The 128,481-nt window shown below is 37.2% G+C and overlaps 2 protein-coding genes across 2 annotated transcripts; both read left to right on the forward strand.

Moving 5' to 3' along the window:
* Positions 1–890: 890 nt before the first annotated feature.
* HAUS3 (HAUS augmin like complex subunit 3) lies at positions 891–13,135 on the forward strand. Its single transcript, XM_052780672.1, has 5 exons — positions 891–1,107; positions 2,563–3,593; positions 4,673–5,109; positions 6,621–6,849; positions 8,162–13,135. Exons 2-5 carry the CDS (start codon positions 2,682–2,684, stop codon positions 8,426–8,428), a joined length of 1,845 nt encoding a protein of 614 aa, XP_052636632.1. The 5' UTR covers positions 891–1,107; positions 2,563–2,681; the 3' UTR covers positions 8,429–13,135.
* POLN (DNA polymerase nu) lies at positions 11,082–117,144 on the forward strand. The gene is made up of 24 exons (XM_052780673.1): positions 11,082–11,211; positions 14,737–14,798; positions 18,048–18,536; positions 18,984–19,180; positions 21,007–21,119; positions 24,250–24,407; positions 30,823–30,891; positions 32,392–32,452; positions 32,662–32,726; positions 33,556–33,639; positions 34,045–34,134; positions 37,329–37,385; positions 38,166–38,219; positions 38,299–38,364; positions 56,779–56,836; positions 58,391–58,468; positions 58,897–59,011; positions 81,130–81,212; positions 85,327–85,458; positions 88,376–88,486; positions 92,478–92,556; positions 104,079–104,146; positions 113,118–113,179; positions 116,115–117,144. The coding sequence occupies exons 1-24, from the start codon at positions 11,082–11,084 to the stop codon at positions 116,181–116,183; spliced, it is 2,550 nt and encodes an 849-aa protein (XP_052636633.1). The 3' UTR covers positions 116,184–117,144.
* The last annotated feature ends 11,337 nt before the right edge of the window (positions 117,145–128,481 follow it).

Raw genomic sequence — 128,481 nt, forward strand, 5'->3', positions numbered from 1 at the left:
CGGAGCGCTTGCTTTAGAGGCCACATTTTGGAGCTCTCCAAACTGGGGAAGACAAAGCTGGAGGGAAATGTACTGGTGGTTTCTAAATTGCTATGAAGGCCACAGGTAAGGTAAATGCAGAGGTGGTATTCACCAAATCCTGCAATGCTAGAGCTGGGGGTCATTTGATGGGATTAGGAGAGGATTAAAAAACAACTAAGAAAGTGCTTTTTTAAGCAGCAGCTAAGTGACGTTTTGGAATTTGTTGCCTTGAGAAGTTTTGGGGAGTTATGAGCAGGTTCAAAAAGGCATTAGGCAAATTCATAGACATAAAGTCCATTAAAAAATACTAAAAGGACTAAGCAGGGATGAATCACGAATACAGCAACTGTGGACACAGGACTGGTAGAAGTGGCCACCATTAGCCCCGTCTCTCAGCTTCGGGGAGGCTGGTGGCCACACGCGTCTGAGTCCCGGTTTTGGTCAAAGCTGAGCAACGTCAAATCGTTGTCAGGTCTCCCCCATCCTCTCCCTCCCGGGAGCAACGGGCCCCAGAAAAATGACAGGCTACGGCGGAGGGGAGCGGAGGGGAGCGGACGGGAGCAGAGGGAAGCGAAGAACTCGGGACCGCCGCGCCTCAGCCGACCGCCCCTGAGGTGAGGGACGGCCCCGCCGCCCAGACCCCGCCCCCGCTCCCTGTGGAGAGCCCCGCCCCGCCCCTCCCGCCCCGCCGCCGGTCGCCCGCCCGCGTGACGTCACTGGTCAGCGGGACGGCGCCGGCCAACCCCCCCCCCCCGCGCAGGCCCCCTCGTCCACCGTTAGCGCGAGGCGGGCGCCTCTGCGGGAGGAGGGAGGGGCGAGGAGCACGCGCGCAGGCGCAGTCGGCGGCCGAGCGGCGGCGCTGTGCGGCCCTGGGCGGCGGGGAGGCCGCGCGAGAGCAGCGCGTGGCGGGCGTTTCGAGCCGTTGGCGCCCTAACGGCCGGCGGCCCCGCCCCCCTCCGCGCGGGGCTCGGGCCCGGCTCCCTCTCCCTGGGGCGGGGACGCTGCCGACGCGCTTCCTCGGTCTTCCCGCCATTTTCTGCGTCTTTCCCCCTCCCCTTCGAGCAGTGGCTGAGGCAGAGCGCTGTGGTGAGTATCGGGCGGTGTGGGATAGGGGCTCGCCCGCGCCGGGGGTGGAGGGGACAGCCTCTCCCCTCCGTCTCCTCGTCCTGCCCTGCCCTGTCCTGCTCCGGGGCGGCTCTTGGCCGAGACCCCTGTGGGGGGCTGCAGGCAGCAGCTGCCCCGGGGTTGGGACTTGGCCGGCGGGCGTTTGGGCTCATCGGCGCTGGGAGAAAGCCCCCGAGGGCCCCGCTCCTGCGGGCGGGGCGGGATGTGGTGATCGGGCGACCCCGCGCTGCGGACGGGGATGGCGGGTAGCTCCCTCAGGGGTCCGAAGATGCTATCGGTGGTGTCTGATGGCGGCTTGAGCGGCAGTGACAGCGTGCCTTAATGGCCTGCGTACACGTACATAAAGCTATGTGCGCTCCCTTTTATTTATTTATTTTGACGACAGCCCTTTTTTAGCGTGGAAGGCAGAGGGCAGTTGGAAGGCTGCCTTGTGACATGAAATTTGCATAACAAAGTCTATTCCTTATATAATCTGTAACTCTAAGCTAAATCAAATACACACAGAATTTTAAAAGGATATGTTTACTTGTTCAGCACACATGCCTTCCAGGCCGGCTGGCAAAGCGGGGTGTTCTGGTGGAATGTATGTTCTAGAAATAAAGTACTAAGTAATACTAAACTAAAAAAAAAACCAAACCAAACAAACCCTGGGTATTACCAGAGTATTGCAGACAAGGCCTCCTGACTTTATTGATAATTTGTCCTATTTGCTGTCTGTTGCGCACACTTTAGGATCCCAAAGCTGATTATTTGTTTGCTGGGAAACAGCAAACCAGCAAACTCCTTTTTCTTGTAACTTTTAAGTTGTGACTATTTTCACAGGAGTATTTACACTGATCTTAACTTAATTTTATTTTTTTATAATCCGTCAAAAATACATCATTATGTTGAGATATTTTTATGTTCAAGGATTTCTTGTTCCATTTTCAGAGGAAACTTTAAAACTAAGGTTTAGAAGACAAGATTCTGCTTGCTGCTGAAGTAAAAAAATCTTTATAAGCAAGATCTTGAAGTGCAGTGTAACATCACTGTAGTTTTGTTTTTAGGACAAGCTGAAAGCTCCTCTCATTTTGGAAGAGTTACAATGATTGTGGGTGGGTTTTTTTGTTTAATGTGAGGAAAACTGTATAAGTAAATCACTTTTGCAGGCCAATGAAGTACTCAATATTTATACTGTTGCTTTTAAATTAATAGTAGTATTCTATTTTATTAGTAAATTTATGTCAATTAAGGAAAAATGTGCTTGCAAAGATAAGGAATTTAATTGGTGTAAAAATACGTGTCCTGATTTGGTGAACAAAATATATTAAGATATCCCTGAAATAAAAATTGTTTTCTAGTCTTTGAATAGCCACTCTAATCCAGAATAGCATTCAGTTTTCTGGTGTGATCTGACACTTCCTTTTTCCTGTGCAGACTCTTTTTGTTAAAATACAGAATATTCATTTAAAATGACAAAAAAATTACAACTGGAATAATACCCCAGATTTTTTCATGTATTTGGATCTTTTCTGCTTACAAAAAATATTTTAACCATGAGCTGTGGAAATGATTTTGTGGAAACTCTTAAGAAAATTGGATATCCAAAAGTTGATGAGCTTAATGGAGAAGATTTTGATTGGCTGTTTGAGTCTTTGGAAGACAATTCATTTCTGGAGTGGTTTTGTGGAAATGTAAATGAACAGCATGTGGTATCTGAAAAAGAACTGCAAGATTTTGATAATCTTCTTCAGTCTGGTAAGCCCATTTTGGAAGGAAATGCACTGGATGAAGTCCTTAAAACCTTGAAGCCCATGGATTCAAAGAACAGTAGCCAAGAGGAGAAGGAGGAACTGAAGAAATTAGAGGATGAGCTTCAAACTCTTCAGAAGTTAAAAAAACTTCAAATTCATCGGCATAATAAGCTTCAAATGATGGTTTCTGCAAACAGCCATATGTTACAAACATTAAAAAGCAGAGAGGAAGGAGCACATAAAGATTTGAAAGAAGGACTGGAAGTGTTTACTGCAGCAAACACTAAGCTTAATAATGAACTGCTGTCTCTTACGGATGCAGCTAAGAAATTGGCCTCTTTCTTCACTGCTTCAGATTCAGAACAAGGGCCAGACCTACATCCAGTGTTTTTTTCCCAACTTTCTTTGGACAAGTATTTGTCTCAGGAAGAACAAAGCACTGCAGCACTTACCTCATACATAAAACATTTTTATCAAGGTATGTCTGAATGGGTTGAAAATTCACATGAAGGCAGCTTTCAGCTTGCAGATATAAGCAAGGAAGTTGCTTGTGACAAGACTAATGAAGTTTGCGAAGATAGTCGAGAGATGGCCAGGCTCCAGACAGCATATATTTGTGCTCAACATCAGCTAATTCAGATGCAAGCTAAAGAGGAGAGCGTGAATTCGGCTATAAAATGTGCGGAGAGCATGCTGCAGTCCTTAGACATCAAGGTAAGCCAGAAAAAGGTAGAAGGTAGTGGAGTTTTAAACAGGCAGGTGTGTTCAACTGGATCTAGTAAAAGGAATTGCTGAGTTATTGTTATTTCAACTATTTTTACATAGAGAAATTGTACTTTTATGAAGTTTTAGTCTTGCTCACAAAACTCCTTTTGTGAAGTAGCTCCAGTTTTTATAGTTAGAAATTCTTCAGTATGGCAGAGTATCTTTAATTCTACTTTCCAGAATTACTACCTTAAAAAACCTGGATCCTAGTAGTACCTTTCTAGTTTAGTTTAACTTTGAAATTTCGAATTATAGCTGGCTCTCAGTTCTTTGTACAACAAAAAAAGCTTAACTTCGGTTGAAATTTTGTGGTATTGAGGAGCTAATATGATAAATGTATTCCTGTTTATATTCTGTAGCATAACCTTAAAGTTTTAGTTCACTGACTCTTTTGAAACTCAAGTATTTGTAAATGAATCTGATAGTTGAAGCCCCAGAAATCTCTTAACGAGTGAGTGACAGGCAGATATGGCTACTAGAATTTAAGAATGTGAAGAAATCATAACAGAAGGAAAAATAATAGCTTATGCCAGTCATGGAATAACTTGCAGCATAATGTCAGTTTGTATATTTTCATTTATGGATGACTAGCATATACGACTTGATTGATTAGAGTCATTTGAAAAAGATTGATTCTGATAGCAGTGTTGATAGTCATCTGACTGAATATATAAAATTATGTTTGCATGTGAGTTTTCAGTTAGACATGCTTGAAAGCTGGTTGCTGAGTAAAATACAGCTCTTCTATTTTTAACACGATAAACTGTTTCCTGGCCCTGCAATAGAATGAAATTACTATTTATTCAGACATGTTTATTTGGTATCTACTTTGTAAATCTCTGTTTGCCTTACGTTGTAAACTTCTGTAAAACTGCTTGTGGAGTTTTCATTTAATTTTGTAGATACAAAAGATGCAGTGATTTTAATGTACCATATATATGTGAATCTTGTGTGAACTGAAGAAATGTGTTAGGGAAGTGGCTTGGAGGAAACCATGAAGAAATTGACAAATACTTTGTTTTATGCAGGATATTGGAAAACAAGAAAACCTCGATGCTAAAATATCTAGTTTAAATTATGAAATTTCAACAATTAAACAAGATATAACTCAGATAAACAATGAAGAGCTCCTTCCCCTTCTGAAAGAGAATGCACGACTTTTGAGTGCGCCAGTGGTGAAAGCGTACCTGGATCATCAGATTGCTCAGCAGGACCATTATGCTTCAAGACAAGATGAAATATGCAGGCATTTGGTAAGGCAGAAAGCATCATTTGAACTTATTGAGCTAGCCCATGAAATGGAGTTGAAGAAACATAAGGAGATCTGCTGTCGACTTGAGAATTTGGTAGAATCTCTGAAACAGAGCAATAATGAGTTGCAACAGAGACTACAGGTGATAACTGAGCGAACTCAACATGCGAAGCCAAGAAACATTATTAGTTCAAAAGATGGTTTCTCTTGCAGGTAAGTGTTATAGTCACTATTGAACTTTGACTTACTTTGAGATAATACTGGGGAGATAAAGGCTTAGCTTGCCTAAGCCTTTTCTGTTGCTAAGTTCTTAGTTACTCACTATAGCTAGTTAGTATTTTGAATTCTCCAGAACTGAAGCCTTCATGATACGAGACTTGCCTCTTGCTTATCCTTTGAAATTCTTTTCAGGTTTGCCTTAGGAAAAACTGTTCAGTTATCCGTCTTGTTAATATTGCTGAAGCATTCCTAAGCAATATCCAGAATATAATGAACGTTTAAAGCCAAACCTGTCATATGGTGCCCTGATCTAGGGCCTCTTGAAAGTTATTCTAGAACTATAGATGTAGAGAGCTGTTAGTAACAGTGATTTGCCAGGTCATATGCATGGCCTCATCAGCTTAGCCTGCAAAATCCCCCGTGTGGTAGAGAAGAGGAATGACTCATTCAATATATGAAACATGTTTAGCTCATTTTTACTGCTTGATTTGCCATTTGCTTCAGTGTCTTGTCACCCATGTAGAGGTCTGGTTTTTCATCATCTAAGTAATTAAGTCTCCTTGTAGCTCAGATGATACAGTAGGAATGTGTGCTGTGTTGGCTGTCACTTCAAGACTCTACACCTTTTGATGAGGTGTATTGTATAATTATAGGTGTGTTAATGTCAGACTTTTCCTCCTTCTTCAAAATGATGCTTTAAGTGTTTTTTAATAATTGTTAAGTGGTAGCTGGGTATGGTGTTGCACAGTGAATAACTGCAAGAATTAGGCAGTGTTAATTTCACTCCTGTTGTGTATTTACATTGGCAACTTGTAACATTTTTAAACTCAGTTACTTTTGAAATATAGCTCTTCCTCTTATTAAAGCCAATCTGATTCTATATTGGGGCTCAACGAAAGATTTTAATATGCAGAGGTGGTAGTAGCAACCGAGCAAAGTTATCTAATTATATGAGACTTCCTGATGCAGTGTAAGGGTACAGTTTGGTACAGCAGGTATTGCTGCCTTTTGCATGACTCATAACTAATTGGAGAATTCTTAGCAGTCTCTTCATAGATAGAAAATGGGAAATACTCCAGTAAGCTTGAAAAGGTTATAAAGATTGCTCTTACTTCTCATTGGTCATTGAAGTCTGCTGTTTTTCAGCACTTAAAAAAAATTGTATCTTACTTTACAGTCCTTGAAACGTTGGGAAATAGTTGGCAGAAGCACATTGTCCAATTCTATTTGCATTCATTGTGTACTTGCTAACTGTTACTTTGGTATTTCATTGCTGTTACTTTAATATTAAAATATTTTGGAGTCCTATTAATCACGTACCAGCTATATATGGATAGAATCACAAGATCAGTGGGAGATACAGTAGTGTAGTAAGAGTACCCTGAGCAGTACTGTCCTTTACTAGTCCTCTGACTTCTCAACATGAACATCTTCTCTTGATTAGTAATAACAGGAGTGCTTAGGAAACTTAAAAATGCTTGTGTGTCTAACTTCATTTGTTACAGGCTATATCAGCTTCTGGAAGGAGAAAATAAAAAACAACAATTGTTTAAAACATACGAAAGCCTGGAGCAGATGGCTCAGAAGTTAAAGCAGGACTGTGCTACAGTACAAGATCAAATAGCAGCATCTTCTCAAGAACAGTCTCTCCTTTTGTCCAAGCTAAAAAGTGATGTAGATAGCCTTCATGATGTTCTGTATTGTGGAGGAACTCAAATGCAGCTCAGTAGTCGGGTAAGCCCTTATCTGGTTATTAAAATTATTGCATTAACGTGTATCATTTTTTTACTGAGAGAAATGTCGTATGAAGGCTGTAGACACACAAACTGGCTCCCATGTCAGCAACAGATTTATTAGCATAATGCTGATGGGCTCAGTATTTACATTGTTCTTAGCAAATGTTAGATTTTATAAATGTTGGCAGGTGATAATTTTTTGTTTCTGAGCAAATCGTTGCATCTAACCTTTAATTTCATTCAAAGGCATATATAGTCATGTATTACTGGTAAGTTTATGGTGTGGGAAATATGTCATTTGGATATGGTGTCACTGGAAAATTTGTTTAAATTTCCCTTTATTTCAGACGGGCTTTTTTCCCCGTTACCTGTAATACCTGAATAGTATGGTTTGGCCCCTTAAAAAGCCTGGCCATGGGTGGCTCACTTGGACAAAATAAGAATATCAGAATTTTGAAGGACAGTTGTAGTAAGACAGTCCTGCTACAGAGCTCCCAGGTGTTGGGTTTAGAGCCTCTTTTAAATGGGAATAGAGATCGTAAAATGCAATTTGTTATACTTTTAAAATAATTGTAGGTATCTCAAAAGTGGATTGAGGGATGTCTTCTGTTACATAATACTTCCTTGGTTAACTACATGAAAATATATTTAACACTTCCATCTGTGAAGTGAATTTGCAACATACAGAACAGTTTTTAATAAAAATGAAACTTTGTAATTGGAACAATATGTATTTAGGGCTTACACGTTATTAAATCAATCAAATACCTTTCTGTTGATTCCAGTTACCTCTTAAACCATAGTGACATCTCTTTCTGTTGCTACTGTTTATCAAGAAAAGTAATTCCTTTAATAAGGAAATAATGTGCAAGTAGATGACTAGCCTGCTTACACTGAACTATCATAGGAATGATAGTTGGGAAGATTGTAGCTGGTAATTAATGATTTAATTTTAAAATTAAATTGGCTTTGTTGTGGTGTTTTTGTTCCCTTTTAAGATTTGACTAGATACGAAAACTTGTAATTGAGTGAAAATGTCATTCAACCGTCTATCTCATTGAGGGCCAGATTTTTATGTTCTTAACTCATCTGGTTTAGTAAACAAGTAAATGAAGTTACATTTTCATAACCTGATGCAAGTACCATTACAGGGAGCTCAAAAGTTACATAGATGGAATGGAGTCACTTATCACCTGTGTTTCTATTCAAAAGAAACTGGCTTCCAAAAGCAAAAAACTTTTATATTTCTAGTTCAGCTAGTGTATTAACAATATAAAGGTAATAATTTTTTGTCTTGTATTTTTTGTTAGGAACTTACTGAGCAGTTTCATCAACTGGAAGTTGATTTAAATAAACTAAATCAACTCCTTATGGATTTGATTGCTGATGTGAAGTCAAAGAGAAACTTTTTAGAGTCCAATAAGCTGCATCAGATGGAAAGAAACTTGTATGTGTATTTTTTCAAAGATGAAGACCGCTTGAAAGAGATGGTGGAAGAGCTTGAGCAGCAGTCTGAAGCTAAAGCTAGTGGTCTGGAAGATTCGAATTTCACCACCAGTGGAGTTCTTAATGTTTAAACTTCAGTGTACTTTTAAGAAAGGAAAGCATGTTAATGTAAACTGTCTACAGGTTTATGGAATGATAAGTATTAGCTTATCAAGGCTAACATTTATCTATCATTGCAATGTTATATTTAGCTGCCACGATTACCAAGTTTGGATTGTATGCTGTTTTATGGCTTTTGGCGTCTGCCCGGCAAGTTCAAATCTCAGTTTTGTCAAAGTTCTTTGATATGAAGTGATATGTTGGTTATTTGAATGAATTACGTTCAGGCTGCTCTTCTGCTAGCCCGTATGTTGATTTCCACTGCACACAGCATAGCACGAAAAGGAACATTTCCTACCCTTGAGATAAGTTTTCTTGCATGCTAAGAACCTTTGATACGTGAACTGAAAAATAAATGTGGAGAAGGCATTCCAGATTTTGGAACATGAATGTAATGTGTTCCTTCTGAAGAGGAGAGTTCTCCAAGGCAGATATTCCGTGATTGTTTCCCTTAGAGTTCTCCAAAGAAGATTTGGTTTTGTTAAAAATGTGTTGGAATATGTACCAGAATCTGTCTCAAGTACGAAGACCATCTGTTTTAAGACCATTCTGGTATCTCTTAATTTAACTTACAGCCTATCTTCTCTGTTGAAACCAGTCTATACTTACACTGCGCTCTTCAAAGAAAAAGAATTTTAAATTTACTGTTTGGACTTCTGAGTTTGCTCTATAATTTATAATGATAGGCATTTCAATTCAGAGTCCTGATGCTTTCATACTTCTGCTTTCATATCTATTGTTAGACAGTTTATCAAATTTTTATATAGCTTCCTAATGCACCAATGGAACTAAATAGGCTTTTATAGTATGATAACGTCCAGTCTTTTATATTTTGATGGGATCATCTGTGCTTCCTTTCAAGCATTGTACATATTGATGAAGGTTAATAAATTAGCTTTAACTTCAGTAACAGTAGTGTTAAAACTTTTAATGGCAGACTTTTAACTGATGTGAGTATAACTTATTTTTAAATGTTTAAATTTTTTTTAACTTACTGGTTGGATGTCTTTATATCTGGATTTCATGCTGCTTAACTCTATACTTTGTGTTTATTATTAAATGCCAAACACTGTAAATTCAGTTCAGTGTTGTCAGTATTTATGGTGAATCTGTGTGTTGGTTTTGGGTGTATTCTCATGCATAGTGTCTTGTTTATATTTAGTCTGCTAGGTTCTCATTTTGATATGCCCCTGAGGCTTTAAGGCTGCTTCTTCCCACCTTGAGAAGTCAGGGAGTGTTTTTGCCCTGTGTAGGAAAGAAGTGTTAATCTTAATTATAAAAGTTAGGAGGAGTTGTGCATGGAGAAAGATTATACTTCTGACTCCTGGAATATCAGGGAGAAGAAAGCCATTCTGCCTCTCTCTCCCTTTTGCATGCTTACTATAGAATTTGAGCTAGATAGGTATAGCCAATACTAATGCAGCCTGATGGATGTTCCTCTTTGAATCTGGACAAAAATTTTTGTACTTGTAAGTATTCAAACTTGCAATCTGGCTATGGTCTTGAGCTAAGAAAAATATTTCCATCTAAGCGGAGGAAATGAGTTTAACCATCAAGCAAACAATGACTTGAAAGTCTACTCGTGCACTGGATTTAGTGGAAGAAGACCAGAGTAACAGGACTCCAGTTATTACCTTACATAGGAATAATTTACTTAACACCAGTTTTTGATAGAGCAATTGACTTGTACAGCTTGAATCCTTTTAAGTGTTTTGAAAATGTTGGTTATTTATCTTGTGTTTGTGGTAAGTTTTATGCATTGTTCTGGTCTCACAACATAAAGTCAACAAAGGCATCAGTATGGACACTGTTGTTTATAATTCTCCCATATGCATTGTATCTAGGGGTTCCCCAAGTATTTTGTACGTATTATAGAATATGGCTACAGGTCAACTGGAAAAGCATCTGCTTTTCAAAAAAGGATAAAATTTAGAACAGCAATAGGTGCAGTCAAAGCTTGTTGAGACTTTAGATGTTGCTGACCTGTTTCTTAAATTGACAAACTATACTAACTATTTTAATGTTATTAGTATTTAATAGTACTTGAGTACATCAATTATACAAAGTTTAAGGAGTAAAGGTCTTTTATGATATGTATTTTCTGAAACAGCACATCACTAATGTTTGTATATCATGATAGTAATACTTGTTTCTTTCATCTTTTGTTGGCACTATTTTGGTAGTTACTTGAAAGGGTTTTTTCTTGATAAAATCTGAGCACCAATAACAGTAAATGTATGCATATGCTAGATATAGCCTAGTTTAAAGATGTTGAGGGAGGGAGTATTTCAGACATAAAGGATAATTCTTGTTTTATTTGTCAGATTTTTTATTAGAAGTCAGCTTTACTTAGTAGGACTGCTTAATTTTTTATTAGTGTATTAAAACGCTATTTCAAAGAAGTTTCACTTAGTGGGTTTTGTAAATTACTACAATTCGCTAATTTTTATTTACAATACTTTGATAGGCATGTCAGGAAGGAAATGTAATTTTCTGTCCAGAATGAATGGCTCAACATGTTCACTATATTTTGTCTTTAATTTCAACAGAATCTAAGTGCCGATTGTTCTGTGGCTCTGATATGCACAATTCGTGTGTGTTCTTTGTTTAGGTTTAATCTTAAAAATGGAACGGTACACACCATACATAGGATGTGAGGCTTCTAAAGTACCTTTATCTGATATCGCTCAAAGGATTATGACAGCTTTGCAGTCTATTCCTGTAGAAGTTCAGACTAGCAGAAAGAATTACCAGAGTGAGTAAATCTTAGCATATTTAAGTGTTTCTATTTTCAGTTGAAAAACTGAAACCCAAACAAACAAAGCAATATCAAACCTCTAGTCCTTCTTTAAAAAGAAAAAAAAGATGAGAGTTTAGGTTTCCAGGTTTAGAAAAGGAATTAAGCTGTAACTCTGACATTTGCTGGGACTTTTCAGATTAAATAACGCTATGTGAGTGCAAGGAACTAGGATATTACCAGTACCCTCAATTTCATTGCGTTTTTTTTTTTTAATTTCCTGTTCCTGCTGTGTAGTATAGAAGTAGATGAGAATTTCGAACTAATTAACTAATACTGTAAATTAAATGTATATGTTAACTTGACTCTGGACTGGTTATTTAAAGATCACTAGAGGTACTGGGAATTTGCCAGAAGGCCTGTGAACTCTCCAGACTCAAGTCTGTCCTTTAAACACATGTTCATTAGCAACTCACTCCTTGTGAAATTCTAGGGGGAAAAGTGAAAAGTCCCAGTGGTAGAGCAAATTAGGTAATGTTAAAAGTGCCTCAGCAGATCTTTGACTGTTGAGCAAATCTTAACTCAGAATGTTGTGGATACCAGGGAGGTTTTGCAAGATGGAATTTTTATTATTAATTCTGTGCATTTCATAGTTTGCCAGTCTTGTAGCTCTGTAAAGAAGCAGATAATGGAGTTTTGCTCAATTTCAGTTGTCTGTTTTTTCCCTGAGAACTAGATCCTGGAACATTATCTGGTTGATGCGATTGAAATCTAGCATTTGTTCTTGTGTGCATGGTGTTTGTTGCAGCCTCAGTTTTATGTAAATAACAGTTCAGGCTCTTCTTTCAGTAGTAACGTATTGGATCAATGGAGCCTTATGGTGTAGCCGTGAAAAGGGTAGTAGTTGATTGCTGTGTAAATCAGTGATTCACATTTGAAGAAATACAGGATGGGTTCATTCTAAAATGGTACATTTGGACCAAACCCCAGATTATTTTAAATAAAATCAGATCTCTTTTCTGCCTCAGTTTAATTGCCATTCTACTTCTCTTGCTACCTTGTCATTTTCCCTTCCTTAATTTTCCTGTGTAATGTCTTTTGTCTTAGACTGGGGAACTCTGTACTGTGCAATATATGTATCATGTTATGTTGTCCACTCTTGATCCATTCACTCTCTGTCAAGCTGTAAAATTACAGATTCTCTTTTTTTTAAAAACACCATGAAGTTACCTGGTATCTTTAGCCAAATGACCTTGCTGTCATCTTTGTAGTGCTGCTAAATCCTTATTCACTGGGGAGTGAAAGAGCAGTATAAGCATTAGTGGTGGCAGGTCACATGACTCGCTTTTCTTGCTCTTGTTTTCCATGTAGTAATTACTTACAATTGTTTCTAGTGTACAGGCTTAAGAACAAATTTATTTGAATTGCTTTTAGGAAATTGCTGGTATATATAGCCTTAGCTGGTTAGGGTGGATCTGCAGAGAAGAAAAAGTTTGCCTCCCTTAAAAAAAACAAACCCCAAACCTGCCATGTTAGTCTGTTTCAAACTGTATTGAACTTACTTTAGTGATAGAACTCTAAAGATTAAATTGTACTTAATGGAAAAACTGTTTGTCTTTAGAAGGTAAATACTGGGTTCAAACAGGACAAATATCTGTGATGTTGAACTAGTGGGTGAAATTCTGTGGTTATCCTGGCAGCAGAACTTGTAATGGTTCTATCTAGCCTTAAGGAGTTTGAAGGCAAGGATGGGTTTCTACTGCCATCTGGTGATACTTTTTCATAAACCAGCAATTTGAGATTGCATAGCTCTTTACATAGCTGTCATACCGAATACTGTGTGCTGAAGGAGAGAAATGTAATGCTCATCATCATCTCTGAAGGGTGAATTTGTCAAGAAAAAGTATCTATCTGTGAAACAATTAAAAGCACTGAATGTAAACTCAGTTACTGTCATTCTTAAATTATAATTCTGTTGTTGTAGGAAGTGTCAAGCAAACAAAACCTAAAATGTTTGAAGCTACAAACAGAGCTATGTCATATTTGCTATTGTAACAGCTGAGGTTAGAAGTCTGAGCTGGAGATAAGTAACTGATTATAGACATACACCAACATGAATCTGCATGTAATACTGTGAAGTAATAAGCTTAGTTTCTTCTGGAGACTAAGCTAGTTAGTCTTTGAAAATGCATTTTTAGTATTTTAAGTACAGGGTCCTGGTTTGCCTAGACAAAATTTTTTTAAAACAGTTTCAGTAAATAGAAATAGATCACCTTATGCTTTGTTTGACATTGGTCATCAGCACATTAGATTCAGAAAGTGTCCTGCTGCTGGTAATGCAAATTTCATAGTTAAATAACAGCAACGGAGCATTGTACTCAGTATAGACCAGGAGTTAGAAGGGGACAAAATACATATTTGGCCCATGAGGTGTCTTTTGGCTGGGCAGTAAAAGAATCTAGAGATAAAGGAATGCTAACTAATTGCAAACTCTGGAGAGACCTGCGCTTCAGTGGAGTTCTCTTTTTCCCTGTTCCTCTTCCTGTTTCCCTGCAAACCTACTGAGTTTGTAATTATTGCTAGCCTGTTGCCCCTTGTTCTTTTATTCCAGTCTTCTCTTACTTCTCCTGTTGGGGCTACCGGGCAGTATAGAGGGCAGAAAAGAGAAGGTGTGTCCTAACTGTTTCATTTAGCATGGTACAGAGTCCTGAGGTGCATTTACAGAACATTCCTTAAACCACAGCATCTGTCTGCTTTCAGAGCTGTAGGCAAATACCACTGGTAGTTCAGTGGTGGGCCTCGGCTAATGGTTCTGGGCCTGGCTAGTGGCACAGAGCTCTGTCTTAGACCCAGCACTGACAGCCATCCTGCTTCTTGTGGTGCTACTCATTACCTTACCTTTCTGTCAATTTGATAGGTCTGACTTCTCCTTGCTATCTGTTCTTGTCTGGTCTTACAATACCTGTTCTATCATGAGGATGAACAATGTGAAAAAACCTGTGCAGATGAAGCATGGTCAGTTCTCTGTAGGGCATGATATGCTAAAGCTGTATATGCAAATAGTGTTTTACTGAAGAAAATTATTGTGGAATAATACTGCCTAATTCCAAGAAAACAGTTAAACTGTGTGAAGTGCGTAGAGTTCGGGGTTTTTTTTTTCTTCTCGCCCGTGCCCCCAGCTTTATTTTGACCAAGATGGGATGTGTTTTCGTGAAAGAAGGAAATATGCATATTTATGGTATTATAGTAATGCCTCTTCTGAATACCATGCAAAATGTTTGTCTGCTTTTTAGCAAATTTGAATTAATTTTTTCTTAATGCGGACAGAACATGCTTTTGCATATGCATATTTAGGAATCTGCAGGGCCCTTTTAAGCATGAATGATATTAATTTGAGGAAAATGTTTGTCATGGAAAATTTTATTGCAGTTGTTTTAGGTTTGGTAAAAGCGTCAGTATTGTAACACTGTATGTAACCTAAGTTATGTGTACTGTTCTCAGATTCATTTGTATTGTAAAATGTTTCCCATTCTTTTTTTAAAGGTATAGAGAAGACAAAGGAAAATAAACTAGGTGATAAGGATGCACATCTGAAAAATGAAAAGGCAAGTGTATTGTAAGATTGAAGATCACTAAAAGCAGTCTTTTTATAGCAGGTTTGAAGTTGTTATAGACTGGCTTTTTCATAACAGGCTTTATCACAATATATTGCATACACTTATAGTTCAGATAACTTTCCTCTGTCTTATTTTGCACTTGGCATCTATTCACCTATGAGAGTCTTGGCCCCACTTTTATAGAAAGTTAGACTTTTGTGACAGATTGGTCAGAAATAAATGAGTTTGCCACGTTTAGATAGTTACCAGGTTTAAAAATGTTCTCAAACTTCTGTCACTGAACAATCACTAGCACATAATCATAAAGTGAGCTGATTCATATGAAAAATTACTTTGTATTAGGAATTTTAATTTTTGGTTTAATCATCTCTCTGAATTTGGTGTAATGTGAATGTGAGTGAGTGCCAGTGCAAGACTGGGAATGGATAACTGCGGCAGCCCCAACTCAGGCTGCGGTTGTAAGATCCATTGAGTTGATCAATGAGTTGTGGATACTGCAAGTGTACTCCTGTCCTAGCTGCATATTTCACAGCCTTCCTTACTCTGACTCTGGTGCATGTTGCACACTTCAGCAAGTCCATCCAGGTTGCTCAAGATTCAGTAAACTGGTTTCTTTTGTGCGGTGGGATAGTTTCCTACAAATTAAATTGGGTCATAGGCATGCAGCTGTGGGTGCACATGGATAGTAATGGAACCCCTTTTTGTGATGATGAAGTGCTAATTTTGACTCTCTGCATCCAGTGAAATTTTCCTACATCCACATAAATTATGAAACTACATCCTGGGAGTTGTTTTCTCTACTTCCAGCCATGTCATTACTTCTAGTAGAAGATCAGTTCTTCCTGGAAGCTGCTGCTTCTCTCTGTGGTTAGTTGTAGTTCCAGCTGTATTATTCTGACTTGATAATTAAATTGCTTTGTTCTTATTTTTGAACCTTTAAAAGAGAATTGCTTATTCCTGATTCTATGATTACTTGACTGTCCTAATTCAAATTCTGTTGTATTAAACAATAAAATTATTTGCAGTTTGACTGGAGAATACACTTGAGTGAATTAGTTGTCTTCCTATGGCTCTTAAACATTTGGGCCTTCTGTGATACTATTTTTCCACTTATGGTAACTTTTTATAGTGTTTATTTTTTGATTAGCATTGCCTAAGTCCAATTATTTTGTCTTCGTTCAGAACAACCACCATTCATTTTGGTAGTAGCAAAAGCTTAATTAGCTCCCTTTTTCTATTTACTTAGAACCTGTTAATTGTACTTTTGCTGTAGAGTTGATCCTGTGAAGTATGATCTCAAGCAGTCTAAGCCTTTTTCATCTTTTGACTCCATAGATCTGAGGTTTGGGAATACAGGAACTGCATTGAGGAATATTGCAAAACCAGGGAGAAAAAAAAAATCATTAGCTTTGTCGTTCTGGCTTGCTCAATCAATACAGATTGAGTAGAGATGGATGATATCCTTTGATCAATGAAAACTGTTGTCTTGGGGAATGGATGGGAGCCCCGCACAGCAGTAACTTGTGGTTCTTTTGAAGTGAGAAGGCCTTAGTTTTTGGAATGGTAGTGACTGCAGAGGTACTGAAGGAGACTGGCTGTGTGCTACAAGAGCAGAAAATGTAGTAATTATGAGAGGCTTCAGTTACTTTTCAATGGAGTGGGTGAATATTACGCTTATGCATGATGCTGAGACTAAAAATTAGGAGACAACTGCGTTGTGGAATGGTTAGAGAACTCGCAAGAGAAATTGGTTTTTATTTGATTCTGTGTGAGATCAGGTTCAAAATCTTTCTGCTGGAAGATGCTCTGACAGGGAATGTAATCTTTCGAAGGCGTTAAAAGATAGATTAGTCACTACAGGAATGCTTCATTTCAAAAATGGAAATTACATAAAAAGGAAGGAGCTTTTAAAAGAAAATATATGGAATTTCCCCTCCAAAACTGAAACATTTGTAGGTAGTGTAGGGATTTATTCAAATCAGAATATTGGAGACTTAAAATGAATACTAAAATCTGTCCGGGAAAAAGAAGTATAGCTAAGCAACAGTATGAAGGAGACTACTAAAAAATGTCATCATGCAAAAAGCTGAACTTACCAGAGTGTATTCTTTTATAGTTGCCTCATTTGAGTAAGTTAAATGTAAATATACAATAGTATAGTCCAAATAAACTTTGAGAAACAGCTTGCAAATGCATCACTAATAATACATAATTTTTTAAATGCCTCAGGAGTCAAAAGCTTGCCAGCTCCTGTAAGACCTGTTGCTGATCAAGGCGTAAGAGGAGTATTGAGGGAAGATACAACTCTGTATATCTGTAAATAGTTAAACACACATTTGCCTTGGGGAATCTTGGAAAGGTTGCTGGTTGCCATTCCAGAGTCCTTGTTTGTGAAATCAAGACAGAGGATCTATCTCGGCTGAAGAGGTTGTAGAAGAAACTAGCAAAATAAACAGTAAGGACATACTAGGGCCAGTAGCATACCAAGGAAATTTCTGAAGGAAATCAAGGATGAAGGAGTAGAATCATAACATTACCATGCAACTTCTTGTTTAATGCTATTTAATAGCATGCTGTTGTAAAGGGATCCTGGGACTATCCGGAGTAGGAAAGCTGTTCTGGGCTTAGTGGATTAAACAAAATAGAATATAATACATATTAATACACCTGATAATACTTCTTCAGTGCAACTTTCATATATATTTTTGTTACGTCTTACAATCTTGTAGGTTGTTTGAAGAAAATGGAGAGATCCAGTTAACTTGGTGTACTTTTTTTTCCAAAGCATTCATTATAGTGCCTTGCCAAAAGTTCTTTAATAAACTAAGCTGTCATAAAAAAGCTCTGAATATTGAAGCTAAAGAGGGAAATGAATGGTCTCTTCTCTCTTCAGACAAAGGTCACTAATAACCTAGTCACTATGGACGACAGGCTATTGGACTAGATGCATCTTACAGTTGTTAACGTGCCATTTTTAGTGTTGGACTAAGACAAAAAAAAATGGTGGTTTTGGATGTAAGCAATATAAATCAACAAAATAATGTTTACTGATAAATACTTGAATTTTGTTTTATGTAATGTTGTTCCCCTAAACTGACTCTTTGTTTTGTTAGCATCGACATTTTTTTCATAGAATATCACTTCCTTCAAAGCTTATCTAAATTAACTCATGTACATTTATTTTTATTTCTCCTAATAAGTTGAAGAATTGGTTCACTAAATTTCCAGTTTTTCCAGGAGATCCATGATTCCACAATTGCCCTATTAAAAACATCTGCCAGCCCTGAAAAAAGTACTGCTGGTGAGATAGTCAGGACAGTGCATACCGATGAAATACTTTGCTGTCAAGATGCCAAAATAGCGAGTGATTACCAGGATTTAGACTTGCCAACATGGGGATATAGAGAAAGAAATCTTTCAGTAGAAGCAAAAAACCTGAAGGATGGTGAAAAGAATATAGCTACTCCCCTTAAAAGAAAGCAAGATATGCCTACATGTTGTTCAGAGAAAACAAGAAGACTACCTGTAAAGACCTATGCTTCTTCACATGAAAGAAGATACAACTGTACTTCTGGACAAACAGAGTCTTCTAAAAATTATCCTTGTGATATCAGGAGTCTGGGATGCGAAGAAAAAAGAGAATTGCTTGCAACTATAGAACAGGCAAAGGCTTTTGTAACTACTATGATATTTCAAGATGGTTCTTCACAGCTCAGCTCGGAGCAGGTTAGTGAATGATGTGTTTTGCTTAGAGTCAGTTTTGTAGAACCATTTGAACTGTGCATACGACTGATAAACACAAAACCATGTTCATTGGGAGCCTAGAACCTGGACCAGTTTTGTGGTAAACCTTAATGCTTCTGACTACGTTTTATTTTTAGTTACCAAGTAAAACTTAAAAAAATGAAACCACTTGGGCTAAACAGGCATTTGTATACTTAAAGTGAGACTGTTTGAGTTAGAATACTTTTTTCCTGCTTTTTACTGTGTCTGTCACTGTGGATTTTTGTTTCAAGGCTGAAACACTTGCATGCTCCTCTACTGTGTTAATGGTGTATGCAATAACTCTAGTGTACGTAATAGGTTTCATATTGTAAAATATTTGGGACATTTTCTTTATGGGATTACATAAAATCTGTCAGAAGAAACACTGTTGTAATTAATACTTAACAGGTCTTAACCTCATCAGTAAAAGGAGTTGTTGTGTTAGTGAAGAATGGGACTGATCACCCTTGCCCTCCCAGTTACTCTTCAACTGACTATACTTGGAATGCTGTTAATGAAAATGATAATGATAAATTAATTTATGTAAAAACTGAATGGTCATATCTTTGGGAACAAGAACAACAGGACCACAAGAAATTTGCTTGGTGAGAGTATGTAGGAAAAAATACAGTTTCGCTTTACGTATGCTTTTAGCAACAGTGACGTTGGTTACATGCCATAGCCTTAATCTCCTTACACGTCAAGCTCATTGAATTTTGTATTAGCTGTATTAGTTCTGTGTCAAGCCTGGGCTAATATAAACCAAATAAGTATAGTCTATTCCTTTGGGCTCAGCAGATCGCTAACTGCAGTCCTGCAGAACTAGGTTGGGATTCTGGTACGAGCTGTTTACATTCACCTAGAAATCCTTTATGAATAGCTTACAGCTATATGGCACCAAAAAATATGATTCATCCAGGTTTATCTTTTTTGTATCTTATCTTCCATTTCCTGAACTGCATTTCTTATCTAGTATGTTTTTGATGGACGTTATTATGGTGAACATCCTTTTTAAGCTCTGCTAATATTTTTAATTTTTTGAGCACAACAGGCTTTTTTAGTGGCTTTTGAGATCCTGAATGAAGTTTTCCTAATATTCAGTAATAAAGTTACATCAAAATTACGAGAATTTTTCAAAGTAAATGCTTTATGTATCTGTCTAACAGTTGGACTAAATTTAAGAAAAAGTTGGATTATGTTTTAAACTTCCAGTTAGTATAACCAAGATCCTTTTTTATTCCTTACTATTAACTTTGAAATAGTATCCCATTAAGGGAGAAATGAGAACTGAATCTGATTCTTAGATATTAATAGTCCCACGTTAAAACTTCATTAGAATATTTTACAACTTCCAGTAATAACTGCTTTATTGTAAACTGCTGAGTTTGGGTTATTAAATCACAAAGCATTCATTTTAAGTTGTTGGACTTGGTTGTTAGTTGCATCTCTGCTACTGCTCCACTGTGACCTGAAACAAATCATTTCACTTACCTGTACTTCTCCAGCTGTAATATCAGAGTTATATGACAACTAGTTTAATAACTAGCTGTTGGTTTGAATACAGGTTGTTCTGAATTGAGAATAACATATCAATAAAGCATGTACATATTAACAGTAAAAATTCAATAATAAACAAGTTGAATAAGTGTATTAGCATTTAGATGAAACCTATAGGTAATTATTTGTTGTAAGAGCGGTGCAATTGTTTAATAGTGGATCTACACTGTATACAATGATACCTTATGATCTACACAACTTCTAATATGTCCCAAAACTTGGTACTGTGGTTTCACACCACCAGAGATAAATGTGAAAGCTCTATAAAAAAATTACTGTTTTTCTATATTGCCCAAAATAGAGCTTATAAAAAAAGTCACAAATCATTAGTAAAATCTATATACTAATATATGTAATTGGTAAAATCTATTTAAAATAGTATGGATGTGGGAACTATAGACATTTTCAAAAAGCATGGAAAAATGTGTCAGATGAAGCATTCTAGATTTAAATAGCATATTAACACTAGGTGATTATGGCAATTTAGATTGTCTCGTAACTTTTACATTGTGATTTTACAATACTATATTAACTCAGAAGCCGCTGTGATCTTACTTGGGTATATTAAAGTATTACAGGGATGCCAGTTGCTGTTTTGGATTAAGATTGCATTTAATTTTGAGTGTCACCTAAGGATTTGTTTTCTTTATAAATGCACGATAAGGTATATCTGCTAGGATGTTCAATTTATTACAGAATGAAGCTTCAGGTATTATTGAATTGAGAATTTAATATTCAAATACAGTATTCTGTTCTTACAGGAATAAAGAAATGTTAACTGTTTAGTATTAGATGCTAATTAAATGTATAAAGTAAATAGATTCACTAAATATAGTAGCAATATATTGTGTGTTAACGAACTACTTTTGTGCAGGCGAGTGTTGTTTGAAATGCTACATTGCAAAGTTCCGATTATTTGCTTCAACGCAAAAGATTTCCTGAGGACTTTACTTCAAGTTTATGGTAATGAAGTTAGCTGGAAACAAGGTAACTATCTAATCTAATCTGTGATCTAATCCTAAAATATCTGTGCTTGTGATGTTTCTGTTAAAATCACTGGGTGTAGAAGTAACTAGATTGATGGTTAAGCAATATATTGGAAAACAGAGTTTTAGTACCATGCAAAAGAACACACTTCATGGGGAAGGTTGTGACCAGAGGCTTGGCATGTCAAGATGATGTATTTCTTCTCAGAGTAGGAATCAAATCATTGAATAATTTAAGGATAGCTTCCAGTGGGAACAAAAGCTTTCAACACAGTCCTGACTATAGCTGGAAAGGTCAAACTGCTTCATGTTTCATGTTCCCTAGAAAAACTTTCTCTGCTCAAGAGAAGAGGCTAAAATAAATTCCAGTGGTGCTCATAGTTGTCAGAATTAGGAATCACTTGAATGGGTCCTTGGTTTTTTGACAGGAACAAATAAGAGTCTTTTGTATGGATTTAAAAGCAACTACAAACGGAAGATATAAGATGTAAATATAATGTGTTTTTTTTTTTTCTTGGTTCTACGTATTGGATTATTGCTGAGTGAATTACAAAAATAAGTGTTGACCATTCAGAAAGGACCTCGTCTATGGAGAGTCTTCAGCTTGTGTTCAGCATCTGAAAAGTTTCATGAGTAAATCACAGTAAACTGATGATGATTTAGAACCTGGTGGGAAGATCTACACAAAAGACACTTAGCCCTGGGAATGGGAAGGGGGAGGCAGGGAGAAACATCGTGATGGTACTGGCACTAGTGACAGTTTTATAACCTGTACACACAGGAAATACTAGATCTAGGTTAGATCCTATCTGATGCATAGGATTTGAATCTGAAGTTGCTAGTATCCAAAAGCATTCTTGTCTAGGTTTTTTTAAACTTTGGAAGTTGATGCTTCCTCACCCATTATTTCTGCTATGGTAAAAAACAAAAGAAAACAAAACCCCTGCCTTTTTTAATGTAAAAAAATTACATCATGGTAAATCAAGCAAACACTGAAATTTCTGTCTATGTCGTATTGACTGCAATCACTTGAATGACAGCACTTGTTCTCAAAATAGTGTACTAACCAGTGGAATACATACAGATAAAATAGCCCTGACTAGTAAAATATGGCATGCTTTGCCATTGGGATCCAGTAATGTTTCAGAGTGGAAGGACAGGACTTGAGTACAATTTCACAATCTTGAGGAAAGTATGCTTTTATCAGCACAGATTCTTCACTTCATCCCAGCTTGACCCTGGTTTTGCTTCACTCCTTTCAGCTTTGTTCTGTCTTGGTTCTGTATGTGCTGCCTCCTCAGCTTGAAGGTGTCATCCTTGTTCCAAGACTGAATTGGTGGCTATAACTCATTACTGCTACTCTCACCTTTGGTGAAAATTTTAGTTGGGAAGGAAGGGATGGAGGGATGGATGGATGGGGGTTTGATTCTTTATCCTTTTTCAGCTAGAGACTGTCTCGTGCTCATTGTAAATAGAGATATGAGAAAAGGATCTTTGAGGTATCTCAGAGACCATTTGGTAACAGGATTCTCTTCTTCCGTGTATCTTTGGTAATCCATGTAGTTGTTATTACTAGAAAAATCAGTGCTCATTTCATGCAGTCTTCACATGAGCTTGTGAATGTCCAGCATCTCACTAGGCAGAGCCTTCCTACGGCCTCTGGGCATTTTCCAACTGCCATCAGCTGCCAAGTGTTACTGCCCATCAGTGAGGCTGAGTTGCTTAGTCTGCCTCTTCACAATGCGTCATTTGAGTTCATGGCAACTATGTCCGTTACAGTTGTCAAAGTTTCATTTAATTCCTGTGGGGATTACTTCCTGCTGAAAGAGCAGTGGAAATCCCATGGACACAGCCAAAGTGTAGTTTTGGAGTGGATGCGGTTTGACATACTTTCTTAAGCTTCACGATTCCAAAGCTAAGACTGTCCTTCCAGTCACAGAAAGACTCTCTTAGTAGTACTATCAGGAGGGTATACTGGAGACAATTTCTGAGGCTGTTCTTTAGCATCTGTTAGTTTTTGAGGTGAATAGCTGTTTGCATTCAGAGAAAAGGATGGCAAGCTACATAAAATCCTGGTATGAGACCATGCAGAGGAAGTATCCTTCAGTTATCTGGCCACTCCAGCAGAGCTCAAGCTGATTCAGGGACAAGATGCGTCCTTCCCTAACATCTGTTGAGCAGACACATGAAGCTCTTTTCAGCAACAGTTATATCAGTGGAAGTTAACAAGCCTGGTTCTCTTTAGAATAGTCCTGCAGCTGTAATTTGCGTTAGGGACATTAAAGTTTGCTTCCAGGTAACTGAGCCTGTAAGGTTGCATAGCATGGAGGTCTCTATAAATATACCTGTGGGTTGTCATTTGAACTTACTTGGGGGTTACTGAAGAGGATACTTAGATCTATCTTTGAATACATCACAAAGCATTCTAGTTACTAGTTTCTCTCTCCTCTTCTTTGTAGTACTACAGTACATATGTTGAGACTGTAGTTAAAAGGGAAAAAAACCAGCACTAGGCTTGCTCCATCCTATGTATCTATGTGAACATGAGAGAAAGTGTAGTGTAAGCACCTATGATCCTATAGGACAAAAGGTTCTGATTTTGGGGAACAGTGCATTGTGTACCCATATGTGAATTCATATATACATTAAAGATCTCAGAAGTCTGATTGTGAGGAAGTAAATCTTCTCTCCCCTGACCCCCAATAGCAATCTTATGGATATCAATCAAGTTAACAGCAACAACAAAAATGTACCAGAGGGAGACACTCACAAGAAAAACTCAGTTTGAAATTTTCCAGTGATAAGAAAGAGAGGCCTTTACAGTCAATCTTAAGAATCAAAGGTTTACTTACATTTTGAAACTTGGGGAAAAAAAACCCACAAACAAACCTGAAAAACAAACCCACAAAAAACCCTGTTCAAAAATATTCAGTATTGAACTTACTCCTATGTAGTCATGATACTGACCATTTGTTACAGCTGTGAATTCAATGTTTAACATTTTCATAGGGTAAATGCTTGTGTATTTATGATGTGCATCTACAGGAAAGATGGGCAAAACTTTAGAGGTATTTCTCAGCATGGGAGATAATTTAAATATTTTGATTGTCAGAAATAACTTATTTTTGTAGTTGCTGATAGTGTTGTGTTAGATCCAAGGATTGCAGCGTGGCTGATAAACCCCAGCGACACAGTTCCCTCTTTTGAATGTTTAATACAGAAGTATTTTGAAAAGCCTTTTTCTGTGGGAACAATAAATACAGATACAGACACTTTGAGAAATGCATCAGTAAGTAGTTTGTTTTAAATTGTTTCTGGTTGGGTTAAAAGGGGAAGGAAATGATGAAAGAATTGCTTTTGCTTACAAAATATTGCAAAAAAAAGACAGATAATGCTTTTCTGATGGAAGAAAATTATTATATTAATACTACTTGTTGGAAATTGAATTTTAAAGAAAGGGGAGAAGGGAAGGGTTCACTGCATTCTACCAAGATGGGATCATATTCTCCAGGAACAGTTGAAAAATTGTGCTTCAAAACTGTAAAGTTCAGTAACAATATTAATTAATGTATAATCTTTGTGTATAATCTAATGTATAATCTGATCTTTTTTCTTTCCACCTCCCTGCAAACTGATTTCCAGCTTTCCTTTCCAAAATGTCTAGTGCCTTGTTCTCTAATTCCTGTGAACTTGTAGCCTGTATTTAGTTAATTATTATAAACAATTTTCCTGAATTTCACAGCTGGTAAGGATACCACATCATAGGCTGAGGAACATGAGGGAGTCAAATGTGAATCTTCAAGCATGTGTATAAAAAAATCTGTGAATTTTTATTCTCAGTAAGAGAGAATGTCTGATGAACTTCTTGAGACGTTATTCCCAGCACTATAGAAATGTCTTACTGTCTGTTGAAACTTATTTACTGAATGTTACAAAATTTTGGTATTTGTATTTTGGGGCATGGTGATCTACTCTGGACACAGCCTTCAGAAGTTGTTTGAATGATAAAAATAGGTGTGCAGCAACCTAAATGATGGCTTTTTTGGAAACCTTTAACTTTGCAGAGGCCTTGCTTGTTCAGACACAAGTATTGTAGCATGATTGTAATAGGGCTTCTAGGATACAAATCCACAGATGACAAGTGGGCTTAGAGCATGGGCAGAGGTCAGTAGTATCAGCACATACCCATCAGCATAGACATTTCTGAGAAAACCAGAGTCAGTTTCCTTTAAAACACTAGCTGTAAACTGCAGTTGTTCAGAAGCTACTTCATGAATTAAGCTGTTAGTGTAGGGAATGGACAGGCAAACAGGCAGAAGCTATAAACTTGTTGGTTATTTCTATATGTGATATCCCCTCCTGTGAATCAGCATCCTTAATCTTCTCTCTTTCCTTAGCTTGACTCTGCCTTTTGTTCTTCATATATCATATTTATTCTTAGTTACCATTTCTCAATTTTGTCATCCTGATTCCCAGCTCCGAGTTAAATATTGAAGTCTTGCTTCCTTCCTGCCCTACTTCAGGTCTAGTTTGCTTCCTTGCCCAAACCATCTCCAGTGCCTTTATGCTGACTTGTTCACCCAAGTCCTGGTTAATGGCTCCCTCTAACATCCTGTGATTATTCCCCTCCATTCCTTATGCAATTAATTTGTTCCCTGGACTCTCCCACTTTCTTTTTGGCTTCTCTGTTTGCTCAGTGAGTACCAGTTCTTCCTAAGAGTCCTAGCTCTTTGCCAGATTTCTCTCTTCAGCCTTCTTTCTCTGACTTTACTGATAGGTTCCTAACAGTTGTTTGTACTCCCAGAGGGATCCATGCCAGGTGATCTATCATGTCTTGTGCCCCACTACTTCAGTTAAGCTCCCTGTGTATCGTACTAGTCTTGTCCACCTGGCCTAGTACTTAGAAGAATGATTACTATTTTATTCTGTAGCCCGCCTCTCACCCACACACCTCTCTAGCACAGAATATACACTACTTGCTGCTTGTCTGTATATTTGGTGCTGTGCCAAAAGGCTCAGTAAAAGGGGTCATAGTCCATATACCTTGAAACCTTTGCTGAAAGAAACAGGTGCTAAACATTGTACTGCCTTGTCATTGCTGCATTTGCTGATGAGGAATCTTGGTGTCAATTGAAGCCTGTTGTTGGGCTTACTTCCACCTCCAGAATGGGATCAAGTAAGCTGTCTGTTGCTGAAAGTGTAGTATTTCACAGACAGCTCATTTGTTCCAGAACCAGTGGGTATGGACGAGGTTTCTTGGAGACAGGTTGATGGCTTTTCACTGGAGTATGGGCCTGCTTAAGTTAATCTGTCTGGGGTAGAGGGAAGTCCTCACTGATAGGACTAGACTGTTATAAAAGAAGGATGACTACCAGTGGATCTAGATACTTCAGCTTTGAAGAGAGCCCTCTGCATCCTACCTTCAAGGGCTTACCGTTTCTCAGTCTTGCAGTCTTCAAGTCTGCTGTAGGCTGAGGGGAAGCCTGTACAGTAGGTGTCCATATTGTCTACTCACAAATGACCAACACAAACAACGCTGAAGTTGTATAGGCTAATAGCCCTTGAGCAGATGGGGAATCCGCATGGGCTGTCAGTGGAATTGATTACCCCTTTTAACTCTTTTCTGCTGCTGGGGCTTTGCCAGGATATGCTTCCCACTAACAGACATCGGATTACCTAGAATCTGTTCATTTTTATCTGCTGTTATCTTGAGTCATATGGTCATTTCAAGGTGAAAAGAACTATGGTCCAGGCTTAAGCGTGTTCTGAATGACTGCAACGCTAGTGCCCCTTTGTTTTATGGTATGTGGTAGGAAAATACGTCTGCAGCAAAGATTATTGCAAAACTCGGGTAATTCTGTTTTTAGCATGAAACATAACTTCTTGTAACTAATAGGTGTCTCCCACGCTTCTGTTACGCTCAGCAATTCTCTTATCTTAAAATTAGTTGGACCAATATGATAAAGTTCCCATGATGGTTCTTTCCCAGCTGTGTACCAGAATGCATGCCTCTGTAGCAATAATGTGTTACAATTTGTCCTAATATAAACTAATTTTCAGTCAGTTCTGGTTCTGTTGTGTTTGTACAGCAACAAGTAATTTGGATTCCTTCTGCATTCTGTTTGGATCAAATAATGGATGAAGCATTGCTTTTGTCAGTCTGCATCTGCTGTAATGCTTGGGTTCCAGACTTCTGTTTTTCTTCAAATAATGGGGCTGTTTTGCAAATAGTAGGCCAAAATTGTGAGTTTTGTGTACAAGGCAGATTATTATACACTGTTTGGAGGATGGGTTATGTTTACCTGTTGATTTACAGCTGACTTTCACTGTCAGGACACAGGATCAAGTGTTTAGATGTACTGGTGTCTCAGTCCGTGCCTACCCTCACTCCCTAGAAACACAGGCAGGTGGTTCTGAGAGTCATCATGAAGACAAGGAGGAGATAATGGCATCTAGCTCAGGGAGCAATTCCTGCAAAAGACCCTGTTCAGATGGAAAAAGGTGTCCAGAGATACCTTCTCACAAACTCAGAAGGGTCCTTACCTCCCTGAAGAGAGAGGACCTCCTCTGTCCATTAATTTTAATATGAATTTAATTTTTTTTTTTTTTTTTTTTTTAGAAAAATCCTTAATTTGGAGATCTATTTAGACTATATAGACCCTTCTTTAGGAAGGATTTTGAAGATTTCCCAACCAATTTGATTATTCTTACCTGCTTTTGCTTCAAAAGAACTACCATTCTGGCTGGACATATTAAAAGCCCTGGAGGAATATATTTCTTTTGGAGCAGATTTTTTCTCCCAACTGTAGGTATTTTGTGAGAGCAGTAAGGTAAGAAACCTATAGAATAGCGGCAGGTCTGTAGCAGAAAGAGAGACTTCTGCAGCTCATAGCATGAGAGCCCCTCTTGGTGTTCCATCAGCTCCAAGATAGGAACGCAAATAATAAAGTGAGTGTAGAATAATTAGGATTCCTTTAAAATACACATAGGGTGTATGATAAACCTGAAGATAGATTGCCTACAAGATGCCTAAGAAACCTTCTCAGTGCTTTTTCAATTGAGAAGCTTTCCATGTGATTTCATGGCCATTTGGTTTCCTGTCAATATATTCTTTTTTTAAAAAACTTTTTTACTGTTCTTGACAGAAAGATGTAATTCACTTGGGAAGCAGATTTTAAATTTCTTTTCAGCACTACCTATGCGTATTAATTTAGTAGAAATTATCTCAGAATACCCTGTTCACCAAGAATTTAGCCAATGTAGGTCAGTCTCCAGCAATGTGGCTATTGAGAAAGAAAGAGCGAGTGTTAACAGATCATCTTCTAAAGTGGTTAGGGTTCTGTTGGCCTCAAAACTGATCTCTGCTCTGATGAGTCCTCCATGTGATGTACGTTACAGTCACGTTGTCAAACATAAAATAGTAAGCTTAGGCATCCTGCAGTTCTACTTGCTATTGATTTTTTTTTTTTTTTTTTTTCCCCCAAACTATCATGGACAGAAATCGGCAATCTGTACTGCACTCTGTCTGGGATATTTATCTTCCATTCTGGGCTTCTGTGCTTGCTCAAAATTCCATAGTCTTATGGAGTTTAATGAAGGTTTTCCCTGTCAGACTTCTCTCATCAGTCTTTCCTTTCAGGGTTTTTTTTTTCTTCTGTTTTCCTTCCCATTTATTATATAAAACCAGAACTATACTAGAATCTTTCTTAGAAGTCTTAATTACCCTTTAAAATAATGCCTTATGTCAAATGAATCTCATCTACCTTTTTGGATAGTCAGATGCTGAGCTCAGGGTATGGAACTCTAGAGGATCTCACTAAATTGAGCAAGCATAAATTGAAAGTAATGCATGCAGAGTAGTTGCAATTTAAGAAGAGATCTTGGAATCATTGTTGCCAGTTTTATGTTGGTTCAATGTGTAGCAGCTGCCAAAAAGCCAACAAAATATAGGCACCATAAGGAAAGGTATTGATAACAAGAAAAGGAACATGATTTTTTTGCCATAGAAAACCTTGGTGCACCCACGTCTTGAAGACTGTTCAGTTTTGGTCTCTGCATTTCAAGAAAGGCACAGTGGGCTTCTAAAAGGTTAGAGGATGGAACAGCTGCTTTATAAAGAGGATGTGGAAATATTTGTTGTTATTTAAGATGGAGACGGAAAGACTGAAGGGCACTGTACTAGCAGTTATCTAAATTATTATGAAGACAGTGGATAAAGTGAATGCAGTGGTACTATTTGGCAAATCCTGCAGTACTAGAACTGTGAGTCATTTGATGAAACTAGGAGGAGATGGGGAGATGGTGTTAAAAACTGATAATTTTTTTTTTTTATGTGGTTAGCTATGAAATCTGCAATCTAGAGATAAACAAGAAAATGTTAAACATATTTTTAAAGCAATCAAAACCTGGACTGTCCCTTAGAGATGCTAGTCTTAACTTCATGAAAAAATTTTGTAGTCTGCAGATTAAGCAGGTTCCATTAAGCCAATTGTTCTATACCTAGTGCACATGAAAATAATTGATATAAGATTCTCTTTATAAAAACTTTTATGTTCTCCTCCTGCAACTTATTCTTCTAAACTAAATAAACCTGATTAATCTCTTTCTCTGTAGGTCATGTTTTCTAAACTTACTATTATTTTTGGTTCTCCTCTTTAGCCTATCTGAAATTTCTTAGTGTCTGTCTTGAAGTATTGTGACCAAGTTCAGAAGTATTTATCAACACAGAGTAAATGCCTCTTTTTACACAAATAACCCTTAGTTTAATTTCACTGGTTTACGTAAAAAACTAAGAACAATCATAACATGTCATACTTAATTCCATGTAACCTGATTTCCTGCCTTCAACACAGACCAGTATGTGATTATTGGGGAAGAGTACATGGACAGGAAAGCGCGTAACTTTAGTCCTCTGGAATGCCGTCCAAGGTTCTATAGTTTGTGGTCCAGGAATTTTATGGGACAGTACTAGTGTTTTTTGCACTTAATGGCTTGGATGTAAATTTCTTCCATAATTTTGATTGTTCAGCCATCATTGAAGATACAGGCTGCAAGAAAGAAAATCTACGTCTGCAGCATTTTTCACATTCCCATCTTTCCTCACAGGAATTTAATAATGAAAAGCAGCATTTTATTGTTTACATTTTGTGTATTAGCCTGATAAACAAATTTAATAGGTTGACATTAAGTTTATTTTTAGTGACCATTTCTTGGAGCTAAGGATTATATTCTCAGTGTCTGTATGCATTTCAAAATGGTCTTCTAGCCAACTGAATGAGGTGGCATGGCTCTGTGCAGAACACCGCTGGAACAGAAGGGAAGGAACTGAATAGTTCAGGCACAGAAGAGTGGCAGTACTGATAGGAGAAAGAAAATTGGAAGGAATTTTTCCTCATTTTACAAGTAGTAGTAGAATTCTGACTTCAAGTCAAGGGCAGTCTAGTGATACTATTTCTCCATACTTGGTCTGTGGAAAATGTAAATAAAGGAACAGGTAAAATCTTGAATATTCATGATCTGTACTGCTCTGTTCATGAATTCTGCTTGTCAGAGGTCTAAGAACATTACTCAAATGTTAAATATAATACGAGACATACAGAAAAATATCTTGATATAGCTTAATTCCTTTTAAAATGGGTAGTATTCTGAATATTTTTATGTTAGCATTAAAACTTGTTTATTTTTTTAAAATTTATTTATATCAGTATCAAAACGTAGGTGTGAACTTGGAGAAGCTTTATAATGTAATGATGGAGCTTGCTCATGACTTACAGGTAAGATATAAAAAATAGTTACTCAGATGTAACTTCGGAAGTATTGTCATGAATTTAAGAGAGTGAATGATGTGCTTCTCATTCAAATCAGAATCTCTACTTGAGTTAAATAGAAGGCTTCAATCCTTACTGGTTTACAGTGCTGGTCAACATTTAAAATAAAGTTGCCCATCAAATTTGCCATTTTTTCCAGAAGGAGGAAATGGTTAGTCTCAAGGTTAATCTTTAGAAGAAGCTTTTCCTCTGCAACAGTTAACCAAGTATTTAAATGAAGATTCTAAGAACAGGAAATGTTCAGAATATTATGACTTTTCTTTTGGTATTTTAAAGCTATATGAAACAGTCTAAAGTGTTAACAGAGTTAAAACAGAGTGTCACTGGGTTTTTTCAATGTGTTCCTTGGGTACAAAAACTCTCAGCGTATCTTTTGCTCTAGGTTGTATTAGCCAAACACCAGTCAAACCCTGGAACAGGCTTCCTAGAGAGGTGGTTGATGCCCCAAGCCTGTCAGTGTTTAAGAGGCATTTGGACAATGCCCTTCATAACATGCTTTAACTTTTGGTCAGCCTTGAAGTGGTCAGGCAGTTGGACTACATGATCGTTGTAGGTCCCTTCCAAGTGATCTAATTTATTCTATTTTAGCCCTTATTGCAGTTCAGAATGCATCTTAAGAAGTCTTTTAGTGGCTTTTTGTGTGTGTTTGTTTTCTCCCTGTAATCACATACCTGGAAAAGTGTCAGAATTTAGGGGTATGCTCAGGTTCTGGTGGAAGGTACATCATAGAATCCTAGGGGTTTTCCTTGAAATTGATGGTAGGAAGTGTAGGGCTTAGACCATTAGTTGATGGAGCTGTATTGATCTGGATATCTAAGTGGCCCAGCAGTATGATGAAACAATCTGTGAAGGAAGGCAACAGCGAAACACCAAAGGCACAGAAATACCAAATGCACAGAAACACTGAGAGCCAGCCAACTGGAGGAGTTTTTAGACAAGTGTTGCTGACCGATTGCTTCAGTGGTTAGAGAAAAAACAGACTTCCTGTTCTTTGTAACTAAATTGGGTACATACTTGTATCATCTTTTATTTTCTTCCTAACGAAAACAAAGTTATGAATTCTGAATGGTTGCTTAATTGTTCAAGTGAATAAAGAAAAAGGGATAACTGTATGTCCTGTTATAATGGATCTTGCTCTAAAAAGAAACCATCTAGAAAAGTGAGGTATGTATATTTCTTTATTACTATTCCTGTACAAAATGATTACTATTACAAAATGTGTTACTATTCCCCACAAAATGGAGTGATAATGGGCTACAGTATTTAGATACTGTAATTCACACTAAGTAGTATTTCATTCCACAAACAGTGTTGCCATATGAAAGGGGAGTATATAGGAAGTGAAATACTGCTTACTGGAAAATAGATCCACATAATGACACTACTATATGTTTTAAGATTAAAATTGGCTGATACTGAAGAATTTATTTGTATCTTGCTTTACAGGTTCAAGGTTTGTGGAAGTTATTTTGCACATTAGAGCTTCCACTTATCAAAATTCTGGCAGGTATGAAAGTTCAGTTCAAAATAAGAATCTTCACTATTTTCACACAGTTGCTGACTATGCTCAAGTAGAATGTTATACCTCAGAATAATAAACGTTATCTTAGCCTTGTAACAGCTGTGTGAGTCTAAGTTTCCATTTTACAGTCTATGAAGCATGTAAGATCGAAATTGTCAACTGTAAGTGTTCTCAGTACATAATTGTATTTACAGTGATGGAAACACACAAAATACATGTGAACAAACAAGAACTGAAAAAAACATCAGAGATTCTGGGGGTAAATTTTGTCTTTATTTTTTCTTTTGGAAATTTTATAGCATCATCTTTCTGCTTTTACTGAGGATAAGTGATTAAAAAGAGGAGGAATCTTTTTGTTTTGTCACGTTTTACATAACAGTTTGGCGTTTCTAGTATTTTTATTATTATAAATAATAACTAGTGATATTTACATTTTAGGATACTTCCATGCTTATTTAGGCAAGCAAAAAAGAGACATTTGCTTCATTAGCCTTGCCACAGAAATGAGATTGCTTTGCAAAATGCACAGGTCCTTTTGGGTTATGTGTTGTAGAGTAAAAATTGTAATGACTCTTCCTGAATGTACAGTTATCAGTAACCATCCTCCTGAGAAGTGATAGATATTTCTATCTCTCTTTATGAATAAAACAGTCTTTAAGACTTACGTGTTCTGAGAGTTCTAAGTTTGCCATTTCCCCATTGATAAAAATAGCTACAAGAGAATCCTATTTTGTGGCATAAAATGTGACTAGATAATCATAGTGGTCTGACAGATTATTAATTTACCAGAATAATTTGCACAGCTCTGTTTCTCACAGATCTCTATAGTCTTCAGTAACCTAAATTATTTTCCCACAAATTTTGGTACTTTTTAGTATAGTAAATCCCCTTCCCACATCATGAAGAGATATAGATTAGAGAGTATATAAGCAGTCTACTAAACCAGATGTTGATAGCCAGCAATGATTGCACATTATCAAGTACCATATTTTTAAATAGAAGTCCAATATACTCATTAACCTAGGAAGTAGCAGATATTGAAGAAAATAATGATGTAAACAGAATAATTCTGATGTATTAATTTATAGTTGCGACTCAAAGAGCTTGAACAGGAAGCTCATCAAGTTGCTGGAGAACGATTCCTTTTGACCAGCAGTAGTCAGCTCAGAGAGGTAATATTTATACTAGTATTATTATGTAAGTTCTGTAAATTGTTATTGATACAGAAGTATTATGAAGCATATAAAATTGTCCTTACAACTTCAGAATTCTTCTTCTTTGATATTAATTATCTTATTTTCTGATTTTAATGGAGGACATCTGGCAATGTTGGGTAATCTGTATTTGAATGTATTTATATAAATTATGCATTTGATTTTAGTAAATATACTACTTAATAGCTCAAAAATAAAGATTTGATCTTTTCAATTCTGTGTTAGTTCTCTTTACTACGGTATGCTCTGTTTTCCTTGAAATCCATTTTCTTGACTTAAGTTCAGGCACCAAATAATTTTCCTTTCTGTTTTCAGCACTTGAAACACTGAAACATTTCTCTTGTGTGTTTTTTCTTACTGTAGGTACTATTTGAAAAGTTAAAACTGCATGCACTGTGTGAGAATGTTCACAGAACTGAAATACAACAACTTGTGTCCACCTCAGAAGTTGTGGTGAGATGGGGAGGGGTTTAAAAGCCATCTGCATGATTTAGCAAAACTTCTAAGATATATTCCAGTGAAATTGTCATTTATCTAAAGTTTTCCTAACAATCTTGATTTATTTTTGTATTGTACTAATCACGCTTCATTTTCTTATGCCAGAAATGAAAGTTGCACTCTGTGATGGGGAAAAACAAACTAGCTACTGAAGCTAAACTTTAGCTATAAAGCAGGGTTAAAAACTTTAGTACCAGCACGCATGTATGGCCATCTTCCTCAAAGGAGGGAGACTTTCTTACTGGTCAGATTTTGATAGCTCAGTATGACTTACTGGTTGGGTGAAAGAGACCACTGGTGAAAGAAAAGAACATTAATGTAAAATCTGCTGGTGAAGGAAATAGCAACCCAGACTTTCTCTTTGCCATCAGGAGATTTGGGGTAAAACCATGTTGTCATCCTTTTATGGACCATTAACTCGTTCATTCATGCTAGTTAAACGGGTCTCTAGGAAATTATTTGATACCTGTGGTTTGAATTGGGAGTTGTCACTTTCTTTGTATGGTCCAGTGTTTTACCTGTTGTGTGCATGAATTTTCCTCAGGCTTTTTATTTTTCCCTCTGTGGAGATGCTTTTTTCAGTAAGAGCAGTTGCATTTGGAGTCAGATCTGCAAGATCTTGATAGAATCTTGTTCCCTTAGAGCAATAATGACCAAAGAGTTTCGATACTTTGATACATCTGTACAAGAGATGAAATGTATCTTCAGATTCAGTGCAATAAATACTGCACATATGAAGCTTCTCCAGTTCTTCTGTTAGTGTTGGAGCAGATAATTTTCAGCAATGCAGACAGACGTTCATGTGTGATCCCACACAAGTGCAGAAACCTGCCAAAAACATTTGTCTAAAAATCACGAAGTCAAGACCAAACTGCAGGCTTCTTGGTAACTTGAGGCAAATATGGATGCCCCTTCCTTTTCATAGAATCATAGAATCATTTAGGTTAGAAAAGACATTTAAGATCATCAAGTCCAGCTGTTAACCTAACACTGCCAAGCCCACCGCTAAACCATGTCCCTAAGCACCACATCTACATGTCTTTTAAATACCTCCAGGGGTGGTGACTCAACCACTTCCCTGGGCAGCCTGTTCCAATGCTTGACAACCCTTTTGGTGAAGAATTTTTTCCTAATATCCAATCTAAACCTCCCCTGGCACAACTTGAGGCCGTTTGCTCTCGTCCTGTCACTTGTTACTTAGGAAAAGAGACCAACACCCACCTCACTACAGCCTCCTTTCAGGTAGTTGTAGAGAGCAATAAGGTCTCCCCTCAGCCTCCTTTCCTCCAGACTGAACAACCCCAGTTCCCTCAGCCGCTCCTCATAGGACTTGTTCTCCAGACCCTTCTCCAGCTTCGTTGCTCTTCTCTGGACATGCTCCAGCACCTCAATGTCTTTCTTGTCATGAGGGGCCCAAAACTGAACATGGTATTCAAGATGTGGCCTCACCAGGGCCGAGTACAAAGGGACAATCACTGCCCTAGTCCTGCTGGCCACACGATTTCTGATGCAGGCCAGGATGCTGTTGGCCTTCTTGGCCACCTGGGCACGCTGTTGGCTGATATTCAGCTGGCTGTTGACCAACACTCCCAGGTCATTTTCTGCAGGGCAGCTTTCCAGCCACTCTTCCCCAAGCCTGTGGTGTGGCATGGGGTTGCTGTGACCCAAGTGCAGGACCTGGTGCTTGGCCGTGTTGAATCTCGTACGACTGGCCTTGGCCCATCGATCCAGCCGTCCAGATCCCTCTGTAGAGCCTTTCTGCCCTCAAGCAGATCAACACTCCCACCCAACTTGGTGTCGTCTACAAGCTTACTGAGGGTGCACTCGATCCCCTTGTCCAGATCATCAATAGATCATTTTGTTAAGATAATAATAGTAATGGAATTCCCTCTTAGAAGAGGAGAAGCCTCTGTGTAGCTGCACCAGTTTCTGATTTGGTGCCACAATGGTACTGCTCTAGTTTACATGGGAGTCAAATTAAAGTACACACTCATTGCTGAGAATGAACACCTCTTGGGAAGATAGAAAGGTAGTATTTGTTTCTCATGTGTGGAAGAGGAAATTCAACTTTTGGGCCAAGTGCCTGAACTACCAGATACAATCTCTGAGGTAATGTCAACAGTATAACCATAAAAATCACACACTACTCAAGGAGAAGGAGGTTTCATAGATCAAATATGTAATCTTGGAGAGTGACAGAGAGCCTTGGGAGATGGGAGGGATCAGTGAAATAAGAGTGCATGTCATCTTTTTGTGGAAACATAAGATTTATTGCAGTAATCAAAGCAATGCTTTTATCTAGTCCAGTACTCTCTTTCCAACAACTGCTGAGACTTGGTTATTTAGAGAAAGGTAGGCTGAAACCTTCCAACAGATAAATACTAGATAATTAATCTTAATATGTTGTCTCTCCCTGGTAGCAAGAAAAAAACTTATGCTTTTAAATCTCCATTCTGGTACAGTTGTTCCTATTTTTTTACCCTGAACTGTTTAGTTCCAGATATTTTTGTTGTACTTATAAATATTCAATCTCAATTTTAATAATGTCATTCTTTTTCTTAACAAAATGTTATGGCAATTTACAATCAAAGTAATCGGAAACGTGCTTTATTTTATTGCTTTTGGATTTGACAATTTCAATTTTTCTTAAAGGTGTCTTGGAACTTGTATTAGGGGATGAACAGGATAAATTTACCTGTTGGATTTTGTGTGTGTGTGTATAAATATGTATATATATATTATTTTGTATGCTTTTATCATGTTCTCTCTTGCATTGATGCTGTCTAGCACAAAAAGTAAACAAAGGACCATAAGTAAGCACACCCCTCCCCCCCCACCCCCATGCCCATCTTTTCAAAGTTGTTGTGGAAAAGTTTTTATGTCTGCATGTCTTTTTGTCCCTGTCTGGGACAGGAAGGGAAATGAAACAGGAAGGGGTAATCTCCAGCCCTCCTGCTGAAAGCAGGAAAGAATGAAGGCTTCATTGGGCCTAGGGTGAGATTGCTTGAAAGACTTTATCCTTTAGCCAGTATTTTGTCCATTTAGCTTGGCAAGAAAATTTCTTCCTCCAAAACTTATTCTGGTAAGATTGTTAAATAATATTACTTAACAGAAAAGGATACCAATAATTCACATTCTTTATTTTGCAGCTAAATAAGTTGCAAGATCTTCATCCTTTGCCTAAGATAATTTTAGAATACCGTCAGGTGAGCTGATATTTTTCACATAATGTAGTTGCACTGAAGCAAAGTTAGCAAGAAAGATAACCTATTCACAGCTAAATACATTAAAAAAAGTTGGCTCTAATGTAAGTTCATTCAAATATTCATTTAAATTTTTGAAGTTGTAGGTATTCTTAAGAGTTTTTAGATTTAATGTTCTTCTGTTTTGCACTATGTTAGGTTATAGCTAGCAAACAACTCTTGCAAAAACAATTGAAAAACTTCACTGTTAAATTTGTCTAGTGCTATAAAGCACACTCTTGGGGCAAAACATTGTGTTTTTGAGTTCTGAAGAAATACTCTGCAGAAAGTGAAGGAGATAACTAGTTATGGGGTTTTTTAGGTGACAAGGCTCCTGAAAATCCAAAATGACCTAGTTAGTCTGCTTTCACACTTAATGTTTGGGTTTTCAGTGGATGAGTTTCCAAGATTTAAAAAAAAAAAAAAGTGTTTGGGGTTTTGTGTGTGTGTGGCTTTTTTGTGTAGTTTATTGACCTGGGGATAAGATGTAAAAGAATAAATTCCAGTAGTTCATTTACTAGTATCTGCAAAGACCTGGCTTTAGGGTATAACTGAGCTCTTACCTAATTTATGCTAATCAGTCAAGCTATTAGTGAGTATACATCCATTACTTACTAAGATAAAAGTGTCTTTTAAAAAAAGTCTACAGAGCAAGTTAAAATGCATTTGGAAATTAAGGTCTTTAATTTGAAAAGTCTCTTATTTTTATAAATAAGCATTTATTTAAACTTTTATGTAATTTAGGTTCGTAAGATGAAATCAACTTACGTGGATGGACTACAAATGTGCATGAGACAGGTAGAATTATAAAAAGTAGCCTGTAAAATGTGGTATTTCAAATAAATCATAAAAGGATTTTTACTTTACTTGACTACAGGGATTTATTTCCTCCACATGGAATCAGACAGGAACTGTGACTGGCAGACTTTCAGCCAAACATCCAGTAAGTGAGCCTATTAGAAGAATTATGTTTTAATTAGAATTAAAAATTAATATTGTTTATATAAAATATGTAATATTTTTAACACACGAAATGTTGTTTTTATCTAAGTCTAGCAGTTGCCATATTGTATGTAAATGGTGGACAGAAAAAGCTTATTAAATGGGTGGTTTACTCTAGAACATTTAGTCTTATTAATATTTTCTGTTATCTGTGGATCAGAATTTAATATTATTACCTGAAGTAGAGGGGTAGAATTGTGAGCCATGCATAAACCCTCTAGACTTCCTGGTGTTCATGAATCACTCCTTGTAAAAGATTGGTGAGCCCTGGAAGGTACCCTGGGGATTATGGAAAAAAAGGAAGCTCTTTTCTTCTAGAATTTGGCTTCAGGTCTCATAGCAGCGAAGGGCTAAGCTGGCTATGCTGTTGCTCAGAAGTCTTGCCAAATGCTTATATGGCTGTGACACTTGGGCTCTTTGTGCTGCTTCTCTTTTCTTTGGCTATAATGATCTCTATGTACATGCTTGTGGCTGGAATGTGTTTTATTTTACTTTCTGGACTGCTAAAGACTTGGGGTTTTTTTGCCAAAGTGGCCTTTTTAAAGGCATATTTGAATGTATTTTATTATAACATTTTACTTGGGGTTTAGGAAACATACTGACCTTTGACTGGAGGGACTGGTGAGACCTTTTGCGTTCCACTTCTGTCACAGCCTGTAGCTGCGTGGATAAGTGTGCAGGACCTGGTATGGGAGGAGACAGGGTTGCAGACTGCTTCAGGGGCTCAAGTCAAGGCATAGGTGGGGGAATAGCAGTAGAAAAGTAGTGACTACCTACCTGTGGAAATGTTCTGTTTGGTTTAATCATGGCCTTTCTTAGCAAAGACCTGACCTCTGGCCCTGTGGGAGAGGGGGAATAGATGCAGAAGTGAGACTTGGCTTATGAAGACTAGAAGGAATCCATGAGGCTGTTGTCCTTTTAACTTGTGCCCAAAAGTATTGTCAGTTCTTATCCATGCAAATTTGAGTGCTGTTTATCTCTCCATGCCTCATACTAGCCTTAAGCTTCATGGGTACCAATGTCATTAGAAGCTTTCTGAAGTTTTGGGAGAAAGGCCATGGTCTTCTACAGCTCTATGTAGGAGTAGAGAGGTTAGACAACAGTTATGTTGTGACCACTTTGCATGGGTGGGCTCATGTGGCACCTTGCAAGTCCTGACCGGTATGGTGACTTTTAGAGTTCTGGCAGAAACCTGTCCTGGGAGGTTTTCATCCTCACAATACTGGTGACTTCCTTAGCTCTTCTTTTACCAGTCTTCACAGTTCAGATTTCATTTATATCTTCCTACCCTCATGGTACATATTTCCATACAATTTGTCATCAAACAATTTATAGGAAGTGTTTGTGCTTTTTGCTGAGTAAAAAACAGTGTCTAGGATTCTGTATTAACAATGGGATGGAGGAGTGTTACTGCTGCTCCCGCTTCTCATGCACCCAGATGGGGGAAAGTGATGGGAGAGAATGGAAAAGATGATCATGAAGGTCACAGTTTGCTAAATATTCTGATGGGATGCACAGGCCTTTACAAGTCAGAGCTGAACAGACAGCTGTCTTGAACAACTGCATACAACACAAGGTGACCTTTGGCCCATCATGCTAAAAATGACACATGAAATCTACTTTTCTTAAAGCTTGTTTTTCTCCAAAATAATGCTGCTAAAGTTAGCATCCAGGGTTGCCTACGGCTGGCTTTTCCTCATAAGGAAAAACTTTGACATTGCTTTTTTTGTGCGAAATGTTTATGGAACTTATACCATCTGTTTCTGAATCATTTATTGATATGGAATATATACTGCAGTGCCCAGTCACTTTACTAAATGTTAAAGGATTGGGAAGGTTCTTGCCAGAAATCATAAGTATTGTAGATATTTTTGCAGTTATGTCCTGGTTTCGGCAGGGATAAAGTTAATTGTCTTCCTAGTAGCTGGTATAGTGCTATGTTTTGGGTTCAGTGTGAGAAGAATGTTGATAACACACTGATGTTCTCAGTTGTTGCTAAGTAATGTTTAGTCTAAAGTCAGGGATTTTTTAGCTTCTCATGCCCAGCCAGCGAGAAGGCTGGAGGGGCACAAGAAGTTGGGAGGGGACACAGCCAGGGCAGCTGACCCAAACTGGCCAACAGGGTATTCCATACCATGTGATGTCATGCCCAGTATATAAACTGGGGGGAGTGGGGGTGGGGGGATCGCCACTCGGGGACTAAATGGGCATTGGTTGGCAGATGGTGAGCAATTGCACTGTGCATCACCTGCATATTCCAATCCTTTTATTATTATTGTCATTTTATTAGTGTTATTATTAGTATTGTTAGTTTCTTCCTTTCTGTTCTATTAAACTGTTCTTATCTCAACCCACAAGTTTTACTTTATTTTTTTCTCCGATTTTCTCCCCCATCCCACTGGGGGGGGGGAGGAAGTGAGTGAGCAGCTGCATGGTGCTTAGTTGCTGGCTGGCGTTTAAACCATGACAAGTTACTATGATGTTATATCAAATTTTAGCTGAATATTTGTTGAGGTAGTTTATTTTTAACTTTGTTTTAAAACGCTTCAAGGAGTGATTAAAGCAAAAGATAAGTGTAAATCAGATAAAGTGAGAATTCAGATAGGAGGGATTTACTCAGTTTTAAGGGAAATGACCAGACATTAGGTAGAGAGCAGGATTTCTTTTTCAGATAAACTCTTCTGTGATCTTTCAGACAAATCCACATCTGATGTAAGGATGTTGTATGTTTTTGGCTTTATGTGGGTTTCTCTCAATAGATAAGCTTATTCACATGAATTTTTATGACACGTGTTGCAGCAACTTAAAGGGGGTTTCTTGGTAGAACTTTACTTCAGTGTCTCTCCATGTATACATCTGTTTTAGTTTAACTGTGCACTCCGTTTCTTCTCATTTGGTTTCTTCTACAATATGTGTGCTGCATAATTAATGCATTTTTCCCAAATAACAGTGTGTTATATAATAACATAGTACATTGTTAAATAGGGACACATTTGATATTGTAGTCTCCTGCTATAGCATTGTAACTGTCTATTTGCTATTCCATGAGAATCTGCATCTGAAATCTGAAACCTAAAAGTAAATGTATAAACCCTAAAATTCTTCAGTCAAACTATTTTGTCATATATCCCTAGGCTAGTTATTTTTTCCACTCTATGATGGATTGCTTCTGACTATTAGGGGAAGTTAATTAGGTTTATTATTTGAATATGTTATTTTTAATTAATTTTTGTATAAATATATTAGTCTTGTCTACATTAGGATACTTTATTATATTGAGTATAGATAACTTTCTTATTAAATATATTTATTACATTCATAAAGACTTGTTTATGTTCTCCAAACCTACCTTGAAATACCACTTTCAGCCTCTCACCTTGTAAAGCAAAAATAAGTCATGACAGAGGTAGAAAGGCATAAAGCCAATTAAGATCAAGCCTCTTTCAGAATGAGCAGAGAGAAATCCTAACTGGACATATAAAGATTGCATATAATTGGATGTTATAATTTGGTTTAAGGTGCAAACTTCAGTGCTAGAATCAGATATTCTGTATTAAGGTCTCTTTCCTCCAGCCTTCTGCAGCAGAGGCAACTGAAATGCTACTAATGAGTTTACGCTTCTATACTTTAGAAGGTGTTTGTGTCATTGAACTAAAAAGCATGAAGTGGTGGGCTTCAGGGGGCATTTCCTTCCTTTTAGTAACAAAAAGTTATGCTGAAGTTAAGTGAAATTTTTTATCTTCTTAGACCAAGTGAAAAAAAAAATGAAAACATTCCTATTTCTCCCCAGGAAAAATGCTTTTACCAGCTTGTCCAAAAAGGCAAAGAAATAAAATAATTCAACCTGTCAGTCAAAGCAGCATGTTAGCCTTTAATTTAGAAAGCAAGAGTGTAATTTGAAAGAGAAGCTAATTAGGGCATGTGGAATGTTAATGTGCTCAAAGAAGGACTATAAAAAACCTGAAATATTGAATATACCTCAGTCTCTCCAACAGATGTAAGTAATATTTTCTGATAGTGAATGCATGATAGAGAATTGTATGCTTGTCTATTAGAAAATGTGTGTTACTAATAGTGTTTGGAGTATAAATAATAAATGACCCATCTGGTTTTCATTCTAATGGGAGAGACAATCTCTTGAAGTAGACACCTTTCTGAACAATTGCCATCAAAAATGAGTCTCTTCTGTCAATTAACTTAGCAAACCACTTTTCCTGATTATCCACAGTGTATTACTTCCCTTCTGGGCTGTCTTCTGGAGTGAATGAACTAATTCTCTCTGAGATAAAACTCAAATGTACTTTTGGAATAGTTTTGGGATCATTTATGAACAGCGTGGATGAGATGCTGCCTGTTTGTCTCCCTTTTGTAACACTGTCCCAATAGGTTTTACATCCTCAACATACCCACATGCGCACACCAAGCAGGGTGGACTGTCAGAATCATGCCATCAAAGCTATTGTGACAGTTCTCCAATTTCAGGCATTTTTGTCCCCGGCCTCATTAAGGCTATGGGCTCATCTGTGATACTACCAATACTCTTTCTGAAAGTTTATAGTCACAATTGGATTCCAGCACAAACAGGATGTTCTACAAGGTATTTCAACAGTGGTGAGCTGCTGTACAAATTTGAAGTGTACTGTTTTTCCCCTGTCCCTTTCCTTCACAGCTTTTAGAAGGCTTTGGCAGAGCTGATGCAATGTAAGGAACCAGACACCAAGTCTGGGAGCAGGGATGTGATCACATCTTCTTTTTTTTTTTTTTTTTTTTTTTTTCTTTCAGAAATGAACCAATACCTTGGCTGCTTTTGAAACTGCACTATTAGGAATATAACTTTTGTAAACTAGTTTTCATACACTGTCCTACTGAAATGAATGTTGACTTAAAATGGACAGACAGTATGGATCTTACATTTGCATTGATGTTACTTGAGTGTGTTTTGTTTTGGTTTTTTTTTTTTTAAAGTATGTTTATTGGAAAGCACTGGGGATAGAGACAAGTCAGACATATTACAGGTTCATATGAAACATCTTGTCAAAAGTCTTCTATAACATCATCTAGGGTAACAAAATCATTTATAGGTAAGTATGCTCTGATGTGGGCTTTGCTAAAATAATGGTAGGTTGTCTTAACAGGGGTAAGAAAGCCTATGCATTTTCTTGGACCTTTACATCAAAGCAATTTAGTGTCATATTTTCTAGTCAGTGCAAACAACTATCACTCAGATGAGCTGATACGCTGTTAGAGAAAGTCAGAGCGTGCATGCCGTTTGTTATGGTTGTTCTGTGTTCTGAGAGTACCTCTTGCATTCAGAAAGTATTTTTGTGCCATGTTTCTTTTCAGTATATTTATTCCAATACTCGAATCATATGCTGATTATGACTGCACTAATAGCACTAAAATAGTATCTCATTTTATGAGTATTTAGAGTTTTGATGTTTTTACAGTCTCTGTTGTTGTTGCTTTATTTTTTTAGAAGTATATTTCAGTGGAGGCTTTGGCATTTCAAGAAACTGTATTTACAACGTTGGAGACAGAAATTCTCTATGTCCTCTCTTTCTTCCTCACTCATCACAGTTTTTGTTTTATGCATTTTTACTTACAAATGAGTGAATGAGCATGTTGACAAGACTTTAGTTCAGTTGCATCCATGATGAAAATTTACACTACGTTAACATTACAATAGGATTTTCTTAGTAATTGGTGTGACAACTACAGTATGAAGAGTCACTGTTAGTCGTATGAGTGTTAACTCATGCCTGATGCCTCAGAACATCATCATGTTGATTTAATATCCAAATGCAGAAATAAGGTTTCTGCATCATAGACCTTTGTTCTCTTAGCATCTTGAGTACACATAGTGTCCTTTTCTGTGATATATGCATGTCTTTAGCATTCTCTGTAGTAATGCTCCTTATTTGTATAAATTCATTAATCTCTTGGTGAGTGTGGGGTATCCAATACATGGACTACCTTTTATAGCATAGTGTCTTCCATTTGGCTCAGTAAAGCTTGAAGCATCATCTGGGCTGTAATTCTGTAGTAATAAGAGCAGTTCGATCATGTATACGACTTCTATTTGGGATTATCTTTGTATGTATAATTGTTCTGTGTGTTATTTAAAGAAAGATAATGTGTAGCCAGTATAAATCTGCTCCTATGCAGTAATCAACATACAAAATGCTTGCATTTTATTTATGCGAGATAAGATAGGGAGTCTGTCATTATTTCTTCTACAAACTAAGCATAAGCACAGAAATATAGAGAGCAATTAAAATTACAGCTCAAAAATGAAAGATTCTGTACAACTCAGAATAATATCAGCTAAAGTATTTTTAGCACATTATGAAATATTGACTGTGGAGGCTGAATTCCTCCTTCACTCTCCTTTAGTTTCTGGCAAAAAGCTCCTCAGAGAAGCTTAGACTTGTAGAAATGGGAGGAAAAAAGTTCCTGTAAAATTTTCCTTTGCTAGAAAGATGATGGCACTGCATACTTCCACTTGTTTCATTAAAATTCAAAGATACTATGTATAAATTAAATTGTCAGCACTTGAGTGCCTACTGCTGTTGAGTGGGCTTTGTTAAGGTAGTTGGTTATATGCTGATTCATTTTATGCTTTGAATGGCCTTTGCTAGTGGCGTTTTGGGAATGCTGCAGGTAGAAGCCAAAACTATGCACTGATCATGTTTTAGAAATCCATGCTGGAATATAGCTAGCGCTACTGCCAGGTTATTTTTCTCTAATATGAATGTGACTGGAACACATAACTAACAAGAAACAAAATTAGTGTCATCTTTGATCAAAACAAGTGTTTTTTTAGCTATGTAGCTTTCACTACCTTAGAAATTAAATGGTGTTTTAAAATGAATTATAGTAAGGTCTATTACTTAGAGTATTCTGTTACAGAAGTTAATCTATACACCATGTTGTGTCTTGTGGAATTGCATTAAGTCTGATTCCATGTAATTTTAGAGTAGTTTAAGAGCAATGTTAGCATGGTATTTTGGTTACAAGTCTGTCACCATCTTTGTTTTCCGCTGTTTATCCATACAAATTTCAACTCCTGGCTGAGCACTTATACTTGAGATTGGCATATGCTAGCATCCCCTGAAGTCTCAATGTGGTCACAGTCATTGTACCTCTGTGCTAAGGAGTTTAACAGATCCCATCTCCTACTGAGTTCATTTTCACTGTTCTCATCTGTAAGACAGTTGCTCAGATTGAATCTTCAGCAATGTGCAGAAACGCATGTATGATCTTTATATTAGTTTAAATATTTGTGTGCCTATTTGTTATGAAGTTATTTGTTGGTACCTCTTGTGAGTTGATTAAGATTTTAGAAATTCTGCTTGAAGATTTTTTTTTTTTTTTTAATTATTCTTCATATGAAGTATTCCATTTTTAGATATACACTTTTAGGAAATACTCAAAGCTTGGAAACTTATGTTCCGAGAGGACGATTAAAAAAAAAAATTACAGGCACACAAATTATGTCTTGTCTTTTATAAGCTCTCAAAAGTGAGAGGTGTTAGCATATTCCTCTAATGTCTGAATTCCTTTTTGCAAGGACAAAATATAGTTTAATTTTTATCTCAGCATAGGCTTCACTATGTTTTAACATAACAAAAGTATTTAAATAGTTTATTTTGCTATATAGCATTCTTCTAGTGTACATAGTTCTTCTCCCATTCTGTATCTCAGCAAAAATTACTTCAAAAAATCTGAGAGTTCTGACAAGACAAAAAATGGAGGAGACGGAAATGAAGAATGATAAAAAGAGAATGGATTATAGGGCAAGATCAAAAGTTAGGTACAGAAAAAGAGACGTCTTGTATGGTCCGGTTTTCAGACAGTACTGATTTTCAAAAGCTTTGTTGTTGGCATCCCAAAGAATTTCAGGAAAATGATCTCTGTAGTTCTACATCCCTATTATATTTAGCTTTCTCTGCTGACAGTTCTTTTTTTCTGTGTCAATGAGTGGAAAATTTGCCCATTCTTTATTTCCACAGAATCCTTTCATAAAACCTCAGAAAATTTCACTGAGGGTTTTGAAGATGGAAGCACTCTCTCAGGTTTGGAACAACAACAACAAAAAGTAGTGGTTTGTATAAGGGGCACTGAAGTTAGACAGAATAGGACAGAGGTCATCTTGCTGACTCCCACATGGCCTCATTGTCCTTAGTTCTCCTGTACTAGCATGATCATCTGCTCGCTGTGGCTCTTAGGAACTTAAAATTAAGGACCACTTCTATCAAATCAAGAATTGTCCTTTCCTCACTGTGAGCAAAGAAAGAGACATTGGTTATTTAGGTTTCCTTTAACTCCTTCAATGAGCCTCCTGTTCACAGTCTTTTGTAGCCTTTTAAGAGGAATTCCCTGCTAACATATGCTCAGTAAATTCCTCAGTATGTGAAACAATCTTGTTTGAGATACTAAATTTTACCCTTTCGTAAAACAACTGTTACATCTTTTCCTTAGAAAGTACATTCCTCCAGTCTGGAGATCTTGTCATTTTTCATGTGTTTAAAGGTCTAGTATTTGTACCTTTGGGCAATATTCCCTTGACACTGTTTACTTGAAAGCTATAATATACAGCTAATATTCAATTAGTGCAATATTTACTAGCTCCAACAAAGCGTTGTTCTCTCTATGCCTTAGCACTGTTTTTTTACCAAAACCAAATCATATCTTCTTGGAGTTCATCCCAGAGTTTAGTAGCCACCCATGTTAATGAACATTAGTTTAACAGAGCTTATGTTCTGAATATAATTTTCTTTCAGGAAAATGAAATTAAATAAGTAATTGAATTTAGTCAGTTTATATATGGGAAACAAAAGCAGTCTTTGTCTCTTTGAAAGATGCGTAGTTGCTTGCTGTGCAAAGTTTAGTAATCTGTCAGTATATAACGAAGCATATGGGCTGAACCCATGATTTGACAAAATAATTTGTCACAGAATATGTCAAATCAATAAGTTAGTAAAATTAAATATTTTTTGTTATTTTAAAAATCACTTATCGAGTCCTTTCTCATGTGCTGCTACAACATTACTACTTGAGGTCATCGCCAGGTCTGAATTTCAAAGAATATGGCAGAAAAAGGATTGGTCATAGGAAATCAAATACACTCTTATTATGGCCAGCTCTCTAAAGTAAGAAGTCAGTGGTTTTCGTTGCCCTTTTCTTATCATAGAATCATAGAATGGTTTGGGTTGGAAGGGACCTTAAAGATCATCTAGTTCCAACCCCCTGCCATGGGCAGGGACACCTTCCACTAGGCCAGGTTGCTCAAAGCCCCATCCAACCTGGCCTTGAACACTTCCAGGGATGGGGCATCCACAACCTCTCTGGGCAACCGTTGCCAGTGTCTCGCCACCCTCCCAGTAAAGAATTTCTTCCTTATATCTAATCTAAATCTTCCCTCTTTCAGTGTAAAACAGTTACCCCTTGTCCTGTAACTACATGCCCTTGTAAAAAGTCCCTCTCCAGCTTTCCTGTAGGCCCCCTCTAGGTACTGCAAGGCTGCTATAAGGTCTGCCCAGAGCCTTCTCTTCTCCAGGCTGAACAACCCCAACTCTCTCAGCCTTTCCTCATAGGAGAGGTGCTCCAGCCCTCTGACCATTTTTGTGGCCCTCCTCTGGACCCGCTCCAACAGGTCCATGTCTCTCCTGTGCTGAGGACTTCAGAGCTGGATGCAGTACTCCAGGTGGGGTCTCATGAGAGCGGAGTAGAGGGGCAGAATCACCTCCCTTGACCTACTGGTCATGCTTCTTTTGATGCAGCCCAGGATACGGTTGGCTTTCTGGGCTGTGAGCACACATTGCCGGGTCACGTTGAGCTTCTTGTCAACCAACACCCCCAAGTCCTTCTGCTCAGGGCTGCTCTCAATCCATTCTTCTTCCCTTGTGTTCACTTTGAAAGCTGCTTAAGCTTGTGGGAAGGTGATGAATTACTTCTAAGTCTCCCACTTGACTGACATGTAAAACCTTGATAATTCTGTGCTGCTGGGTAAGGCAAGAGAGGAGTGCATTACCTTTGAATGATTGTTCACTGCTGAAAAACAGTAACTCATACCAAAAATGAAGAAATCCTTTACCAGAAGTCTATAATTCTGTGTTTTTTGACAAGGAAAATAAATGTGTCTAATTTTTAACTAGCCACTAGGTGGCAATTGCAGACAAGTCAAGATTTGCTTAGGAATGCATGTACACATACATACCAGGCTGGTATTGCTATGGTGACCTTGTTCATTTTCTTATTTTCTCTATTTATGGAGCTACATGCTGTATTTTAAAAATTAGATCTTCAGACTGTCCTGGAATTGTGTCTCATATAGAAGCCACAGAAAATAACTGTTTATTCTTTTATAATAATAAATAGATGCTGCTATGGACAATAATTAAATATGGCAATTTTCCAAAACAGAAATCAGGAAGGGGTTGTTTTGGGTTTTTTTTCTGCTGTGTAATTTCTCACGAGTTAGTTGCCACCAACTTTAGAGGTGCCAGACAAATTGAGTAAATTTGCTGATGTGAGTGCACTCAAGACTGCATTGACTACTTTGGGCGGTGTGCAGTTTTCCTTGCTCTTTCTCCAGCAGCTTTGGCCTTTAACAAAGGAGCAAGCAGAGTATTGATGCTTAAGGAAGTAGCTCACTGAACCTGTTCTTGCATTTCTTCTCAAATTGATTAACTGAGGTGGGACTGCACCTATTGGTAAATTGTGCACTCATAAGTAAACCAAGAAAAGACAACTGAAAAAGAAGGAAAAGGAGTGAGAAAATTTTGAAGCAACAAATAAACAGGGGAAAAAATCCACTACAAGAATAAAAAGAAAAAAGTAATTAGAGATATAGAATATAAAACTCAAAGGAGTTGTCATCTACCTATCTGTTACCATTGTAATGAAGTCTGGTCTTACAGACCAAAGTATTACTTCTGCTCCAGAAGTAATACAATGCTAGTCATCAAACAGATGCCATGAATTTAAAAGCTTACTTTGTGTTTCATTGTGTAGAGCTGAGTTCTTGTTCAAGGAGAACAGTTGTGGCCTAATTATTTTCATAAACTTTCTGGAGAAGATACTAAGAGAAACTCCAGAAACTTTTGGACTTCTAATGCTTCAGTTTTTGCTGGAGTGCTACATTTCATGAGATAATCTAGAATTTCATTGCTCTGAACTTTTTTCAAACAGAAGAGAAAAATCTGTGCTTTTCTCAAGTATTAGGAAAGAATTGATTTCCTGAAGCAACAGCTATTAGAGTAATTAAATGTGACAGGATCACAGTCCCAGTAAATAATCTTACTTATAAGAAATGCAACTGGTTTTTGCTATTTGCTGGTATTGGTAGTCACTGTAAAACAATATTTAATTCCTGTATTGTCTTTATTTTGCTCTAGTGTTTGGCACTTTGCCTTGCTGTAACAGCAGGTGGATTAGTCGCCACATCAAAGGATATAAATATATTATAACTTTACCTGGTCTAACTGCTTCCTTATATCTGTTCAGTCTAACTCCTTGGTTGTTTTTGATCTTCCTTTGTGACACATCCATACTGTATACATTTATGAATGGATACTCTTATCTCAGTTGTAAGTTTTGTCTCTGTTCTATTTTTAAATAAGTCCTTAGATCAGTGCAGGAATTAATCGGAATCAAATGTCCAAAGACTAGTCTGCAACCACCTCTGCGCATTCCCATTTATTTCAGTAACTTACTCTTGGGTTTTTGGGGGTTTTTTTCTGTTCCCCTCCCTGCAGTTTGTAGGTCTTCAGACAGACATATTCCATAGATATTTACAAATGCAGTTAGTAGATTAATGAGCCATTTTCTAGTAAAAAAGAATTTACATATGGCTATAGATGCCTTTCTATATATGTAGACATCTATTTCTAGGGAGTTACCAGGGTTGACTGAGGTTATTTGCTCAAAAAATAGCAATTTATGCTACTGAAAATGTATATGAAGAGGAAGAGAAAGGTATGGGTTAGCTGAATCAATATAAATAACTGAAAGGGGAATTTAACGTAGGAAGTGTGATCAACAACCCTACTTGACATAGAGTAGGAGATAATTAAAATACACCACCAGCCTCTGTGATTAGGTGAAGTCTAACTATACTGACTTCAAAGGTAATTTATCCAATATATATCTGTATACTGTAATCCTTTGAAAGAACCAAAATAATGTACTGGGTTTTAACCTAGGAAGGAATAAAAAAATCAATTGTAAATGTAGATGTAGAATTTTGGATACCAAAAATGGAAAGCTCAACAGAAAGTGTAGCTGATTGAGAATAAGCTCATCAAACCAGGAACTGTATATTATTTGTTGGATTTTGACTGGGTTTTGTTTTCATTGGTAATTCTAGTCTTGGTTGATACAATGACTTCCTTATGGATTAGAGCATCCTTTTTGCAAGGCTTGAATGCTTTATGAGAAAGCTGTGTTTGTGAGGCTTGAACAGAGACGTCAAGAGTCAATCAATTCCGAGTCTCCTTGCCAAAGTGAAGTCTGTCATTGTTTCCGAATGGCTCTGTATACAGAAGCTAACAGCATAGGCGAGAATCTACACTGTCTTCACCTGAAACAACAGACAAAAGTAGAACAACTTTTAATAGAGGTATTTTCAGAACCAAGAAAACAGATTTCTAACCTGTGCTAAAACACCACAGTAAGGAATGCATCAGGATCATCAGTCAGGATGGATTATAGTGGCAAAAAAATCAGATTATGGAGGTAAGAGGAAAGAAATCAGCAATCTGTTTTTCAACATGTACAGTTTTAATCTAGTGTTCCTAGTGAGATTTTTTTTTTCTGCCATGCCTATGCTCCCTTACCCAGTATGATGTTTTCTGAAGAGTTTAACTAAAAAACAGTGATCCAAGAACCATCTAGATGCTGGGAAAATGTGTCAAGCAACTGAAATTGTAAAAGAGGTGATGAATTGATGGAGTGCTAGGTCTCTGTGTGACAAGTCCACTGCCAAAGAAAGGTGTCAGCTTTGGACACCCAGGAAAAAGACAGTCAGTCTGTGCTTCTCATACCCAAAGTGACTTTAGTGCAGATCAGATTCAGTGCTTTTTTCTTTTAAGTGTGGTAACTATATTACAAAATTTAATCTTTAATGATTTAATGCATGTAGGGGGAGGGGTGGGTGGGAGGGAAAAGGGGTTTCACTGACAACAAAAAGGTGAAAAAGAAAAGGGTACAGCTGTAAGGTTGTACGTTTTTTTGGCTTTCTACCAGTCATGACCTGAGGTTCAAGAAGGCCAAGCACCAGGTCCTGCACTTGGGTCACAGCAACCCCATGCCACACCACAGGCTTGGGGAAGAGTGGCTGGAAAGCTGCCCTGCAGAAAATGACCTGGGAGTGTTGGTCAACAGCCAGCTGAATATCAGCCAACAGCGTGCCCAGGTGGCCAAGAAGGCCAACAGCATCCTGGCCTGCATCAGAAATCGTGTGGCCAGCAGGACTAGGGCAGTGATTGTCCCTTTGTACTCGGCCCTGGTGAGGCCACATCTTGAATACCATGTTCAGTTTTGGGCCCCTCATGACAAGAAAGACATTGAGGTGCTGGAGCATGTCCAGAGAAGAGCAACGAAGCTGGAGAAGGGTCTGGAGAACAAGTCCTATGAGGAGCGGCTGAGGGAACTGGGGTTGTTCAGTCTGGAGGAAAGGAGGCTGAGGGGAGACCTTATTGCTCTCTACAACTACCTGAAAGGAGGCTGTAGTGAGGTGGGTGTTGGTCTCTTTTCCTAAGTAACAAGTGACAGGACGAGAGCAAACGGCCTCAAGTTGTGCCAGGGGAGGTTTAGATTGGATATTAGGAAAAAATTCTTCACCAAAAGGGTTGTCAAGCATTGGAACAGGCTGCCCAGGGAAGTGGTTGAGTCACCACCCCTGGAGGTATTTAAAAGACATGTAGATGTGGTGCTTAGGGACATGGTTTAGCGGTGGGCTTGGCAGTGTTAGGTTAACAGCTGGACTTGATGATCTTAAATGTCTTTTCTAACCTAAATGATTCTATGATTCTATGAAACCATAAAAAATGGAAATTTCCATTTATACAATCAAGTAGTTCTTATTAATCGTGTTGCAGGTTTACCAAAATTATTTATGAAGCTTGGCTCTACATTTTTGCATGCATTTTTCATAATCAAGACAATACAATTCTTTTTCTCAGCTTGCATTTTAAGACATGATACACCAACCGACTACAATTCCTGCAAAATATTTCTGTCTTTAATCTTTGAATTTTAATGTTATGCTACAAGTGTACTTTTTATATTATTTATATTATATATATATATATTTTTTTAAAATGCTTGGGAATGAAACCAGAGTCTTTTCTATGGCTTTCCACTGCCTCATACCACTGAAGGCTTCAGTTCTATCTCAGTCAGAAATCATGTGAAATAGAGAGAAGGCAATGGGTTGGCAGTGGGATACATAGATTAATCAGTTACAGTAATGTTATAAAAACAGAATCATAGAATCAGAAGATAGTTGAGTTTGGACAGGACTGCTAGAGATTGTCTAGTCCAACCTCCCCTGCTCAAAGCAGGGTCCACTAGAGCAGGTTTCTTGGGACCATGTCTAGTCGGGGTTTGAATATCTGCAAGGATAGAGGCTTCACAGCCTCTCTGTGTAACCTGTTCCAGTGTTTGACCACTGTCACAGTAAAAAAGTTTTTTCTTATGTTTAAATGGAATTTTCTGTAATTGTTTGTGACTACTGCCTCCTGTCCTGTCATTGGGCACCAGTGAGAAGAATCTGGCTCCCCCTTCTTTACACTTTCTCATCAGGCATTCTGAGCAGAGGGGAAGGATCACCTCTCTTGACCTGCTGATGACACTCTTCCTGACATAGCCCAGGATGCTGTTGGTCTTCCTTGGTACAAAAGCTCATTGCTGGTTCATGTTCAACTTGTTTTTCACCAGGATCCACAGGTCTTTTTTTGCAAAAAAGCTGCTCTGAACTCTATGACTCTTGAGGTGCCTCTGAATCGCAGAGCAGCCAGCTCCTCCCTGTTTTGGATTGTCTGCCATCTTGCTGAGGTTACACTCAGTCCTGTTATCCAGGTCATTAATGGAGGTGTTGAGCAGTATTGGCCACTGGGGTACTTCACTAGCGCCTGGCCTCCAGCTGCTCTTTGTGCCACTCATCAAAACCCTTTGAACCTGGCAGTTCAGCCAGTTTTCAGTCCACCTCACTGTCCACTTATCTAGTGTGTACTTCATCAACTTGTCTATGAGGCTTTTATGAGAGATTGTTTTGAAAGCCTTGCTAAAGTCAAGGTAAACAACATCTGCTGCTCTCTATACATCCACCGAGCTAGTCACTTCATCGCAGAAGGCTATCATTGGTTAAGCACGATTTCCCCTTTGTAAATCCACGCTGACTACCCCAGATCATCTTCTTGACTTTAATATGTTTGCAAATGTTTTCCAGGATTATTTGCTCCATCACCTTCCCAGGAATTGAGAGGCTGATGGCCTGTGGTTTTCTGCATCCTCCTTGCCCTCCTGGAAGAAAGGAGTGACACTTGCTGTCTTCCAGCACTCAGGAACCTCCCCTGATCATCACAGCCTTTCAAACATAATTGAAATTGGGCTCTGGGCTTCATCTATCCCTCTATCCATTGGAACCTCTGAAAATGAATTTTGGATTATGGTGGGTTTTTATATGTTTTTTAATTTTTTTTTTTATCCAATGCTAGGGTTTTCTTGTTAATTGTCCACTAGAATAGCTTGATTCCCTGTCCCTGCCCCCCCCCCACCCCAACCAATGAAGAGAAGTCTTAATAGTTAACTTTCACAACCAGCTTTTCCATCACACTGTTTCAAGTATATTTCTTCTTGTCTGTTGGAGCATAAGTGTTCAGAGAGAGCAATTTTGTTTCTCTATAACTTCTGACAAGATGTGGATGCCCTTTTCTAACAATAAGGGATAACAGTCACGTCTCAGATTGGATCTGTGAAGGTTTTGCAGAAATATACTTGAAATTAATACATAAAAGCCAAAATACAGGCTGTATTATGTAGTCCAAGGTGGTAATAGTCATTTACCAAAGCCACATCAATCTACTTTTGATACAATAAAACTGTCACCTAATTTTCAACTCAAGCAGAGGAAAGCTTTCCATTTGGAAGACTCTTCTGAGATTGTCTCCTTATTTCTCCATCCTTTTAAATATCTAAAGTAAATTTATCTCATCAAATTTCATAATCTAAATCTTAGAAAACATCACCTCCAGGGTAATCTTAGGTCAACTTGTTGTAAGTATGTTACATACAGATAGATTGAACTACCCACTGGAGATTCCTGTCTTCATCTACTGACTACAGAGGGATTCTAGTCAGCTAGTTTAGACCAGTGACTAGCCTAAAGACGTCTAAAATTAGATGAGAGGAATGTATTAAGCTACTGCAATAGCTTAAAGATGAGCATTACCACTGATGTTTCTTGACTCCTTTTCTGAAGATTTATTCAAATTATGAGTTGTTAACTAATTTACAAGTGAAAGTACATTTTGCATTTGCAATTATTTACTAGTGTTTCTCAGAATTATTAGTAACACTTCTAAAATTGCATTAAAAGCAGACTTTCTCCATATGCTGTCAGTGAAAACAAGATAGCAATATAGTGATTTATTTTTACCATTGTAGATAGATTTTGAAATAAATTTTTATTTATTTCACTTTGTTCAGGATTTTGAAGCTAATGAGTTAAGGAACAATAATCAGTTATAGTAACTATAAACAACTCTTTAACCTGTGCTGGAGGTTATCTTATTAAGTACATGTCAATACCAGTATAGAGCCCAATGAGAAGTCCATACAATGATCTCTACCATTAAAATTATTCAAGTCAGAATTAAAATGTTGTCATTTTGTTCTTTAAATGTGTAAAATTAGGCTCCCACATTCACGTCCAGGTGCATAATGAAGGACTTAATTTTCTAAACTTCTGAGGATCTACTAGCTTCCACGGCCACTTAAACTGCATATTATTCATACGAACAAGCACTGATCTTCCCCAACTTGTTATTGGTAGAAATCAATATTTATCAATAGAAATGTTAGTTTTGTGCACAGATTAAATAACCACTTATTTCAAAATAGGGTTAGTAGCATTACAATAAGCATTGCCATAACTGTTTTTTTAAATGTTTCTGGAAACTGAAGAATAAAATACTAAAGATGGCAAGTGTTTCTTCTAGCTCAGTCTTTGTATTGATGGATTGAGAGCAGTGTTCCTAGTTTATCCATGCTGTGAAAATATTATATACGTTATGTATTAGTTTCCTATCTCTCTCTCTCTCTGTATGGTGCTGTGGTGGATGTTCAGCTTCAATACATTTAATTGTAGATCTTTAAGGGTGATACTAAGACTAGAAATGACACTGTTGTGTTTTGGGGGTTTTGTTCTTTTACTTCTGCTTTAAATTTCCATAGCTTTTGCAGTCTGATCACATCCCTCTTAAGTTTAAAATAACAAATTTGAGTTCAAAATTACATAGAAAATGATCATTCTGATTTGGAAATTACATAGCACTATTCCCATTTCCTGAATTCACAGTATTACATAATATTAGTATGTTCATCTAATTCCTGAACCACTTGCAAATTAATTGTGTGGAATTAGGAAAATTGAGTTTGATGCACATTATCTCATCTCATGTTACCTTTCTAGATGAAGAGGCATAATGACATAAAATAACAGAAGAAAGCTATCGTGTGTCATCTTTCATGCTTTACTAGAGGTGTATGAACCCAGATCTTTAAAGAAAAATCTTCTGTTGTTCCTAGTCCTGCGTGTTTGTTGATAAACTTAGTTCTCACTTTTAACCTTGACTGATATGTTGTAGTTAATTAAGAGATCCTTCTTTATTTTATCATGCATTTCAAAAAAGTGGGAATAGACATCAGAAAAATTTCCAGAGGCTGAAGAAGAATCTGTTCTCTTAGCTTAAGGCAGGGTTCATATGTATTCTTTTCTTGAAAGTAATGCACCATATCTAAAAAATACAGGTTAAAATAAGAAGAAAATTATTTTTAATGGGTTATTAATCATGTTCTGTGGTGCATCCAGAGATCAGGATTTGGAAAGGCTGCCAGTGAGAAATTGTTCTTAAAAGCTTCCAATTTTCAAGGAAGAACAAATACTCAAAAGTATCAATAGTTGCTCTGAAGACTCCTTTGAAAGGCGAAGTGGTTAATCTTATTTATTATATGAGAAAAACTTGTTGGCGTTAGTATCACTCATGATCTTATGCTGCTTATAAACTGTTCATAAACATGTTTTCATAAACTTTAACTTACTAAGCATTTTTATTCTTCTTATTTGTAGAACATTCAAGGTGTCTCTAAACATCCAGTTAGAATTACAATGAAACAGTACATAAAAGGTAAACTATGTTTTCATTAACATGAAAAGGCAATTTTATCTAATTATTTTACTGAGTTATATTATATTTTAAAGCAGTCCAATAGCTCCAGCATTAAAGAATAGAATATATTATTAGTGTTCAGTTATACATTATAATTTAAACCAATTACTTCTTGCTGGTTGTTCCTGCAAAAAATTTGCTGTTTCAGCACTAATCTAAATAGTCACAAACTTTTAGATTTGTTTGTTTCCCTCAGCTATCTTACTGTTCCTTTTTCCAGATGAAATTATGCTTCTTAACTCCATTAAATATCCTGGGGATGATTTTGTGTGCATTCAGCTCATAAGGCTTTTCCTGAGGAGATGTTAAAGCTGGGTCATTTTGATCAAACTCACAACTAAACACCAATAGTCAGATGTGTTGTTTTTGATAACAGAACCAGATTTAAGGCAAATGATGATTCAGAGAGAATCAAAGTAAAGTCTAGAAAAGCATGACCCAAGTGATAAAGAGAGAAACCCACAATAGTAGAGTCAAATATAAGAGAGAGATTTACCAACGTAAACTCTCCTTCTTGAACGCCTACAGCCATAGCTGGGAAATGCTGCTCATTTGTTGCACTTGGTTCTCAGATAAGGGCAGGCTTGCCTTTTCACAGCTATTCACTCCCCGCGTTTGAAATAATACAGATCATAAAACAGTCTGTTGAAGACAATGTAAAACTTTGACAGCAGTTTTGTTTTATCTACCTGTTTCATTTTTATAACTATTTTTTAAAAGTTATTATAAAAAAATGTGTGAGCAGTGGCTGTGTAAACCTGAGCTGCCATGCATAACTGTGGCACATAGGCCTTTCTGGAAACAGTCCAATCAATTTTGTTAATGATCTTATAATATGTGCTTCTCAAAAACATATTTCTAAGTTTTTCATTCCTGTATCAAGACACTTATTTTTTCCACTTTTATGCTGATCAGATTAATTCTGTTGTATTTCAAACCACCATCCCTTTGTACAGCAAGACAAGTGGTATTCCCGGGATGCACTGAGTTTCTAATACCTTGTTGATGTGTATTATTGCTTTGTGATATTATAGAGGAGTTCTGTCATTAGAATTTGGATGCCTATATCAGCTATATGTTCTCAATATTATATGCCCCTACCACCTGTAACTCAGAATTTGGTTAACACATTGCTGTGGTATGTTCAAAGATAAAAAAATATTTTTTTTTAATTCATCTCTGTGGACCCTTCCTTATCTGAATGCCTCCTTTATTAAGTGATCTGTGAATAATGTTAGTTATTGTAGATATTTGTTAGCTAGTGTTTTGGGAAGGATTTGGTTTTGATAAAGGAGAAGTACGCAGTACTGCAAAGATGGAAGAGATAAAGAAGTTGTCCAAGACTGATAGAGTAAAATAATGGTGGTGCTGGCAGTTGGTGCTCTGCTAGGTTGCTTACGTTGCCATTTGTGTGGGTTTGTGTGTTTGGTATGTCATTTACAACCTCCTATGATTTGCAACACAATATTTTTGGACTGGGGTTTGGGACTTAAATGTCTATCTCCTCTCTAGGAAAAGAAGAGGAAATAGTAACTATTTCCCCAAGAACATTGTTTGTTTCAAGAAAAGGATATACGTTTTTAGCAGCAGGTAAGATACTATTTATTATTATTCTCATACATATTAATGTTCGCAGTTCTGTTATCTCTTTTTCCCCTCTCGTTTGGATGACATTATATTTTACAAGGCTGTCAGATCTCTTAGTATCAATTAATATTGTTATATGGTGTATACTCCTTAGCGTGCTTTGGAAGTGGATGATATGTAAGCCTTGTCAGTAGAAACAAAGAGCTAATAAGATTAATTGACACCTGAAGATAATGAAGGAATCAGACACCTTGTGATCTGTAGCTGGAATATAACTTCTTTGCATGAGCTTTTTACAGGCATCTGCTTTTTTTGCGTGCAAGGAAATGACTGAACAGTCCAGGCTTACGTTTCAATTTGTGATAGTTTGGTTAAAATGCAGGTATATTTTTATTTTAGAGCGATAGATTTATTTTAACACTGTTTACTAGATTTTTCCCATATTGAGTTAAGGATCCTTGCTGACTTATCATCTGAACCAGAACTTCTGAAACTATTCCAAGAACCTGAAACCACCGATATCTTTTCCACACTGGCTTCTCAGTGGTAAGAGTAAATGTTGCATTTTTTTGATAGTAATTAGACAAAATAGTAAGAATAACTTAAACTATTGTACTACTGTGTAGTGATAACAAAAGACAGTATTTTGCTACAGTATCTATTGTTAATACTGTTTTAACACCGTGAATTATAATTCCTTTCTGTCTGTCTGAGTCTTTTCTTCTCCACTGTGGTAATTACTGTATGTCAAAATGTTGCAATCCAACTGACCTGTATGAATGAGCCTTGTGACTAAAGCTGGTGCAATAATATATTGTGAACAGTGCATGCTGTCTTACTGTATTACTGTTCACCAATTCTATTTAAAAATCCAGAGCAGCAGTTAAGTAGGTTATCCATCTGAAAAATTGCAGAACAACTTTCTGCAGTAAAAGTACAAGCGTTTTTGAAACCTGCTTGGTTATCCAGTAGAAGTATTGGAATCAAATTACATATGACAAGAAACAGAGAGACTAGAGCTCATGGGATTCTTTTGAACTCATAGGGTTTAGTGCTTCCATCTTGTGATGGATGATTTGATACTCGGACAAAGTGGTGCTTCAGTAATAAAAAAACCATATTTCTTATCTCTATTCCCAAATTATTATTTACTGATCTCTTCAGCATGCAGATAAAAAGATTAACTATCAAAAAGATGGAATATTAGTTACTTAGCTGTTTGAAGGCATTTCTTATTACTGTTTGTATCATCGTGATGCCTAAAAATCTTCCTTGAGACTGGGACTCCCCTCATACTCAGTGCATGAGCATTCGATAAGTGACAGGATAGATGTCAAGAAGCTTAGAGTTTGAACAGATAGGTCAGGAAAAGATTGAATAAAATGCTATAACATATAAGTAGATTGAACAGAATGATATCATGTAGATGTCATGCAATTTTCATATTTTCTTTTTGTTCCTCTCTCTTTTTAAAATTTTTTATCTCCATTTTTTGTTGGAAGATTGTTAGCTGAAAATGAAAGCAAAACCAGATATGATGAACTCATCAGTCCTGATGTAGCTCAATTCCTATCCTACGGTTTCTAAATTTTTGCAGGCATAGCCTTCCCAACCACAGTATTTCCTACTCACTGCAATATTTGCTAATATACTCTGAAGTAGTACAAAGAAACAAAATGGAGTTCAAATTATAATTATCCTGCTACCAACAACTGAATCAGTGCTTGAGGCATGTGCATTCTAGGAGAACACAACTCAAGGTCACAAACATCCCAATGAATGTAGCTATGGAAAGATCTCCTTTCTCTTTAGAGTCACTTAGAAGCTTCTATTGATATTATAATCAACTCTTGGCTCTAACATGATATCACTAGAACCTCGTGATGGAGTTAAATCCTTATTTTAGTTTGGAGGTATATTGCAAATGTATGCATGAAGATGAGTCAAATTTTGTCTCAACTCTGGGCAAGGCTCCAGAAATACCATTCTATTCAGCAACCTCACAGCTCTTGGCAGCCGTCAACCTCTTATAGTTGCTACACAGTAACTTTAAATTTAATGAAATATTACAGGCAAATATTTTTATCAGACAGAAGTGTCATGATGTGTCTACAAAATCATTACATAATGATTCTGCTGACTCTTCTTTTAAGCTTCAGGAAAGCTAATGCTTGGAATTAACTTTCTATTGAATCTATTATATGACTTATTAATTACAGAAACTTGAAAGGTGTGTTTTAATCTCATCTAACCTTGGACATCTGTTATATACCTGGAGAGATGCATTTGACCTTTTGTTGATGTCCCCTGTGTAATAAGATCAATCACACGTTAAAAGTGTTGACTTCACGCTGTTGAGAACAAAGTAGGTCTGGGGTGACCAGCTCGCATGTAGACATCTGTATTTGTTCTGACAAATTCAGTTCCTCCTATTGGATCAGTTCCTACTGAACTCACCTTGGGTTTTGGAATTTTGTCCTTGATTTAATTAGCGCCAAAGAGAAGACATAAAATCACAAACTTCACAGATACTTTCCTGTTCCAGATACTTATTCGTGTCTCGTAGTCCACTACTAATAAAAAAAAAATCTTTAGGGCAAACAATTATTCATTCACTTTATTGTAGTTGATTCCACCAAATTGGTATTAAAAATGAGTTATGAGAAGGAGGAGCAAAATAAACAACAAACCTTTTATCTCCTCTTGGTCTCCTGATTTTCTCTGGGTCTTAATCCTTTAAAATCTGTGCAAGTTATATACGAAGTGACATACCAAATGTTTTATTCTGTTTGAAGGAATTGCACATTGTTTCTCTTTGTAAATATTTTCTAACGCATTTTGGACAATTGGAAGACCTTGGCAAAAAAAGTTTTTTTCTCTAACAGATCTATAAGGAATGAATTAGTTTCTGAAGCTCCCTCTCAGAAGAAAAAAATTAAGTTAGTGTCAGTGCCTGATAGCATTCCAGCTTCTGAATGTATGTCAGTTGGTATCTTTTAGCAGGTTTTCTGCATCTAAAAATCCTCAGACTAATGAATATTAAATCATAAACAGTAAAGAATATATTATTGGACAAAAATCTGAGCCACACCCCAGAGTCCAGCCAAGTTTTATACCAGTTTATTAACTTTCTTTTTTCTTTCCTAAGCTTCATGGCTTCTCCACTGAAATGTGGACCTTCGGGCTAAAGCCTGAATGTTTAGCCTTCAGGCTAAAGCCTTCTATCTGAAATCCAACCTTTTGAAAAATCTTTACAGGCTTCTTATGGCATTTGGCAACAAATACACGTGGTGGGCAGTTTCTGCAAAGAGGTTAGCTGTATGAGTTTCTGACTGAATTAAGATCTCTTACGTATAAAAGCTTTCCTTTCATAATTTGGTTAGGCATGCTCTACAGTGACGCAGTCTATCTCTGGGACCTTAGAGATGCGTCTCTCTTGGAAACCTGTTGGATCCATGTTTCTATTAAACATTTGTATGGAATCTTTACACTGGTCAACAGTGCAGTGTAGAGATGCATAAGTATGTGTCAACCCAAATTGTCTATACATTAAAGGCTTAATGGAGGTACTAACTTTCATGCTAAAATTCAGTGTCATGTGCAACACCATATCCAACCCAATAAACCTAGCTGAGAGGCAATCCTCTCTGCAAGACCAGTCTGTAATCTTGTACTCATGGCTAGCTTACAGAGATAGCTCGTTTCAGAAGTAACACAGCCTCCATCAGTCTGGGCTTCCCTGCACTATGCTCAACTGTTTGCTGTAGATACTGTAGATACTGCTTGCTGTAGATAGTTTAAGTATTGTGTGTTCTGTTTGACAAAACTGTCTTGAAATTGCTATTCAGAGAAAACTCTGAGAAGCTGGTGTTAACTAGTCACTTAATGTGAGTTTCTGGGTAATGTCATGCCTTGGTCTCATGTGTTTTATCCTTAAAGTGCTTTTTTCACACAGGAATAACGTTTGTGGAATTTTATTCCATGGAATTCATGGAATAAAATAAAAATGGCATCTGTTGGCCACTTTGCAATAGATTTGCTTCTCTTGGCTGTTTTTGTCAGTGAAAAGTCCAAGCTCATCTCTGCTTTGTACATCCAGTATATTTTCTGGTCATCTAACATGGTTACCCCAGCTAAAACTGAGATGATATAAATGGATTTTAATGTTCACTTGTATATGCTTAGTACTATTCCTACTCTTATCCTATCCTGTCTGTAATGATGATCATATGCTATTACCAACATTATCTTACACCAAGTACTGTGTTATGGCCTATGAAGAGTAAACCTTAAATGACAGGTCAACACCTGCTGTTACAAGAACACCAAGAATGCATTACATTAATGACCTACTTGCTACTGAACTCAGTAAAGTTTCAAGGCTTGCCTAAACTTTTGAAAATTCATGATATAATGGATTCCACCTACCTGCAAGTTCACCTTGTGTTATATTGTCTTGATGTCCTATGACACTTATAGTCCTTTGAAGGCCAAATCATCATTCCAATGCTGAAGATGATGAGAGCTGTCTTGGCAGCTGTCTGACCAACCAAGAGACCTAACTGCCATAAGACATCCAAATGACAACAAATCTTAGAATGAAATTGCTCTCACTTCTTTAATCTAGCTTTTACACAATAAATGAAAAATAAGTAATTGTATTTAAAATGCTGTTGATGGGCATATCTTAAAATCACGTTCAAAGATAGAGGATGAAAAATAAGTTTAGTCTTTTAGGTTGTTCTCAGTTTCTTTCTTAATTAGAGGCACAGTTATTACCAGTCTCTTTCAAACTGTTCATTTGTCACCCTTCTCAGTAGGCTGTTGTTCCTCTGTCACAGTATATGCTCATATTGACCATATTGAGTCAAAATCCAGGAAAAGTATCTTGATTTAGCAAAGCACTTAAGCACACCATAAACACGTGATTTTGTCCTACCCAACTGATGCCTACTGTCCTGCCTGAGTGCTTTTCTGAATTGGGGTAGTACTGCTTCAGAGTTCCTATGACTAAAGCATTAAGCTATACTTAAAATATTTGGATAAGTCCTTTCCCCTGCTTCTTTAGAATCTTCCTTAGAGAACTGGAGATCCCTAGTAGTGATGAGTTCAGCTGCATCCAGCAGAGCATAGTGGTACCCTCCATCAAGGGTTCTGAGCGCAGCGTAGTCATACAAATGCAACTATATTATTTATGGCTCTGGAACTAGCTTAGTCATTTTAATCTTGAAGATGTTATCACTGTGTTCCAATGTTTAATACAGACATCTCTGATACCTGCAAATTGCATTTACTTCCTATGTTTTAGGTTCCTGAACCTGAAATAGAATACAAACCCCAACGTTGGGTTGCCAAGCTCCATGTACAGTCCCAAAGTGTGCATCTCAAAGGGTGAAAAAGGCTATATGCTGACTGTAGAGCCATCTAGGAGAAGTTAATGAGAAAGTCTAATCACAGAAGTTTGCATTTGAACTCCTCTTAGAAAGCTGGAACAGAATCACAAGGACACCCAGTGATCCAAAGGCTATACCTGAGATACCTGCTAGATAGGTAGTGTTCTTTGGAAAAAAGTGGGCAGGATTCACTCTTTTCAAGTGGCTGTGGTGCCCAGCTTTTATATAAGAGCTAGGTGCTTGGAGACCTCAGTTCAACGTTTTAAATCTTAGAGTGTTCAACCCTACATCTCTCCTCCCAGGAAAATACAAATCAAGGTTAGACTTTGTATGTTCCAGCTGATTCTGTTCAGCAAATATTGTAACATTGAAATAATTGGATTTTTTTTAGTTAAGAGAAGATATGATTTAGGAAAAACATGCTAAAAGTCTTCAAATATATAAAAGGTTATTGCAGAGAGTTGGGCAGAGAGTGATCTAAGCATAATGAATGAGCTTACACTGTTGTAAGAGATGTTTCAGTTAAAGAAATCTTTTGAATACTAAAGGTGTATAAATATGGAGATGGGTTACCTGTGAAGGCTGTGGGATTCCCATCACTGGAAGGAATGAGACAATTAGACAAATATTTCCAAGGATAGCTGAGGTGACTTCTTAGTCACCTATGACACTATGATTTTATTGCAGATTGCTTAGAGCATTCAGTTGGAAAAGGGATTTCTTTATTTCAGTCCCATTTGGGGGATTATTTGGTTTTTTACTTAGTGATTGTCTAATTCTGTTTATTAGTAGTAGCTACAGGGACAAAAGTCAAAGATTTATGACTCTCACCTGAGTACTCTAAATAGAATAGTGAGTACTTTCATGTTTGCTTTCCTTCTGAACTCATGAATTATGCTTTTTGTTGTTGTTGTTTTGGAGTGGCTTGGGGTTTTGGTGGTTTTTTTTTTTGTGGTTTGTTTTTTTTTTTTTTTTGCACAGTAGTCCCATTTCCATGTGATCTTGGAGGATGCCAAACCTAGCTTGGGGCCTTGCAATTAGAGCATGCTTTAATTGCATGTCACCGGGAGGCAGAGTTGTGGATTTGAATCCCACCAGGTGAAGAGATAACTGAGTTGCTGTCCCTTAGTAGCCAGGCAACTGTTCCAGGGTGGTACCTCCTCCACCTTATACTAAGAAAAAGCCAACAAATCCAAACCTGATAGTGAGAAGCTGTCAGTGTGAATAATGATGTAATCAGATTACATTTCCTAGATTGGGTCCTACAGGAATCACAGAGGAAGTCAGGTGGGCTCAGAGTGGGTATATGATGAACATGTGCATAATGTAGCATTTTGGGAGCCTATTGAACTGTCAGGAGGGAAGAGTTCCCTGAGGTACGCAGAGAATTCAAGGACATCCAGGATTAAGGAGCCACTTAGTGGAGTGAAAGGGGTCGGTCACAGTTTTGGATATAGGCATCCACGTTAATTTCTTGAATTTTGTCTAGGTCTCACAGTTCCTTATGGAATTGCCAGTATAGATTTGTGAGAGGTGGATTTCCACTGAGACTGTGTAATAGAAAACAGGCCAAAAAATAAATGTAAGGTTACTGCTCTGAGGTGAGCATCATCCCAATGGCCAATTCACTTAAACTAAGTGCGTAGATTGAGCTACAGGTGTCTGCTTTATATTTTAATCTGCAGAAAATTATTACTGGGTTATGCTTTTATCTAGTGAGTGGTTTCTAAGGCACACATCGGCAAGCACCAACAAGATATTGCAGGTATGTTTGCAACCTCTAATCTTCTTAGTTTCTATTTAGATATGTTTGAGTTATAAATGTCCTAGCAGATTTATGGAAACATTTTGTCCTTTCTAAATTATAACTATGAACTAGAGATGTTAAAACATGTAGACTATATAACCTGATAAACCAAGAGATTCAGAGGAAAAGACCCTATAAGTAGGTTAGTTACAAATGGATTGAAGTGAAAATCCAGTACGTCTATATTCAGAAATTTAGGTATGGGAATACCCAGGTGATTTGTAGTCTCTAGGAACAATACTAGCATATGAAACAAAGAACATTCTCTTGACCACATTTTCTCTCTGAGATTAAATCAATGCAAACTTAATCTAGGAACATTATTAAATGTTGTCTTTTCAAGGTAAATATACCTTTTCTGTAGATGATATTTACTATTTGAGAAGGGGAGGGATTCAGAAGGGTCTTCAGTAAATTGTTTACAGTATGGTCTAATTGTGAGCATAGATCTATTACTACTGTAAACTGTGTATTTTCATTTCTGTGAGAGCAGAAAGGTAATTGTCCCTGTGCACAAACTTTTTCATGCAGTGATAAATTATTTAGGCATTTTCTGTCATACATTCTGTATCATAGGTTGTCTGTTGAGCCAGTGTAGATCCAGTGTAATGAGATCCATGTTGGTCTGTGCCTCAGAAAATTCCCTTTCTAGATAAGACTGTCGGACAGTTGTGACTTAGTATTTTAGCTTTTGTACACTGTAACTCCTTTCAGTTTGGAAATCATAGTATGTGAATGAGAGAACACACAAAAGGTTTGCCCATATGCAATCAATTTTCCTTATATTCTGCAGCTAAAGAATAACAGAGTAGAGAAATTTTAATAATCTCTATTAAAAATATTTATGTAGTACTTTGTAGTACTATGTAGTGGAGGAATATCTCTAATATTGATAGTACTATCTAGTAGAGGAATATCTGTAATACTGTTCAGTATGCAGATGTATTGTATATTAAAAGATAATTACCTGAATAATCTGATAACTGCTGCCATTCCAGTATGAAAACAGGCATTCTCTTTAAACTATTGATTTCTACCTCTGAACTATAATTTAACCTGTACACATTAACTGCTGATGGTGAATTAAAGTAACAAGGTAATTAGTGGATACTGTTAAGGGTGATATTTACTCTGATTATACCAATGAAAGGACAATTTGTGACAGTTGTGAACAATGCTTACACTCAAGGCTATGCTTGAAAGAAGGCTGGAGAATTTGATAGTGGTCTATTTGCTCCTGTTTCACTTTGAGATCTGAGTTTTGTAAAATCCAAACCACAAAATATTCCCTTCTCTTTCATCTGTCATCTACTTATATTCATGCTGTTAGTGCCTTCTTTTGTGTGATGATGGAGAACAGCATAAATACGTGTCCTTCTTCCAGGTACTGAATTTACCTTCAAGTAAGTACTGGACATAATAATTGTTCACCTGAGTCTATGTGGCTTTCAGAGAGTTAAAAAAAATGGCTGAAGAATAAGAGGACATATCTCGTTATTCCTGTGTAGCAATGGCGGTTAATATCTAAAATAAGGAAGTGTGTAGCTATCATGAAATTCCAAGGGATTTATAAATTATTTACCACTAATCATTTTAAAAAACATTCCTTTCCATTTTTATAGTGTGGGCTTGGTTGGCTGACGGTTTTAAGACATGGAAGGGTCTTTAGCTTACACTATCCTTGCCAGAATCAGAGGAACTTGAGCACCTGATTTCCAATAACCTAGGGAACTGCAGGCTGTTTATAAAATGTGCTGAACATAAAAGTCTGTGTTTTCTCAGCTGTTGTGTATGTGGGATCATGGTAATATCTGTTTTGGTAAGAGACAGACATGCTAATTTTGGAAATTACTCGAGCAAAAGCCTAGAGAGAAACGAAACACAGAACTACTTGGGATTACCATATCAGAAGGACAAAAGTCTTTTTTTTTTTTTTTTTTTTTTTTAAAGATAAGTTCAGCCATATTCGAATAAAAAGACCACAGTGCAGAAGGGTTTGTTTTGTTCTTTGCAGACTGTCTTCCTCCAGGAAGTGGGGAAATTTTCTTTCTTTACCACCTGCCAAGCAGGGGACTCAAGGAACTGATTATATCTAATAATGGCAAGGTGAGCCAAACTGTTGCACACTAGCAGTTGGTCCAGCAAGAACTATGGCAAAATAGGGACTCTTGTTTTTCCAGCCACTTGGCAGTTCAGGATACTTCCTGACAATAGCTCTATCTGTTGATATCCTGCTGACTTCTGAAGAACACAGGAAATAAGCAGAAGTATTTTGGATATTCCTGAAATAAATCAAAATAAGTCCTCATGGGCTGAATTATACAAAAAGATAGCATGCTGGGTCTGTTTGAAAAAGATAAGGTCAAGTATGCACAAATGCTTTGTGGTAGGCTGACTAAATATATATACACTTGCCCATACCGGTTTTATACAACCTTGTTTCAAATACATTCTCTGTATCAAATAGATTAAAGATTCATCCTCAGCAAAATGCTGTCTTTTTTTAGGTTACTTCATATAAATGTATGGTATAGCAGACATTGAATTCAGTTAAGCTGCCTACTCCCTTAAATAGCAAGAGCAAAGGCCAGTAAATCAGGAATGAGATAAATAGATTTTTGAGAAGCGAAAACCACATCCATAGCTAAATGTTTTTTAAAGAGATATGAATGTTTGTGCTTCTGTGTTAATTTTATGAAAATATCAACAAGGTCTTGAAAGAGTCATTATTAATCAAGAGATATCACCTGGGTGTTTGTTAGGTCATTAAGGAATAATGAAATAATCATGCTTATCCAGGTGGACCTCTACCGAGGAGACAGGAAGAGCTTTTGCTCTCTTCCTGTCACTGTTAGCAGACGTATGGTTACATGATACAGCTACAGGGTTACACAGCTCCCTTTCCCCCAGTTAGAGTTCTCTCAGTTTTGTTCACTGTCTAAATAATGAGATATACTAGCTTAGGACTCTTAGAACTCCATCTAAAGATTTTTTTAGGTAGCCCAGGCTATTTCATACACTTCTAATTAGATATTAGAACTTGTAGTCTCTTGGATTTATTTCTCCACTTTTTATGAGCTTAATGTCAAGTCTAAAACGCATTTGGGTTAATTCATTTCACTTCATACATTGCAAGATAATGAAATCTCTTTTTTTGGAGTTGCAATGAAAGAAGAGACATTCCATGGCATTGAGCACATACAAGAACGTGAAACTGTGTTTTGTAGTATTAAGACAAATTACAAGCATACCTGCTCTTCACCATGGAGTACTTAAGGTTACTTCTAGAACCCTGCCTTTGAAGAGAGTGGAGAAAAGTTTTCATGTGTATTATATGGCACTCCCTTTAAATAGCTGTAACTGAATATCCCTGCTGGAGTCTCCATTTAGAAATATATGACTGTGTTGTGATCTTTCAGCTCTGAAGTTTGGCTGTGTAACTCAGCCAGTATTGATTCGCTGTAAATCTGGAGGTCCTAAACTCAGTGCTACCTGCTAGGAGTCTCACTAAGGGTTAACGTAACATTTCTTTCATTATCGTTGGATTACCTGGTTTTGTACTACTGTTACCATTTTTTATTAGTTTAAAGGCTTCTGATTATTTTCTTTTGTGAAATAGATTCTGAAGAAACAATTTTTGCAATATTTTTAACTAAATTTTTAGTACTTATCCATTGTCTCATTGTTTATGTATCATTTCTATTCTGATCAATATCTAAAATATCTCTCATTTTGTATCTTGTATCTTTCTTTTTTTTATTCAGAGTATTACTGATAAAAAGTGAGGAATCAGGAATTTGTTTAATATCTGCAGTTCAGAGAGAGAGACAATTTCAATTTGAATGAGAAGGCATGCTCTTCCAAATCAAGTCACATTCAGGGGCAGGTGTTCTGTGGCATAACGTCTAATTGTGGAGATACTACTTGTTATGAATCTGGTGTTTAATAATAACTTATTTGGTAAAGTACTTGTGAGTGAGGCTGTACCACTTGCAGCTCCTGCAGCTGCATCACTGCAGATTTCTTAGGATTGTTCTTGAGAAATTTTTTAAACCTATGAGGTACTATAGTATAAGCTTGAATTCATGTGAGAATAAATGTGGTCCCTTATAGTAGGAAAAGGTGCTGACAAGGTGACAGCAGTTATTAAGAAACAGAGAAGCATTCAGAGGAGAAGCTCTCAGAAAAAATAAGGCAGAATCTCTCACGCTGCTGGTTAGTGCTTTACGCTTGGTTAAGAATATGCCTAGTCTTACACAGGACTATAAGACTAGGAGGACCTTTTTGGTCATAAAACAATTGCAGGTGACAACGTCATAAACTCCCTTTCATACATTGATAGGGTCTCAACTTAGAACTAGTTTTAACCTACATAATGCTATTTAAGAGCTGTTGAATTCCCCATTCCTCTTCTGGCTAGAAAACTCCTTTTACTTTCTACCTTATATTTATTCCTAGAGTTCATATACCCAAATTATTCTTGCCAATGTTGTCCATTAGCTTCATTGGCTCTCCTGGCCCCGCAGTGTTTGCTTTGTATAAATGCTTCAGGAAGGCAATCAACTGTGTTCTCAACCCTCATTCTTTAAGGAACAGGACAAGCTTTCTTAGGGTATTTGTCCTAAAAATACCTTAATAAACTAGTGTTAGGAGCAGCTAGTTATGACTACATGGAATTCCATATTCGTTTATCTGTATTTCTTCGTGGCAAGGAAAATGAGCCTCTGTGGCACTGACTGACTGTTTCACTAAACTGCTTTAGTTACCAAAGCTAGCTTTTTTAGCTAGCTCCAAAAACTCTGCACCAGAGCACAGTCTCAGGAATACTTGTATCATGGTCCAGAAACATAACTTTATTTTGAAACAGCCATGAAACTGGGCTAGCAGAATGATGAATGAAACAAAGAAATAATGACTTGAGAGGCTACCTTTATTCTAATAAATTTAGCGCCAGGGATGTTCCTAGTTGCTGGCACTCAAAATCTGGGTTGGTAAATTGGTCCCTGTCATGGTCGTGGCTCTGGACCAAACAGTTCCTGGGCACAGTTCCTGAATTAGCATGGGCCAGGGATTACTTCCACCTGGCTGCTGGGTGCAGCACCATGTTTGCATGGTAAGAGAGTTTTGAAGTATGGATTATGTGGTGGTGTTTTCCAGTTAGCCCCAGTGCTGCAGAATATTTATGGGCAGGTTTAATTTCTTAATACTGACTTAGTGTCTCTTTTCACATGGTTGTTTTATCTTTTTCTCTATTCAATATTTATGGGCAGGTTTAATTTCTTAATACTGACTTAATGTCTCTTTTCACATGGTGGTTGTTTTGTTTTTTTTTTTTCCTATTCAATATTCTGGTAGCCTACCACTACCAAATTCGTATTTCCTGAACATGATAACCAAATTATGTTAACTACCCCAGATAAAAATCTCACCAGCATATTGTACAGCAGTACTAATATTGTCCTGTAATTGGAAATAGCTCACTTGATGCATCCTGAAATTGCATTTGTTTTTCCACAGCTAAATCACACTGTTTCCTAGTTGTTCCATGATAAATTGTTAACATCTTTTCTGTTTCTAATTCCTCATCCCCTACTTTATACACAAATTCTATACTTTAATAATTCTTATTTGCAAAAAAATAGCTTGCAGAAAAGCAATAGTCTCTATTATTCTTTAGACTCTGTGAAAGGGTTTATTTCTCAAGCTGTGCAGCATGTGGGGATAGGTTCACAATTGCTACAGTCTGGAGTGGGGAAATGGTGTCAGGGTGCTATCTGATTTTGTTCTTCTCTGCTGTTTTGGAGAAGAGTTTGTTACGAAATAGCTTGGAAGACAAGCTCTAAGATCTCTGTATATTGCCTTTCTGTTTCTCTTTTCTGTTCTGTCATTATACTCACTTTGGGATTAGGCAGTCTCTTATATCTGCTTGAAAACATTGTGAAACCAGCTGTAATTGCATCCTCAGGTTATGTCTCTAGTTTTGGCCTAGGAGTATTTAGCCTGGTATGTCATTAATGGTAAAGTTCATTACTTTTAAATTTCTGTAAGGCTAACAGATTAAATAATTGTTCTGAAAAAGCATCATTATTTAAATCAGGCTTGTTTACATTAAGCAAAAAGCACTGATTCTAGATTGAGATTTTCATCCCTCTCAGTAAACATCACTTGTGAAATATGTCTGTTTCTTAATGAATGATTGTAGTAACTGTTACATTTTTGCATAATAAAAGAACTGTACTAAAGGGTACTCCTCAAAAGATTCTGACAGGAAACACTTGAAAATTGTGACATTTACAAATATCATGTGCATGATAGCTATAACAATTTTTGTTTTGCCTTTGGAATACTTTTGTTAGGTAGCTCTGCTTCCACAAATGAAGGTTTAAAAAAAAAAAAAAAATATATATATATATGTATATATATTAGAACTTTTCTGTTGAGCTATAGGAGACAGATGTAGGTTTTGGCTTGTGATGTTTAATTATTGCAGTATGTTTTTTCAAAGGGCATTCATGTAGTGGTTTAATTAGATATTGCTTTCTCCGCTTACACCCTTCTACCCCCTTGTCCCGTTCCTCCCCCCAAAAAATAACTCCTGTACATGCTGAAATTTAGCAAAAGGGAGGATGTTCAGTTTGCCTTCTCAGAGTTTTAAAACATTTTAAGCTCCGAGTTCAACACCTCATGGGTGTTGGTGTGGAATATTTTAACAGTTTTACTTTTGCAGCAAAGCAGTTGCTATCTGTTTTGAAAGCTCACTTGCAATAGTTGATATTAATGAAATTTAACACTTATCTTGCTTTGCACTCTGACAGACTGTCTGTATGGTGGCTTATGGAAATTTCACCTTGTAGTTTACAGTCCCTTGGAGAAGTGCAGCTGTGACATTTGTTTAGACTAGCAGATAATAAGGCAGAGGGAATAAAGTCTTCAGGAAGCATAATGGCTTTTGTTTTTAGAAGAGCTAAACAATAACTTTAAATAAACCAGGTTGTTAACTACAAGTTTAACCAGACAGCTTAATTTTATGTCACGTTAGAAGCTTATTATTGTTGCACATTAAATGCTTTCTTACCATTCTAGAATAAATGAAAAATAATGTTTTGGAATTGTCACCATCACAACTAACACACAAACTAGTGAAAAAGCAAGCTCTGAGGAGGTTGGGCAGTCCTCAGTTGTTTCATGGTGTCTGATAACATTTGGCTTTGCTAATTTCATGGAGAGGCTTTCTTGTGTATGAAAAGCTCTCTCCAAGTAGTCATCTCCTTCTGGAGTGACTTTGATAAAATGCAACATTTTATGAGCACACTCCAGAGCTTAATAAAATGTTTCCGTTGATTTCATTTAACTCAACTTTAACTTCAGTGTCAAGCTAAATCTTGATGAAATCAAGAATGCAAAAGCAATTCATTCTTCACTTTTACTTTTGCTTTTAATTCAGTGTGATCATAGGCATAATAGAAATTTAAGCTGCAAGAGGTGCTTTAGTGAAGATTGAAAGAGATGGGATATGAAGTATCTCATCCGTCTCTGCAGAGCCCATTTGTTCAAGACCCTCATATATAGCATGACTGATTTCTTCCTATTTTGATTGCCCTGTCAAGATATTTAAAAGTTGGCTTCTTATTTTTTTCTGAACTATGTAGGTGCAGTTTGATATGGTGTGACATCTCCTCTCTTCTTCCCTGCTTGTTTTTCCTGAGCAAACCGTACATTGTTGTAACAATATTGTAGCTCCATGTTTTGTTCCACATAATATCTGAGATGGCAGTTGCATCATCTTTTGATTATGTGTTAAGAATCTGTTTCCTTCTGTTTCACTTTTCTGTTATTTGTCTAAAGGCTGCTCTGAAGGTCCATCTATTTTTTTACAAAGTTATGAGACTTCTAACAGGTCCAAGATGGGTAATTATTTGATACTCTGCTACAGCTACCTGTATCATCTCCCAAAATGGCTTTTGTTCCTTCTTAACTATTTGAAGCCTCTTACAGAAAAGCTTGAATAGTACATGTGATAAATGAAGAATTCTAAGAACATTAATTTACATTTGATCCCTGACATTATTGTTTTATACAAATGGCCTCTGAACAAATTTTATGTCATTCCAATTTGTATAGATCCCTTAATCTGTTTGTATAAACCCCTTAAACTGTTGATGTTCACATTGGCACCTGAAGCTGGGAGTTAGTTACCCTGACTTCCTTTTATTCTGTGCTCATAGACCCAAAGACCCTTCAGTAATCACATGACTCAGAAATAAATACCACGTGTCCGTGTCATTCACTATGCAAGAGAGACTACGGCTGTGAGAAGAAAGCCCTTTTTTTTGTTCCTGCAGGAGTGAAGGAGAAAAAAGGTGAAGGTTGCAGGGTAGGATGTGCTCTTTCAAGCATCTTCATCAATGTCAGGGACTTTCTGTTCTAACTGACAGATGTCCAGAATTGTGCATTTTTAAAGAAAAATCTCTAAGTGACCTTTTTTGTCAAGAGCACTGAAAATAACTGCTATCTAATTTATCTGTTCAGTATCCAATATCTGGGACATCAACATGCAGGTAAATATCTTAATAAAGATAATGGATCACTTTACTCCCAAATGAATCTTTCAACAAATTGTTACTGATGATAGCTATAATTTATGACATGACCTTGTGGCAATTTCTTTATCTGGTTTCCTGCTACTTTAAAATGTAGCAACAGAAGACTTCTGGACCACAGAGCAAGCTGCAAAGATATGTTTTTATCTTCTGTAAAATATACGAAAGATAGATATCATGCTCTTTAAAAGAAGGTTGAGGACTAATGAAATAAATCTTCATGCAATGAACTATAGAGGCTACTCAGACAAAATAAATTATTTTATGATTAACCATTGGAAGGACTTTTAAAATCCTAAAGTGCTTCTGGAGTCTTGCAAAAGAGTTTTACAGGGGTTATAAAGCTTTTCCTGGTGCTAAGTAGATATAAAACAAATTAAAATGTAGTTTGGTAGGGTGGCATACAAAAAGGGGAAAAGAGACACAATGACGAAAATGTTGCAGAGCTGCCTGTAGTATAGGAAGGATGACATCAAGCTGACAGTGCTGTATTTTTTTCATTCAAAGAAGTTGAACACAACTAAAAGCTTTTATAAAAACCTCTAAACTAAATAAAACATAAATTTAAACTCCGTGAGTGGGAGGTTGTGACCCTTTCCCCTCTGTGTTTAAGTACGTGACCCCTATATTTACATGGGAGATCCATGCCAGAGATTCTCCATCATGTGCAGTGGCCACTGGAAGACAGCTCTGCCTCTCCCAATGCCAGATGGGAATAAATATACATGAAATGGGGACCCTGTGTGGTATAACCCTTTAGATAAGGAGGAGATGTGAGGAATCTGATGTACTACTAACAATATCCCAATGCCCTAGTTTATTGATTAATTTATTGGTGCATATCCTTGGGTGAAGAGTTTCTTTGAGTTATTCTGTAACCTTATGTCTCCCTTATGCAAACCAGGTTACAATAAAAATGGGAATACAAGCATTTGAAGTGCTTAGAAGTGACATAGATAAAGAAATAAAATAAAAAACTTAATATATACTTAGGTTACATCAGAAAGGTCTATCTTTCTATCTTTATTAGCTATTTCACCTGCTGTTTCCCTTCTGACAAGATGTTAGTCTGCATTTCAGTCTTTGTAGGTGCTGCTTTCCTTTTTTTAGAAAAGTATCTTAACTTTATTTCCACTATTCTGGGCAGTCTAGACAAATTTCATTTTTCGTCCTGATGTCTTTATGCTCTTCTTATGAGAAAGACAATCTAGCTACTTTTTGTTTAGAACATAGTTGTGTAGATGCCTATAGTTATAGAAGGCATATATATGTGGTTATAGATGTGGTTTTCACTGGACATTCTGTATCAAACTATACATTAAAACCATGTATGATAAAAATACCTAGATGGGCTAATTGTGTGTACCTTATGCCTGACTCTCAATTGACATGTGAGGCAAAAGCAGTGATCTATTTTGATATGACAGTGGCTTCAGAGAAACCATTTCCCAACCTCTTCCTTTTCTTTATTTTGTAACAGAGATTAGCCAGGCAAAAGTTGTTCCAAGATTGCTTCCACGTGTTACTGTAAAAATGCCTGAGACAACGTATGCCTGAGCCTAGTCAGCATTTTCCATTAGTCATGGAATAGCAGCTTTCAAAAACATTGCTTATTCTTGTGCATTGCATTAACAGTGAGCAGACCAGGTTACGTGTAGCCAATCTTTTCCATATGTTTAGGATGCTCACATACATTGTGGTATATATTCTGCTTGCCTATAGGTGTAATAAGGCCAGTGTAATTGAAAAAGTAAGCTTTCAGAATTTACCTCCTACATGATCTATCCAGTGGCAATACCACTGTAAAACTGAGCTTTTCTAAAGCTTGCAGTTGTCACTAATTACATAAATTGTCTGTACCAGTTTCATATGCCAACACAAAGTTCCAGGCAGAAACTTACAAAATATACAGCCCTCATCTGCTATTAAATAGCAACAGATGATTAAAAATGAGAGATTTATATAGTTCACTGATGAAATGAAAAAAAGCTGTAAAAGCAGTCAGATGAACGAATGTGTATTCACTCATATATTCACTCATTTATTGGACATTAATGACCATGTATAAAATGAATTTAATGGCACTCCATCTCATTTCCCACATCAACAACTCACAGCTAGGACTTGGATTAATTGGCAGATGCAGGAGAGCGGCCAAGAGCTTTGTGGCTATTATGACTGAGCTTAGCTTGGCTGGAATGTAGTGCAGATCAAGGCAATGCATGTCTGCCAGATATTGTGTTTGAGAAGTTTGTTCTGCCTTTTCCTGTACATAAACAGACGACTTCCGTCACCATAGAACATTTCCCAGAAATGCTGAAATGTCTTATCGCATTCTTTTAAGACTGATTTCCTTCCATTTCTACCTGTTCTCAAAGTTTTATTTTGGCATTGCTCAAACTTTATGCACTGTAGCCTCTCTGATTTTTTTAGCGTTCATATACTTCATGCTGTGTGTGCTCATTTCTGTATACTGAAATTTGCGTTACTTCTTTCCTTTTAATATCCAGTACAGGCTAAAACCAAATCCATCCAGATCTTTACTCTGTATTAAATGTGTTATTCTAGTTTATAGTTAAGCTTTTTTTAAATTACAGATATGATTGCCATATTTTTCTTGGGTATAAAGAAACTTGGTATTAATATGTTTTAAAGACTTAAGACTTAATTAGCAGAAACTCTTTGAGATGTCCATTAGACCCTATTAATATATGAAAACACATAGTGAATTTTGGAGAAATTATAGAAAATATTCAAAATATTATCTCTGAAAAAGTAATAAATTACATATGCCCGTTTTTCAAGTTTCATATCTGCACTGTATGTTTCTTAAAATAATTTGATGTTATCCTTCACTGTTTCGCTGGAAAACTTTTCTCCATTTTTTTCACTCTAAGAATTAGGCAGCTATTCCCTTTTAGGCATACAGCCCAGTTCTTAGTAGAACCACCTTTTTAAAGAGTTTCTATATCTCTACTCTCACTATTTGTCAACTTTTCTACAGTTTTCAGCTGTAAGTTGTTTTGCTGTCCTCACAGACCTTTCCAGATTGTTTAGCTCTGCTAACTCCTTCCAAGGATTGTAAGATCTGTTAACCTGAACATATCTTCCAGCACTGAAGTCCATTCTTTATTCTACCTAATAGATGTGTATCAAGTAAAGTACTATAAAGCACAGTACTTGCAAAACAATACTAAATGAAGAAAGGTAGAGGATGAACAAATCAGACATGTGGAAATAGACTGAGACAAGTATGCAGGCAAGGACAGGAATGTAGGAGGTGAAATATTGCACATTTGGAGATGGCAAGTCAGGAGGAATTTGAAGATGATGGTAATATTGATTATGAACTTGAACAAATAGTGTATTTGAGAGAGAGAAATGAGAAGTATGTCATAAGATGGAAAAATATGTTTCATGCTAGAACTAATAACTGCATTTATATTTCCTGTAGGGCTTCAGAAATTGTGCTATTTCCACAACAAAACCTGCAGCAAATTCTTTCTTTTGAGCTTTTTTTTCTGCATCAATTTCTATTACACTGCATTAACGTTCTTCCTGTTCTTCCAGATGTACATACAGTACTGGGTGAGCTGAAGTCTGCCTCCATGTCACTGTCTGGGCCTATCCGCTAAGGCCCATTCAGCTTCCTTCTTCAGATTCAAGTTTATTTGAAAACAATGCATTTCAACTATAGATCTATTTTACATCATACCACAATTCAGCGCTGAGTATTTTCATGCATTAGATAGCTTGCTTAGTGATAGTAGCTTAAAAATTTCTTACACAAGTAAGCAGATAACAATGTCTCTTTTTCAATATCATGGTATTCCGTGATAAGTCCAAAGCCAAAATAAAAGTTTTACCTTTAAATAGGTTCTCACAGTAGCCATTAAAACAAATTTATTATCACAAATATAAAGTTGTTTGTAGAGGAAACAGGCTGAAGAAGGTGGCCCACTGGGGATTTCTAACATGGCTGCTGTGTTTCTGAGAAATTGCACCTCCACCCCACCCCAATTTTGTTATTCAAAGGAATAGTCTTCACCTCAAACTGCAGGAATGCCACTCTGTATTACACAAGGAATCAAGCATCCTAGGTAGAAACCAATCATTGTCAATACAAACAGAAAAAAATGTTTTCATTATTAGAAAAAGAAAGGAATAGTTTTGATTAATGACTTGTGTTTGCTCAAGCACTTGTGATTTATATGGCAATTTCATACTTTATTATTCCAGTGTCTTGAATACGGTACATAAATTTACAGATATAGAGTGCTAGATGTAATGCCTCTCTGCCAAGTGCTTGCATTTCCCACTGTGACACGCTAGGTGTTGACTGACCATTTTGGTTTTACCATTATATTAAAAGAAATATTTGACATAAAGCTCTGAAATTTTAATTGCTTCTCATGTATTTCATGGCTAACCAAAGATCAGGAAATGCTAAGTGACTGTTGTGATTGCCATGATCACATGATGCATGTACAACTGCACCAATAACTGTGTTAGGCAAGGTTTTATTGTGATCGCTTACAGTGGGAACACAGGATCTTCCTCCTGACACTGCCTATCATGATTACAGCAATAAGTCTATTTCTGTTTTTCTCAGTCAGCCCTGTCAAGTTGAAGCTTGGATAATGCAAAATCATCCTTGAAATCCTAGCAGTGGGTCTTGCTGTGCACATAATCAAGTTCCAGTGTCTTCTTTCACTGTTAAAGCTTCTCTAGAACCACCAGTCACCCCCAGCAAGACTCTTGCCTTGTGTCTTCCCTGGTACCGTGATCTGATAAGTATGTATGTTCCTCTACAGATCCCCATGACTTCTTACCCACTGTGTTAATTTCTATTATAGCCATTCTTTTTCAGAGAAGTCAGCAGCTAACATACCCCCTGCTGGGACCCCTTGGCTCTCAGTTGCCTCAAGCCCCAGACTTAAGTAAATCTGCAAGTCAACTCTATTGCTGTACTCCTATTTCTTGCTTTCTTCAGGCCTCTAGTTCAAATTATGCAGGAAAGCAGTATTACATTTTGTATTGTTTCCCTAGTTTCAGCATTCTTCAGTCTTGGTTCTTCATCTCAGAAAAGTCCTCAGGTAAGATCTACTCTCTTATCAGATTCTATTTTCCCTCCTGGTTCTGGATAGATGCTTTCTCAAGTGTATATATAGCTTTATGCCAGGTTCTTCAGGAAATTCCTGCGGACTTTCTGCCAGAGGTTGCTTCAGGAAATCCTTAATGATGTCTAGTTTCCTAATTCTGCACTTATTAGCTCCAATTGCCACTTTGTCCTCTTATTCAGGTACATTTGGGAATCTCAACCTACTTCATTCAAAAGAGTCATGAACTTTTGACCTGGCATAACTAAGGCAGCAAACTATAAGTGTCTCCAACTACTGGAACGATTGACTTAAGTGGAAATAGTCTTCATTACAGATGGAAAACACTATGTAATAGATTATCCAGTTCTTCGTGTTTCTCAGCCTTAAAATGACCAGTGAAAAGTCTGTTTTATCTTTGAGCAATTAGTAGCGTTCAAAGGAATAATGTGAGCTTCTACAAAACCAAAGACTATTTGCCCAATTAAGGTTTGAAATCATATTCAATTTTATTTTTCCTCTTCAAAAAATCTGTACTGCCATAAGGACTTACTTAAATCTGATTGCACTCAAGGTCTACCTGTTTATCATTCAGAGACCCTAATTATACCAGCACTGTGCATAGGCTTGGCTAAAATCAGTGTATCAGCCAAGCAAGCAAAAATTTGTGGCTCTGCTGATTTTCTAGGTGTTTGAATATCATAATAATGGTGAAAGACTCTTCTTCAAGAAGATACACAGAAATATGCCATTTTCTTAAAGCTCGTCAGCCAAAACTTTCATGACAAAGCATCTTTCATGGCAAAAAACCTTCATAACAAAGCATAGCAAACTTTGCTTTTAAAAATGCAACCAAATCATTATGAACAGACTCATGAGGAGACTTATTCACAAATTGTGCATATGTCATCAAGTATCTCTGATAGGAATTCATCTCTGTGTTCCAAATACAATTTGTGTAGGTATTTGTTTTCAGAGTGTGAGTAGGTGATCAAGATTTTCCCTAATGCACTTCCATTTAAACCAAATGATCAATATTCTTTGGTGTTTTCAATTGTCAATAATGTCAGCATTCTTGCTGAAGCTACATTTGGATAAGGAAAAGTATAGGTGGCACATACTTGTCAGTTGCAGAGTCCTAGCTTTTTATTTGCAAATTGCTAAATCCATTAGCCTTTTTGTAGGACTGTTGGTGAGTGAATGGGAACCAGGAAGGACCATACTGCTGGGAGTAAACTAGCTACACTCTCTAGTTAAGAAACAGCCAGTGCTTCTGTTTTATGAAGCATCTCTATTGTGGAGCTCTGTAAGACATATGGAGAGATTCAGTGCATGCTGTTATCAGTCATTATTCTTGATAAAAGGTTGGATATTCCTATTAGTGAACCTCTGATATAGCCTTTGTTTAAATAAGCTTTAGATCAGACTTAGGCTTTGAGTCTCTTTATTTATCATGTCTTGAAGAAATGCTGTTGCTGGAAAGATTTAATTTTTTTCATGGGTCAATATTGAATCCTCTTCAACCTAAAGAACTACTAATATAGTAGTAGGACTTTTCCTAGCCAAGAATTTGATTAAAAATAAAAGGAAAGTAGAAGATGAAGATTAAAATTAAGGGTTTCTTTTACTATGGACTATCACCACTATAAAAAAGTTGTGCATTCCTTAAGAATGGTTAATGGTTATTGACTTTAATACACTTTCTGTGGGGACAACAACTTAAATTAGTTTTAACTGAAATTGTATGATTTGTTTGTTTGTTTAGGAAGGGGATTCCAAGTGAACAAGTGAAACATGCTGATAGAGAGCAAGCAAAGCGTGTAGTTTACTCAGTGGTTTATGGAGCAGGTAGGCATTTTTAGAAAAAAACCCAGCTACAGTAGATTCATACTTTATACATAATTTATACAAGTAGACTGAATTTCTAAAGGTGAATAAAAGTTTGTCAGAGTATTAAATTTTTATTTTTATCAAGGATTTTTAAATGATCTACCCAGTATCAAAATTACCAAATTAATACAGCCACATTGACGTGTACAAAGATTACTCTGATTTTGTATTTATTTGCTGCTGATGTAACTGAAGCATTTGTCTTTATCTAAAATGAGTTTACTTTTGAGTGGATTTTGCATTCTGTCAGTATATAGACAGAGATGAGAATAAATGCAATGAAATTAAAAGAACTTCAATATTGTCTCAAAACACATTCATAGAACCACAGAATGGCTGAGGTTGGAAGGGACCTCTGGAGGTCACCAGATCCAGCCCCCCTGCTCAAGCAGGGACATCTAGAGCCGATTGCCCAGGACCGTGTCCAGATGGCGTTTGAATATCTCCAAGGATGGAGACTCCACAACCTCCCTGGGCAACCTGTGCCAGTGCTCAGTCACACTCACAGCATAAAAGTGTTTCCTTACTTTAGATCTTAATGTTTGCTGCCATTTCTTCACAACTGCAGAAAACCTGGAAAAATCCACACTATTACCCATTCTGCCTAAGTCCTGCCCAGGTCCTAGATAAGTCAAGACATTCTGCGTACTTTCTGAAACTGCCTACCATTTCTTAAATAATGCCCACCTCTCCTTATGCTTCATACATGCTTAGAAGTACCTTTTCTGGGAAGACAGATGCATAGCAATCATCAGCCTACAAGCTCTTATGAATTTGTTTTAGTGAACAGCTAACTAAACTTTATGTAGGTCTTCTGGAGAAATCCAAAAGCTTTACAGAAGAAGAGTATTTTGAAAACTCATTTAGGAAATGACAGCCATAGGTTGCAGGCTTTATTTAACTTGGAAGAACTTAAAACTACATCTTGGGTTCCTGGGTGAGAATGCTTTCTAAACCATCTTTTGCAGTGAGTCATTGATAGTCCTTGAACCAAAGGTGGAGTTGGCCAAGGGCATTCAATTTATTGTTTAGGGCATTCAGCTGGGAAGGGGAGAAAAACACTTCAATTTTAGCTCTTCAGAATATCTATTTTATGCATAGGGGTGTAGATTATATACATATATATATGTAAGAATATATATACACACATGTGAATTTTTACATTCAGCTGTATTGCATTTTAAACATCTGTGTTTAAATTCTATATTAAAAAAGCCCGGGACTAGCTCCCTGCAATGTAAATTCAGACCTTCCCATGGTGAGACTGGAATCAAATCTCCTGTTTGCAGCCTGAATGTTTTCATCACTAGATTATTTTACAAAATGCAATCATTAGCACCCCTGCCCCTTGGTCCATGCAGGTGCTACACATTTCCTATCTGTTCCCTTCACTCTGGGTGGAACAGGCAGATACCTGACTTAATCAGACTGAATCACCACCAGCTGAATGGTCTGTAGTTCTGTACGTAGTCAGTGGGGAAAAGGAAATGCCTCAGTTACTGAGGCTAGAGTCTCCTTCAGTAGAGCCTATGTCTGTGCATGCTATAGAGAACTTAGATGATTAGATTAGGCAGAGTATTGGCATTCCCTCACTTGCTTTGTACCAGGCACTACACATTTCAGTGCAGCAGTGCTTGATTTAAGTATCTCCATTTACTTGTTTGTGCTTTGTCTCCCTCTCTCTCAAATGAGGGCAGCTGAAGCACCTGAAAGGTAATAAGATGCTTCAGTTCATTGGTAGTGTGATCAGATCCTGATGAAGACATAACATGGAGTGATATCATTAAACTATTTAGATGGAAACTGGGCCAACAAAAAATAATTGTTAGATACCTGAAATTGCTGGACTGAATTCCACCCACAGTTTGTCTCCCTTCAAAAGATGGCTAACTTGTCATTAAGGAGACATTTTGATACAACTGAAGAGTGTGAATAATATTTATTTCACTTCTTTTGGGACTGAAAAATACAGAGGCATTCCCTGAGGAGCTTGCCTATATTATGCTTACAGGAGTTAATGAAAATCTTTCGTGTAGTAAATAGTAATCTTTTTTTTCTTTTTGTTTTCTTAGCTTTAGGTTACGCTTGGTTCATATTTTCAAGGTCTTTTCTATAATCCTGGAGGACAGAAAATAGTATAATAAAGAAAGAAGAGTCTCATTATGTCTAGGAGTTGGTACTTCAATAAATACACCAAATATTGAGAGGGATGACAGTATTATTGTCTTTTGCTTGGTTTGGAGCAATTCAATTCACCTGCTTCTGCCTCAGTCATCTTGTAAAACTAAAGTACAGACAACTTAAACATCTGTAAAATAAGGAGTAATTCCATTCAATGGCAGTATATTCAAGCCCTGAATTGACACAGAGGGATGTCAAGGTATTTAAATGAAAAGCAGAGAAACTAATGATATTTTCAGTTTTGAAAGATGATATTACAGAATGGAAACACTAAAACTCGTAGGCTGCTGCTAACAATTCCCCTGGCACAGATAACTCAAGGAGAGTGCTCAAGGGAAGCTTCAGTCTGCTCCCGAGCGCTGCTTTGCATGGCCTGTGCTCCAGCATTGTGGCACATGATCTGACACGATTACGAGGCTCTATGTTCCTCTCTTTTTGCTTCCCAGGAACTGCATTTCCCTGGAACCTTTCAGACTTCCTTTCTGATGTTGTGGCTTATTTTTCCTACTATTTTATGCAATACTTTGTTCTGTATATCAGTAGTTCTTTAAATGGATAACATGGACAAACATAGACGTTACAGTTCTCTAAGGAAGCCACAGCAGTCTCCTAGCTGTTAACAATATGTGCTTTAGCAGATAGATTTGTCATTTGCTGACTCAGGAAGAAAACGCAAATTAATTAGATGTCAAATAAAAGTACAGACCTATAGTAGCTGAGCAAGAGTCATCCTGGATGTCTTGTGAATTTCTTCTTCTAGCACCTTGTCCAGACTGGTGTTCCTGCAGCTCAGTGCAGATCCTGGCATGACGGAGAACAAAATGCTACAGAATTGTTCTGAAATGCACATCAGACTGACAGTGATGGCATTTAGGTGGCTGAAATCTTCTCTCTTTCAAAAATGCTAGATAATTTTTCTTGACAGTATTACTATGACAATAACCATTCTATGCCTTTGGTGCCTTGAGACATCGCCTCTCAGCTTATGTTATTTGCAGACACAGTGCTGGGTTTGTGTTGCTCTGCAGCTGACATAAATATATGTGTCTTTCAAACCTCGTATGACTAATGTTGATGCATGTTTTATTTTTACTGGAACTGTTTGGTTTATAAATGTGTTTAAACTGTAGCTCTTAATTTATATTTTCACACTCTGGAAAACTGTCTTCAGCTTTTTTTCACCTTCTCTATAAATGCTCTTAGATCCAACGTTATATATATTGTGCACCTATTTCCTATCCAAAAGCTATTATTCCTTCCTCTCTCTGTTGAAACACTTTTTCTGTTTTTTCTTTTTCCAACCCTTTTATCTCACAACTTGGACCCAGATTTTTACAGGCATTGAGGAGCCGAAGACTGTTCGAAATCCGTGGGACTCAGACTCCTAATGGCCTTTCTAAAATAAGGCTTTGTCTGATTGCTTCATCAGTTAAGTTTTTCTGTGACTTCTACACCAAATCTAAAGAAACTCAACCAGCCACATCGCCATCCTTTTTTAGATCTTCATTCACATTTGTGTGTGTTTGAAATTGATTTCAAATTCTTTATCTGCTCCTCAAAGTTTGCAGATTTCAAGACTGAGCTAGTAAAACGGTACTTAAAGTAACAAAGTTATTCTGTGAACAAAAGAGATTTCAACCACATTACAGGTATAAATTATAACTAGGAATTTCTTGATTACATCCTTCTTAGATACTTCTTATTAAATTTATTCTTAGTCCAGTAACTTCAGTAAAACATTCAAGCTCAAAGTTAAACATTTGCTTTGCTGAAATATGATTGTAGTATATCAGATCCATCCTCCACTAATTGTGAATGTAACAGTGCTATTGTATGTATTGGATTTCTGTTCTGCTTTATTGCATAATAACGATAATTTCTTTACCACCAGGTAAAGAACGTCTTGCTGGCTGCCTGGGAATTACTCCTCTTCAAGCCAGCCAATTTATAGAGAGTTTTATGCAAAAATACAAGAAAGTACATGAATTTACAAAGAAAACGATTGAACAATGCCGAAATAAAGGTAATCCAAAGTCTGTAAGCATATTTTTGTATACTGATCAGCACTGTGTGACAGCGGTGAAGACAAAGATTCAGCTTGACCCAAATTCAGATAGTTACAGGACAAGAAAAAAGATGGAATGTAATTTCTTGATGAATCAGGTTTTTTTTCTTTTTTAAACCTAAGAGGAGCTGGTTAAACCTGTCTGCCTTTTCTCAGAAAGATGCTAACAGAATAAGACATCTGTTCTCAGAGTGAACCCTACTTAATGTCAAGTTACACTACATCATTTTGACATATAATGTACTCCAACACAAAAAAGCCCAAGGAATCTTTTACTTAATAAATATGCTACATGGCTGCTGGACTGTGGAAGCTCAGCCATTTAGTCAAAGGACCAATTTACAGAGCCAATTTTTTTTAATGTATTTTTTTCTTTGCATCAGTCAGACTTTATGTTCCTGAAGTTCAGGTGGTATCTGTGATGACAGATGTGTGCAGAGTGCTTCCTGGAGCCAGCAGCTGCAAACTGTTCTTGCATCAAATTTGTTGCTAGCCTACATATTCATTTATATTTAGTGAATTCTAGGAGTGCAGTAATTTGAGGAGAGAAAATATAGCTGCTTGAAATATTGCCTTTTAAAAGCCAATTAGCAGAACTGTCAAAATTGATTTATTTTGTTTCTTAATAGGGTGTACAGTACTAAGACATTTTGTAGAAATAAATAGTAAATTTGCAATATAATATTACCCATCACTGTATGGGTGAGTGTCATGACAGAAACATGTAACTGACTTCCAGTCATGAAAATGGGTAGTATTCCTTTTTTGTACTTTGTAAGGCTTAAAGATCTACTTGAAGCATGAACTGTCATCGTGTCACACAGTTGCATTCCTTTGTTCATTAATATTACTAAAGAAAAGTGAAGTTACTGAAAATCTATTTTTAGGTATAATTAAGCCCAACATAACATATCTAGCAAAATATTACACATTTATTATATATTTTTGATCTATTTAAAATAACATAGCATTCTTTTCTTAAAGGTGAATGAATTTCAATAACCAGACTTCTGCGGTAAAGAATCTGATTTATGAGTTTAGTAGACAAGCGTGTCATAACTAATGTCCTTGATTGTCGTCGAAACACGCTTGTCTAATTAGTACTTACTCCTCCTCTCACTCCCATTTATCAACCATTTTTTTTAACCATTAATGGTAGAAGAACAATCTGATTTGGTTGTACAAGCTCAAAAAATCTGCAGCAGGTCAACATAATTTAATATTTTTCTTGTTAATCCACCTCAGATTCCAACTTTCCAACTAAAACATTCCAACCTAGTGAGCTCATTATAAGGTAACTTGTCCTTACTTATCTGCAGTTCAAAGGTGAACAGCACCCACCTGACTAATATTTAGGTGTTATGAATGTCTGATACTCTGTGTAGACATGATAACCATATAAATAACACTAATTTGTGATGAAGATATATTTGTTAGTGTATTAGTATATGTATTATTATATTGTTCGTTTTTCATGAAATTATCAACATATTAAAAAGACTACATTAAGACCTCATTCAAATATGTATTTGCAGATTAATCTTTGACCACAGAAGCATACTCTGCCACTATTATATGAAAGATGGTATTTGTTTGGGGATGCTAATCAGCTATGAGTACTGCAAGGGTGATTCTGTTGTGGAGACACACCACACAGGAATAAGGATATTACAGTAAATCTGTTTTTCCCTGAGAATCCAATGTTTCAAGAATTCCATCTTTAGATACTGTTCTTCATGGAAAGTCTTAGTTAAATTGAGAAGACTGATTTGCCAACGAATATCCTAACCTCCAGATAGTTCAGCTCCTTATTCCAAAACTGGTGCTTTTAGTATCAGCACTCCTGGAAATACACTAATTCACAGAAAGCTGTATTAATTCAGCAGAACCATCTTCATCCTCTGCACATAAGTCTGGGTATGTGTTGTCCATAGTAAGGTCATAACTTTGTGTTTGAAGAGGTCTCCTTACCACATGGTTGCCAAAGAGGAGATGAAACTCTGGCAGTCTGAACTTCCATGGTATCTAATGACAATTCATGGACAGTCAAGATGATCAGAAGTATAATGAAAGATTTTATAAAGTTATATTTTTAACATGGATGCTTTTTCATTTTTCTTAAAATAAGTTTAGTTTTGAAGATAAGCTGAGATAAGGTTTTGTGTGTGTTATTTTGACAAGAGGATCCTCACATCTCTTCCTCTTTCAACTCCTCTCACTTGCCCTCCAGAACAGTTGTTTTGGCAATATACATCATTAGGCGTAACATAAAGTATTAACTGTGTTTTCATGTGTTTCTTTTAAACCGAAACCCCCCACCACACTAGAGTTAAGGAAGTTTGGCTGTGAAAGGGACACAAAAATACCACATAAAGAAAATGGAAAAAAACTTATAACTTTGGGGTTTTTTCCCCCCAAACTATTTGATAATTTTGAGAGATATTCATTAATGATTTAATTACTCTACAAATTGATTTTTCTTTGCTATTCCCAAGTAAACTATTCATTGCATGGAAAGCTCTAATTATGGCTGCTAATAGATAGCTAATTCTGCTAGGTATTTATAGTTTCATCTCCCACAGAGAGAGTTTGCTGGTATATCAGTAGACATTCCTAATAAAAGTACAGCTTTAATGAACAGAAGTTTTCCTTGTGTAACATGTACCAGTTCTCTGAATGAAATAATTCTTAGTCCAAAAGTACAATAAGCATTTAAGGTTTAAATAAGAGAAGCTGTGACTGTTTTCAGAGGGCAAAATATTAAATTGACTCAGGCAGCACATAATTGCAAAAATCTATATTATCTTCAGAAAGAATTTTTGACATTTAATTTTAATCACTCTAAGAATACTAATTTATATTTAAATCCTACAAGGTTATGTGGTTTCCATAATGGGACGTAAAAGACCACTGGCTAATATCAATGCACGGGATTACAAACTACGCACTCAAGCGGAGAGGCAGGCTGTCAATTTTGTTGTTCAAGGTAAAATACTGCCTGCCTACCTTCCTACTTACCTACCTATCTCTTTATGTCTGTTTGGCTTTAGTGGACACAACTCTGATAATCTCAAAATGAATGAATATTCTAGTAGTCTACTAGAGTAGACTCCTGAGGCATGAGTTTTACTATAAAAGAGAAGTTTAAATGATGTATTCTATCTATCTTGGAAATTGCCAGTGAACAGTATCATAATAATACTAATAACAGTATCAATGTTCTTATACACTATAGTGCTCTGTGTAGTTAAATATAGGTATAGATACAAACTATGTGTAGAGAGAATACCTAGAATTCAGTGCTTCAGATGTATTGTCTTAAAACATTTTCCTTTCTGTTTTCTGATACTTTGTTACTCCAAAAGGGTTTCTGTGATTATGCTGCTTACAGATTCTAGGTTTTATTTTTCCAGATAGCTTTAGTTTAAGAAATATACAACATTAAAAGAACCATGCATTGTTATTATTTGTTTTGAAACCCAACTCATTCTTTGTAAGGAAGATTCAAACTAAATTCTCTGGAGGGCAAAAAAAAGTGTTTTTTCACAGAAGAACATTGCAAATTTGCCATATAGGTTGGAAATGTAAAAATCAGCATGAAGTGCTCAAATGTTAATCTGATGCATTAACATAGTCTGTTTAAATTGCTTGGGGCTCAGTCGTGTACAGAATTTAGCCACCTAAAGAAAAAAAAAAAAAACTGAGCTAGCAGTCCAAGACTGAGATCTCTCCTACCAAGCTACTCCTTTGAAGAATTATTTTTTTAATTGGATGATGCTGACAGGGTTTTTACTAAGTTATATTGGAAGTGTACAATTTATAGGCAAGTAAAAAGTGCTTTCTAGACATGGTGATGGCATGCTTTTTATGAAGTGATTTTCCTTTTGAAAGGACCATGTGGTTTTTTTTTTTTCCTCTCCAAATATTATTCATTTTAATGTTTCATTTTCAAAATGACTTAAGTATTTATGTCGTGTTTGACACTCCTTATAATCAGTAACTGAATTTAAGTATTGTCTCTACAAGGATATGTACAGAGCTAGAATTCTAATACATACCCTGTTGCTTGAATAATAGTTGTGCTCAAGTGATGGCTGCCTTGCTGTAGTAGGCACTCAACTGTAGAATTTTAAAATATCCTTATAAAATCTGCAGCAAAGCCTGCACATTCGTAACACTGGGCGTGCCTGCACAACCTTCTCCAGAGACTTGTGTTTGGTTTACCTGGGTTTCCATCCAGCTGGCCAGCAGCCCTCTCCAGTTGAAGGCACAATGCTTAGGCTAATACAGCGAGTCCTGCTGAGTGTACAGTGTAGCATTAATAAAGCTACATGCCCTTCTGAGCAGCACTTGCTTATGTCCATCTGTCCAGAGAGCTTGGAGGTGAGGCAAAGCTATCAGAGGACTGTCTATGAAACCCTTACTTCTATGTAGCTACAATAAAAAGATTATCATATTTCATTGTCTGTTCAAATAATACTGGAGGCCAAATCTGATAAAAAATAGTGTAACTGTTATTCAAAACATGTAAAATTAGAAGGTGTGATGAAGCATAGATTAAAATGTCTAAAATACTCAGTATTCCCAAATTTTATAAAAAATTTCATTCTAGACTACAACGAACTAACTTCAGGATTTCAGCTATGAGATGATATTTTAAGACTGTAAAAACTTCCTAAATTATGCTAAAACATTTTATTATAGTTAGCGTACTAAACTGCATTTAATGTATGTGTTTTATAATTATATCTAATAGTCTAATTAATTTAAGCAGTTTGCATTTTTGTTATGGTAGCAGCAACTCATAGCAGAAGACTTCTTCTAGTGCATGACACTAGAGAGGCACGCAGAGTTCCAGCTTACAACTGGATTTCCCACAGTTCTTTCACAGTGTTTTTTCTCTTTTTGAATATTTCACAGTTCAATAGTCTTTACTAATGTACAGCATAATATTCTTCAGTTATAATTCAGCTCTACCTAACTGCATAGAGCAAACCATTTATTTTAATTTTTATTATTTATTGATATTTGTGGCAAAATCAACCAGAAGGATATAATTATTTTCTTTTAAAATATTCAGTGTACCATAAAAATAATATCTCATAAAAAAATTATTTTGAGAATTCTTTCATATTTTGTTATTTTACATTGTTTCATGAAGAATACATATAGAACATATAACATGCTCAATTATATAATTTTATTCTCACAGTCACTAAGAAGATATTTACCTGATGTTTGCTGAAACATCCTTTCTTACTTTTTATATCAATGTGTCCCTTTTTGTGTTGTATTGAATCAGTTTGACACGTCATTTGAACAGGAAAGTGAGATAGGTATTAAGAGGCTAAATTTGCAATTAGACATAGCCATCTCAATAATCAGCTGTGGATCTGCACTTGGTACAGTTAATGAGTAAAACAGCCTCAGTATGGGATTCAAAGGAGGCAGTTTGTCATAGAAAACCATGAAGAAGGAAGAGGAGTTAAGTCTAGCTTCTCGATCTCTTAGATATTCTCTCTTAGCCAAAAGGATCAACCCTGTCCCAGGGTGCATCAAGCACAGCATTGCTAGCTGGTCAAGAGAGGTGATTGTCCCACCCGACACTGCAGGGGTGCAGCCCCACCTCGAGCACTGGGTGCAGTTTTGGGCGCCTCAGTATAAGATGGACATCAAACTATTAGACTGTGTCCAGAGGAGAGCGACCAAGATGGTGAAGGGTCTCAAGGGCAAGACTTAGGAGGAGTGGCTGAGGTCACTTGGCTTGTTCAGCTTGGAGAAGAGAAGGCTGAGGGGTGACCTCATCGCAGTCTACAGCTTCCTCAAGGTGGGCGGCAGAGGGGGAGGTGCTGATCTCCTCTCTGGTGACCAGCGATAGGATACAAGGAGATGGAATGAAGCTGCATCAGGGGAAGTTCAGATTGGACATTAGGAAAAGGTTCTTCACTGAGAGGGGTGGTTGGTCACGGGAACAGGCTCCCCAGGGAAGTGGTCACAGCACCAAGCCTGTCAGAGTTCAAGGAGTGTCTGGATGACGCTCTTAGTCATACGGTTTAGTTTTAGGTAGTGCTGCAGGTAGCAGGGAGTTGGACTTGAGGATCTGTGTGGGTCCCTTCCAGCTTGAGATATGCTGTGATTCCATGATTCTGTGGTTATCTCCCAGCAGAGTACCCTTACCATTTGCCTACCTGGCTGTTCTTTATCCCTACTGTGGAAGTTGAACCATTTGGAAGAAAGAATGGGAGGGCGAAAAGGAAGATGTCTATGGTCTAGTACATTTAGGATATCTGATGGGACAAGGAGAATTATGGCTTCCAATCCATACTTAAAGGATTGTTTCTGTATTTTATCTGATAAATCTTCATGTAAAATGTATTAAACCCCTGTTGCATGGTTCAGAACAGACCCCTTCACCAAACTGCAGGCCTGGAGAATCATTCTGCCTCTTGATCACCAGAAACGCGTAATCTATTATGTAACATGACACTGTTTTATGCACCATTGCTCTTAACGCTGTAATGTAATGAATATACATTACAAACACATGGAAATATGAAAAAGCATAAAATTAAGTTTCCAAATGAAAATGTAGTGCTGAAACAATGTTCTAATCTTTTGTGACATTAAATTTTAATTGATTTATAGATAAATTTTAATTCCAATTTAGAGTTAGATATTTTCAGACATTTTTTATAAAAAGCAATTTTTCAACTCATGGCCATGACTGACAAATTCACCTTTAATTAACACATAATTTCATATTATTATTTTCTGGTTTTAATTAACATGTAATTATTTAGTTTGTTATTTATTAGTCTTATGATCTGTTTCACATATTACATGAATTGAATCTGCCAGTTTTGCAAATTCTTATAATTCAGAATCTTCAGATGTTTTCCATTCCTATGCTATAGGTCCAAGAAGAACATTTTCCTTTTGCATGCTTTAAATTAAAAGCAGATCACTTTCTTTCATAGGATCTGCAGCTGATCTTTGTAAAATGGCTATGGTGGAGATTTTTACCTCTGTTGTCATTTCTCCGACTTTAACAGCCAGGTTAGTAATGAATGACTGCAAAACTGTTTGATTTTAAAACAAAAGTAGTTGAAATGAATGTGTTTCTGGCATTTTAAGCAGCTGTAGAAATATCATGTATGCCTCTGCATCTTTTAACAAGCAAGGACTTGTGGGATGGTTTTATACATTCAAAGTTATATCTTTGTGCTTAAATGGTTGGATCTGTAAATCCATCCCAAGGCGATGAAGTGCCCTGGGGCCATTTAAACTCAGTCAGATCTAGTTCAGTGGTAGTTCCGCGTCTTTGAAATCAAGCCCACTGATCATATCCTTCCTGTATTTTGAGTGTATTGTACAATGGGAATTGAACATTCAATGGGCTGGGAAAAAAACAGGAATCAGGAAACCAGTGATCAAGCAAAATAAATGAACATTTTTTATTCTTGTATAGATGGCTTTCCTTTGCTAAAGAAAAGCTAGGTCATCATGATTCTCTTCTGTTGTGACTGCTCATAGTTGGTTAGGAGATCACAGAATGTCCTCAAGATTTTCACACCACTAGCAGAAATAATGAAGTCTACTTTTCCTGTAATAAAGGTTGGAGAGGATGGTGCAGAGAGTCAGTGAGCATTATTATTTGCTGCAACAGAAAGATACTTTGAAGGCAAACATGCAGAAAAAAACCCCAAACAAATGGAATCTCATCTTTTGTAATGCTGTAGTAAACAATCCAGTAGAACATGAGTTTTTGCAGTAGAAGTTCAGATAAAAGCAGAGGTAGCAGGTAGCGCAGAACATCAGTGTTTCTGTTGTCATCCAGAAGGGGAAATCATAAAAACTTAGCTGTAGCAATCATGTATTAAGAACTTCAGTGGGAGTTTAGGTCAGTAAAAAGTAACAGGGTTTGGCCTTCCAAACATATTTTGCAATTATGTGTAATATCTAACCCTATAAATACTCTGCGTGTTTGTGTGTGTATCATTTACACACAGCAGTGTTATTTGATCAATGTTTCAAAATGTAATTTCTAATTACAAATATAAATTGCATGTGTTGAATTCAAAGGTAGAGTCACTCCTATGCCAAAAATAAAACTTGTTCTGAGTAACACTCTCAAGTGTTCTTGCAACTTTTTGAGCAAAATACCATTGAACTATTACCGAAAAAGAAACAAGTAAGTGGCCTTCTAGTGCAAATCTGAAATGGGATATGGTTCTTTGGTGGAGATACTGCATGCGTCCAGACAATGATACATTTATGTATTAAACGTTGGATGATGGACTATAACATATTGCATTGTACATTTGGGGGCAGATTCTCTGTGCTGATTATAATTCTTTCTGCTGCCTGAGTTGTACAAAGGTACTAGAATCTGGCAGCTGTGGCCTGGTTGAAAATTTCTGTAGCAGGCGTAATTTTGAGTTAGATTAGCAATAGAGCAGCTGCCTTCTGGGACAAGCAGCCAACAGTCTTTAATGGAGGAGGCAAGTGGAGGTGGTGAGAGGGCAAAGGACATACTCCCTTCCGCAGTTCCTATGTAGCATGCAGATTTTTAGGTTCAATAACTACCTGTTTTTTGTAATTCTGAGAAAACCAAAGCTTTTTGTGACTAATGCTGCGTCTGATAAAGCTCGTGAATATTTTCTTCTCTCAACAGAAAATTTTATTTGGGTTGTCCTTTCTCAAAACTATTTGTTTTAAAGAAGTAGTGTCACCAAATGGCTAAGGAGGTAACAGACATGGGGAAATATTAATTTACATGTTGAATTCCCTTGTGCTGTGAAAGCATAGGGGAATAGCTACACCAGACAACAGAAAAGTATCACTGCCTATCCTTCTTATTCCTGTCATAGATGTCACAACTGGGAGAGACCAAGACTGCAAGGGCATCTAAAAGAGACAGACTGTTTTAAATTGGAATTTTGAACTCCTGCCAGCCATTAACAACTGGATGGCTTTGCTAAAGGAGAGCCTTTTAATAGTCACTAATGGCTCCTTGCTGTAATATTTAGTAGGTACTTACAAGCCAGGCTTGTCAGAAAAGCACAATCAATGCCTTTATAAATTCTGTGAACACTCACCTGGTCGGATGGTGGCATTTGAAAGCATCACTGTCGTCTTGCCAAAAGAGTACAGGACTGAAACTTGAAAATCTGGGTTTCCACTTGAGTGTCAGGTGACATTCAGTTAGTTATTTTTTCAGTGGTCTGTTTCTTGATTTTCTTATCAGTCAAGTCAGGATAATGATCCTAACATCCTTTGTAAAGTGCTTCGAAAATATTGTTAAAAGGAAGTGTATACATAATTGGTGCTGTTGTAACAGTAGGAATGCACAGTAGCTCTTCCAAAATGAGAAATATAATCAATCTCCTATTATCATCACATCAGATCATATTCATTCCAAACATAGCACACTACTATCTTTTCTTCTATCTTCACCCACTTGTAAGTATTTTTTTTCTCTATTAGAACTTCTAACTTTGGAAATGGGGTTTTCACTTTGAACAGCATATCAAAGAGAAGTATCTTTTATATATGCTTTAGAAGTGAATATGAACTCACATTTACATTGGGAGACAGTATCCTATTAGGCATAGCCAAGTAGTGGCTAACACTTAACATTTTGTCTTCCTTACCTTGGAAATTAGAAAAAAAAAAAAAGTTAATTCTAGATAAGGTCTTACATTTTTTAGTGTTAGTTTGCAGGTATGTTTGCAGTCTTTTCCACTGACAGCACTGCATTCATTTTTCACGCGTTGTAAGCTGTTCAGCTGTGAGCAAACTCTGACCCAACAGTATGAAACTTCATTTTTGTAGGACTAGTAGTCAGTAGATTCTCAGTTACTGTTTGCACATATGATACTGCATTTGGAAGTCAGGGAAAGGTAATCAAGTTACATTTTCATGATGCTTCATCAGAGAGGCCCTCTTGACAAAACAGTATATTCCACTATGACTGATCAATGGCTGTTCTGTCAACTAGCAGTGTCATTTTTCTCTTTGTGTTTCTTCATCTTTTAATTCAAATGCCAGCCTAGCAAATTATGCTGTCGACAATAAAAAGTCAATCAGTTACTGGGAAATAATTTCACAGAAATGGGGAAAAGTAGCATTAAATGCGATACATATGATAAAGAACTGATATTAGTATGGGTTAGCTACTGGCATCAGTGTTAACATCTCTGCGTTTTGTGTGGCACTGAGGAGTAATCAAAATGGTTTCTTCAGACTTCTTCCATATTACCTAGGTCTTTTTTAAGATGCTGTTCTGCTGCTGATGGCCAAGTTGCTTACTGAAAATGTGCTGCTGACATAAATTATTCAAGTGCCAGCTTTTACCTGTCTGATACAATTCACAGAACCTCCACACAATGTTTCCTGCAGGCAGATGATAGCAAAGAAACCTCAGAAGTGAGATCAAGGCATACAGTAGCAGCTGAAAGAAAGATTTATGGAATTCATGAGAGTAGAAGGGTACTTGGTGAACTCAGATGGACAGTTGTAGTTATTTTCAGTGTTTCAAACATCATTGCAGTGGCAAGACACATGGAAACTTGGTAAGAAAGAAGGATGCTGGCAAATTGTGGAAGAATTGCTGCCTATAGCAATTCTTGTAAAAATTATCACTGTGTAACCTGAAGATGCACTGATGTTACCCAAAGTCTACCTGGTGCTACATGGACTTCTCGGAAAGTCTTTAAAGATGATAATATCCCAACAACATGCAAATTAAATTTAACAAGTCTACAGAACTATTGAGTAATTTGGTGTGAGTCCAGCAATTCTGCTTTCTCACCAATTTATTGTTCCTTCAGCACTGGACCTGTGCCACAAACACACAGCTTTATTTCTCAGCATGTCCGGAACCCAGTTAAAGAGACAGGTTCAGCAACAGGCCAGATATAATGAATGATCCGAAAAGGAGGAGCCGCCAGCAAATAAAAGGAAAAGGCACGATCTTATTGTCTTGATCCCAGCTCCTTTTCAATAGCAGTGGATGTTCGAGGTTTTGTATGTCCTCCTCAAGGAACAAACACTTTAATCAACCTAATGATTTTCAGAGTTGTTGAACTGTAAATGCAGCTCGCCTCTACACAGATAGCTAAATTAGTTAGAAACAGCCCTAATCATCCCAGGAACAAGCATTGTGTTATGTGACCTGGATTTTTTTCAGATACAAATCATGTGATAAATCACAAATGATTCATTTGTTGGAAGTGGTTTCAGTTTTAGTTAGACACAAGAACCTAGAGGCATTTTCATAAGGTGTGTAGGGATTCAAGCATTAGTACTTTATTGACTGCTTATTGTTTCTCAGATTCATAAAAAAGGACATACTAATAAAACCAACTTCTTGATTACGTCATAGCTTCAACCAAAAACATTCAGTAAACTGCTTAGTGCTGCTGCCATGTGTGATGATTTTCTTTATTTCTGGACATAGAACTTAGGTCCCTTTATCTGTTTCCTGAGGAACTAAAGAATTGTTTTTACTCATGTTTCTTCTGTAGCAGTTATCCAGAATTTTCAAGTAAATGCTTATTGCTCTGGTACTCTACCCACACTTTCTCAGTATGTGGTCACATATCTGCTCTAAAGGATTAACTCTAGCAAGTTTGTCAACTTTATCCTCAGCCTAATACTGGAGAAATAGAATCACAAGGAAAAGATAAAAGCTTTGGATTCCGCTTGAGAGGAAAATAAGATTTTTGTTTCACAGACATATGCTTTTGTTTCAGTAGAAGGAAACATCCTAGATCATATTGCTATGTCAGAAATGACTGTGACCTCTCCATAGCTGCTGTCCCAGTCCAGTATGTAGCTCTTTGCTTCCCACAGTGGCCAAATAAGTTTGTATTTCTAGGCGTGCTGACTTAGAAAAATCATTACTTTCATCAAGCATTGAAAGCAGTATTTTGCATGTATCCACAAGATGGTGAACTATTACCTGAAAACTTTGTGCATAGCGAGCCAGATCAAGTCAGAATGATTCATTCTGTATAGAAAGAGCTAAATATATTTAATATGCTTAAATATCACAGCCAAAAAGGACATTCATGATATAGCAGGTCTTTCAGGGTTCCTTTAGGTCAGTCGTTCAATACAAATAAATACTTTTCATTTATAAAAACCTTTGTAGGTCACCTTTTAGATTGGTATGTTTTAAAACACTTTGAGTACATGCAAAAATTCTACTCTCTTTAATTAACCATCTGTTGAGTTTCCTGCTCTTCATGATGTAGCTGCTGAGAAAACAAATTTCACAAGTTAGCTGAATTTTTATAGTTAAAATGTTAAAATGTCAAAATATCTTGGTCTTTATTATGGAAACACTGAAAGAGGTAACTTAAAGTTAATGCAGGTAACATCTATGCAGGCATGATATATCTTAAGCTATAGCTTTTATACTACCACATTAGAAATCCTTATAGATGCAGCTTCAAAAGAAACTTGAAAAATCTACAAAATGTTACAAAATTATCATAGCCTTGTTCCTTAGTTATATGACAACTTAATAGCCATTCTTTCCACTGGAATCTGTGTGCTTTTATGGGGAAACTGTGATGCAATTAAATAACAGGTAGTATTAGTAGTATCAGAAAAAAAATAATACAGTTTTAGTGTAAGGAACATAATGATTTCTAAGAGGAATTGGATCCAACATCCATCTGGTCCATTATCACTGAGTGTGGCCAGTAGCAGATGCTTCAGGAAGAAGGTGTAAGATTTGTAGCAGGATAGCCTGTCTGTCTGCAGATTTTCATCTTGCTGTGATTGTGGGGATGAGTTTAAGTTCTGAAACAGAAGATTTAAAATTCTTCCCCCAAAATCATTGTATGTCATAATTTCTAAATGTTCTTGAAATCCATACAAGTGTTTGTTACATGAGCAACGATTCTGGCAATGTGTTTCATTACATGCCTTTTAAACCACTATTTTATTTTATTAAATATGAATTTATTAAGTATGAAAATTTATCAAATTTTCAAGTCATTAAGTTCTTGTTTTCTAGTTACAGAACATAAACCATCTTTCCTTTTGTTATTTTTTTTTCAGATTTCCCCATTTATCTGATTTCAAAATATCTTATTCTTTTTACAATGTTTTTCTAACCACTTAACAGCTTTTATGCTCTTTTGGGAATTTTTTTAAACTTATCATTATATACAAAGCTTTTAACCATGTACTCTCCTACCTGCAATTTTGAAGTCTCCCATTATGCATTTAGAGGATTCAAATTCAAAATTAATAAATGTGATGTTACTAGTTGGATGATTATTTTATTCATCAAAAAAGCAAATAACATAGGATGACAGACAAGGATATTAATATTTGGGATACAAAATCTGATAGTGTTGTATCAGAAAATGGTATTAATTTCAATGATCAGGGAGATAGTGATTTTTTAAATAAGAAGAAAACCATATGTGAATAGAAAATGACGGATTTTTTAAAGTATTTCTAGAGTGTTTATTGTGCTACCACGTGATCATTAATACCCTTTTTAAAGTAGTGTGCTTTTAGTAACTTTTTAAATGTTTATACATTTTTTACTGTACCTATATAAAAAGTTAACTATTAACATTGTCTTGTGTTCTTAAGTAATGCATTATAGGGGTTTTTTTTAAGTTTAACTAGAATTTTTACTCAAACAAATAAGCTATGATGGATTTCAAATAACTTATCTTTTTTGCTCCTTCTCCAAAGAGAATCCTTTGGCTTTAGGAAATCTCTTGTTTAGTTATGATTTAATTCTCAGTGTGTCTTCAAATTAGAAATAAAATGTGTAATTTTTCATGGAGGTTTTACGTTTGAGTACTCTAGCTCAGAATCAGACAACCTGATGGTGCCACACCATTTTTTTTTTCTGAGATGTGGAGCTAACCAACAGGAAGCATCTTAAACTATTTTAGTCTGGGCTCTCAGCCCGGTTCTTAGTCAGAATAAGGTGCCCTGAATTCCTTATAGAATCATAGAATCAATTAGGTTGGAAAAGACCCTTAAGATCATAGATCTGTATTATGCATGACAATCGGACCCTCATATTTAAAGCTTTACCAGTTACCCAATTTTAAACCTTACTTTAATTTATTTTCTGTTCAAACTCCTGAACCAGCTAGCTCGATGTAGTATGTGAGCTCCTCTCAGATATTCTTTGAGCAATATACTTAGCACCTTACAGGTATGGCTTAGCCTGTCTCATTCCCTTCCTTTGTGCTGCCTGTGCTTAGTTAGACCTCCCGTGGGAGTGTCAGGGGCTGTGGCGAGGGAAGCGAGCAGAGACAGCAATTGAGATTGAGGTGAGTTTTGAGGGGTCTGGAATGGGCATGTGGTGGGTCCAGATTGCTTGCTACTAAACGATGGAGTAAATTAACCAACAGTTAGTCTGTAAGAATTCATTGCTGGTTTATATTTTGCGTTATCTTCATGCAGACCGGTCTGGAAAACTAGACCATGTTATGCTTTGGGTGTGTCATTAACAGCAGTAAAAATTTCCCTGGTGATACAAAAATGTACAGAAGGCTGTTCTCTGTCTAACTTCAGGTATCCAATGTAGGTAGCTGTTATAGGAGGTGGTACCCCCACAAAGTCAATGCATAGAGTTGGGGTTTTCCAGATGTCAGTTCGGAACATCTAAGTCAGAGCCTACATTTGTCTCTTGACTATAGAAGGAGCATGAATTTAATTAGATTGAGCATCTCATGGCACATTGTAACAGCCTGAAACACTGCACATGGCTGTTAAAAAACAGCTTCCAAGAAAGAATACTGTGACAATCTTGTCTTTTTTTCCCCTATCCTACACTGGCCTCTTCTACAGGATATTCCTACAATAGAGTCTGCAGCATGTCATGCCACAGCGCTCTCATTTGCAGTTTAGACAAAATGTTGTTTCCTTTAATGGTAAAAAAATACAGTTGCTCACCAATAAGGTAATAGCTGTTTTGTTGAAGTCAGTTCAATAGTGTACTTATTTCTAGGCAACACATTTGAAGCAGTCATGGAAAAACTTGCAATTCTGTACTTTAGAACAGAGAGGTCCAGATCTGGAATATATTGCTTTACAGTAACAAACAAAATCCTCATTTGTTCTTATATTAGACAAACTGGATTGCTACTAGGAAAAAATATACTATAAGGAGGCAATATGGCCTCATAAATAGAATACTATGAAAAAAATCTTGATGATAGTTTAATTTGTTTTGGCATATATAAGTCAATAATATGATTATGATATAGTAATGATAACTGGGTGGAACCATTGAAGGCCTTGAGAAGTTTAGTCTCTGTGTTGTTTCATAGGAAACTGGATGAATAATGAATGTAGTGTTGAAGAGAATAAAAAAGATTTTCTTTTTAAAATTCTATAGTGCAGCATAATAGTTTAAGAAGGATATTGTGTGCTGGGCACACTAAACTGATGTCAAAAGCCACATTCAGACTGGCAATCACAGTAATACTTCTGCATTTGAAGGTGCAGGTTGTAGCAGTATCTCCATTCCACACCACAGACATACTCAGATGCAGGTCATGTTTCTCAGTAAAAAAATCATGTGTGTACTCATCAAAAATGGTGCCTAATCTGCAGGCAATCAAGAAAATAGTTAATAAAATATTAGCGTGTAAATCAAAGGCATTCTTATCATCTGTAGAACAACAAAAATACTAGTCTCTGCCTGGTTTGCAGTTTCTAATCTAGTTTACCATACCTTTTAGCAAGAGAGAATGAGAGAAGCTTGCTATTTCAATATTCCTTCAAAGTGAAGATGATTCAATTAAGCTATTAAGCAAAAGTATAGGGTTTTTTCCAAACTTCTTTCACTCAAGGTATGCAACGGGTGGGTGGGTGCATGCACTGGAACAGTGAAAGCTATGAATTTTGAATATATAAATTGCTTTGATTTTTTCTTTCATCGGTATTGATGTCAAATTGAACGCTTCCTTCTGTGGAACAGCATATTGCATGCAAGTATTATTACTTTAACAACCCTGAAAAAATTCAGGTGGCCCTGTACTGTAAACCTGCGAGAGTAGAACCCATTAAGTTGGTGTGAGATTGACAAGAAAAAGAGATAAGAGATCATAACAAAAAATCTAACTTGTTTGATGAACATTAAGGAGGAAATAGTGTATACTATTCCATTTCTTGGAATCAAGCTAGGAAATCACGTTTAGCATTAATTAAAACTTACGTAATGTCTTTCATTTGAAAAGAGAAGTGTATTAGAAATACTTATTTCTTAGATCTCGCATCTCCGAGATAAATATTATCCCCATTTTCTAATTGAATGTGTATTGCTTAGCAGGAAAGTAGCAGAGCTAGACAGAGAACCAGCAATGCTCACTTCTAGTTCTGTATTTTAGCAGACAGAATATTGTCCTGAACTTCAAATTAATCACTAGATGTTTAAGATGGGGTAGATGTAATTCTGCAACTCTGTGCAGTTCCTCAGTTAACTGGCAATACAACGGAGCCGATAGGCTGTGCTACTCAGGATGATAAGCATTGAGAAACAGGGTCATTTAGCCCAGATGGAGAGCCAACCTAAAATAGCTATGCTGCTTTCAGTGGATGAACTGGAGCATGTAGAGTTGTGTCAAGTCTGTATTGTGCTGTCCAGACAGAAGTTTTGAGTTCAGTTCACATTGCTTCCACAGGTTTTCTGACTCACATAAGGTAGCACTGATCTCTGGTCCAGCCCTGCTCCTCCTGAACTCAGTTTTACTTTTAGCATGGAGATGAGGTGATCAGCTGATCCAATGCTGAGTGGTTTTGAAAATCCAATTCTTTTTCCTCCATTCTTAAATCCTGATAAATTTATGATAAAATTTTTAATGTATGTTGTAAGTTCTTCTAAGAAAGGACGTTTCCTTACCTTCAAATATTCAGAATATATGGTGCTCTAATCCTGACTGAAGGCATGAGACACTACTCTGGTACAAATAATAACCAGTCTATCACATTTTTATTGCACTGGTTTAATCAATGCAATTATTTTCACTTATTCCATTGATTCACAGTATATTCATATTTAATGTTCACAGTTCTTTCTGATTTATATCTTTTTCCATGTCATTTCAATGATTACGAGGAATCTCTTGCTTTAATTAATTTACTTGCATTGGAAATTACAACTTTTCATGTAACTGTATTCTCTTGCTACAGATGATCCTGGTCTTTTCATCTATTTCTTTTTGTATCCTGTGTCCCAATTTCCTATTAGAAATATGTTAATCTGTTTCACTCTGCTTCTGACTGTGTTGTAAGTGACTAATAATTTAAGATCTATTATTAGAGCTCACCACACTGTTAGTCAATGTCACATTGTAATTTAAGGCAGTGTGAAACTATCTTAGGATATTTTCCTGAAAGCTGTGAGAAGTTATAAGTAGTAACCATATTGATGTTTCAGCCATTTGTAAGGAATTATTTACTTGAATAACTGCTAGGTATTAAGAAAAGTCTAAAATGGACATTTAATTTAAATGTTATGTACAAATTGCAAAGCAATTTGGAAATAGGTGGTACAGTTTCATGACTTAGACTCCCAGCTACAATAATTAAAGAAGTAATAAAATAAACCTAGTAGGAATACGGTCTAATCAGATATGCAGTATTTTTTCTTCCTGAGTGAGAACTACACTCAGGGATTATATGTGCTAGATTATTCTACCGTGGACTTGATTCATTCAAATATATTTATTATTTCCTTTGTGAAAGTACTTTTGCACCCAAACCATCAATTTAGGGTCCTATTCCTGTAAGCGCTGAACAGTTAAGTCACAGTCCATATGCAAGAGACCTATCAATACAGAACTAATACAGACAAAGAGAAAACCAAAGCAGCAGTATAAACTCATTACAAAACAGCTCTAACTGAAGAACTCAGGTACATGTAGTTGCATGGCTTTCAAGATGTTACTGCTTTCAGCTGTACACTCTGTCCCTATGAAGGCAACTGTCCTGATAGCAGAGGCAACAGATCAGGTTGTGTGTCTGTGCCTACATTTTCATTCTTCAAACCACTTGCTTGTCAGCATGAGGACACCTACTTTGCACTTAAGTGAAAAGATTATTTTCTGGAAAGGGCTCAAGTCACTGGCCAACTAAGAGTGAATATTGGTATACCGGTGAGCCAAGTACTCTTACTATTGACCTAATATGCATTAGTAAAACCGCCCATTTGCAACCACATTTATTACAGCTCGACCTGAAAAAAACAAGCTATATTAACAAAACATAGCCTGTCTCTATAATTTCTTGCAATTTTCTGCAAATTATGTTGGTTTTAAGTAATACCTTGACTTGTCATCAAATCCTTGAATGACATTTATAAGCTAGCAAGCACAGTTTGGGTTTATGACCATGGCCTTTATGTTTTCAGAATACATGGAATGGCAATCCTTTTAACTCCATTAATGATTTTTTTCATTTTCTTAGGATGTTTATTTTCACTTTAACATATCCATTGTACATGTGACCCTTAGCTGATGATATGAATGGAAAGCACTGTTAGAAATTTCTTGCATTTCTTATCTAAGGTCTCTGAAATTTTTCAGGTTAATTGCCCAGATTCATGACGAGTTGTTGTTTGAAGTAGAAGATTCTCAAATCCAGGAATTTTCAGGTAAATACAATCTCTCTTGCTCTTTCTCCCCTACAACGTGTCATTTCTCAGAGGATAAAGAATTAATGTGACAGGAAGAAGCACATTGATTCTCATGATTAAGAAAATGTATACTAAGTAGATTTTTCTGAATGTTTTCCACCACTGGCTCTTATGTAGATAAAATGTGATATACTCCTCATCTGGAGTTCATCAACATGCTTATTTGTATTTAGTTTTCTCATCAAGATTCCCTCATCCCATGTGTGAATCCTGTAAAGCTAAATAGTAATACTTTCTCCAAGGTTTCAAAGGGTTTTAGAAGGAAATCAGCTTAAAAAGAATGGCTTGGAAAGTAACTTCCTAAATACTTATGACTGGGGCCTGTTACATAAAGTATGAAATTCTTAATGTAAGAATATAATGTACTGTAATTTCCAAGTTAGTTTACTGCTTTTTTTATATTAAGAAAACTTTATGATGGGACTTTCAAGGTTAAGGGTTAGTAGAAGTTTCTGCCTACGTCTTTATCCTCTCATCTGGCTTACTTCCAGACATTATTTCCTAAGCCAGAGTTTGTCTCAGCATCTGGTACAAATTTAGCTAGCAAACGAGGGCACATAGGAGGCTGTTGGGTCTCTTCTCCAGTAAGTAGTGGATTTATTCCTGTAGGCACCAAACATTTATTCACAAACTTTGGTCTAGTTTGAAGGTCAACAATACCTTTGGCTAAAACAATTAGAATAATGTCGCAAATATTTTAAATGAACCAATACAAGAAATGTCTTCCATTATAACCTAAGCATCTAAGAAAAAATTAATTTCACCTCCCTGTGTTGCATTCATTTAAACAGTATAATTTGCCATATTAGTCTCATTTCATCACTGATCCCTCTTGTGAGTATTAGTTCATAATGAGAACATTAAACCTCCATCTAATCAAAACAAAGAACCTGGGAAATATTTAAGTTCAATATATTAGGGGCATTGTAATGAATTAGGTTAATATATTAACATTTGACCTCTAAATACAGGAGTTCAAATCTGGTTTAAATTTAAAAAGCACCGTGCAATTTATCAGAGATTGCAGCATCTACTCAGAAAAGGCCAATGTCTAAGAGTGCCATAGTTTCAGAGTTAGAAAGTGTAGTATATTGAATGAAATCTGTAAGACAGCATAGAAGGATTTTTATTATCTTATTTTACATTAATTTGCATTAAGTATAGAGCTAATATTCTACCCAAAAGACAAAAATTATTCATGGTTGTTTATACATATAGAAAATCACAGATTCTACCCTCATTGGGTCAAATTCTGATCTCCGTTACTAGTATGAATTTGTAGTAAATTCAGCAAAATCAATACTTTTCCAGTATAACAGAAAAAACCTCTAGCCATCATATGAATAATAGTAATAAATTATCCCACTAGAAAAACATGATGACTAGAGGCTTTTTTCTGAACACACAAGAGTCTAGTTCAAATACTCAAGATGTGTCTGCTCTACACACCACAGTGTAACTAGTTCGTGTATCTCCACGTCTAGCTGCAGTGTGCAGAACAAACATACCTGTAAATTCCTTGTTCTGCTTCAAAGCTATCACCATGTAATTGAAGTTACTAAGATGACCTTTAGGAAATGGACCTGGGCAGTCTAGAGGTCTGAGGTACCTTGGAAATTGTCATTGCACTTAACATAGGCTGCCAAGCTTCAGTGTTCAAGGTGGAAGTTTGTTTCATTCTGCTGATTGAAGATTGATTTTTAGGTTTGTCTCTACTTTGCCCTAAGAGGCAAAGAAAAGAAGAAAATTCTGCTTTACAGTAACTTTCAGATATACTGGCTTACCACAAAACAGAAGAGTGATAAAATGTATTTTCCTTAACACTAAAGATCAACCTAAGACATCCGTTTCCTTCTTCATTTCTTCATTCATTCATTTTCTTCCCCTTTATTCATCACTGGTGAGGCCACACCTGGAGTGCTGCATCCAGTTCTGGGCTCCCCAGTACAAGACAGACATGGACAGACTGGAGAAACTCCAACAAAGTACCACAAAGATGATGAAAGGACTGGAGCATTTCCCCTATGAGGAAAGGCTGAGAGAGCTGGGACTGTTCAGCCTGGAGAAGAGAAGGCTCAGGGGGATTGTCTTAATGTATATACATACCTGAAGGAAGGGGGCATAGAGGATGGAGCCAGGATATTTCCAGTGGTGCCCAGTGACAGGCCCAGAGGCATAGGCACAAAATGAAACACAGTAGGTTCCCTCTGAACATCTGGAAACACTTTTTTACTGTGAGGGTGACCGAGCACTGGCACAGGTTGCCCAGAGAGGTTGTGGAGTCTCCATCCTTGGAGATATTCAAAAGCCGTCTGGACACAGTCCTGGGCAACTGGCTCTAGATGGCCCTGCTTGAGCAGGGGGGCTGGACCAGATGACCTCCAGAGGTCCCTTCCAACCTCAGCCATTCTGTGATTCTGTGTTTTGCAAATAGTTTTACTACTGGTAAAAGAACTAATCCAAGTTGTCTTACAAGTGACTGAAGCTGGCTCTTCCTTCAGTGTCATTAGCGAGGATTTTTCTTGGTCTGAATAGGCAGAGAAAGGGTGCATGTGCACTAGTATCTAACTTCCAGTCAGAAGTATGATGATGAAGCACATCTCCCTATTGTCCCCAGTCCATGGTGTGAGCAGTTTTGGTTCACATCACAGAGCAGTCTGAGAGCGGTTGACCTAGATTCCTTTCAGATGAAACTAAATAGGAAGACTGTTTTCTCCTAATCTTTTCCAATTATTTCAGGAGCTGCTAACTAAGATAACAAATTAGGTATGTGAGTTTTAAACAAAAGAAGGAGTGTCAGTAGGATGTGTGCTCCTAATTCACTTTAGTGCTTTGAAAGTCCAAATATCATTTTCGTCCCTTTACCCAAAGTTCTTTCTCCCTTTTTTAAGTCCTTACTCTTCTTACTTTTATTTGCCGATATTCTTTAGCTGTCAGCTTTGTCTTTACATATCTAATAAGCTTTTGTCCATTCAGAAACTTTAAATTACAGAATCTGCTGACTTGCAGTTTCCAGTCTGCAGCTTAATGATCCAGAGAGAAATCTCAGTTGTACAGTCACAAAGCTCAGTAAAGGGAAAGACGTGGACTTAAAGCTAAAGAGTAGTGTTTGATGGTTTTAATGGACTACAGTTCAGTGCTGTGTTAGTTTCTTGCATTTAGTGTGATCCAAGAAGCACTGGCCTACTATTCAGCGTGTTTGCATTCTGATTCCAGTCATGCTTCTGATCTACTTTTTCACGAAAGCAACAACAAATATATGTGTCTCAGTTTTCTTGTTTGCAGAATGGATATGAAATCTTAAAATACTTTTAAGATTTATAAACGAAGAACATAAAGGTAAATAGTATTATTTCAATTAGATTGTACCACAGAACATAAGCCTTCTCAGCAGCATTTCCCTTATGGAAGTGTCTCTTTTGTATTGTTTTACAACATTAAAATGTGTATTTGCTTCTAAGACTCTCCTGATGGAGGCTGAGAATTGCCACAAGGCAGTCATAATGCTGGTATTTTCTCTATTCCTGCTTAGGACTTCATAGGCCACCATAACAATTTTCAGTACTTTGCAGTATACAGAAATCCAATTTATAGTGCACCTAATAATCTATGCCCAACAGATGATTTTGAATCTCTTGAATTTAATAAACAAGGGGCAAGCAATAAGGTGTTCTTTTTTTCTAATATCTACTTTTGCTCAAAATACTGCATGTAACTTAAGTTAGGTGTTATCTGTATTTTGGAAGAATACCTTCTTCAAAGAGAATCCATCACCCACAGTTTTACAGTGTGCATATGGTTCACTCTGAATGGACAAGGCAAAACATCATTTATTTATAACAAAGCTTTGAGTGTCCAAGCTTTGACATACTTTGAAATACAATAAAGCATGTACTACTCTGAATTGTGTAATTTTCAACAAAGATATGGCATATTATTTGCCTCAATTCTCTGTTTAGGGCAAGAACAAGACAGCAAGAGAGCTTTTTAAAACTCTTCATTTTCTATTAAAGGGTGCCTGGAAAGATTAAATCAAAACATTTGGCAGAAATTGGTTTGGTTTTGGCAGAAGACTGTCAGCTTTACCATCAATAATCTGCCTGGTTTCTAGCCAGCTTGCCTGTCTGGCTTCCTCACATCCTGAGCTCTCCAGCAGCCCAGGAAGCAGAAAGGCAGATGATATTTTGGGAATGCTAAAAACTGGGCTCTTGGATCTGAGAGAGCTCAGCATCTCTGAATTCTGAAGTCTGTGTAATCAGGTAGATACACTGTCCCCAAATCAAACTGTGAGTCTGGCTGGGGACTCTGGAAGGGTTTTCAGGAATTGCAGAACCCAATCTTTCATTTTGTGGAGACTGTTTCTGAGACTACCTCTCCATGCTTTGTTTCAAATGCCTCTTTGCCCTTGGATTATTCTGAATACATTACTGCTAAAAGGAGGAATACACTTTGGGGTGAAGAAATGCAGAATAATTATTTATTTTTTACAGTACAGGGTTACCCGTAGTTACAATTTAAGACCTGGCTTCTGATGTGTATTCCATATATACCTGGTGGATTTGAAAGGTGAACTTTGCCAATGGTGATTACTGTGGATTGTTCCCTGTCACTATGCTTGCTTAACTGCATCCATTAGTGAGAAGCATAATTAAATTAAAGACACTTAGTACTTGAAATAAAATATTTTTGTAGAAATATGTGTATTCCAGTACTTTGTGTTCAATATCACAGTGCATTAGGGCAATTTTTAAAGGTGGGTTTTTTTAGAACTCATTTATAATCATACATCACTGATAGAATTAAAGAAGTTAATTTCTGCATCCGTTCTTGTATTTGGTACATGTAAAAACCACAGTTTTAGACAATTTTTCTGATATTTTACCAGGTATAAAATATTTCAGCTGAAATACTTACTTTAAATGTAAGAACACCAAAGGGACCAGTCAAAGTAAAAAAAATCAGAATAAACTAAGCCTATTTATTTTGATATTAAGATCAATTAAGATTATTACTACCTAAAGAACAGTATCTTAGATTTTTTTAAAATTTGCCGCTACAAATTTTTGGCTTATTTACAAATTCCATGAATTTTCATTTTATTCTGCAACAGTTTCCCACTTAATGGGTACTGAGGCAGCTGCATAAAAAAGTGCACATGTTCAAAAGGGGACTCAAGTAACAGAAGGACAAAAGAATGAACTGTCATCACAAGTTAGTGACATTTTCTGTCCTCTGAGCTGCCTTTTTCGAACTTGAAAAACACTGGTGCATAAACTAAAGATGCCTCCAGATAGCTTTCAATTTGCAAAAATCCGTATTCCATAGATCATATGTCTCACCAGCTTTGACATGTTTCTGGAGTCATAATTTCATAGGTGAGTGAGCTTGAAAAATGTCTTCGGTTCGATAAGGACAAATAAGCTTTTGTTCCACAGTAGACGTGTGTCTTTTTGCTTCTATTCACAACACTTGCAATAAGCATATTTATTCTGGCCAGATCAATAAAATCTAATATATGTTAAAACATATGTTAAAATTTCAGTTCCTCTGTGATCTCTTCACTTTGCTGTCACCATTTTTTTTTTTATACATAATATTTTAACATGACAAACTTAGCACTTACAAAGCATTCCAGGATGAGTATAATCAACAGATCTCATAATTGCTAGCTATGGGTTTTGAAAGATAAGTTGCAAACATTGGGAGAACAGCATTTTACAGACACCATTGCAGTATATGGCTGGCTGCATAGGAACATTTTAAAATTAATAATTTATGTGCCCTAGATATACTAGATTCTTGACTGAACAGAAATAATCATTATCCCAAAAGCCTCCAATATAAATCTTAGAAAAGAAACAAAAAATTAAGAGTGGTGGAGACAGATCTATTTAAACATTGTGGTCACTGTTGTTAGTGACCACACTCTGTAATGTATATGAGATAAAGAAGATACAGTTGTGTATGTCTGGATTGTTTATTTTGAGCCTTGAGAAAGAGGAGAGTTTTCAAGGAGATTTGAGAGAGTAGTGGGAGAATCAGATATTATATGCATAGGACTAAAGGGGACCTCTCCTGCGATTACATACCACCATGCCATATGGTCTCTTTTATAAATGATCATCTCCATATGAAAAATTACTCCCACTGGGAGACTGTTCCAGAATTTCATCTCTCGAAAATCTAGAACTTTAAATTTCCAGCCTAAATGTATTCAGCTAGTTTACCTATTTATTTTTGTGCAAAGGCTGTCATTTAGTTTAAATGCTTCCTTCTTCACTGTTGACTGTCTTAACCAACTACTGAACAGGAATGGTAATCCAGCTGCTTTTTCTTGATATTTCTGTTATTGTTATATATTTATTATTTCATTCAAAATCTGTTGTAAAGTAGATGTAGGCAAATCTTTTGGATACTTGCAAAGGTATGATTTCAGAAGGCTGAAATGCAGGCAAAACAACTTCAGATTGCTTGAAATGAATGGTTTTACTATGCCACCCACCAAACTCTGGGAAGAGATGGAGAAGTCAGTGTGACATGGGAAAGAGAACAGGGAGTCAAACTCACACAGAAAAAAATAATGAAGAAAATGGAGCAGACCCATGGAGAGTTTTTTAATGGGTTGTCAAAGTGAATGAGGAACCATTAGGTTTGTTCACTGATGTGGCCACTTTAATCTGTGCTTTTTAAAATTAAGAGCAGTTAAGAATGCAGCAGAATTCTGATCGTGCCAAATGCCTTAATGTGAAAACTGTGTGAACCAACAGAGAAAGGTGTTGCAATCATCGCTGCCATCATGAATCCCCTTTTGGGGATAACAGTTGTATGGGAGAGAACTAGTCAAATTCAGAGGTCTAGAGAACTAGGGGAAAACTGGTCTAACTCAGCGCATATGCAGACAGCACCCTTTATCATACTGCTCACATCTTTCAACCCATGAATCGATGCCGCTGACTCGTGCTCCATCTTTTGTTGTCCGTTGGAGCTCTTTTTGTCAAAAAAAGCTATTCCTCCTGTTGCCCTGATGCTCTATTGCTGTATATTTGTCTAACAGCTCAAAAAATGTTAAGTTGCACAGAGCTGAGTGTGCCCTTCGTAAGTGCTTTAGTGGAACATACAGAGCTGAGTAATTCTGCATGAGAAGTGCGGAATCCAGATGTTAGGCTCTCACAAAAGCTTTGTGCAGTCGTAGCCTAGTGGGGAGCTTACCGACGGAAAAAATGTTTACCCAGGGACTGACTGGCAATCCACTTAGCCTTCTGAAGGCATGCCACCTGGTTGAAGTGCCCCGACGTCTGCTACATTGCTGACCTCCTGGAGCTGGCAGCTTGTTTAAATTCAGAGTGGGCTTCTCAAGATGGAGGCAGTCCAACACTCCTCTATTAATAGCCATGTTGACTTGGACTGGATTTTAAATGGATAATTATTTAGGCCAGCACTTCCCCTTTCCCAATGTGTGGTTGCAATGTTTGTTTGTTCTCTCCAAAAACAATGCTATATCCTACACCGGGTCATGAACTACCTCAAATCTAACATAAAGCAAATATATAGGTGTAGCTGTACATAGATGTGTCAACAAATGTCTCGTTTTCCTCAGCCTTGGTACTTCAGCTGCTGATCTTTTGAGTTATTGCATAATTTGGACTTCATGGAAAATCTTATGACAGCTCATTAGCACGCAAGTCTGAGTGAGCCAGCATGGTCTGAGCACTCCACTTCTGTTGGCAGAAGCTAGTTATCCTCATCGTTATTATCAAGCCAGCCTCAGTGTCACAGATGTGACACAAAACATTACATGCTACTCTTCATTGCTGGCATCATTAGAAAAGGTTTCAGCAGCAGCCAGAGCAACAACCATATGCAGGTTCCTAGAGTTCTTGTTGCTCCTTTGCATCTAACCTCAGCTGCAAAAGAACTGGGATGTCCATCGAGGGATAACTTCAAAGAAAGCTTCTAAGTAATCATGTGGTTTCCAGTCTAGAAGTTATCACCACATATTGCATACACTGATATTTCTCAAGTCTGAGGCACATGACAACATATATTACTTAGTCAGCCATCCTGTCAGAGCAATGGAGGTTGCTCAATAACTTTTATTCTGGGGCTGCCTGGAATTCCTATTTCACTTTCACTAGCCAAAAGTTACTTCTTTTTTAAAAGCTGTTTATCCATTGAATCTCTCTTTGTTTTTTATTAGAACAATATTGTGTTGCAGCAGCTTGTTTGTCAAGCAAAACAGTAATTGGCAGGACCATGGATGACATCTCTGATCCCAAATGATTGATTAGGAATAATCATAGATGCATTTTTACAGTAACAGTGAGCATAGTGTTATGACATGATGAGTTGTTAAGTTACATAAATCGTACTGAAGTTTAATTGTTTAGATTCTTGATAGCTCCAGTATAACACAGGGAAGATTTTTTTTTTTAAATTGCCTCTGATCTTTTTACTTTGAAGAATAAGATATTTTAGAGAGTTCAGACTTCTACTATATTTTTCCTAGCTTATTTTTTTTTTAAATTGAGTTTTATGGCTGCACAAGAAAATTAAAATATATAAAATGTCACCAAACATATAGTTAAGAGTACTGAACTTGAAAGCTCAGAAATACAGCACTCAGACATGGTGTACCTCTATATAAAATATATTAGTGCTGTACTTCTGTATTTATGGGATATAGAAGTTAAATAATTCTCCAAATTTCACCCTAAAATTCAATTTAAAATAAGGAATTGAACCTTCCACAAAAGATAAAATTTAACTTAAAAAAAAAATCTGAAGAAATGGTAAATGGTTAAATATTTTTTTTTATGTAGAAATGCCGGTATTATGTAACAGAATATAAAGCATGTGATTTTTTTTTTTTTCCTATATAACAATTCTAACATGGAAAATAAAGCTGTAGGGTTTCAAATTTACCTTACAGCACTGGTAAAAAGAACAATGGAGTCCCTTCAGCAAACCACAGCCTTGGAAGAGCCACTAAAGGTAGGAACAATTCTAGATTTCCATTACCATCTCAGGCATGCTCAGTTTTGTATGTTATTGTCAGCATATTAAGAATCTAGAGACAACTATTTTGCCTTTCACTTCAACAGTTTCACTTTCATATTTGCAGGTAATTGCTTTTTTAAATTACTATAAAAATTCTAAAGGAAAATAACTGAAAGAAACTCAACCTCCATTTTGGAAAGTGTGATTGTCATCTACTCTTTGTCTTAGCAATGTAGTATGGTAATTTCAAAATCTATTTCATTCATTGCCATGGAATTTCTCTTGGGTGTGGTAGAGTGAGAAATATGTGCCTTTAATAGGCTTTCCAAATGTGCCAGGCATTCATTACTGCTGAAAAATTATTGCAAAAGATCTTTCTTCAGTAATTTTCACTTAGAAAACTGGTCTTTTTAACATTTCCATGTGGATGCCTAACACATAAAGCAGACAAAATCATTGGTCACTGTTTAAAGTATAGGACATCATCTACTGGAACAACATCTGTAAAAACTGAGTAGATAGATAGCTACACAGCTGTTGTATCTACCTATGTATTGGACCTAACTGTAATTATTTTATAAAATAATTATATTTTTCTCTCTACAAGATGGGTACCCTTCACCCTAGCCTACCACTCAGCTTTTGTTGCTTAATAAAGGACTATAATTCCCGGGAATCCCTAAACTTACTAAGTGAGCAACAGTCCAAGGGTTTCCTGTTTCCTAAGGAATGGAGTACTTGGTGTTTCTAGATCACTCATTCAGCAGTATTACTGAACAAGATTTGGGGACAGAAAAAGTTTATTCTATTTATTTCAGAGATGGTTACGACATACAGACATGCACTAATGGAAACGGTTGGACAAGAAAACTACTAGATAAGTTCTAGCTTATATTTCTTCCTCCAGATCTTCTCTATTTCAGCATCTCAGCCACTTTGTGAGGCTTTCCTCTGGAGGTCTTGCAGTTACATATTTCTGGGTCCTTACAAAGCCCATCTTTCCCACAAAAGCTGAGAGAGGATAAGGAGGTGTGTCTGAGATCTAAATTACTCTTTCTCCTTCCCACACTGGAATCCCCCCCTCGCTGTTCACTTAACCCTTGTAAGAACTTGCACTCCTGTTTCCCAGATTTGGTCAAGTGAGACCTTTTGGCCATACTGGGATTATACATTTCTTGCACTGACACTCCCAAGCTTTATAAACTGCATTTCTATAGGTTGCTTACATTGTAAGCAATGTTACTTTGTATTATACACCTGTGCTTGCCTAGCTTCTTCTGTTACAAATTCCTTGAAAAAAGAACCAAGACAGTTTTTCAAGGTATACTACATCTAAATATTTCTAATGACAGTATTAGACACCTGGCACTTATGCTGCTGTAAGGTTATTAAAATAATCCAATATGGTGTTACTGATGGTATATAAAGAGAATAGCAACACCATAGTCCTTCCTTGATAGTTTTAGGAGACTGGTTTTGGTGACTTTGTCAGAGACAACAACGTTCATACTTTGCCTGAGGAAGTCGTTGCCATGAAATAAAATATGAACAATTTAATAGGTTTCTAAGAAAGACAAATGTTTACATGGTTAATGAGAGTGTTCATAGTTACATGGGCAGAATATCATTTTAGTGTTATATATTTCACACTAACCGTTAACTGGCAGAAGGTTTTAACGTCCTTTGGACAAAATGGGACACACCATCTTAGAACACAGTTTCTTTCACCTTTGCCTAAGGTGTCTAGTATCACACACTGACAAATTCATCTCGATGCATTAGCAAATGGATTCAATATGTTGTTCCTATGAGAATAGTAATTCTCTGTTAAACGACAACTACATTTTAATAGGTGAAAAGAAACACATTCTTGGACTATAGGTAGTTGCCTGGGGGTTTCAAAGATTAGGGCGTTTTAATAGGCAGTAGAAGTATTTGGAGACACATGTTTTATTACCCTTGTTTTGGTCTCCTTTTCCTGAGCAAATTACTGTAGAAGTCATGACATACTTTTACTCCTGCTGCACATTAGACTACGTGCATCATGAAGATACTTCATCTTCCTCTGAAGAATCACGAATGGATCAATGGCAGGGGCCAGATAGAAAACATAAAGTATCAACAGCTTGATCTCAGCAAAGAAATTGAGAGTAATCTTTTAAAAAAACTTATTTCTGTTCATGTTGTTTACCCTTCTATACAGTAAGAATATGTCTTTTAGGATTAGCAATGTTGAAGATAAAAAGATTTTTGTGAAATGCTCCTGCTCTCCTTCAGCACACGTACTTCAACTAAATATGTATTATGTGCTCTGTTAATATGAATATTATTTTTTAATACGGAGGAAGAATGTCACTAAAGTAGAGCACACATACAGTCTTAATAGGGAGAGACTTCTTTTTCTTCTTTGAGTAAAAGGATGCTTTATCTTTGAAGTAGCTTCTTTTCCAAAATATAGTCCTTGCTAATGAGGCAGCTTTCATGTCAGAAAATCTACTGTGTAATAGAGCACCAGTAACTGCAAAAAAACCCTGAAATAAAACCAAAGCAACAACAAAAATACCCTAGAATTGGAAAAGTGGATGGTAAAAACCACCTAGTATCTTTATGCATTACTGACAAATTGCTGATTATAAACACTCTGATTTTGTAGCTCTTTTGAAAAGCATAATAAGATGAATTTTGCTTTAGCATATTCTTTGCAATTCAGTAACATGTATTTGCAATTTCAAAACTGAAGGTTAGTCTTAAGGTATTTTAATCAAAATTGTAGTGATAATTAAGTATTAATAGACATGAAGAACATTTCATATTGGATAGGCATTTAATCTAGAGCAGTATGAACATCCAAGGGGAAAAGCAAAAATAGTAATCTTGCTATGTGTGATGTGTTTGTTTGTTTAAATTTTTATATTTTTTTTTCTGACAGGTTCCCTTGAAAGTGATTCTTACCACTGGGAAATCATGGGGGTGTATGACAGAATTGCAGGAGATGTAAAGCAGTCATCGGGGATGTTATTCAGTACCCGTACACCTCATTGGCCTATGCTGATTCCTCACTGAATCACTAGGCAACAGCGCTGCTGGATCTTTCATAAGCACCTAATACTCTGCATGTGAATTTTTTTACTTCATTTTGTTTGTAGCCCTAGGCAACAGCAGTGAGATAAAACTGGTTTTTACCAGTTCATTGTGTTTCCTTTAGCCAAGGTAACCAGCAGGGAGCTGCTTTTGTTCAGAGCTAAATTACTACATGTAAGAAATGAAGCAAGACAATATTAACCCTTTGGGAACACAACAAATATATTTGAGTTAGATGAATGTTTAAACTTTAATGTTAAATATTTTGTGAAGTGTCTATGTAAAAATACTTCTAATCTGGCACTATTTGAACTGTATCAGCAAGGGCTGAACTGTTCTGTTCAGCTTATTTTATATTTTGTGAGTACAGGGCAGCTGCTTGGTTTGCATCACGCATTAAATGTCATGTTCCACAGACTTAGAAGGAAATGAAGAGTCTCCACCTTAATTTATGTTTAGGATTTTGGAGCAAAACAGGTAAACAAAACTGGATGCCTAAATGCATTAAAAATAACCAGATTGTTTTCAATTCAATTAGTTTCAAACTCAGTTTGTACACCGTAGCGTTAGCATACTTTAGAGGAAGTATTATAGTCTTGCCTGATCTATTATTTTTATTACTGATGTAATGCTAAATATTGTTTAGATAAATTTTAGGATTCAGCCTTATACTTTTTAGGATTCAGGCTTCTACTTTAATGTTTGGATTTGTTATTGATATTTTGGTTTTCTGTAGAGTTTATTCTTTAAATGAGTTTGTTTCATAACATTACTGGTTGCTGAATTCTGCCTCCGTGCTTGTGGAATATGAAACTGTCCTCAAAGTCTACTAATTATTTAGAAGTCAAGCACAAAGCTTTCAAGAGGCATTCAGTATCTTTCAGCATTAGACCTCAAATGATAGAAGTAATGTAACTATACACTTTTAAAATTCAAATTATAAATTTTGCAGCAGTTTTAATTTGTATCATTAAACAGTTCTGCATTGTACTTGAAGGCATTAAACATTGTTTTCTTATGTTGCATATTAATCATACGTAACCTGTCAGCTGAAGTGAGTCAGTCGTTTCTAAAAATTGATTCTTATAGTTATAAAATTAGCAGTGGTCATGTAAGCAAAGTCAGAACCTTCTACATATTAATTGGGGGTTGGCTCTTTGGTTGGAGGAGAGTCCAGCCTGCACCAGCTCATGCAAGCAGAGGGTCTGATTCGACCTTTCCGACAGAGAAGAGGTTGCATGAATTTTCTTCTGCTTTTTGCCATTTTCAAGCCTTCTGTGTTTGCAATGGCACTGAATAAGTGTGAAATGTTCTACTCTCTCGTCTGTTTCACTCCTCTTGAAGACCTACTGTTTTCACGAGGCCCGTACTAATTATGCCTTGCTTCTCTAAGGCTACATTGCTAACCTTACTACTATAGGAAGGAAGTCAACATTTTTTGTATGTTTCCCAGCTGATTTCCACCTTGTGTACGTTTCTTAGGATGCATGCTTTTAAACTAGATAGATAGCATATTTTTTCAAGTCCTGAGCAATACTAGGCATACCTTTCAGCCTAACAAAAAACAGGTACACACTTAAGAACATAAAGAATCTTGATCCTGTTCTGAGTTGACATCTGTTCAAATGTGAAGCTGCAGAAGAGCAGAAGTCACCATACAGAACAAGTTTTCAAACACAGCCCTTCACAAAAGACTGTCAGTCACAGTTCCCCAGACACATGCACTTTGTATAGGTTGTCGTACAGTGGGCAAAGTCAGTATTTTGTTCTGCTTGTGTCGCAGAGAAGGACTGTGAGCTCCTCTGGGCCCCAGGTTTGCCCCTTCTGGTTTTACAACTTTTCTTCCTGGTCTTAAATTTCCAAAGAGTCAGCTAACAAAAGGAAGAGAGCCAAGCAGTAAGAGCACCACTTTATCACACGTGTCCGAGGGCTCATTCTGCATACGCTGGTGTGACGGCAGAAGGCAAACTGGCATAATTTTGGAGGATTGTTGATGACCAAGATCTCAAGACTTGGAGCAGTTTGTGTCCCCACAACTTGCAGGATGCATACCATGAACTCAGGATATCTTTTCAGTGCTCCAGATTCTCCAGTAAAGAAACTGTGTTTTCTTCTAATTGAAGCCTGTGAGTGAATTAACATATATAGATTTATGGCATAGCTAGGTGGAGACCAGAGCTCTTTGATGTATGTGCAACCAGTGTCTGCTGTACTGTGAATTGCAAATACTAGGACGTGTTCTCCAATCTTTTGGTTCTGTTCTCTTTGGATAGCCAGGTATCTAGTCTTCACTATCTGCCCTGTGCTACTGCTTTAAGAGATAGATTTTGTGGATTATTAGATTTCTCAGACCTCACTGAAGTGCTTTGGCTTCAAAGTTCCTCAGTTTTTAACTCATAAGATCGCAGATATTGAGAAGAGTGCTGAGTCTTTGGGACAATTTCTTTTGCTTTGCAATCCATTCCCACTGCCTTCCATCCTATAGGGCAATACAGATTTTTGGAAACAGTTGTATTTTTCAAATTGTGGAATTGCAGAACTATGTATCTCTTTAGCATGGCAGTAATCTCCTTGAACAAGCTGCTTGAGATGATAGGTTAGCGTTTGCAATTCATTTCCCAACAAGGTCCTCTGGACAAGGCGTCAGTTTTAGCACACGTGTCTGCTGATCTGTGTATAAGTATAAAATCAGGGCAGTGCAGTTTTTCCAAACCCTAGGCAAGCTACCCCACAGCATGCCTGAATGTAAAGAGCCATTATAGGGAAGCAAGGCCAGTCCTGACCACAAACTTCCTCCCAAATAAATACAGGTGAAAATATTCTGTATTCGATGACTGCCAGGAATTAGTTTTGGGTGGCACAATAATTTCACACCAGAGAACTCAAGACCCTTATTATAATAAATGACCACCTTTTCAGGTTATTTTCGTTCTGTGTGAAAGGGACTGTAAAACATGGGTAGGCTGGAGCAGGAGCAATCATAAGAGCCCTTTTCAATCCTTAAAACTCTCAATTTGATCTCTGAAATTATTCCCTTTTTCTCACAACCTATGAAGAGGTACGGGAGAGCAAGAAACAACACTTAACGTTTGAAGTGGAGAACCCTACAAAAGTACTGATCAATGAGTGTGGGAGATCACAGAATAGATGCGGAGAGGGGAATAGCTGGCTCTGCTTAGCTTCAGTTATCTTTTGTGGGCAGAAATTTCATTAATTGATTCTCTGAACACAGTAATAACCCCTTTTGAACCAATTTATGTCTTTGGGTTTAATTTCAGTTGTGTCTTTGGTGGCCTGAATTTTCCCTTAGATCATTTGTAAATCTTTTTGTTTGCCGTGTGGAGTGGTGGGGAAGGAACGCTATTTGAAAACACTTTAACTCAAAATGTCTGTGAGAAATGGAACAGCACAGCTATTTGCTGGCATTAGCATGGGCATAGCATGGGCAATACATATCTGCTCTGGACTTGAATCTTTTAATGTCCACATAACACTGTGGAACGGCAGGACTGTGATCTCGAATGTTGGTCCAACTTGATAATAACCATAGTTCAAAAACTGGTCTCAGATTTTATGTAAGCAAGACATTTTGAACGTGAGGGGAAAAAAAACCCCTCTCAGTTTTTGAAAACTGAGAGTAGATTAAGAGAATGAATCTGCTAGAGCATCCAGGACGTCATTTGGTTTTGGTAATGATTAAGAAAAAGCCCTTAAAAGTAAACTCATTTCATTTTCGGGAGTCAACAGAACCTGTTCATCTTATTTTCTCGTTTAATCTGATTTGAAAAGGAGGCCAAAGAATGGGTGGGAGGTTGTATTATGCCTTCCTGATATACTTCCTCAATGGCCTAAAACGCCTCTTCTTGCTTCACCATTAGAAGATCAGACTGGATAAATCCGTGGGTAACCTGGTCTTGACCTCATAGCTCACCCTACTTTGAGCAGGAGGTTGGACTAGAGACCTCCTGAGGTCCTATCCAACCTGAATTTTCCTATAATCCTATGTCATTCTTCAGGTGGACAACAGCAGTCATCTGGTTGAAAGACAAAACCAGAAATTCCCTTCAAATATTCTGCTGTACCTCATTAAAGTATACAGTGCCGTACCAGAAGAAGCCCCAGAAATGTTTTGGGATTTCATTCCTCCTTCCCACCTGTGTTGCCTCATTCTGTGCCAGCATTTACTATATTCCCTGGCTCATGGGCTCTCTTTTGGCTGGCATACTTCCTTTTGGTATTAGCAGGTTGTCAGAAACATTCAGGGAGTGGAAAGGAATTGGTTCTTATTTCTGCCATTCTGCAATAGTTTTAGTAGGCAGGATGTCTCTGGGATTTAAAATAAGTTTCAATCATGTCCTATCTTTGCCTTCCTGGGAAACTTCCCCAGCCCGATCAGCTCATCTCTACTGAAAACAGTGGCCTACAATCAGCTGGTTCTCTTGAGACATCTTTGAAGGGCACTTCCACCACCCATTTTTGTAAGACCCTCTCCTGTTATCAAGTGTGTCTTTATTATCCACTGTAAGTACAGGCAATTTGTTATCCTCTCTGCTTGCATTTTGAATTCTGGAGGTCCAACTTCCAGCCAAGGTGTACACATTTTTGGTACATTTTTACAAGTCACCTTCTCCATTCAAGGCTAATTATTTGGATAATTTTTAGATTCTTTCTTCCTCAGCTCTTGCTACCTACACTGATAATTTAATCCATTGCCAACCTTTCCCCTGCATTTCATAGATACCGTTATTATTGGCAGTAAAACTCTCACTATTAATTGTCCACAAGGTAAAATGGCATTTGGCATGGCATTTATGCATTTATGGCATTTTGGAGACTATTTTCTGGCTAAATCTATTTTCACTGTAGTTGTTCATTTCATGATCCATTTTTCCATGGCATCAAAAATTGACTGTAGAAATTCTCTCTTCCCCACCCCCCCCCTTCATTTTTTGGCAGATTCATCTGCTGTGTGCACTGAATTTCTCACTTCTAATTATTCAAAAGTGTCATGCATCAGATTACAATCCCATTTTCCAATTTGTGTGTTAAGTGGAGAACTATACTTGTAGGCTCCTGAGAATCAACCTCCAGCCTCCCCACAAGTGGCTGCTGCCTGTTACACTGCATTTCTGTACAGAATTGGCTGAGGCAAAATTAAATATTTCCCTGGATTACCTTGGCCTTTTTGCACTGATCGATTAGTCCACATGCAGCTGAGTCCAGAAATTAGTTAATTGCTAATTTATCCTAAATAGCTTGTTGGTATCTGGTTAGGTGAAGAAGACAAGTCTCCTCAGGACTTCTGCCAGAAATTTTTTTTTCCTTCTCATTTAAACTCTAAGCTGTGCCCCAAAGCTAGCTCAGACTGATGATTGACTCCAAACTGCATGTGAAGGACACCTATAAGAACTTCATTTCTTCACAGTGAATAAATTCTGCAGCAGTTTGAAAGCTGGGCCACCCTACTCGCCTGCCAGCAATCCCCATCTCTGTTTATCTTCCCATCCATTCAGCTGAACTGTGATGTTAAATTAAATAAGCTTCCCAGGGAGGTTTTCCTTTAAATATAATAAGCTTTTGTAACACATGAGCTGGGAGAAGTCAACATCTTCCCTCGGAGCCTCTGTGGGTCACAGATGAGGTTAAAAAAGTGTTGTAAATGTTGGGCTCTAGTCAAATTCTCTGGCCATGTTGTGCTGCTTCTGATACTAACGCTTGTGATACAATTGATTTTTCTTTTGGACCTGAATTTTTTTTAGTCCTTTCATTTCTTCTCATATGTGACCTAAACCTTAACCTTCTCCTGGCATTCTCCATATCCCTTAACACCTTCCATTCCCCGGTAATCAGGTTGGTTGTCCCCTCTTTAATTCATCTTACCCCTCCAGTCTGGGCCATTCATTGTTCAGACATTTATAATTGCGCAATAAACCAAAATATTTTTCTGATAATGAGTCATCTCTTTCTTTTCTGGGAAGCTTCTGAGTCTTGTTTATATTGCTCTTATAGAATTTAAATCTTCTTTTAAATCCTTCTGGCCAACAGGTTTATAATTCAAAAGGATTTTAACACAGTGGAATAATAGTATAAAATGAATAAAAAGAAGCAATTCAGTGAGGATGAGTGCAAAACACCACACATAAGCGAAACCAGTTAGCTACCCAAATGTAGGCAACGTATTTCCCAAAATGTAGGGAGCAGCTAGTTAGGTATCAATTTCAGGAAAAGATCTGGAGATTTGTGGGTGTTTGCACAGTGATCAAGAATAGTATAATCAATCCTTCCACTCGCTTCAGCCCCAACAAGGGCTCAGTTGAATGCTCTGCCCAATTTTCAGAACTGCATTTCAGAAAAGATGTGGAGCAACAGGAATCCTTAGGAGAGCAACGAGAATGAGCAGATCTATAGACAATATCACCTGTGAAAAAAGACTGAAAGAATTTAAGTCATTTAACCTTGAGAAGACTGAGGAGAGATCTAAAAGCAATCATCCAGTATGAAATGGGCTGTCATAAAGATGGTAATAAACTGCTCTATAGGTCCCCTGGAGATAGAATGAGAAGATAGGGGCTTAAATTTCAGCAAGGTATAACGAGGGAAGATGTTAAGCAAGCCTTTCTAAAGAATGCTGGTGATAATTAAGCATTTGAATGGACTCGAATAGAGCTTTTGCATCTTTATTACTATACATTGCTAGAACAGGATAGACAAACGTGTCACAATATACTTATTTTTAGTTGATCCTGCTTCAGGACAGAGACAGTAGCTGAGCAGCTGTCGTGGTTTAACCCCAGCCAGCAGCTCAGCCCCACGCAGCCGCTCGCTCATTCCTCCCTGGTGGGATGGGGGAGAGAATCGGAAAGGTAAAAATGAGCAAACTCATGGGCTGAGATAAAGGCAGTTTCATAGGTAAAGCAAAAGCCGCGCACGCAAGCAAAGCATCACAAGGAATTCATTCACCACTTCCCATGGCAGGCAGGTGTCCAGCCATCTCCAGGAAAGCAGGGCTCCATCACGCCTAACGGTGACTTGGGAAGACAAATGACATCACTCCAAATGTGCCCCCCTTCCTTCTTCTTCCAGCCCAGCTGTATATGCTGAGCATGACATCCTATGGTCTGGAATATCCATTTGGTCAGCTGGGGTCAGCTGTCCCAGCTGTGTCCCCTCCCAACTCCTTGTGCCCCCCCCAGCCTCCTCGCTGGTGGGGTGGGGTGAGGAGCAGAAGAGGCCTTGACTCTGGGTAAGCACTGCTCAGCAGTAAGGAAAACATCTCTAGATTATCAATCAACACTGTTTCCAGCACAAATCCAAAACACAGCCCCATAATAGCTACTATGCAGAAAATTAACTCTAGTCCAGCCAAAACCAGCACAGCAGCCCATTAGGATCCTTTCCAACTCTAGTTCTGGCTTCTGGAGTTAAGGCCTTGAGAACAGCACGTGTAGGATCAGAAAAGGTATCATTGACTCTTCAATGACATCAGCAAATCAGACCCTCGGTTGACATTAATGCAAAATGATGGTGCTTGCAGTACCACGTACGTTACTAGATCTGGACAGGCTCTGTACTAAGTAAAAAGAAGGAGAGCTCCCTGCCATACCCATCTTTCAAGTTGGCCTTGCTTTCAGCTGGGAATTGGAGACGGTGATCATCAGAGATCCTTACCAACCTCAACTATTCTGTGAGTCTAAGTAGCTGCAGTAGCAGATCAGAAGCACCCTGCTTTCCTGCTGAGTTATTTCCAGCTAGAAACCCACCCAGTCCAGCTCTGCAGTCTACTTGGATGACAGTGTCAGGTTCTAATTTGCATCAGGAAAAGAGTCCACAATGATATTTTTTAATCACTGGGGTTTTACTGGGGTGGAGGAACTGGAATTTTCTGATGGAGTCTGTCTCAAATAGTGCAGATGGATTTTTCTTCATACTGAAAAAAAAATGGTTAAAGGTTTTCTTCTGACCCACCATTGATCTTTAAAGTATCTTATTCTTTTGATCAAGCAAAAAATAGTAGTGTTCAAGCTCTCCAGGCCTCTCTTTGTTGTTTCCCTTTCTTCCTGCACATCTCCTTACATGCCAGTGACTGTTCATTGCCAGTTCCTTATGGATAGCGTGTTACAGGAATGACTGCAGCAACGTGTTGCTGAGCAAGCTTTATTGGAACCTTGGAAATGGGGCACATCTTGATCAAAAAGCTCTTGGACAGGATGGGTGGTCACTGGCTGAGGGCTGGTGACAGCAGTCCCCTCCACAAGTGTGAGGGAGGCATCTTCAGCCAGGTAAGGTGAAACTCCCAGGGACACCGGCACTGGAAACTTTTATCTCTGACTTTGTATGTGACTTGCTGTTCAGCTGGTCGAGGTTTTGACACGTTCCCTTACCCAGTGTCACCCCTTTCATATGTAACATGGTAAACTATATGATTGTTTAAACATGGCAAAGTACAAATTAGGGTCTTTTCCCTAGAAACAAATTACAAGGTCGGTAAGTCATAAAGACAGAAAACACTATTCCCAGGTTGATTTGCAGACAGCTTCTTAAGACTGGGCAGGATATTTGTGATCATCAGTCTTCCATTAGAAATTGCTGGGTTTCTTTCAATGTTGGGCAACACCTAAATTTCTTAAAATATTATTTCCATGTATCCTAATATGTTTAAGGTACATGATTATGACTTTAGAGATTTCCCCCCCCCGCCGCTTCAATTTTGAGAAAAAACATGCCTCTGCAACCTGCAAGCTCAAATCACAAAACGGGCGTAAAGGCTCACAGTACCAAATACAACGCGTAGTGCAGCTAGTAGAACTCATAACCTCGCTGTGAGGCATCCACATGTTGATTTTTTTCTCTCACTTCTCACTGAACTTTTTCTGTCTGAAGACTCTATTCAGAACTATTGCTGTCACTTCATTTGGGAGCATGGAAATAGCAAAACTACACTCCTGTGACTTATTCAAAGGTGAGCATGAGGATGGATCCTTTGAAAGCCATCAGGACCTGACAGGCACAATCTGAAATGTATTAGCTTTTGCTTCCTCTGTACGCAATACAGTGCACCTTACACTTCTAGTTGGCCATAAACTGCATTTGTGTATCCCAGCCCAGACGCAGCACTCCATTTCCTGCTCATGCATTTGGTGCGTCCATCCTTGCCAGGCAGGGAGCTATTCCAGTTTGTAAATGACCTACTGAACTGGGCAATTTATCTTTGCTTATCTTAAGTCCAGCTTGGGTCAAATGAACTACTGACCCCTCTTTTTATCAGCTGTTAATATCAGGATTACTGAGCATTACTCAGCCTGGCAGGAATAGCAAGAACTGGCAGGCTGTTAGTGTCACGAAGCATTTTTAGGATCAGATGTATACTTAACACTCCATAAAATGCCTAAGACCTATCCTGTGTTTGCCAGCCCTCTGAATACCTAAGTAGCCTGCACAAAAACCTGTGCACAGGGAAGTGTGATTGATTCTGCCCCTCTGGAATTTAAGTGCCGCCTTCTGGGATTCACCTCCTTACAACTGATATTCATGGCTTTTCGTTCTAACACTGAGGAGGGAGTTCCTTCGTTCAAAAGGCAGCCAGAGCAATGGATGTTGCTGCTGCTCCTGTCCTTTTATCTACAAAGTGTAGGAAACATTTCTCCCTGAAAGGCTTTCAACATCCATCATCCACGGGAATGCATGAACCACCAGATTACAAAATGTTCTGCCGAGGAGCTTTCTGTGCTCCCTCTTGGGGCTGACCACTGTGTATGAACTAATCAGTATTCGCTCTGCCAGAGAGCAAGCTCAAAAAAAAAAGAAAAAGAAAAGAGCAGGACTGTCCAGCCCCCAAGTTACCATATCCCACAGAGGAGACTCTCTCTCCAGTCTCCAATCTGGGGAATGCTTCATGGTTTTAAGCATGTCATTGTATGTAAATCAGAATTAACTCTCCGTTGTGTAATTGCCCATAGGTACAAACCAGTGAAATGCACGTCTTTCTTTTGTCCTTGAGCTAGAAGGCTTTTTCCTTTTAACATCACTCCTGCATTATGCATCCTCCATGTCGTTCTTCTTCATGCTCCACACTAATGGTACAGAGACAGGGGTGCACTTTCTTGTCCCTGCTTTCCCTCCATCATCTTCTGACTCAAGAGTGAGCATTTAAGCTATATTTGTGTGATCTCTTGGCCTTACAACACATTTCTAGTTTCCTTATATTTCAGTTCTTTCAATAAATTATCTTAGCAGTAGGTGTTATTCCCTCCCCATCCCACTCTACCTCCTGCCCTTTTTTGCTCATTGATACTTCTGTACCTAACAGTTGCCAATGATGTTTTTTTATTTCTTAGCCCAAGGACATTCTTTCCCCAGCAACAGCAAAGTCTCTTTTTACACTTGTGTTTTTTTCCAAATCTGCCAGCTTAAAGTATTGTCCTGTTTGTGATGCAGTTAAACACATTAGTAATAGTGAGGAAACTGTGGAATTGAAATCCTTTTACTGCCTACATGAACCTCACATTGTAGACTGTTTAATCTCCAGATATTTCCTTTCCCTGCCTTGGAGAAATGGGGAAGCCATGTTGCCTGGTTCATAAAGCTATTGGACTAAAAGTCAGTTTTGAAAACTTTCTTGAACACAACTGAAAAATGTGGGTTCCCTTCCCCAAAGACTAGTGATATGAGAGAATTCAGCCGGTAAAACAGAGGCTAAAGGAAACCTGCATGGAAAAGACTCAACTCAGAAAGCATGAAGATGCTTATGTTTTTGCTTCCCACAATTAAGCAACAGAAAGGTTTTGCACCCTTTGGTACTGATAACTTTGAACTTGGACATCAGTGCAGGGATCCAAAGTCTCAAGCCTGCTTTGTAGCTTCAGCATCTGCAAGAGGTTTAGAGAAGAACCAGAATACACCATTTACAGCAGTCGTCTCAGCGTGTATCTTGAAGCGCATCACAATTTCTTGCCTGAAGTTGGTTGAAATTTCATCTCAGCCATCAGGTCTGTAGACCACTACTTTTCCAGACTTCTTACTGCTTACAGGCCAAGGCATTCCTCCTCACAGTGTACATTGGGATAGATCTTGGGTTTTGCTTACAGAGAACTGACGTTTTCAGATCAGTTCCTTGTGGAAAGATTGAGTGGTCCTCTTGCTCCATCGGCGTGTGGCACAGGAATGTGAAAATGCAGCCCCTGGCAATGATGGTAGTCAGGACACAAGCATGAAGCTATTACCAAGGCAGGCTGTATCAAATAGATTTTATGGGAAATGATCTTAAATTTCTTGTTTTCCTTAGCCTCTGACATGCCTCATCTCTATAGACTGTTTTGGAGTCACTTGCACTGACTGTGACCTTTGACGGTCCACCCCAAAAGACTCCAGTGCCAGAGCCAAACAGATTCTTCATCTGTTTGTAAACTAAAAGTGAGGGCTGGAAATTGAACCAGCCCATTTGAAGACCTGGACTTGTAATAATGTAGGTAGAAGTCATAAATAGGTTTTATTAGACTGAGCAGGATAGACAAAAATGCTTGGCATTTAAAAGTTAAATGTCTAACCCTGGTAGCACTCCCAGAAATAATAATTAAGTAGGAACTAAATGCCTTTATTTAATTAAAACATTTTACCAGGAAAATAACACTGATAGGTATCTCACTTCCAAGAACTTCATGTCCCAGTAAACTAAGCAAAAAAGTTACTATATTGAATTTCAGCAAGTGCCTCCATGCTTGTAACAAGAATTCATTCTCAGTACAGTGTTGGTAGCTCAGTGGTGTTGCAACAGCAGCGAGCACAGCGTGGGCTGCAAAAGCCATTCGTGAAGGTAAGTACTCCAGTAAAGGTCCTGTAGGAAGCTCTGCACCGTGTTACTTCCCTGCTGTAACACCTCCTTTGGATTCATAGACCCAGAGGAATCCCTTGAAAGCCTCACTGCATGGGTATTCCTGAAGGAAAGGAGGGAAGGGCGGCAAAGATACTCTGGCCCATCTCTTAAAATGCATGCAGTTGGCAGAGTTAACCTCACCATGTGTCAGGGAACTGCACTCTGAAGACTGCACTGCAGCTACAATCCCTCTGGTTTAGAGCATCTTGTTCAGACCTAGAGGCACTAGAGTGAAAGTGGCTTGAACTTGCCTTCATCAGCTCTACAACATGTAAATCATGCAACCTTTATTAAATTCATTAGCAGTAAAGTGAATGTAAACAGATGTGTGTAACATTCTCTAATT

This window comes from Harpia harpyja, chromosome 2 (assembly GCF_026419915.1).
Source record: "Harpia harpyja isolate bHarHar1 chromosome 2, bHarHar1 primary haplotype, whole genome shotgun sequence".
Classification (NCBI taxonomy): Eukaryota; Metazoa; Chordata; class Aves; order Accipitriformes; family Accipitridae; genus Harpia; species Harpia harpyja.

Excerpts from the sequence above, each read along its gene's own strand:
- POLN (XM_052780673.1), top strand. The coding sequence starts at position 11,082 with ATGGAACGGTACACACCATACATAGGATGTGAGGCTTCTAAAGTACCT. Across the intron at positions 21,120-24,249 it reads TGAAGTTAGCTGGAAACAAG|TTGCTGATAGTGTTGTGTTA; the intron begins GTAACTATCTAA and ends TTATTTTTGTAG. Across the intron at positions 32,727-33,555 it reads AAACATCAGAGATTCTGGGG|TTGCGACTCAAAGAGCTTGA; the intron begins GTAAATTTTGTC and ends ATTAATTTATAG.
- HAUS3 (XM_052780672.1), top strand. The coding sequence starts at position 2,682 with ATGAGCTGTGGAAATGATTTTGTGGAAACTCTTAAGAAAATTGGATAT. Across the intron at positions 3,594-4,672 it reads TGCAGTCCTTAGACATCAAG|GATATTGGAAAACAAGAAAA; the intron begins GTAAGCCAGAAA and ends TGTTTTATGCAG. Across the intron at positions 5,110-6,620 it reads AAAGATGGTTTCTCTTGCAG|GCTATATCAGCTTCTGGAAG; the intron begins GTAAGTGTTATA and ends CATTTGTTACAG.